Source organism: Pangasianodon hypophthalmus, chromosome 19 (genome assembly GCF_027358585.1).
Source record: "Pangasianodon hypophthalmus isolate fPanHyp1 chromosome 19, fPanHyp1.pri, whole genome shotgun sequence".
In the NCBI taxonomy this organism is placed as follows: domain Eukaryota; kingdom Metazoa; phylum Chordata; class Actinopteri; order Siluriformes; family Pangasiidae; genus Pangasianodon; species Pangasianodon hypophthalmus.
In genome coordinates this window covers 8,251,073-8,395,251 of record NC_069728.1, presented here as the reverse complement: position 1 = coordinate 8,395,251, position 144,179 = coordinate 8,251,073, and the positions used below count along the sequence as shown (strand labels likewise).

Here is a 144,179-nt window from a genome sequence, read left to right as displayed (position 1 = left end):
CACTTTTTTCCTCTCTATCTTTCCCTCTCCTTCCTTCTGCTTCCCTCGTTCCTGTCAGATCAAATGAGCTCCGTCTCTGCTTAGACAGCAGCAGGGAGGAGAGCTCCAATGCTTTTGAATGGGGATCATGTGTGGCATCAAAGATAAAACAATCCACCAGCACAAACTTGTTTTCTTTTCATTTTAATGTGTTTGTTAAAAATGGAAGGAGCCCAAGCTGTTCAGGTTGGGCCCTGCATCAAAAGAGTGAGCTATGTCTAAACTACATCTGAAATCCTCTTTAAAAAGTTGGGAGAATTATAGCAATCCTTCGTGTGTATTAGTCTTTCTTTTTTAACTAAGCATGTCCAAATCAGGATCATTATCCATTAACCCTCTAACTAGAGGTTTTAAGTTTGAGTTCTATTTGGAGGTTTGCTCTTATAGGTGGCACAAGAATGAAACTTTGGTAATGTTGTTCACTGGGCTGCACGAAACCTACAGTATATAAACCTTTCATAACTGCTGACATAAACCTACCAAAGTATTATAAAGGCATTAGTGGTCATAAATTCTGCTCTCAACAGTTTGAATATTAAGTTGATATAACACTTTTAACAGAAAAAATAACAACCAACAATGTAGGTGCGAACTACATTAGAGTGTCATAACAAATGACTTTGTAACTTAGTGTAGTTTGGTATGTAAGCATTACATAATGGCAAGTCGGCACAGCAGGTAGTGTCGATGCCCTTGATTCCTTCCATCTCCCAAAAAAATGCATGTAAGTGACTATTAACTACCCTAAATTGTGTGTGTGTGTGTGTGTGTGTGTGTTTGTTTGCATGGTGTCATAGGATTGACTGGCATCCCAACCAGGGTTTATTCCCACCTCATGCCCAGTGTTAACAGCATAGGTTCCAGATCCACTATGACCCTGATCAGGACAAAGCGGTTACTGAAGATGAATGAATGAACGAATGAATGAATGAATGTCGATGTGAAACATTTTCATGAAAGTCTTATAAACTCACTTGAACTAAGTGCTAGGTAACATGCACATTACACTGTCAATACAGTGTCATGGGATTGTATGGCCAGTATTCATTAAAAAAAAACCTTTTGAATACCATTGTCACTATGTAGAAGTGTTATACAGCAAGTCTTCATGTTGATGTTACCACCAAGCGCTGAGTTCAGAAATGACTACAGAGTTCATTTGTTCATTTTTCCCGTTAACCTCACGTGGTAAGGGATTTCATATCACAATCCTTATGTAACTCTGATATTCCAGAAGTACAGTGAGCTATAAAGTCAGTTGTCATTATGTTAATGTTAATATACTTAATTCAGCCCATAAAATGTCATAACCCAACCTTATGTCAACAATATGTAGGTCACTTGTCTCAGGTATTATGTCAACTTGAAACAATTAAAATTGTTGAAAGCAGTCTTTAGGAGAGCTTATGCCTGGTCGAATAAGCCTTTTAAATATTTATGTAATTTTACAGCATGTTGTCAGTAAGGCCTATGTAGGTGTTATGTAGCTCTATGAATAATACAATCAAATGAAGCACTACCAAGACATTTTACATTATATTCTACACTGTTACATGATCTAATCAGAAATTCTTACAAATATGAATGAGTGAGGGTGATGTAGTTGGATTGTTTTCCATTTTAAGCAAATGAAGTTTTAAGAAAAGGTACAAATGCTTTTCGTACAAATTTTTACTAGTGAGACTGAGCTGAAAAAAGTACAGACGATGTAAAATTACTCTCAAAGGAGCAACAGTGGTTCATAAGTTCACAGTATGCATCTTAAACAAGCTTTAACGGTACAATACATTCACCTTTCAATGTAAAGAAAAGAGTTTTTTTGCACTAAATGGCACAGTTTAGTATTATATATGTCTTTATTTTCGGTGCATTTGGTAGATTCATTGGAGGACAGCTGTAAATTTATGTGTAACTCAGCTCTGCAAATTCTGGCTTTAAATGAAACACAACAGAAAATCAAGTGCATCCAAACAAAGTGTTCTCTTTGGCTTCTCTTTATCTTCCGATCCTGACCAACAAGCATCTTTTCTTTCAGCCATGTTTGTGTGGAGGTGTAATTGCTGTGCATTAATTTCCCCTCAGTGCACAAGAGAGCTTTGAGCTGCAGCATTAGTCCAGTAAACAGAAAACACTCTGATGTAGCACTCACTGCAGACATCCCAGCCAGCCACTTCAAACACACTACACTTACTATGTTCTAAAGAGACTATTGCCTACAGCCTGAACAGAGATCAATTCATCATGGATAACTCTGCCTGTAGTTATTCATAGTTCAAGATTTAATTAGTGCACAAACTGGTTTACTTTTATTTGCTTATCTGATTTATGTTAAGCTCTTCCATCAATGCTAGTGCAGTAACTTATTTTTAACAAGCTATTCCATGTTCTCCACAAGTTCTCAACTTTCTTATCACTCCAAACATCTATTAGTCAACGGATTTTGGAAAGAGACAGTGCTTTTCCATCATTAATCCCATGTGAATGCTAACTGCATAATTGAAACTGCAGCAAAACGCCATTCCTTTTACACTTTGCAAGTTTGAGCTCTCTGATCCTGGCAGGACCAATATGTGAGCTGCAGAGGAATCTTCATTGTGTATGCAGGCTGAGAGTCAGAAAGCTAATCCACTCAGTCTCAACTGGGAAGCTTCCGTCGTTAGGATTATTTATAATCAGCAACATGACTTCAGTGTTTATGAGCATTGACCTGTAGATAGTAGGTGACGTAGAGAGATAGATGGAGATTTAATTCTCAGTTGTACTAATGTATGAAGGCTAAACAGTAAGAGTAATACCAACTGCTGAAGATTGCGCATATTTATTTTCTCTAAATGAATCCATGCAACTGTGACTTCATTACATTCATTTACATGTATACCATGTTTCTGAGTCCATTTGAAAAAAAAAAAAAAAACAGATGGATTCTTCCACTCTTGCTGGAGATATGCATGATTTTCCCACCATGGTTTTTTCGCATTGCCAAACACTACAGTAATCATGGTTATTATAGCTATTATGGTTATTACGATTACTGTGGTAAAACCATTGTTACTATCACAGAACAAACAATGAAACCAAAAAAAAAAAAAAAAGAAAAAAAAGAAACCAAGCCCAAAAACTTCTTTATGAGCTCTGCATCATCAATCAATTACATATTTACAGTGTTTGTTTTTTTTTTTTTTTTTTGATTGGTGTTACAATTGACCATGCAATGTTACATGCTTTTCTAACCTTTAGATTGGACTGTTGTAGCAATCTGGCTGTCTTGTCTCTATATTTTAAAAGCTGGATGCATATAAGATATGGGGAATTGGGGGTTAGAACCCGGTCCTCTCTGGTATTGCTCTAGCTATTGCAAGCTAGTTAAAGAAGGATATTGCGCTGCTCTCCACAAATCAGTCAGTGCAAAGTCTAAATCCCAAACACCACTGACACCACTGATATACTGACATATTGTACATAGGCAACTGAGCAAATGAGCAAGTGGAGCAACTGCACTCCCGCTTTTATTAGAGGAGGAGCAAGAATATAGTTTTGCTCACCCACTTTGAGAAGGAAAATGTAGTGCTGTATGCTGCAGGTTTTGATTCTGTGCATTGTGTCAGCAAGACAACTATGGGAAGTGGATCAACCTGAAAGGTTGAGCTCCCTAGCACAACCAGATCAATAGCAGCAATTACCTGTGCAACCCACAAGAATGCACAATGTGCATAGTTCTTCACAGTAAACTCTAGTGAAAAAAAGTATACTTTATTGTATTTGTAATATATTTCCTGTTTCAATAGTACATTGCAAATATACTAACAAAAAATTGTACTAACTTTAAATATATAAAAAGTGTATTACCACCATGCTTTTACCTATTTTTACCGTACAACTATACTTTTTACCTATTTTTACCATACAAAATATACTTGAATTGAATGTTTTGTTTATTTTTTAAAAGTGTATTTATTTGCACTTTATGTAAATATATTTTAGTATTATTTTTAACTGTGTGCTGAAAATGACCATTGTAACAATGCATTGAAAGTATATTTTCAAAGTACATTATTAAATAACCTGAAGTTGTAGTATACTTTAAGTTCAATTTTGGAGTAATTTTTAAGTGTACTTCTTCATGCTTGCAATTCACTTCATTACTGTTTTCAGAAAGTAATAAAACATATGATAAATGCGTTGAAAGCCCATTTAAAACATTTTTAAATAAAGTGTATGCACTGCACAAAAGGCCACTCTTGTAATTGTGATTTAAGTATTTTAATAAATTTATACAATGTCACAGAGAGGTCCAATGTATAAACATAAAATTCATGACTAATTTTATACCAACAGCACACCATACGAACACAAGAAAATATGTTCTACAGGAAAGTAACCTTTTATCGAATGTGTTTTTGAAATGTTTCAGATGAATTTTGAGCATTAGCCGATGCTATTTTGCTTAGCTCGCTATCAGTGCTGTGGCAGAAGCTTACAGAGTGCTAACAGTTAGCCTACTAGCTAATGCGATAGACTTAACATTCTTCGGGGAACTTAGTTGGCTTGGTATTGCTAACTTCATAGAGCTAGCTATTTATAAAGGCAGTGTCGCAGTTTACAGACTTGGTAGTTGATGTTTAACTGTTTGTGCTCTTGTCTGAGGGGATTTGTGCATTTTTTAAATTTGCTATTCACACTTCTTGTTTTTGACATCGAGGCCGCGAATTAGCCATCATCTCAGTCTCCAGTTAGCTTAGCCTGTTAGCTAGCTAGCTAGTCGTGTGAGAGAGAGTGGGGAGAGAGAGAGAGAGACGTTGCTAAAGTTCGGTGCTGTGCCTCGAGATGCCCGCGATGTTGGAAAAGGGTATGACGGAGATTTCAGGGAAAAGAAGAGGCAGAAACTCGGTTTTACTGCCAACGGCAACAGTAACAATTGTTGGTCAGTGATGAGGAGCAGGGTAAGTGACGGGTGGTAGCAGGCCCGGGTTGGCTAATCGGGAGCAGCGGGAAGATTCCCGGTGTTGTCATGCCACTGGGTTGAAATACGGATGTCTGTTATTGAAGTTACATGTTATTTATTGTAATGACCCTGACAAGAAGTGCATTCAGCTTTGGGGGGAAAAAATTAGCATATTTTTACTCAAAAATAATATATTTATGGTATATTGCTTGTGTGTTTTGAAAACACTCTTAATTAATTTGTAATGTACTTGTAATACAAAAAAGTACACTTTAATATCACTAATCAAGCATGCAATTATCTTACACAGGCATATACTTAAAGTGTACTAAGTGTACTTGAAGTTGTTCCAATTTAGCACATAAAAGTACACTAAATACACTTAAAGTTATGCCTTACTACAATTTAATTACAACTAAAATATACTTAGCACAAAATTAGTTGTTCCAAAATAGCACCCTTCAAGTTAACTAATCATTAACACACTTAAAGTATACTGAGATTTGTCTGGCTGCAAGTATACTTAGCATTTTTTTTTTGTTCACTAGGAAAGTTGAACTATTATGGACAACATTTTAAATTAGTAGTTATTTGTGTGACCCTGCTTCTGGTCCTGCAGCTGTCTGCCTGTGCATCAAAGACCTGCTTGTTAATACATTGTAACTGTGCATCAGTGTCAACAGAAGAAGCTAAGCAGTAAACATGCTAGCTAAAATACAAGCTCTTGCTGTGGGGAAACAGTTGGTTCACTGTGAGCTCTCAGTGCACTGCTTATGCACAGAAAATTCACTCATTTCTGCAGTGCTATTTGCAGCTCTAAGGCTAACAGTCTTTAACTTTAGCTAGCTAGAATAAAGAGAGTGTGGAAAGTAAAACAAAAAAAAAAAACCTTACAGTATTGCAGTTTGGAGAATTTTTTTCATGTATTTAATTCATTAATGATTGTTGATTATTTCAATAATGTGTTTTAATGTAAAACTTTGTTGAATAAAATTTTCATTAAAATTGTGATCAAATTAGTTCAGAATGTTTTTCCATCCAAGGGACAATGGACAAGGCACATGTGCTGCCATTCTAGTGTTCTTTAGCTTTACTTCTTTAGTTTCCTGAAAACTCATATTCCAGATGGAGTCACTATGGGAGCCAACATTAGAATACATTTTTTTCTGCAATTTTGGTACTGCAACATATTTCAGACATGAAGCTCCTGTGGAGCAGCTCACTGGCATTCATAAACAGCAGAGGTTAATGTGTGTGTCCTGCAGTGTGTCCGAAACAAAGGCACAGCCCTATCAACTGTCTGTTAAATGCACTGCAAGAATGCTTGCACAGGCTCTTACACAGTTCTCACAGTGATAAATCACCTCTGCATTGTGGCTGTATGTGTAGTCTGTCCCTGTTCTCTCACATGATAATGCCACCAGACTGGCCAAAGAGGTCACTGGCTCCAGATGTAGTGCACAAATAGGATTTATAGGGGACCATTGTGTGGATGCATGATGATGTGAGTTTCAAATTTAAAGCTGAAATCAAAACTAACCTTTTTTTTTAACCTTCTTTGTTTAAATACCTGGTCATATTATGCAGGATGTTTGGGAATCAATCAATACTGATCATCTTCCATCAAAATGCCTGTCTCAAAGTCATGTGATTTTTAATCAGAACTGGACAGTTGAAGATTGGAAAAACATTGTCTGATCTTTTTACAATCTTTAATTGTGCAGTTTCTGTAAGCCTGTGCCCATTGTAGCGTCAGATTCCTGTTCTTGGCTGACAGGAGTGGAACCTGATGTGGTGTCTTGCTGTTGTAGCCCATTTGCCTCAAGATTTAGTGTCCTTATGCTCTGAGATGCTTTTCTGCCACTGTGGTTGCTTGAGTTACCATAGCCTTCCTGTCAGCTGAATCCAGTCTGGCCATTCTCTTCTGAACTCTCTCATCAATAAAGAGTTTCCGACAACAGAATTGCTACCTCTCTGGATCACCATTCTGTGCAAACTCTAAAGACTGCTGTCTGTGAAATTCCCGGGTGATCACCAGTTTCTAAAATACTCAAAAAAGCCTGTCTGGCACCAAAAACCATGTCACAGTCAAAATCACTGAGATCACATTTTTCTCCATTGAAAAGCTATTGACCTGTATCTGCATAATATTTTGCACTGCACTGCTGCCATATGATTGGCTGATTGGATAATTGCATAAATGCTCAAATGTACAGGTGTTCCTATTAAAGTGGCTAGTGAGTGTATATCACACTATGGAAGAAAAATGAGTTATAAAGTTTAAAGGTGAATATCTTTAGACCTGAAGCTCACAAAAACAAATATTAACTCTTATGTGTATCAATCTGCTGCTAAGAATAACTTCTCTGTGTAAATAGCATTCTCTAAAGCTGTACTTGAATGTGGGAAATCTAAAACATTTAAACTAGTGTGAAGACACCAGTCTTTAAAACCAGAACTAGAATGTGAATTACATTTACTGATTTACTGAAATCTACTCATCTACTCATGAAATCTAGCCACTAAGAAAATAATAGGTTTGTTATTTGTACAGAGAAATATGGAACGAGAGAGAGAGAGAGAGAGATTGTGTAAGATTGTGTGCAGCGATACCTTCTTGTCTGCCTGTGTTTATTATATCATAACTGGACAGGAGCCCAGAGATGCCAATGAGAGCCCAAAGCATGACACAAAGAAAAGGAGACAGGAAGATATTTTATCCAGAATTCATTATATTACAAGGGTAGAACAAACCGTCTAATTTCTCCATCTCTTTTCCTCCCAGTCTTCTGCCCCCACCCAACTTTTCCTGTACATACTTCACATCTGACAGATTAGCAGCTTATGAAAGCAAAACTCCCCTTCCACTTATTCTTCTTCTCAGTTAAAGGCTTCACTTGTTCACTTCCTCGCTTTTTTCCTCTTTTTTTGATATTCCTTTGCAATCAGGATATTCACCCAAATGCTCTTAATCTCTTCTTTCTCAAAGAGCGCAACTCCTTGAGCTCTGCTAAACAGTAGCACTACATATCTCCCCTGGCTTAGCTCATACACACAGACACACACACACACACACACACACACATACACCACAATGAAAATGCTTCTATTTTGCATTCTTTTCTAATTTAATACAAATTTTTTACTACAAATATTATATTATATTATATAACAACTTGAGTGAAAAGTAGAATCTTTGAAATATTTACATGAACTTCAGAGTTTCTTAGTATTTAGTTTGTCCTCTTTTTGCTTTAGTGACAGGGTGCACTCGAGCTGGCATGGTCTCCACAAGTTTGTGCAAAACCTTATGATCCATTTTAGATCAAATCCATCAGAGTGTCGTCTGAAAACACGCTTCAATAGCAGAGATTAGACATGAGGAAAATCTGATCTTTTGTGCAAAGCAGTTAACATGGTCAATATCACAGGTTTGCTTGCATTTAAATAGGGACCTAAAAATAGTACAGAATCTTGAATATTAAATATTGATATTTAACAGTTCCTATGTTCAATACAGTTACTGAACATTTACTTTCTTTGTTTTAAATACTTCAAAATTCTTAAACCTTCTGTTTATTTTTAAATGAATAAAAAAATCCCAGATTTTTACCATTAAATCATACAGTGCTGTGCATAATCATAACCATGTGTGTTGAAAATTATAATTACTGGACACAATTAATTGATTATTTTTCAGACTAGTAATTAATTCTCATTTTAGGGAAAAAAAATTGGCTTCCCTAGGCACTGATTGCTTCTGTCAGTTCAGTAAATACATTTTGTCCATTGAAGAACAGTGGGAGCAACCTCATGGTGGGCTTCTGATGAAAGAAAAAAAAATTACATCTGATTGGACAGACCCTCACTCATCATTATCCAGCTTCACTGCAGGTCTACTGTATTGACAGCACCACACAGGAGTAATAACACAAGCCAATCAGCCGAGCTCATGGGAGGCCCATAGAAAAGTAGCCTGGCTCATTACACTGGAAATTCACAAGCTCAGGCCATGGGTCTTCTTACTATTTCTCATCCAAATTCTTGCACTCTCTCTGCAATTCACTGAGCTGCTAGATAGAGCTGCTGTTGTAACTTAATGTGGGAGCAGAGCTCATTCGTCCATGCTTTCTCATTGAAATGGAAGCAGCTATTGTGTAGTCTCAGTTTCCATGTAATTATATCACTTTGACAGAATAAGGGAATGAATGCTGCAAATGCAAGTTTATTTCTTAAACCAAATAAGCACAATCCAGACAATCTTGTGGAAGAAATAACATACATACCATACATAAGTGGAGCTGACCAGTACTGAAACAAAGGAGTCTCAATCCAGATTCACTGCTTTGCAAGTGAAATAGCTTTCTTTCTTTCTTTCTTTTCACCTTTCACAGATACCAGAGTTGCATCATCACATCCTGTGTAAAATTCATTGTCAAACCCTTGGGCCGTGATGAATCACTACAGTGTAAAATGATTACAATCCAAACTTCAGCCAACATGCTTGACTGCAACCTTTCACTCAGTGAACTTGTATTAAAAAAGAATCAGTGGTACCCATCGTGGTATCCATAGATGCGATCCCCAGAGAGGGAGGAGTACAGTGCAAAAACACGGTCACACCATGACTCACTCATTCTACCCATGACCTCATCGGTGGTTCGACCCCCGGGGTTTCTGGGAACAGGAGTGGAAGGGAGTGTGGGGTGTGGGTGGACGCAAACAGGCAGGTCATCTTCCACGGAAACAAAACATAAAAGATAAAACAAATGAGGTGAGGGTTTGCTACTGGAAACAGGTGTGTTGTGTTGTGTGTGGCCTCATTTTGTAGTACCAACAACTGGTTTACACTCAGTATTGAATCAGATAAAAAATATGCTACATGCAATGAATGGGGCTAGGTAGTAGGGCAGCAGGTGGTAACTAAAGAGCAGCTTCATTTAATGTGGCAGAACCATAGATACAGCTATAACAGAGCTGAATAGCTGATGCTAATCTACAGAGCACTGTGAAGTGGCTTGGCCACCATTCTTGTGCTTTCTTTCTGTGCTGTAAAATTACAGGGTTGTCTATGGACAAAATGTAAAAATATTCATGCAGTAACACATTAACACACGCACACACACACACACACACACACACACACATATAGTATATTCTTTAATAAGCTTTTCCACATATTCTTATAAACACATAGTAGTATGTGGGAGGATCGTGTGCTGGTTGTGAAATGAGTCTGTCCTAATATTGTTGATACATATATGACAATTATGGTGATTCTTTTTGTGGGTGTATACTGACAACATCTCAGTTTAATGATTTAATTCAAGCCTTACACAAAGCTTTGTGTTTGAAAACAGTTCTCTGTGGGAATACTGTTAACACTATTTACTTATGAAAGGAAGTTAAAGGTGCATGGCTTTTGGAGTGAAATGGAGAGAAACCTCCATTACCCAAACATTTTTGGGAATCACTACAGCCACATAAGTACAGTGCAGATATACTTATTGTACTGCATTGTGTTAGCTTTGTGTGTGTGTGTGTGTGTGTACTTCTGAACCACTCAGAGTTGTAGCAGTGTCCGACTGACCTCTACACTCTACACACTCTAGACAGCCTCATCTCAGTGACAGATGTGCCTCTATAAACATGGGAACCCCCCAGAGAGAACAAAGGGCAGGACGCTGACCCCAAGGCATAATCAGAGACACAGTGAGTCAGTAAATGAATGAGTGGGTGACTAAATGCACAAGTATGGGTGGATTGATACTTTTTTAGCTACAACAATGCAGCACCCTTGTCTCCTTTTCTGTCCTTGCAGTGACATACTGAGACAGAAACTCAATCCTTGTTTTTTTTTTCCTTCCTTGCTGTATGTTTAGACAAGCAAGAACACCACACCAACCCTGTCTATCCACAATTCAAATCTCAGTCTGTTCCTCTCTCTCTAACTTTGGTAGCCTGGCTGTGGTGGTAGTATTAAGGAGGGGCTGAAGTTTCTTGTGTCTAGTTGGAGACTGGGTTAATGCTGCTGTGGTGACTCACTCGATACAGAGCTCTCTATATCCATACAGTCTACAGCACTGGGTTACAAATACTCCCCCAAGAGGTATCCATGTAGGTCTTTAACTCATAAACATGGCTTGCAGGTATCCATGAGCACATACATACAGCATATATGGCTGTATACAATCTCTGTGGTTTGATCTAAAGAGAATACAAACAGAAGTAGGACAGGAAAAGAAAATAAACATTGGGAGAAAAGAAGAAGTGATAAAAAGAACATGAAACAATGACACAGACAATGGGAGAACAAATGCACAACCAAGAGAGGCTATGTGGAAAAGTGGCATCAAACTCGCTGTACTGGTGGTATAAAAAGACCTGTGTGAAATAGCAAATAGCAAAAAGTGTCTATAGCCCATGCTGTTACAGACAACTTTGTTGACTTGCACTCCGTATTGCCAGAAAATGTGCTGCTGGGAAGTAAGTGCGGAGGGAAGTGACCACCAATCAGCAGAGCAATTTCACAGGCCAGGACAGATGTACAGTACCTCCAGAAACTATTCACCCCCAATGATTATTTCTCTTTTTGCTGTAATGCAACATCAAATTTAAAAATATCAGAATGGGATTTTTCTGTGACTCTCTACAGAAATAAAATTAAATAAGTATTTGGATGTCCTCAGAATTGTTTGAAAATTTAAAAAAAAGCTTAAGTGATAAGCATTTACCCCCTTAGTGTGAGTTGTCTTTTTGCAGCAATTATAGATGTATTTCTATGAACTTTTCACATTTTGATTTTGGCATTTTCTTCCATTCCTCAATGCAAATTTTCTCTGTGGAGAAAATTGGTGGACAGCAATTTTCAGGTCATGCGACAGATTTTGACCTGGATTTAAGTCTGGGCTTTGACTCTGCCATTCCAAAATACAAACCTTTTCTTCGATCCATTCCTTTGTAGTTTTTTGCCCTGTGGTTTGGCTCCTTTTCCTGTTGCAACATATATCTTTACCCTAAATGCTGATGTCTGGCTAACTATAACAGGTTCTCCTCAACAATTGGCTTGTATTTGGTTCCATCCATTTTGCCTGTGATGACAACAAGGTTTCCAGGTCCTCCTGCTGAGAGGCTACCTTGAGCATGATACTACCACCAATTTGCTTGATCACAGGAATGCTGTTAGTGTTGAACTGTATTTGCTTTGCTCTAAACATTATGCTTTGGCTTTAGACCAAATGGCTCAATGTAAGTCTCATCAGACCACATTATTTTCCCCAAGAGCTCTCAGATTTTCTGACATGGTATTTCTCAGAAGTGGCTTCCTTCTAGCCACTCTCCCATAAAGGCCGGATCTGTGAAGAGCTGATGATGTTCAGGTCTGCACAGGTTCTCCTATTTCAGCCAGTGAGATCTGTAACCCCTTCAGTCTTGGACACTTCTCTGACAATCACCCTTCTTGCATGAGCACTTAGTTTGGCCTGATCTTGGTAGTGTCTGTGTTGTTCCATATTTTTTCAACTTTGTTTTAATGCATTTCACAGTGCTCCTAAGAAGGTTAAAAGCTTTGCCAGTGTCACTGCCAATTTAATAACCCTCTCCATCTTTTTTCCTCTTAACAACTTAATCTTAAAGCTTCACGGGCAGTTCCTTGGTCTTCATGACAGCAGAACTGATCTGATCTGCCATTTTAGCTGTGAGACCTCCCAAAATCAGAGATATTTATTGTGCCAGCATACAGTTAGACACAGGTGGATTTAACACACATAACTGACACAGGTGTACCCTGTTTAACATATTTAGTGTGAGCTCTAAATACAAGAGTACTAAAGGTTCCATTGACCAATATCTGTGTAAAAGGATTAATTCATTGCTTTCAAAGTATAACTGATGCTAGCTTGTGTATGTATTGTATAGCCTTATGTGAAGAATCAGCTAGCTATCTAAGTTAGTTAGCCAAATTTCATGGCAAACATTAGTTAGCTATGTTAGCTGGCTAGGTTAGGCTATTTATGTGATAAAGCTTATTTAAGCAAGTAAGGTAATTCAATGATATTAGGAAAAAAGTGCATTAAATGAAGGATAAGTTACTCTATTGCCACCTTTCAATGTAAACATGATCTAACTATGTTAGCCTGGAAGTTTTGATTTAATGAAATTCAGTTAGAGAAGTCTGCAAGAGAAAATTTTTTGGCCAGAACTAATTAATGAGTGTTTGAGAAACTGAAAATAACATAATATTAAGATGAATCAGATATTGTTCTGTTACATATCTTGAACAAATGCTTTTAAACACCAGACCTGCATTTTAACATTGGATATCAGTAGGGCTGCAACTAACGATTATTTTAGTAGTCGACTAATCTATAGATTCAGTTTCCTATTGGTCAGCGATTATTTCCGCCGCAACTTCACTTGCTCCAACCTGTATCGGTCAACATAAAGTCTCTTAGTAAATAAAAGAAAAGAATGACAACAGCACCAAAAAACTAAAAGTTTAACAGCTTACACTGATTTTAATAAATGCACGTATATGGCTCAAATAAAATAAATATTAAAGTCATTTCACCACTGAAAATAAAGTGCAAGAGCCTATCAAGTAATAAAAGGTAGCATCCTCGCAACAGGACACAATGTAAACACTGAGTTAACATCCAGTAACTTGAGAAACCACAAACTGGCCATGGACATTAAGAAAATTGAAAAACTGAGGTAAGTAACATTGTTGTGTCTTAAAGTGACTTAAAGTGGTCAAATAAGGCCATATGTAAACAAAAAGTAGGAAAGGATTTAAACTTATGGCTTATTGCAGTGCATGAATGTCAGCATGTCCACATGATCTGGGTCAAGACTAGCTCCCTTCTTAGAGACAATGTTCCCAGCTACAGAGAATAGCCGTTCCGATGGTGTGGAGGTAGCAGGAATGCATAAGAATGACTTGCGCCAGAATCGGTTTGCGCCAGATACGGCCAAATTTCATGTCAATCAGAATGACTTGCGCGCAAACCGAATATCGCCACTATTTCGTTTATAACTGGAGTAACGTTAGTCTCAGCATGTAAGCGCGCTCACTGTTCAACACCGTCTTTCATGAAAAGGCGTAAAAATACTTTATGACACTCTAGACTGAAAGACGCATTTTCCAAAAAGTAAACCAAAAACTGCAAACTTACCCATCTGGAACTGCCGTGGTAGGCCAACTCTACATTGCAGACAGTGCACTTGACTTTAGTATTTTTATTATCTTTAAAAAACTCCCAGACTTTAGATAGTCGCGGCCTCAAGTTCATTACATTCTGCTCACACGGAGCCGGAGCCTCTGCCATTGTTGATCTCTGTGTTATACTTCTTCACTGATTGATTGATTGATTTAGGATGCAAATGGTTAAAAGACGCTACTGCCCCCACCACTTCTTGCGGTGCATTGTAGTTTCATTTGCATGTGTTCTTATCATAGACAGTAAACGAAGAAGTATTAAGTCATGAGTTAAATGAGGCTGCTTAAATAATACGACGTGTCAACAATGAAATTTCACGTCGACGAAATTTTATAGTCGACGTCGTTGACGTTGACGACTAATCGTTGCAGCCCTAGATATCAGGTGTCTACATACTTTTGGCCATATAGTTTATGTCCATCCAGTCCAGTGAATAATAGGTTTTACATTTCCACTCTAATAATAAATAAGATTTCAGGCTGTAACTGATACCAGCTGTGACTGTGGCTTGCCAATTAGTACTGCAATGCATTTCGGCAGAGAGGTAGAGAAGATGCTTTGCGTTCTGACTTGGCTCAGATCAGATAGCCCACAGTTTTGTGGTGCCCAATAAAGAGCTCATGGCGAAGCTATGAAGATTGAAAGCATCTCACCCAAGTGTCTAACCACTCTAATTGCTATGGCTAGATGAACAAATGCATCTCTCTGAGGCTTGACAGCTCAGTCAGCCTGTTATTCTGTGTGGAAAATAGGACACATAGTGAGAACATAATACACATGAAAAAAAACATCCTTACCTTTCCCACAAATGGCACAATCAATAATAAAAACAGTGAGTTCGTTTGTGTGTGAAACAGAGAGAGAGAGAGAGAGAGAGAGAGAGATAATGATGTAGAACACAGGCCTGAATTTGACTAGACACTGCAAAGATACTCTGTTCATAAATAGTCATTTTATTGAACTCAGTTTAATTGCCTTCATTACAAAAATAACCTACAAGGCATCCAGCTCTGGAGTAGAGCTTGAACCACATTAGCATCTATATTAGCAACTAAATGCATCAGCTCATGTGCTGCCAACCTGCCGCGAGCCCCTTCGTGCTGGATGGTGGAAATGCGAAGCTGGGCACAGCCATGAACAGCACTCTGCTCTCCAAATCCTATGCCTGCGGCTCTCATATCAAAGAGATGACTGTTCCAGGCAGAATGGGGGTTAAACCAGAGACGAAGATCTCACCGGGGAGTGTTCAACCCAGTAATGCAGCCGTTCTCTTTGGGCACAGCCCCTGTGGCATGCCATTAAGGACAAATGCAGCATGGTATGAGTCAACCCCTCTCACTCTTGTGGGTATAAGGGAAAGAATTCCCAAGAGACTGAAGTGAGACCTTGGCTTTAATTTCCCAAGAGAGGCCCAGAGGGACTGTCAAATGTCAGGGACTGCTACCTCTTTTTCTTTTCCATTCTATCTGAAAAGCTTTGTCTAACTGCAGGTGATCTTGCAGTAGGTGGAACAGAGTTTGATAATGACACCCTGGTATCATTACTCTTCTCTCTGGCTGACAGTACAGGTGACTAGCCCAGGGCTTTTGTGCAGAGGCTAGCTGATTTAAAACACAGTATACTGTACCTGTGTAATTTACATTCAGTGCTCTTTGTGTGAGGCAGTTATATGGTTCTGATCTGGTCTGTAATTTTATAGCAGGTCTTGCACTGGATGGCCAGAAACCCACCCTCTTTTAAACAGTCTTGGATAGGTTAATTGTCATTGGGCTGAGTGGAAAGCTGGTAAGATGAAGTCTTGCTTCTCACTGCATGACCTTGCATGTGTATAATGGATGGCTGATGGAACTACAGCAGGCAGAAATGGATAGGAGAGGAACCACACACCACACTACTAGTTACAAAAAATGTGGTATAAAGACAGTGTTCAGGCAGATATCTGCACAATCTTGCTGAGTGCTGAAATGCTGAAAGATTTGCAAGTTGGATGATCTCCTTACTATTCATGCAAACGTGTGAGGAAGAGATAGGAGAACAACTAGGTCTGCTTTTTTATGACGTTTTTCATCCTTCCATCATCATAGAATTCAGAGATAGTCACCTTTCTCAAACTGTGCACATCTCTTTGTCATAATCACTTTTTTTTCAGAAAGTACTGAATTTCATAATCAGCATTACACTGACAATAGCAGCACAATGCACCTGGAACGGCACTAATAAACAAGGTAGATGCTTGACTAGTGACTAACAAGTGATCTGAACAGGTAAAGCTTAAAAACCTTGCTCAAGCTTCCAGCAGGGGTTTTCTGTCAGTCACTAGCATAGATCCTTAACCCCCTGAGCCCCCACTGAGCCTCCACAGGCCGTCATCGAAGACATGAATCACAGCTATTTTCTTTTTCATATCTAAATATTTTAATAACGGCTCCTTAACTTATATCCTATCAGTTCCTACATTTCTCCATTTCTAAATTACACCACAGGGTATTTTCTACATAAATATGGCTCATAGAATCACAGAGTATTTTTTTTTAAATCAGGTATCACAAGAATAAAGACAGCAGGTCAAATCATGTCCTAGGCTTATCAGCATAGCATGATGCCTAATGCATTATTCACATTATTAACAATGTAAGGTTAACAATGTAAGACCTGAACCTGAAGCCTCAGCACAGGCAGATACTGTAGCAGGAGGGAGTGAAGATGTAGTCCACACCACCTTCACCAGTCTGCCACCTTTGCCTTATTTCGAATCAGGAAAAACCCTGGTGTATGACAGGAGGAGGGATGTGGGAGGGGGACAACAGAAGGGAGAAACTCTCTCTCTTTCCATGGTGACAGCGAGAGGTGGTGTGAAGGTTTTCTGCTCAGACAAGAAATTGAATTTTACCTCCGTCTCCCTGAGCTCATATTTATGACTGTGTCACAGCCTGCTGCATTGCACCGTCTGTCTAAGCGAATGTGTGGGCAAAGCAAAGATGAGCGAAAGCTTCCTGCACCCACACACACACACACACACACACACACACACCGCTCAAACCCATACACATATTTTTATCAAAACAAACATACTCATCCACAATAACCTCACACAGGTCAAAAATGTTTGCTGGCCCACAGCAGCTTATGAAAAATAATACAGTGAGAATTACAGTGAGAGCATCACAGGGCCAGTCAGGTGTGTGAAATAAATCAGTGTCCTATATTTATGAGAAAATAAAGATGACGGTCCACTGTCATCCACATGATGACTGCTATTTTTGTATATCCGTAAAAATCATGATACCCCTCTGCAACTGGTCATCACTCAGCCCATCTTGCTGTCTAATTTTTCTTACTTTACAGCAGCCTGTGCCATGACTTTGTGCTGTCCTCTGAGAATTTGGAGATGCTGCTCATGGATCACAACATGAAGCATTTTGCACTATACTACCACCTTGACCTTGACCTGGAGCTTACTGACCTGTGACATGGCCAGTTTTAGGGACTTTTGTTTTCTAAAGGGAAAATAAAGAAACAAATTGGATCATAAATTGTTTGTGTTTTTTTCCCCTTAAGGTGGGGTCAGTGATTTATAAGTTGGATCCTTTTTGGAATATTTGGTGTCCATTATTGAATAGCTCTAAAAAAAAAAAATCTGTTAAAAGGAAAACTCTGGTCTTTGTGGCTCCTCCAGTCTGGAGAAACAACAAATGATGTGTTCCACCAACCACCATCTAACCAACTAGGGAACACTCTGCATTTGTCTGGCACTTATGTTTCCTGTCAATTCAGGAGTAATGGGCAGTATTCAAAATACCATACTTATGTTCTATATACTTCATACAGAACAAGTTTATACTATATACTTCCTACCTTTTCTTAGTATGCAGTAGTAGACAGTAACCGTCTCTCAAATTCACTTGGGAATGCAGTTACTGCGGAATTACATTTGTGCAGAAGTATTTTCATGGTTACTGTGTTGACATTTAGAGTTTAAATCCCAGCACATCACTATTGAGCAGTAGAGAAAGGAACAGGGCAGTGCAATGTAAACACAGTCATAGCATATCTAGCTATGTAACCTTAGCATAATTCAAGCCATCACAGTCAGTTAAAAATTGAAGTCTTTTTGAGGGAAAATATTAATATTAAGTATATTCATTTGTTCTAATACTAATAATAACTTACATAGTCACAGCAGAAAAACTAACAAGCTTCTAATAGTTGTCAGATAGCATTAGCTTTTTAACACAGACAATAAATTAGATAAGACACATTTACTGCGATAAAAACTGAACATGTAGAGAATGTGCTGTAGTTGCCTTCATAAAAATGAAATAACCACATTATATTGTGGGACACTACAAACTTTAAACCTCTGACTTAGTACTCAGAAATTCAAACCAATCAGTAAATAATGTTGGTGTCTTTGGTACAGTGGAAATATAGATCCTGTTGTCATTTTGGGTAGTAGTTAGTATTAGTAGTAGTTTTTGTGGTATGACTTTGGAGGGAACACTGAAATGACATTTGTTTGAAATTTCAGTTCCAAGACAGCTTCAGATAACCTAAACCAAATCAATGACTACACCTTTAAATGTAGGTTGAGGGATATAAACTGGTGTTATCCTAATATTTTTAACCACAAAACAGCCATTTCAAAAACCTGTACTGTCCGCACACACACACACACACACAGCAGAAACTCCAAGTAAGGCACCTTTCGTTTCCTCTCCACAACAGGATGTGATGGGTATATGTGGATGTGTGTGTATGCTTCGTGCCGTGTATGTTTCTGCAAGGCATGCCTCTGACATGCTGTTATATAACCGAGGAAATTTTTGGAAGTGTGTGAGCTAGTGCACACATTTTGCACCCTGAGGGCAGATTTGAAATTCAGACAGAAGGAGTCAAAGTGGAGTAAATAAAATAAGAAAGCCTTCTCGGCTCAAATGGGTCTTACTACATGGGGGCTGAAGATGCACCCACATACACTTCCTATATTGATCCTACCTGATCCCGGAGTGTGCAGTACTGCAGAGACTGGAGCATTCCTGAGAGATTACAGAGCCTATATGTAATACACGTGCATTCAAAGAACCAAGGGGGTAAATAATATCCTCATTCAGATATAGTGTCTGCCTATTACTCTCCCTATCAGAATGAAGGCTGAGCCATGACCTTTAAATATCGATCAGCATATCTGACATTCATATCTGAGCCACATGCACTATAATACACTAACATAGCAGTCACACAAACACTCATGGAATACCTAAATCAGTTATTTGATGTCATGTCAAATACCACTTGTATTTGTGTTATTGTATTGTCACACTAGCCAGAAAAGAATGATGGCTACAACACAATTCCCATTGCACTAGAGAATCAAAACTATAATTTGAACACAGAGTCCCTGTGAGTCTCGATAGCATCATCTTGTATTATCATTTTCATTATTCAAACCCAATGGCTTCATTTAGAGATAAAATTGCTTTGCGCTCCTTCTGAATGATAGAAGACATCTGGGAAAATGTCATTATGGAACCCAGTGTTAATTTACCTGTCTAAATGAGTGTGCTCTTGTGTGTGAGTTTAGCGGTCACCCTGACAACTCAAGACAGCTTAGACAGCACTTACAAAGGGGTCATGGTTGGGTCCTGGAAAAAAGCTGTCTCCAGCAAAATATCCTCATCCCCCCCATTTTTCATTTGCATGACAGATCTGCAATGCAGGAGAGATAAAGAGCCTGTAGCCCTTCAAAAATTGGTCTGAAAGCCTGAAGGAGTGGCATCCTTGTCATTTGATTGGTAGATATTTCAGTCCCCCATACACAGACGTTTTATGAATAGTGATATTGTCAATTTTTATCTTTAGATATCTATTATAAATGGGCTGAATGAGCGGTTATTGAAGCATATTGAGCATGGTTGATACTGAGAGGATGTGGGTGAGTGATGAGGTCATAGTGCAAGTCAGGATGCTGGCTTTGTTAATTTCACATGAGTCTCACGTGAGCAAACAAGCCCAGCAAAACTAATGACACCCTGCACAGACTGTATGGCCCCTCAATCCGTCAGGCATTAGTGCAGAATGGCAGGGCTCGTGCACTTGCCCACTCACCCACTCACACACCGCCTCCCTCATAGATCTTAGTTATGGCTACTGTTCAGCTTTAATTTATAGTGCCATTAAGCTTTCTGCTGTTCTACCCCTGACAGACAACCAATAGCAAGGACTGCTGGAGAGCATTTGGAGCATGCCTGCTAAAATTGCATTATTGTAAAAAGAAAAATCGTGTTTACTGTTAGGACAGTGTGTGTAACAGGGTATGAGCATATGGTACACTTATATTACCAAACAAATATGCATATCACAATAAGCATGACTGCGTATAAAAGTCACAGTGAAACATATGTGCACGGCTGTGCACCACCACACATACTTATCACTGCTTGACAGGCCTCATATGCAGCTAAAGGCACATAGAGGATTTAGTGGGAGATCTGAATGAATTTTGATTCATAATCCCACTGGCTCATGCAGCACACACTGACCCTGGAGAGTATAGCAGAGATCTAATTGAGGTGACACACACCAGTAATGTGTCTGGCTCCTAAATCTGCTCAGAGGATGCAACGGATGGAAATGAGACAACATCTGGAACCACTGCCTGTCAGGCCACCACTCCAGCTAACAGAAAGTGTGTGTAAAACTCTCACAGAGGAATTGAGCAGGAGAATTTAATTAGAGCCATTAGGCTTTCTTCTCTTTCTTCTAGAGCCATGGAGCCTGTAATGTAATAGAAAATAAGCTTTTTTTCTGTTAGAAGTGCAGCGTTTGAGTGACAGGAGCCACAGTGGCTGGAGCTGTACTTCATAATCACATTAGGTGTGCTCACTGCCCCATTTAGCTCCATAGAGTTATTATTGCATCTAGTGGTCAAAAATGAGAACTAGGACAAGTGCTAAAAGAGACCTTTGGGGCAGGAACCACACTCCATCCAGGGGTGGACCAGAGTATAGGACAGTTAATGACAGGGTTGTCAAGGTCACAGTTTTTACACCAAATTGGGCTAGTTTAAAATGCTCTGCAGTAATCAGTAATAAATCTAATCAATTTCTGCAAACATAGGCAAACTTTAAGTGCACACACATATATTGCAAAATTTGGAAGAGGGAAAGGGGGTTTATGGAGAGGATAATGTCCATACATCAATGTGTATACCATTGTGACCTTGTTTTCCATGCAAAAGCTGAATAAAAGATGAAAAACATGTCTCCCTTCTCCACTACCTGAGCTAGTTCCAGGTCTTTTGTATGTTAGTTGGACTGGAAGTAGCACCAAAGTGAAAAAATGAAGCGACACCCCTCTACTTTCCACCTTGTTTTCTTATGGCCAGAACTATGCTTCAACCAATTAACAGAAATCTGGACATTAATTCCAAATCTACAGCAAGCACTCAATCAAGCAGCTTGCATCCCATCAGATAATAACGTGCCCGAGTGCCTCTCTCCTAATGAGAGTAATTTGGGAAGGCGTGCTTTGCTAATATGACTGATAACAAGGGCATTGTCTAATTGCACATATAATGTATCATTTAGTGCTGATGACTTTCGATAGGAGGGGCTGGCAAAAGTCCTGGATGCTCTGATGGGTCTTTTGCCCCTATGAGGGAGAAAGAGAAAAGCTGTATTCATTCAGTAGTGCTGGAGTAAGCCATGCAAACCCATTTCCCTTCAGGAGCTTGAATTACATATTTGCACACTTCATATACAGTATTGTGCAAGTCTTAAGCACATGTAACGAAATACTGTAAAGCAAAGGTGCCTTAAAAATAATTAAATTAAAGGTTTTCTACAGTTCTTCTAGAGACTTTGACTGTCGCATTTGCTTCTGTTTTTGCAGGCATATCCTGACAGCCAGCACTCTTTTTCTGTGGTCTATTATGTGATATGTTTTGGTCTATTATGCAATATGATACCTTCTTTACTGTCATACATTTTTTGGTAACATTTTAATTTTGGAAAAGTAATGTTTGGAAATCTAAAATGTTGCTTATACAGACTCAAAAGTCTTCAAATAAACATCTAAGACAAAAAAAATGTGTAAAAGAAAAAGGGTTTTGCACCTTAGACTTGCACAGTACTGTATTAGTAATACAGATATAACCTAACTGATTCCAAAAGCCCTTTTGTTGATGGATTTTGTAATATGCTTTGAAAAATAGTTTGTAATCGTTCAATATGGGTAGGACAAAAAAATACAAATATCGATTATTGCAGGAGAGACACACAGAGAGGGAGAGAGAGAGAGAGAGAGAGAGAGAGAGAATTATGAGCAGATTGCTGTTTGAATGCAGATCAGAGGCAGACAGCGCTGGCGTGTTTACAAAAGGGATCATGAGCGATAACCTGCTCCCCAGTTCCCCACATCAAGTCTCACAGCCTGGGCAGTCAGCAATCCTGCACAATAATTCACTCATAACGACAGTAACTGACAGTTACTATACCACCTTTCCTGTTTGAAATTTGAGTCACATCAACAATATGAGGTTGAGAAAATGCTTACTGTAGCTAATGCAGCCAGAAGTAATCAGATTTAATTTCTGTCTAAGCTTTTGAGCATAGCTACCATATACTGCAGAATATAAGACTCAAGCATTAAAATAACACAGAAGCCAACAGCCAATGCAAATGAAGTATCATTTTAGCTTACATCCTAATGCTAATAAGCAAACACTTCAATTACTATACATATTCAGAGGATTTCCCTATCATTAAATCAACTCCATAGACCAGACAAATGATATAATTACTTAGGAAATGACGAACGGAAGCGAGCACAGATGTATTCATTTGAAATGGCACTAATATTCAATGTGTACAAAGGAAATTAGCTATGCCCAGAAGCAGTAAAGGTGGGCATGTTCACGGGCACAAATGGCAAATTTGTGGGACAATGGAGCTTCCAGTTTGTAATCTAGTTCATTCTAACCTTCAACAAAAATGTATTTACTTTGAATATCTAATCAGATTTGTAAAATGTGACACCTAAGCATTGCTATTCAAGCACCTTATACACTCTAGCTGACAAAGTGACTTCATAAGAGATCTTGTGGACTGTACAATAATTGCCCATTAGGAAAGGCATAAAAATCACACATAAGCTTAAGAAAGGACTATGATTGCTGAGTGACACTATTAAACTGCTTCACTGCTGGACTGCATATATGTATGAGGTGCAGAAGTGTAACAGGAGCCAAATGAAAGCACTACCATGGGGTTTAGAAGGCTGCAGTTTTCACGCCCAGTGTCAGAAGCTCATTCACATTCACAGCAGTCTGCTATTCTAAAGCTCAGAGTAGTGAGTTGCTGTTCCAGGTCAGCTGTACAGAGCCCCTGCTTTATGAAACAGACACATATCTCCCCGGGGAGCCATGAGATGGTCTCTGTGTTGACAAGCACTTTAATATTTTATGTCTTTGCTTGGATAAGTGGCAAGCCAGCTTCACATATATTAACACTCTCTCCTTGCAACAGTTAAAACACACAGCATACATAACTTTATCCTCTTGTTCACACTTGATTGCACCTGCAGCAGCCAATTAAAAAGGAACCCAATGTGGATGAGGGGCAGTGGGTGGTTTTAACCATAACCCACTTTTAACATATACTTCATCCCATGTGAAGTTGCACATATCTACTTGTTCACACTGAAGCAGCTGTGGACACCTGGAGAGCAAGCCCCTTTCAAGTAGTGCTTGAACTCAGTCAATGTATTTCACTCATCTTTCATCAAAAGACAAAAAATAGCCGTGAATTCAGCTTTGTCCATACAGTAATTATGGGATAAGACACAACTGGGCATGCTGTTATAGGGAAATAATCAACAGCGGGGTGGTGTGATTATTTTCCAAAATCAGCATGTGACGAAGTGTTTAATTCCTTTTATCCCACAGTAATTTGCCAACAATTGCATTTTTTTAAAAAATGTAATAATGTATTGTACCTTTTAACTATTTATAGTTAAACACTTAATGTTTAATCATCTATAAACTGTTGTTCCATGACTAGCCCCTCTCTTTTCTCTTCTCTCTTATGATAAAATAAGACAAAAAGACAAAAAAATTTAATGAGACAAAAAAAAAAAACTTTTCATGTTACAGAGAAACTGGAAAGCATGAATTCCTCTGTCCTGATGACTCCTTACATGAATAAACATCGCCTTACAGAAAGCTTCACCATATCCAGTTTTTATTTTTTAATCCATTCATTATTAGCTAATCAGCTGTCACTATAGAAATGATATCGTATTAGAACAAGTGCATTAATATAAATGCATGATTTGAATAAAACCATCTGACCAATTAGACTTGAGAATTCAACAGCGCTGTGGTATAAAAACTAGCAATATGTGTAAATAGCACTTTTAATATTTTAGCCAAAGCCAACTAAGTATGTACAAACAAACAGTAATTAATTTACATATTCATTTCTTATCATTAATTCAATATCATAGACTAGAGAAATTATATAATTATTTGAGAAAGCATTACTAGAAAATGGCATAGATTTTTTTTCAGCAATAAAATAGTGAAAGGTGTAAATTCAGGTATGGACACCAGAACTGGACATACAGAAAAAGAAGAGCAAGTGTGGGACATCAGGAAATGCCATAATGGGCTCAGAAACTTAAAATGTTTACTGGTTCACACTATTATGTTTGGTAAAAAAAAAAAAAAAAAAAGAAAGAAAAAAAAAAGGTTGAAGTATTATAATACTGCCATTTTGACTGAATTGAGATATTCGCTCTTATACTGTTTGTCAGTATAAAAATTCTCCCTCATAATCAGTAGTGTAACCAACTATTTTAAAAGGAATTGATTTTAAATTGCTTTCATGACAGCCCTCAGCTGAAATAATGTGCAAAGTACAACAGTGGTGGTGATTTGTGGAACATTCCACACTGATGGATCATTCAAATGAGGTGATATGAGGAAGATTCCATATCTTGTGGTTTTCATGACTTTTCTGAGGTCAGGAGTTGTGAGGCAGTGTTGACATCTCTAAATGGGAGAACACATGGGAACACTTGGAAAAAGAAAATGGCTGATGCTATGTGTAATTTTAGTATGCAATGTGGTCAGTTGTCAGTAAAAAAAGACCAAACGTCTAAATGCTAGCTAGACTGAGTCATTTGCTAGCTTTCATGCTCTGCCTGTAGGCCAAAGTGCCGAGCAACAGTCCACTTAGATAAAAATTTCAAGCGTTCACCTTCCCATGTCAAAACCACAAATTCAGGTCTCAGGCTTCAGGTTTGAATGCACCAGCGTTTCCAAATATTTTTGCTACCTTGTACTGAACTTTCCCAGTGCTCACTTAAGCAACATACAGTAGGCTAATAGAACTGTCTCCTGATATCACTCACTCCAGTTCAGCTGCCCACTTTCACACTAGTGCTCCTGTTATCCAATACAAATTAAACTGCACTGTTTCTTTTGAAGACAGCAAGGCTGGTCAAGAGAAGACAGCACTGTTGTATGAGTTGCTTAATCTCTAATACAAGAATGTCTCACCACTAATGGAGATTTTTATCTCTTTAGCTTCAAAGACTGAACACTAAGCCTGGAGTGCGCTTCCTGATTAATGCATCTGTCGTGTAACCACATAGAAAGCTCTGCAGGCATTTGTTATAAAAAGCCAAGATGAGGCAAACACTCTGTCATTAGTCACTAACCAACAAGGCATATGGTTGAATATTATTGCAGTCTCTATGAAATAATGAACATCATCTCATATAGACAAAATAAGTTCTGTTAAATAACCTTTGAACCTTGATACACATGTAACATTACATATTTTTTTCAAGGAGACTGCATTGCCTGTTGCTTACTCTAATTGCATATCAAGTGTGGGGAAAACTATAACTAATTAGAGAGTTAGCTGTCCCGTTCAATAATCTTTCTGTTCATTAACCTTGTGCTCACCTCTGCGACTGCTGTTAGCTTGGCTGATAGATGGTAATATGGAGAGACTGCATTTTCCCTGTTTGCTGAGGTGTGCTTGCTGTGACAGCTTTGACAAATGGTGCAATGTGGCTTGATCCACAGAGAGTGTGGTACAGCACTGCAAAACCCAAACAAGTTTACTGCAAACCCAACACTGTGCTAGTGCACAGCATTAAATTGCAAATTTCTCCAAGGTTAGCACAAGACAAACATGACAACTTCTGCTTGGTTACATGATTTGTAGCATTCACACATTTACTCATGTTTACTCATGAATACTATTTATTATTAAAGTTTATTAGTCTAATATTGACCTGACACTTTTGAATAATTTTCTCTTTTGTTGTAAAATACTAAAATCAAATTGCTTTCACATAAGTGCATTCGCACTGTTGTGACAGGTCAAGGAAATAGGTTATATTCATATAGTAGACAATTCTGAGAAAACATCCAGGTTACTCAAATGAATGTAATTACTTATTCTTAACTCCCCCAGATTATTTCCTTGAACTTCCATTACCTGAATTTCAAAAAAGTACCTTATATTGTCACAAATTATTTAACAATAAACTATAAATGTATAATTTTTATAAAACTCAGTAAATGTAATATACATGTTTTATATTATATTTTGCAACTTATATTATCTACTTTTTTCACTGTATTTATTGGCTCAAGTACATTATATCCAGTATTGTATTACCGTGGAAGTTTGATATTATAGGTGGCATATAAAAGACCCCAATGAAGCATTGAGAGAAAAAAATCTGCACCGAAAACTGAAATGCTCTATTTTTTGGGGGGATTTTACCCATTTTCTCCCCAACAAGCCAGCTCTCCCCATCATAAGCAGCAACCAACATAAGTGAAAGCTAATATGTGCTTCCTCCGAGACATGTGAAGCCAGCCAGTCACATCTTTTCAAACTGCTGCCCATGCTGCATCACAGGCAGTGTAACACACCCACCAGCCCACCTCAGTTTGAGATATACTTGAAAAGTAAATAATATCTAGAAAGTCACATTTCTGTACTTTGTGCGTCAGGAAACACCTGGGGAAAAACATTGGTGAAACAGTAAAGGAGATTTCAGGTACTTATTTCAGATACAACCATTTTTTTGTATTGTTATCAGAGAAATGACTGAGGAGCAGTTAATATGGTTATTATGAAAGATTAGACACTTGAATTCCAAACCATACTTTAATGTAAACTACAAGGTTATTTTTTTTCTTTTGGTGTGGAATGTCTTTTAAATATTTCTTAACAAGAAATATTTGAGAATGTGTTATTCATTAATATTATTATAATTACTGTACACCAAAATAAATTTCCTTTTAGACAAAAAGAATGTTGTCATTTATTTTGTAATTTATTTACATTCAAATGCTAAAACATTTGGTACAGTTGTGTTTGTATTTTTTGTTGCATTAATACTTAATGTTTATAGTGATCTGCTATTTTAAACAGGGATACAATTACATATTTTACTTTGAATGCTTGTATTTCAAACGTTCTATGGAGCCCAGGCTTTTGCTAAATAAAGACAACAGATTGCCGTGCTTGAGGAGTGCAATCTCTCTAATGGCACTAATATATATGAATAGATTTCCTATTATTACTCAGCCTGATTAACTCCACCCACTACCCCATCATCTACAACCCACCTGCCTCCAACCTCGCCTCCAGCCCCCACGCAGACCCTCCGTCTGCAGGTGTGTTTCTGCTCACAGCTGTCAGCTCCCATGACTAAAGATGAATAGGGCTTTGATTTTTTTCTTCTTGTTCTTCTCTCTCTCTCTCTCTCTCTCTCTCTGTGTTATTATAGTAAAAGTTATAGGGGAAGCCTTCCTCTCTTCCTCCCTCACTCTTGCTCTCTCTCTCTCTCTCTCTCTCTCTTGCTGTGACAGCCACCCACACACAAGGCTACTGTGTCACTATGCAGGCATGACTCACAGAGCATTCATCTCTTGGTGCAGTACCCTGATCGTAAAAGACATTCCACACCAAAAGAAAAAAGGCAAATAGAAACTCCACAGGTTACAGGTTGCATATTTTCGGACTTGATTCTTGTTTGGGGTTGGGACATATCTTTTTAAGCTTGACTAAAACAGAAACATGTTCTACCATATACATACATATATACATATATATATATAGGGTATATAGTAAATTATATAGTAAATTGCCCATAGGTGTGAATGTGTTGTGCATTGCAATGGACTGGCATCCCATCCAGGATTTATTCCTGCCTCATGCCCAGGGTTCCAGGTGTAGGCTATCCAGGATAAAGTGGTTACTAAGGATGAATGTATTCCTTACAAATATTCTATATATATTTTGACATTTTTGTTTAAAAGTCACCACATTGTTCAAGAACTTACACAAATGATATACACAAATATTCTTATACACACACTCACTGAGATTCATGCTATCCTCTTGAATCCAGTCTATATATAACACAAAAGCAGGCCACAGGGGGAGGTTCATGCGTGATTGTGGCTGTCGTTCCCATTCATCTCTCAACCAGAGGGGAGTCTACATGACAGCCAGCAGAGCCTCCACTTAGTGACAGCTCTGACCTTCTTCGATTAGACATCTATATTTCCTCTCACTCTTGCAGGGCAGTCCCTGGGTATAATGCCAGTGTTGACAGTGAAGTATGACAGTTGAGAGTGTTCGACCTTGGGCAACCATTTACAGCCAGATTCGTACACACTCGGAGCTGCTGATGTGCACATGACCTTGCTATCAGGTTTCAGACCTCCAGCACTCCCAATCTGAGTTGGAGAGGAGATCTCATTTCCCAGGCCAGGGACTCTGTTTTAGTGCCCTGCTCTACCATTTATTCCTCTCTGCACCAATACAAGACCATAGACCATTCTGAAATTCTGAAACCCACTGAAGGGATTTTGAAGGGCTAGCTTCAATCTTAAGCATTGAATAGTAGCAAGAGCCCCTCTAAATGGTCATTATTGAAGGGAATATGTGATGGACACTGATAGTCAAGTTCAAGTAGGTCAAGTTTAAGCGCAAATCATAGTAACAATAGATTACATTTAATAATAGTAAATTAAATACAGCAGCAGGACAATCCTTTGGAAAATTTAATTCCACTCCAGGTGTTTTAGCTCATATTCTGACCTTTTTAATGTGGAGTGCACTTTAGAAGTAGAAAGGTTAAATCTAGAATTCTATGGTTTGCCCCTTTAAGTAAACTCTTGCAGATTAATTCTGCCATCAATTCTAAAGAGATTACAACTATGCCCTAATTCCTGCAAAGGTCACACATCTGCATAGTGAGAAAACTGTAGAGTTTCCCTGAATGTAATGGCCATTCTTACTGCACTCCAATGTCATTTTTCAAAGCCACTATTCCACTGTTGCACACACAATCACTACTGCAAACAGAATAAAGAAGTGAAAGATTTTGCCACACTCCCATGAGTTTCACTTGGCAGTTACCGGAAAAGGCCAAAATCTTTAGCACTCTAATTAGACACTTGTAGTACACCACATATCTATGTTTTACGGTTAATATTTACACTGTCTAAGAGTCCTTTATCTGTAGGCCTAACAGGTTTACTGGTTTCCAACTTCACCTGCTTACGATAAGGTACTCATTTAGAGTCCTATTAGGATCTGAAAGTATTTAAAAAACTCCACAAAGATTTAGGTTTCTTTATTTAATTGCTATTCTCTATAATTTTGTTTGTAAACTATAAGAAATTCAAGGTATTCAAAAACTTGTGTCTGGCAGTGTTTATCAAAATGTTTATTTGCTGCAGCACTTTCTGACATAGTAACTTCATTTTAGTTACAATATATTATAACAAATTGTCATTTTCTATTCAGGAAAAAAAATACTGCACAATACATAGTACCTCATGAGCAGTCCCATTGAATCTGGTATAATAATGTAGCTAGGATGAGCAACAAAAGTAATAAACATGCACACACATCATACTAAGTAAAATGTATTGAGCCTAATATTTATATGATTATACACAATAATACACCTTTTGCATTTGCAAATTGGCCTACATTAGGCTACAGAATCAGATATAATACACAGGTATACATGTCAGCAATTATTCATAGAATATAGAATTTCATAGAATATGAAATATTAGTCTCTCAAAAAAGACAATACACGCTAACAAGTTTTTGACTATTCATAACCTTTGGCTCCTATAGAGAGATACCCTTCAGATTCCTCATTTTGAAGGATGTAGTCTTTTCAAAAATTGTAGTGAGTAGTCAGTATCACTTGAGAATGGACAGCATCTGACATCTCTAGAGAGATAGTGTGGTTCAGACAACTGGTATCAATCTGGGATCCTTATACTAACTGCTTCTAGTGCAGCATGGTAAATACCTGAATACGTGAAGAGCACAATTTTTTTTTCACTAATTTGGTCTCTGTGTGGTCTCTCTTTTTCCACAAAGTGGGATGAAGAACATGTGAGCATGCATGTGTGTGTGTGTGTGTGTTAGCAAAGATGAAATGCGAAGAGTGACATAAAAGAAATGTTTGTGTCTTGCACTCAGGGGGGATGTTTATCTTGCTCAAACGTTCTCTGCAGCTGGAGATCGAAGTCATTCAGGCTTCTCTGAAACTTAGTTTGCCTTTTCTTTCTTTTTTTTTCATTTTTCATCTCCTGCCTCTTTGCAATGAGTTGCACTTACTGCTTGTGTTCTCCCAGAGAGGTGACAGCTATGATGCAGAGACTCTAATTACAGAGTCCTCTCACTCTCTACTTGAACTGCATGTGGTCCTCTCACAGGGGGCTGTCAGTGCAATAAGACTGGACTGGGATAACGGAGGACCATCTCAACAACAGCCAAGGCCAACCACTGTGGAGAAGGCCATTCCCCAGACAAACCTATTAATGTGGTTTGTCAATTTAGCTCATTACAAATTGACCCCAGGCTCAGGGAAAGGTCAAAAGTAAGCCTTCATTTACCAACCTAGTGAAAATAAGCAAAGAAATAAATATTGACTTGGTAAATCATCACTGGTGTAGTCATAATAACATAATAGTGGAATATTATTATATAAGTTTTCAGTTCTGTGTCAACAGTCAGTGTGTATCGATTTAATGAGTGCAGTGCTAAGCAATGCAGTAAACAGTACAAGCAAATTTCTCTAGAGATAATCAACATGGGACATGAAACCACAAACTCAAAGATTCGAATTAGAAAAACAATGCTCTTCGAGAGAGAATGAAGATCTTTATCAGACACAAAGCAGAGCAACAGCAAGGGAAACCTGGCCTCAGGTAAATAGAGAAACTACCATGATCTCCATAGCCCTAATCAATTCAGCACCACTCCTCTCCCCTCTCCTCTCATGCCCATTAAACTGTAGCTGGCTCACACACTCAATTAAGGAGATTAGCATCAGGTAAGTGTGGAGGTTGGTGTGTGAGCAACTCTGTTGCTATGTGGGACTGGAGCTACCAGCCAGGAGGAAATCAATGCAGCTATGGTCCAACCCCAACAGAGCATCTGCAAAGTGATAGCCAGCAGCCTCTGTGACCGTGTGGCATTATGAAAATGATAAGACCAACCTTTCTTGCGAATACACATAAGTGCTTCTTGGTGACACCATAGCAGCAAAAATAAATAAATAAATAACAAGCTTCTTCCAGAATACACAGCAGGGCAAAAATAAAGATGTCAGACAAGATACATAGCCACTCTGAAGGCAGTTTCAGAAAGGCTGTTCCACAACTAAGTCAAAGCACTGAAAAGTGACCTCACTGGGAAAGATGGATGCCATGTGGGAAATCTCTGCCAGGCACAAGATATATATGTTCTATATTTTACACTTGCTATAATACTAGGTGGGCTCAGGATCCAGTTTATTAAAAGGCTAGAACGTCTCTGAAGGGTGGCACACAAATCAACTGTCAGGCAGTAAAAAAAGACCTATGTAAACTGCACTGTTTATATCCACAACAGATCCCAAGACATCGACTGAAGCCTTACGAGTAGAGCAAATCCTTCACTTCACTGCCCTTAGACTGATTTAGTCCTCACTGTCTAAAAACACAAAAACTATTTTTTTCCCCCAGGCATTTAGAGCTGCCCACTTCTACCACTCAAACTGCTCTTTATACAGAAAAATTCAGTCTGTAACCCATTTAAATTAGATTTATTTATTTTGTATCAACATAGAAACCACAGCCTATTCAATATATAGTGCCCTGAAAGCATAAGGAAGAATATTCAACACTGCCATGAAATCCCACCATGCACTGCACCAGTGTCCAACAATGCACCCTGTAGTGTGTATAGAATTGCAAGTTCAGACTCAGGGCAAGAAGCTACACTCTAATAGCTTGGCTAAAAACAACCCAATTTGGGTTCATTTGAAAACACAGCACTGGGTCCAATATGAACCAACCCAGTATGGGCTGTTTTTAACCGAGGAAGGTAGATTTAGGATGTTGACCCTGTATGCTGGGTAAAATGACTACATTGCTGGGCTGTAGGCACCCACATTGGGTGGATAATCATCAAACAAATTAAGTTAAAGGTAAACCAAAACTTACATTTCTTGCAGTTGCATCTGATTTCTTTTACCTTAGACTTGGTTCCTGCACCGTCTCAACAGATGAAGTGGAATATTGCAGAAAATGAATCTTGATGAAACAGGCTTGTTCCCTTTCAGGCTTTCAGGTCCGCATCCCAAACTCAGCATGCTGGGTTGCCCATGATCAACCCAATTTGAGTCATGTCAAGCTCCCTGACCCAACTAGCTAAAGTAAACTATATATATATATATATATATATATATATATATATATATATATATATATATATATATATGTATATATGTGTAGATTACAGTTTTGCTTTTCTTTTATTATTAATTGCCTAATTTTGGTGCTCATATAAGATCATTACGAATGTGGAATTCCAATTACAGTCAAAGTATTGTAAATAAGTATACATCAGTTGCTTCTTTTGGACTAGAGAGAGGGCGGGGGGGAAATCATGCACACTCCTTCACCTACCAGCTGCAGGCCTGTGCCCTGAGCACTTAAGCCTTGGCTCACACAGTGATCCAATCATCCACAGACAGTCTGGAGCACTATAATACAGCATTTTCCACAATGACAGGAGAGATTTCAATGCAAAACACATGAGGTAGGGGATAGGTAGGGGAGGAGGAAATGGAGCTTAAGGCGTTAAAGCATGCATTTACCTGCACATTCCAGCTTAAAGTAAGACAGTAACCCTCCCAATACCTTTCAGGCTAAGCATTAGTCATTTACTGTTGTAAACAAGTGCAGGTCCCATAGAATAAACCTCATATCATTTAGATCACTTTACCTTCACTTGTTTTATTCAGTACAGAAATGATTGACATGACTCACAATGTTCAGAGAAGCAGAGGGAAAGGTGGAATATACAGACTCTAGCCTCAATCCAGACTCTAGCCTCAATCCTGTCACTCATTTACATGTCTATTTACATATACAGTCTATTCCAGAAAATAAACATCAGGATCAGTCTATAATAATATCTGAAGAGGAAGCGACAAAGAATATTTCTTGTGCTGCCTTCATTTGTGTTCAGAATAATGGTCAATATAAAGATAAAGGGCAGGTCAGACATTCCGACCTGCCCTTTATCTTTTCATCATGGTGGAAGAAAGGATGTTTTGACTAGTAAATGGTAGAAAATTCTTTGTTCATCTAAATCAGTAGTCATCAACCTGTTGATCATGATCTACCAGTCAATCTCCAAGGCATTTTAATAGATAGCAACCATCCATGTACTGAAAATGATTGCTACAATGATTTGGTTGGCTACTACATATTTAACTGGTGGTGTGCAACTGGATGGGTGAATAGTAGCCCAAGCAAAACATTAATTGATTAATTACAGTTATGAAATTAGATTACCTTTGCAAATAACTATTTGAGGGCTGCATTACATCAACCTGCTGTGAAGCTACGTAGCTAGCTAAAGTTATCTCCATTTATGTACTCTCATTGAGCGAGCTCTGTTCAGGAAACCATGGCCAAGCAACGAACGAAGGTGAAAATATATCATTTCCATGCCTAATGGGAAAACGGATTTGTGAATGAAAATACTGTCTGCTTGTAATGTCACCAGGCTTTAGCGTTGACGAAAAGGGGTAATTAGGAACACCATCACACCACTTACCACCCAAAATTCAAGGACTCACTCCCATCCAAGAGAGAAATATGAGAGAAAAGAATTCAAGAGTTAAAATTTAAAAGTTTTAAAAGCCCAGCAGTCACTTTTCACAAAGCCTGAGAGAGATACAGCTGCTACTGAGGCTTTCTTTCAGTGTTAGTTATCTCCTGACCAAGCACAAGTAGCCCTTTCACTGAAGGTGAGTTTTTAAAAGAACTGATGACTGTCACTGCTGACACAATATTCACAGACATTAAAAACAAAGAAGCAGATATAAAAACAGTAATTAACAGTGTGCCACTCGGTCCAGCAATGGTAATGAAAAGAGAATTGTTATCCAAGGACATTTCTGAGCAGATTCTCAAGGATTTACAAATGCTTTCCAAGTAGTGCACACACCTGACCCCTGAATGACTGCATTAAGCTAGCAGTCTCAACCTATACGTCAAATTACAAGGCACTGACTGCGAGAGTTCAGGCATAACCATCACATTGACTAAATGAGTCAAAATATTAACACTGTGGCCTTTATAATTTGAACTGTACACTCTAACTGTGCATGTTGTATTAACATGTAGTAATGGTATATACATGTTTCTGTTCCTATTGTTACTTATTGATATTTGAACTGTATTACTGTGTCACTGTGATCATTGAATCCTGTACTGGCAAATGAACTGCTTTACTGGCATTATGGCATTATTCTTGGTGGGCTTTTAATTTCTTTTGGCAACATATAGTGTGGTAGATCTCAGTTCAAATTTTGACTTCCAAATTGATCTTGTGCTCGAAAAGGTTAAAGACCATTGCTCTAGATAAACCTTGTTTTGAGTAGTTACCTGTTGGGTCATAGATACTTGCAGCTCTAATCATTTTTACAGCAGGGGAAAATGTTGGATAGCCCCAATAGCTCAGGCAAACAATTATGAGAAGTGTGCTTGACCACAAAGACTTTGTAATTATTGCTGCATTCAAATGGAGCTGTGTTAACCATATTTTCACAATTTCATTTTAACAGCCCACTCATGTGGTATTCTGTCACATCAGAAGTAAATAAATAAAAAAATTCTGATAGCACAGCACAATGTTCATGTTTCTTAATAAGATGCAGCTCATAGATGTTCAGTGAGAGAACAATCCTAGTGTAACTTTAGTCAAACTGAGTATTTTCCGTGGAAAAAGATGAATTTTCTGGTTGTTTTGGTAGCCCCAGTTATTATGTAGTTTGTGCTCAGCATCCATAATTCCCAGTTCCCTAGAATCTGTGTTCTCAAGATTATAACTACTTAAATAGTAAGAGTATTGTGTGTTCACCTTCTCACACAGAAGCATGAATTAATGAATTAATAACTTCCATTTCAATTCATAGTGTAACTTCACAAGTGGGAAGTAACACCATCTGACAAGCACATGATGGCAGTTATACTTGGTAAGTTTCACACACCAACAATGTCTACATCGTTTTGAGAATGTACTATGTTCCTCTCAAATGATCTCCATTAAAAAGTAAAAAAAAAAGGATGTGTGAACATATGTTTTGCACAGCTTTTTGTGACATCATAGAGCTAGGCTATGGCTAGGCAAAACACCATGCATCTCTCACTAGGTAGTCTCACGTGGTGACTGAATCAGTGTAGCTAGCTTACGTCATCCATCTTCATTATTTATCATGACACATTGCAACAGATGCTTCCTTAAATCACAGTATGTTAGCACATACGATGCTTCAGCTCTGACATACTGACATGCCCAAACCCTCTTCCTCCCTCTTTGAGAGCCTTTCACATTAAGTGCAAGCTTACCTTACCCTACCAAAGAGGGTTTTTTTTTTTGTTTTATCTTAACCAAAATCAAGATAAAAACTTTAAAATGATGCATATTTCTGGGAAATGACTCACTTCTTTTGCTGAACTCATTTAATTATCAATGCAATCCAATAAAGTGGGCTGGCAGGAGAAAATGGTCTCTGGGCCAATTGGCCAAACAATTACATCAGCTAACAATATCAGCAAAACATACAGTCCTCCAGGACGCTACATGATTATAAATCAAGAAGCTGATAAACTAATATGAGAAACTAGATGACGCAAGTGTGCTATATCTGAACTGTGTTACACCATAACTACCAGTTATTCAAGCAAAGATCTAAACGAATTCATATCCAGAAAACTGAAGAGCATGCAGCAGTGTAATTAGCGGAGTGGACTTGGCTCTGGTCGGTTGTGATTGCACTTCACCCTCCTCCCTCTGTGCGATCTGTGTACTTCCTGCTTGATTGCTTCGTCATGTGCTCTCCCACTCCTCGGTCGATACATAAATTTTTCATTTGGCCTGTGAAGTAACAGGCATTAATTATGAACAGGCTTTCTCCTGCATGATGTCTCACTCAAAATGATTATGAATATCATTTTGTTTTCTTTTGCGTATAACCAAGATTACAAGTCACTTTCTAAAGAGTCAATATTGATCCATCCTATTTTATAAGGCTGATAGTACAATATGGTCTGGGATATTAAAACATACTGTATTTAGTGTGTAATATTATGTACCTGTATCCAAACACACACACAGATCATCTATGTTTTAGAATTTAATATTGATGTAATGATTATTTTACCCATAATGTAAAAGCTTTATGGAAATAATTGGTCATTTCTGTCATGCAAAAATTATAGCTGCATGAAATGTGAAAACAACACGGGCAGTGTTCATGACACCTGCAAAGGAGCTTCATGACAATTAGCATAAATGTTCATAAACAAGTTTAAAGGCAGTCACCTTGCGTCAACTTAAACATATAGAGAGAAAAGATGTAAAATTTACCATTAAACCTGACTTAAGATGCTGAGTTGAAAATGTTGTAGTATATAGTAAGAGTTGAATTTTAAAATGAACTATAAAGAATCAAAGTGAAAGCAAAGCCATCGCTCCAGTTGTAGATAAGTCCAGAAAAAAGCTTACTTCATTATCTGTCAAGCACAGGAAATCAGTCACAGTTACACTGGAGATGACCCGGGCAGTTTTAATCAAAGCACATAAATTAATATTTAGTTGCAGATTGGGTGTTGCCTAAACCCTGAATGCAGGAGGGTTTGTGCAACAAACACTCTGTTTACCCACATGGGTTCTCTTTTTGTTTCTCTCTGAAGCACATCATGTAATGACACCTGGCAGTCCTCAATTTAGAAGCTCTGTTTGTATCTCCCAAGCCATCAGCAGCTCGACTTTTATTTCTGACGCATTCGTCCACCTTTAGCTCTTCTTACCCTGAGGGCTCTCAGCCACTCGATTAGTCTAGCCATCAGTCATTCCCCCTAGACCATCTGAACCCACAACTCAGCTCTTCACCCAGCATCACCTCACACACCACCTCACACACAAATACACACACACACACACACACACACACACACACACATTGCCAATCCTTTAAATAAAAATCAACCCTTAACATTTTGCACATCAATATTTCTAATTAATATGTGATGTTCAATGGTATTCAAGATTTATTTTGTAACTGAATTCTTTCATGGGCATGTTGCTCTATTTTCACTTTGATTAACAGTTTCCTACATTACCCACAATGCTGCTCAACTACCCGCTGATAGTGGTACTAGTGGGATTGTTTCATCTCTACCTAAACAGACTGATCTAGAAATTGTTGGGGCAAAAATAAATATTAATGCGAGACACAGTTTTGTAGAACACTTTCATGAATTCTTCATTTGCTTGTAAAATGAAACCCTAAATCTGCAAAATCCATTCATTCAGAGATTTTCAGAGGTAAGAATTTGTAGTTGTGCATTACCAGTTGTGTAGATGTGTGGGTCTGACTTGCCACAAAACCTTCAGAATAGTGTAAATAACCTGAATTGTTTTTTAGGGCATTGTGCCAGTGTATGAATGGTAGATAAAAGTACATAAAGACAGCTTTAGTAAGATAATATCTGAAGTCTGTCTCATATAGGGCTGTATTCAGAGTTGAGTTACATGCGTTAGGAGTTAATACTGAAATTGTGCCCATCGGTACAGACGTAACTACAGACTTATGGGTTGCTCTGGGTGGAGTCTGGCAAAAACAAAGCATCTCACAGCTCCAGTAGCCCAAACTAAACACTGCCTTACTGACTTCCAGAATAAAACCATATTTCTACCATATTCCTGTACAAACTGGCCTGAAATTTACAAAAGAAACATGTTTTTATTTATAGAGTCACCACTCCATAGCACACTGTGCACAGGGCAACAAATCTCTGCTGGGTCTCTTTAATTAATTTTTTTTAAAATAATAATACTAATTTGTATATTTATTGCACAAGTTTTTGAATGAATGAATGTTCTCCACTGTTATTAAAGGAAAATCTTGCTGGAAAATTATACAGGACTTGTGACTCATACAATTTTGACTCATAAACTTCGTAGTAGATTCTATAACATGTCCAACAAACTTTTCTGATCTTTCTGGAATGTAACAAACCCAAAACTAAGTAGTGGCATTAGATAGAAAGCTTGCCAGAAAGTTCCAAATGCGGACTGGTTGAGACAGTTTATGAACTTATGAGAGTGAAGAAGTTGAATAAAGTTATGTTCTGCAAATTGCTATTTGTTATATTTTGTGATTTTTCCAGCAGCCCTGTTTTTTTTCTTCAGTGTTTTCCAGTGTTTCCAGGGCCAAAAAATAAAATAAATAAATAATAAATAAAGTGTAGGCCACACCAACTTCAACTTCACACACATTACAAAATGATTTAGTGATTTAGAATCTTGTGGCCAAATCAAGTGCTATTTTATAATCTGCAAAATAATAAGTATGGAAGCCATACTGTTAAATTAAACCAAATTTGATTTAAAAATGGGCTATTCATGTAGCAGTAATGTGGCAATATATTATTAATAGTTGTTCCTAATTCCGTTGTATACAGAGATATACAATGACAATAAAGGCTTTCATTTTATTTGAATGCTTGCTATATTCTCTTTGATATACTGTATAATTGTATTAGTTTTTCTTTTTCTTCTTTTCCTATTGTCCCTAGTTGGCAGAATCAGTTTTACTGATAAAAGTGTGTCACTAAAATCACAATGCAGTCTTATTCAATGTGGTGACAGATTATTCCTGGTGCCTGTATGTCTCCTTTGACTCTGGCCATACAGGGGATGTGGGAACAAAAGAAGACAGACAGAGGGTAGGTGGACACTCTTGTCTTGGTGAGAGTTGATCTGATTAGTGTGACAGTCAGTCCCACTGGAGCCAGGGGCTTTATGGGATACACACGTGGGAGATGTGATGTCCCCACTGCAGGCCAGATGGAGCAGCAGATCCATCAGCGCTGGGCTGGACAAGGTCGGCCTATTTCTCCTTAGGGAAAGGAAGCTCAGTCAGTTGTGAAGAGGGAGCAGGAAGGACGAAGGAGACTGACCACACTTTATCCCAGATCAAGCTGTTTTTTTTCCCCGGACAACAGAACATAGGATGTGTGTCTACATACAATATACAGGATATCCTCCATAGGAGTTAAACACCCAACCACTGCAACAAGCATGTAGTCATTTCTATGTAAATGTAGTCAACTGTAGATTTGAATTAGCTGGAAAGCCATGTGCTTTAGACATTACTGTAGCTATACTGTTTAGGTTGGAGCATGTGTAATTATTCTAAAGCTAAAGCTATAAGAGCAAGTAGAAGTGGTTTAAGAGCTTTGTCTGAAATAGCATTTACTTCTTCCTGATCCACCCATTTCCACTGTCTGCATGAGTCTCTTATAGTGTTTGATACTTTGCCAAGATGATCAAGCTCGTTATGTTACACAGGTTTGCATGTTTATGCAAAAAAGCAAAAGAATCAGATAAAACGGTTCCCTTTGTGGTATAAACAGATGGAAATTAAAAACATTGTTCTATTTCTTGCTACGGTATATTGCTAGCACTCCCAATACGTGATAAAGTGACCTTATAATGTGAGGAAGAGGAGGAATATTACCTCTTCCTTCTGAAGTGAATGAGTTTGCAGTAGAAGTGTGCATTGGAAGTGGATCCCAACCAAAAGTCGCAGGAGCAGACAGTTTTTACTCTCATGTGTGCTGGAGCTGGCAATCAGATATGAAGCTCACAAGACAAAGAAGGACTATACTGATAAACATGGGCATGTATTGGACCTGGCACGGTGCATGTGTGGTGCTGTATGAGATGTTACTCTGTCTGCTGTAAAATGACCTTTACCCATTCATTCATCCTCAGTAAAGGCTTTATCCTGGTCAGCGTTGCTATAGTTGAAATTACTTATTTATTTTTATTTTGGGAAATAGAGCCAACTAAATTCATTAGAAGCAGGTATGATTGGTCAGGATTCCTTCAGTAGTGGGATTAAAAACTAGTCCGGCGCACACTGCTCTGTGCAGTGAAGTGGAGTTACGTGTGGAGTCATTACTGTACACTATACTTTGATTAATACTGTAATATAATCTTCTTATACCCTTGGATTTTACACAAACATCATAGGTAGAGCTAAATTCTAATAAAAAAATCAGTCAAATCAGTTAACCACTGATGTGATTCCCAGAGACATTTACACATTCATAAACTTGGTATGATTCCTGTCAGACAGCTTACTAGTTAGGCTCCCAAGATAAGAACTGTTAGCAGCTGCTAACTGAGGTGCCTTATTTTGGGCCAATTTGAAGGTAGCACTATAAGTGTATGCAGTCCCATAATTCTGTTCACTAGGCTGGAGTTTTATGAAAGTTTCAACTAACATTGTAGATCAAACGTCTTCTGTGACAAACGAGTACATTTACAAATATAGGTGAAAGATATAATAGTTACATGGTTTTAAAGTAAAGTGATGACATAGGATGATACTGTACATAATGCCTCCCACAGGTTATTTTCTTGGTTAAAGAGCTGCCCAGTGAGGCAGTTACCTTCGAAGGATGAAGGTAAGAGAGTGACTTAAATGTGAAACTAATATTTCTGGGGAAAGATGCTGGTATTCCCTAAATAATACAATTAAATAAAATCAAACTGCATTATATTTATTAAAGGTACTCCCCATAGTCACCTAGGACCTCTGATATTTGTACTTGAGTGTGGTTTGGCAGCTCTGTGGCTACTTTAGCTAGCTTTGAGCTAGTTCACTAGAGCCACAGCAACAATGATCTGTGGGAGGTACAGTAATGATAACAGATAAATGACTAGTTCCTGCTGTGCACGCTTTAAACTTCTTGCAGTGCATTTATAAACTGTTTCATAAGGGTAGAGAACTTTTGCAGAGCAAAGTCAACATCCAGGTTTACAGTAATCTTGCAGAGTAAAATTGATTTCTCCACCAGAACAAAAACAATATACAGTACAGGGAAGAGCAATGTCAGAGTTATTGAAAAAATTACATCTTTTTCCATCATTTGTTCATCTTCAGTAAGCACTTTACCCTGGTCAGGGTCAAGCCAATCCCAGGAACACAAGATGTAAGGCAGGAACACACCCTGAATAGGGTGCAAGTCCACCTCTAGGCCATCATACAGACAGACATTCACCCCTAAATGTACGAGTAATTTAGAGTAGTCAGTTCACCTACTGGCTTGTTTTCGGGAGTAACCAGAGGAAAGCGGAGATCCCAGGAGAACAAGCACAGAAACCCCAAAAGAAAGTCCACGAACCAGGGACCCTGGAGCTGTGGAAACACTAACCACTGCACCACTGTGCTACCCAAAATTACTCCTTATCAAGTGAAAATACATTGCAAATAGTCAAATTTAATATTTCGCATTATGATATTATAACACATATTAAACCTTCTACTGAACATTCTGATCCCAAGCTTGAAACTGTCTTCTTTCAATAGTTGGAAAAATTAGAAAAATATAAGTAGACTGAACACACTTATATTTGTTTTTATCATAATCTCATACTGAAAATAGATCAATTTGTCTATATTCAAAATTTCCACTTGTTTAAGATACTTTTGTAGTGTAAATAGAAGAGTGTAAATAACCTGAAATGCTTTTTACTGCATTATGCCAGTATATGAATGTTAGATAAAAGTACATAAAGACAGTACATAGATAAATGTACATAAAGTCTGTCTCATATAGGGCTGTATTCAGAGTTGAGTTGCATGCGTGAGGAGTTAATACTGATATTGTGTGAATGAAAAAAAAAACTTGGGGTAGGATTATTTTCATACAGTACAGTCTGATATAGTAGGCACATACAATGAAGAAAATTTTAGGTCTATTTATTTTATTGGCTTTCCTACACAAAAAAGGAGGAAGAAATAAAAATGAACAGCAACAGTGTGGTCCAAAGGAAGTTCACAGTGACCCCCACCAGCAGAGAAAACAAACGTACAACACAAGCTGAATAAACAGCACTGTGTCACCAGCGAGAGAAGACACCAGTCAGCACCTTGCAGGATATATGCATCACTGTGTGAGGCCTCTGTTCCTTACTTCCTGGTCCTATGAAAGGATCTAAAAGGAGTAGAGGACAGGGGTTGAGGGGAGATTGTGCCAGCAGGCAGCAGGATTAGTGGGTGGAGCTGTAGGGAACTGCTGGCATTAGTCTGGCAGCTTCTCGCCAGGCCTCGTGCCCGAAAGCAACCCCATATTGCTGCCTGGCAGTGGCTCGGCAGCAGACGGCAGCATGCAAACACACTCGCCACTCCACTCAAAGCAGACAGATGTCTTCATTATCATGAGGAATAATAATGGAGGATATGGATTATGATCTGGCAGGTACATAGGGAAAATACAGACGGAAATTAAGAGGGAAACCCTCAGAAACATACAGTCGTTTGTCAGTGTTGCTGTGCTTTAGGCTATTTAGCGCTCCACTGCTGACCACTGCAGCCAAACACTGATGGAAATCGCTTGGATGAATGGACAGCTTACCTTTCTCTTAAAGATTTAAATGCTGTCCTTAATTTGACACCCAAATTCATGAAACACTCTAGTAAAGAATGTGCCATATATATATATTTTTTTAATAAATCAGCACCAAAAGGAAAATATAACCAGTTAGTGTGCTTTAATGCGATCATAAAGCCACTGAAAGTAATTCATAAATCTTGTTTATGTCATGAAACCCATAAAAAAGGAAACACTTTCACATTATTTTCTCAATGAAAATTACAGCCATCACTCAGGAAAGAAAGGTGTGATAGGAGATAACAGGAAATGCAAGCCACAATTTATAGCAAATACACATGATTGTGTTGATGTAATAAACATGCTCCCTCGCTACCTTTTGACTTGTTCTGATATCATTTACCCAGCACCTGAGTCGCTGTCTCCCTGGTGACAGAGCAATAGGACCTTTTGCGGAGAGCAGCACAAAACAAATCAAACTGCCACCTGACAGCTCGCCACCTGTGTTGAAAATGGCTTTCTGTTCTCCTTTCAAACCTGTACACAGCCTTGTCTGTCTGTGGCAGTGAATTCCCAGTCTCCGCTGTCGGAGCTGCAATGACACCGCTGCAGGGGAGAGACCATCTGCTGCTGCTGTCCTCCAGCAGCCCCAATTAATCGCCCACTGCCAATATACACCTTTACTGGCAGCAGAGGAAATTTGGAAACCACTGACCCTAACAGCAACACAGTTCAGCACAATTACTGATGTCAGTCAGTTGGCCACTGTGTGATTCCCATGAGCTACTCACAGTATTAATGAGTCCTATCAGCTACCTGGAGACTCACTTTGACTAAAGACTAAAATGACCTTCCTGACTCTCTCATATTCATATTACATACATAAAACCGCTTTTTTATGCTATTGAAAAAGAGAGAGTGCTGGCTCATTATAAATAACTTGCTCACATTTCCACCAGTTTAAGAGTGAAGTTGTTATTTAATCTATTGTGGGAGTTTCTAAACATGGTGTGTAAAAGATATTATAACCATTAACAGCTTCATGGCTCGGTTTGGGTACAGTATTTAACAACCAAAGTTAAATCCTTCACCATCCTTATCACTTTAGTCCAGGGGATCAAAAATGTTTTGCACACAGTGACCCATTCAGCTGTAAAATAAATTCCACAGACCCCCTTACAGGTTTATTTTAGAAAAAAATCCAGCTGTTCAAATATTAGTTTCATTATTTTAAATGTGTGCAATTACATGCTGGCTATTCTTTGGAACCATAGGGTTTTAATTCTGAAACTTTCCACCAACAGAAGACATTAAGTCCACGTTGCTGTTATTTATAGGCCTACATGTTTTTGAGTTATTGAGGTTTGGATTAAATCAATTCAATTAACCAGTCAAACAGGTCAATAATCATAATAATTCAATCATAAATGTAATAGCTTTAATAATGATAGGTTTTGATTTCCACTACATGCAGTTCATCTCAGCTTCCAGTAAAACAGTTGGAAAGACTATTCACGATTGTAAAAATTGCTGGGGTTCCCCCAAGTCTTCACTTCTAATGCCATTTTTTAAAATGGCAGTCATATAATACTCATTGTCTCTCGTAATTACCAGGTAATTGACTTGAAAGATGTCACTTATGTCACTTACGTATATAAAAACAAAAAATAACAGCAATTTCCACAGTTGAAGCTAACTATTTACTTAACTAACAATTTCACTTGCAAGTAATGATTGTATAAAAAATAATAATGTATAACTAGTAGTTTGTAGAATCTATTTATATATTTACTTGTGAAAGATTTCAAAGTATCTAAGCTCATAAACATGATTTTTACACGTTAAATGGTTATCTGTTCTTGGATGGCTGTTAACACAAAGTTTTTTGTTAGATAATAGCCCCTCAGCTGGAAAAATAAGGCATAGTACCCATGTGATAAGCTACACTATATGGCCAAAAGCTTGTGTTTCAAACTGCTCCCACAATGTGTGAAGCACACAATTGGCTAGAATGTCTTTGTATCCTGTAGCATTAAGATTTCCCTTCACTGGAAAGAGGCCCAAATCTGTTCTTTCGTGACAACGCCCCTTGAGTGGCCTGAGTCCAGAGCTCAACCCCACTGAACATCTTTGGGATGAACTGGAACACAGCCTGCACCCCAAGGCTCCTCACCCAACATCAGTACATGACCTCACTAATGCTCCTGTGGCTGAAAGGACAAATCCCTACAGCCACACTCCAAAATCTAGTGGAAAGAATTCTCAGATGATTAGAAATTATTATAACAGCAAAGGGGGCCTAAATCTGGAACAGGATTTTCAACAAGCATATTGTCAGGCAGCAGAAATGGACACAAATGCAGGTGTTCAAAAGCTTTATTAAAAAGCTTGCAACATATCCAACATGTTGGGCAAAAATCAGGAGAAACAGTCAAGCAATCAACAAACAACACAGATGAGGCGAAAATGAAAACCCAGAACAGAGATCAAAACAAGAATAACAGCACAGACCAATAACAGCAGCCATTTTGTAGGCCACATTGTGTTCTGGGAAATGTAGTGTGATGCTTATTCCAGTGTTGACGTGACACATACTGTATATGGATGTGATGGTCAGGTGTCCACAAGATTTTGGCCAGATAGTGTAGCTAGTGATCTAACATGATCTAAGCTATTTTACTAACATGATCTAAGCTATCTAAGCGTTTCCAAATTGCCTATTCTTCATAGATCCTGGCAATTTTAATTAAGGTAAAAGTGTAAAGATGTTCCTTGTCCATTTTTAGTATTTTCTTTGTGATTTTTTTTTAAATAAACAATTCATTATTTTATGTAGATTATTTTTAATAAGGTTAAAAAGTTTCATGTTCAGTCATTTAGACACCTGCTAGCCATCATAGCTATTATTATATAAATATATGGTTTGTCTGTTTCCAAGGACATAGCAAGGAAACGAATAGCTCAGAGTAGAATTTCATAATTAGTATGATGTGAGATGAAAGCAGTATAAATAACTTAAGGTGTTATTGTTAAATGAAAGGACACCACTCCCTAACTCTAACATCATGGTTCATTGACTCCAGACCATTTTGGATTCGGTGCTTGTGCTGCACAATACTGGTGAGCCAGATGGTTGCTGAAAATACTGCTCTGAAGTGCTGGAGGCACAAGGGACTCTGTTTCTGACACGGACACTTCCATAAGTTCCTGTGAAAACAAAAACGCAGTGGCTTTCTCATTCCACTGGTATAATATTTCCAACACAAGTGGATGAATGTGGAAAACCAAAAATGTAAAAACAAATAAGAACAGGACAAAAGTCACTATACTATATGACTATGGCACAAGACACTCATAGAGTCTATATGGCCAAAGATAGAGGATGTTAACACTGGGGTGAAAAAAGAAATGTGGCCAGTTTAGTTGTTTAGCCAGTTTAGTTGTTCCAAATATAGTATTTAATGTTAGTTTACTTGCTAACCACCTTGGCTACTGCTTTTAACTTACTATAATAGTCAGCCTAGATTGTTAGCTTGCTAGCCAACTTGGCTCTAGTTTATTTACACAATATAATAGTTAGGGTAATGTTAGTTCATCTTGCAAGCAATTTAGGCTGCTGTTTTTAATTACACAATATTATAGTTAGACAGATTAAATTAGTTTTTGGGCAAACCGCTAGCTATTAACATCACATACCAACCACTGGAGAGGTTAACATTAGCAAGCTAACTAGTAAGTTAGTGCAGTGTTGTTTAGCTGGGGCTAGCTCAAGTGAAGTACTATATTGTGTAAATATAAACTGTATTTCACCCTAAACAGTATGCTGAGCCAAAGGATAGAAATGCAGGTGGCAAGACCTCACAGTGATATGAAATATGAATTAATTTTTGTGTGTGATTGCATGATCAAGCTTAACTTTTGTTTATTTCATGTGTGTACGTGTGCCCAACACTACTGTCACATGACATATGCCATAGGAAAAAGTCAGACTTAACAACCTGCTACATTTATCAAGGCAAATAAAGAAAGTCATTCTTCAATTGCACAACTACTGCAGTATACTGTGTATGTTGGAAAACAGGACCTCAGTGTTAAAATGGTTTTTAAAGCTAAAGAAAAAGGTCGGCATTGTGGACACTTTCTCACCTCAGCATGAATCACAGCCTCAGAGCTATTCTCCTGAAGTCACCCTTCTATATTTCTACCCAAATAAAATCCATCCAGTAAATGCCACCTAGCAGTGGAGTTTCTGAAACACATAAAATGAGGCACAACAAAATTTTACACCATGAGCTGGATCCTCACCCAGGTGCAGTAACATTTCACACTGCTTATGTACATATGTATGATGTCTCTTCATTTCAGCCTAGACCTACAAACACACCTAGAGTATCCCCCGCAATCAAAACTTAAATACTAGCTTTCAGTATTCCTAATTACTCTGAAGCATGCAGAACTACCCAGAGATCAACACCCAAACACCCACTCAGCCTCTGGCAAGCAGTTACACTCATAAGCAATATGAAAGTAACTGTCTGCAGATATTACAGTGTTCATAATGTCTGTGCTACAGTCGTTTGGAATGAGATGAAACTAAGCCCTGAACATAAATGTGTCTTTGATTCTTAAAAAAATATATATAAAACACCTGAGCATGCACTGAGCTGTGCTGTGAATGTACATAGCCTTCAAACCTTGACCTAAACAGCTTTCTCTGTTTCTCACTCTAGTGCACACCAAAAGTGGAACAATGAGAAAAAAAAAATATTTCACTGGATTGACAGAATAGCTAGCAACTGTATGTGAAACAGTAAACACAAGTCACATAAAACATCCACTTTCTGTCCATCCCTACAAATATGCTCATACTTTCAGATCATTAGCTTGTGCTCTAATAGCTGTCTCAATAATTAAACAGCCATTAGGTTACTACAAAAGACTTTTCTCATCTATAGTCTACACCAGAGAGTAATGCTATCTTTAAAATGAATGTAATCTGCATTTCATTAACTTACAAATTTTAGTCATTATTTAGTCATCTAAATGTTTGGAATTTCATCTGCCTTTTACTGTCATATTACCCTGGCATGGTGATAGCATTCTTTCTGCATCCTGTATAGATTTTAAATGAATGTCCACAGAGTATGAGGTCTCATGAATAATAGACCATGACTGATGAATATTGATAAGCACATTAATAGGATATATGTGTAAGCCAGATGGTTATATAGGATAAGATGAACATGGTATATGATCTTCATCAAGAACAAAATACATGAACAAAATACATCAAGAACAAAATACTTTTTTTCATTCTAAATTAAATTACTGATCATTTATACATTTCTAATAACATACAGTGGGGTCCAAAAGTCTGAGACCACACTGAAAATCATTTAATTCATTCATTTAAAATGAAATGGAAATAAACAGAAGGTTTCAGAATTTTTAAATATTTAAAACAAAGACAGTAAATGTGCAATATCTTGAATATTTAATTTTCAAAGATTCTGCACTATTTCTAGGTCCCTATTTAAATGCAAGCAAACCTGTGATATTGACCATGTTAACTGCTTTGTACAAAAGGTCAGATTTTCCTCATGTCTAATCTCTTCTATTGAAGCGTGTGTTCAGACGACACTCTGATGGATTTGATCTGAAATGGATCATAAGGTTTTGCACAAACTTGAGTGCACACTGTCACTAAAGCAAAAGGGGAACAAACTAAATACTAGGAAACTGAAATTCATGTAGATATTTCAAAGATTCTACTTTTCCCACTGTACATTATCTTCACATATGGCTAATGATTCAGAATAGTTAGGACATCTGTTGTTAGAAAGAGCATGAAACATAATTGAATTACAAACAAACACATGAAAATATGAAAATATCACCATAATATACTTAAATACCCATTATCAAGTATCTCTCTTAATCTGGTTTCAGACCAGGGGACTTTTGAGTATATCGTAAGTCCAAGTCTCCTTCTCTTTCTGATTATATCCATCTGTCTTGTCCCTCTCCAAGCCCTCTACTCCCTGCTCCCTGATGAGTGCTCCTTTGATTAAGCAGCATGTCTCTCCACCTGCACTTCATAAAGGCAAGTGATCTGATTTTTATTACCCAGCTTCATGTCAACAGAGAGCCCAAAGTCAAAGTTCAAGCAAGGTCACGACCCCTTCTTGTTGCTTGGACGGTTTGGACAGAGTATGACGGGCCCCACATGGTGTTGCCATGGAGCTAAATGATGGAGATCAAGAGAGCCAGACACTGAGCAAGGCTACCAAACGCCCAGTAGCTCCGGGGAGGGAACAGGGGCTTCGTTGCAGCTTGTCCTCCTCCACAGGATCAAGTGACAAAGAAACTAGCGTGGAGCCACCTGCCTCAGGGGGTGTTCCTGTCCAGGCCCCTTAATCCATTAATGAATTCAATTAGAGCAGTGGCAGCCTCTGGCATAGAAGGCTGAGTGATGGCCAATAGTGACAAGACGTTTTGTCCTGAAAGACAAGAAAACAATCAGTAACCCCCACACACTGTCCACAAGCAACCTGCAGGAGACAACAAGGTCAAGGGCTGGACAAAGACAACAAACACGGCGAGGCTTAGTGTGAAAACTACAAAGGTTTGACCCTCTTAAATAAAATATAAGAAAGGGACTAGGAGTTAACTCATTTTGTGGACATTCCACTACATTCAACATAACTATAAATGAATAAAATGTTTGATATATAAGAAATTGTTAGTGTTGGAAATAAAATACTTTGGGATATGACGCTATTGGAAAATAATCAACACTTATGTTGGGCTACATCACACCACACCATTGTTGATTATTTTCCTATCTTTACATATACAGTTCAGTGTATTATACAAAGTTTTCAGAAAAATAAAACCGCAAACAATGCAAATGGAGAAATCATTAATGCTATGTCCATTGTTAGTGAGCTGTCCTGCTACATGAAAGGAGAACTCCTTCATTCTGGTGGTATGAAGGTACTCAACAAAACAATCAGCCAGTCTCCTCTTGGCTTCTCCGATGCACGACTGATCTTGTAGAGGAAAGAAAATAAATAACTCCTGCATTGATGCATGAGAAGTGATTGACAAACTGATCCTTTAGGCCCTGTGATTTTAGCAGCTGTTTTAATAAATTTACAAGTGGAACATCTTGAGCGGTTGAATGCGTAAGTATCACAGTTATTATTAGGGTGATCATTTAATTCACTCCTGACAAGCATGTCTTTGATGTTTTTGTCACATCTGTAGGAGATGTGAGTGGAGGTTCTTTAAAAAGGCAAGCAGTCACAAGATCAACCTGGAGGCATGTGAAGTTTTTTAAAACTTTTAAAAAAAAATTATTTTAACTTAGCATTTTAGCCACTGCTTTAGTAGTAGGATGATAAGTGAGTACCACTTTCTTTCTGTGTTACCTAACATTTCTGTAGGAAGATGGAATGGAATTTTCTCAGTGCTTGGGAAGAACTGTACTGTAAGTAAAAATGAGAGCCTGTAGGTGTATAATGGATGCCGGTTTCCACTGACATGTCAAAGTTATGCTCAAGCCAGGGTGTGACACTCCATGTACAGTCATGGGAAAAAGAAAGTACGCCCTCCTTCAATTCTATCTTTTTATTTATCAGGGCCTAAATAACGATTGTGTGGTCCTCACCAGCTTCTATAAACACACAGATAACCTCAGATGACAACAAAAAAACAACAGATATCAATAGGAAGTCATTTTTTCCTTTCATTCAGAAAGCAAGTAGGAAAAAATTCGTACATCCTATAATTCAGTAATCTGCAGAACTACCTTTAGCAAAAATAACTGGAAGTAAATGTTTTCTGTAGGAGTTTATCAGTCTCTTACATCTTTTTGGAGAAATTTCGGCCAACTCTTCTTTACATAGCTTCAGTTCATTGATGTTTGAGGGCATTCATTTATGCGCAGCTCTCTTAAGATCCCACCACAGCATCTCAATGGAGTGTGGTCTGGACTTTGCCTTGGCCATTCCAACACCTTCATTTTTTCCTTCTTTAGCCATTCAGCTGTCAATATGATGATGTGCTTGCATCTCCACCTTGGTCTCATCAGTCCAAAGGATATTGTTCTAGAACTTTTGTGGTTTGTTCAGGTGCAATTTTGCAAACCTAGGTTATGCTGCCATATTCTTGTTCAGTCTTTTTCTGATTGTGCTGTCATGAACATAAATATTTAATGTGCTTACAGAGGCCTGTAGGTCACATGATGTAGCTCATGGGTTTTTCTTTGTATCTCTGAGCATTAAACGGTCTGACCTTGGACTGAATTTCTGGGACACCCAGTCCTGGGAAGATTGGCAACTGTATTGAAGCCTCTCCATTTGTAAACAATCCTTTTCACTGTAGAATGGTGAACTTCAAATTGTTTGGAGATGGCCTTATAACCCTTCTCAGATTGATTAGCAACAACAATTGCTTCTCTGAGGTCATGGCTGATGTTCTTTGTTCTTGGCATGATGTAAACACACTTCAGTTCTCCAGAACACCAAACTGCCAAAAGTTCTGCTTTTATAGAGAACCTTCGTTAATGTTCATATCAAACATCAGAATGTGGAACAATGTGATCTCTGTGACTTTAACTGTGGCATGGTTGTTGTTACCAGTTGGGCTGGTTTGAGTTTGAGTAATCACCTGGTCTTTTTCCAGTCTTCAGCTGTCCAGTCTGGGTGAATCTGTGCCGATGATAGCCTAAGATTCTTGTTCTTGGCTGACAGGAGTGGAATCTGATGTGGTCTTATGTTGTTGTAGCCCATCCACTGCAAGGTTTGATGTGTTGTGCATTCTGAGATGCTTTTCTGCTCACCATGGTTGTAAAGACTGCTTATTTGTGTTACTATAGATTTCCTGTCAGCTCAAACCAGTCTGGTCATTCTCCTCTGATATCTCTCATCAATAAGGTGTTTCAGCCTGCAGACTCTCTGCATACAGGATGTTTTTTTTGTTGTTGTTGTTTATTAAACCATTCTGTGTAAACTCTAAAGACTGTTGTGTGCGAAAATCCCAGGAGATCAGCAGTTTCTGAAATACTCAAACCAGCCTGTCTGGCACCAACAACCATGACATGGTTAAAGTCACAGAGATCACACTTTTCCCCCATTCTGGTGTTTGATGTGAACATTAACTGAAGCTCGTGTCCTGTATCTGCATGATATTATGCGTTGTGCTGCTGCCACATGATTGGCTGAATAGATAACTGCATAAATCAGCAGGTGTACAGGTGTTCCTAATAAAGTGGACAGTGAGTGTAGAATTGAAGGAGGGATTTTTTCCTTTTGTCTCATGACTGTATATTCCAGTGGTGGGAGAAATTAACAGCTGGAGCTCTTTAATTGTGCTGGGAGTGATTCAAAAATGTCACCAATGTACCTACGGGACAGTTCATGTACTGTACATGTCCAGTGAATTGTTTGAAGAATTTCAACATACCAATAAAGAGTTTTGCATAAGAAGGTCCCACTTTTGTGTTCATGCTGACAGGATAGATAGATAGATAGATAGATAGATAGATAGGGGTATAATAATCCAGTGATTTTAATTGATGCAAAAGGACAAACAACTGTGTAAAAAAGATAATTCATACTTTTAAATTGTTGCCTTATGAATAAAAATCATATCATATCATGTGGATGCCTGAGGTTCACACCCCTAATAGTATTTAAGGATTTAGTATAATAGAGGTGTCTCCCATTGTATGGCAAATCAATCAGTGAAACTCTTGGTGAAACTCTGGAGATCAGTAGGGTCCACCAATGACCTTGGCCCCCAGTGGCATCTATTTAGTTTTCAATACATTAGTGAGGCTTAGAAATGATTCTGAACTTTTCCATTAACCCATAAACCCACTATGGGCATCATGAGTACCCCAGATATCATTGTTTTGTTTTTTTTCAGAAATGTACACTACTTCCAGAAGGACCGTCTCTCCCAAGGCTTAGAGTGGCATTAAAAAAGTGAGGGCTGAGAGTTGATGGATGAGTGCTGATACCTGGGGAAATGGATTCTCCCTTGCAGCGCAGGTGAGAAGCAGCTTAATAGCACTCCTCATTGCTCAGAGCAAGCTGACTCTCAGCTCTGTCCTTATTTAGATCTTCAATTCACCTCCAGACTGCAAACCCAGCCTTGAGCTCTGAGCCTGCAGGGATGGACAGCATAGGCCAGGAGCTGGCAGATAGTAGTGAGCCTTTGGAGACGGTAATGTCTTTTTCACTTCCCTCTCCACCCACACTCTTACACATATTTGTATGAACATGCATGCATGGCTACATAATGCTAATATTTTGCCCAGAGTCACTAGAAAACGTGACATATTAAAAGGTTATATATGAAGGTAGATCCTGCCATAAAGGCATAATACAAACTCTCTCTATATTTTATATTCACGTTGTACCCTACTGTCAGTGTTAATTTGGACAGTTAATTTGAATGTAATTTTTGTTTTAGTCTTTCAACAACAACAACAAAAAAACTTAATTGTTTTAGTTTGATTATTGTTAGTTTTAGTCTAAATTTAGTTGACGAATTACCACAGCAAATTTAGTCAACAAAATTGAAATTGTTTTAGTCTTTTTTTCTGAAATTTCCACAATGTTCTTTTTAAGATTCCAAAATGCAAATGAAGAAAACGTTTTAATTCCTTCTTAAATGGAATGCTTACTTCTCCCTTTCTCGTCCTGGCTGAAATATCCAGCTTGGGCTCACCAGCTGCCAAAACACAGGCCGAGATGGTCAAACCGATAGATCATTTTTTGCCAACTGCCAGAAAATTCCAGTTTCCTTGTTACTAGACTAAATTGATCAGTAAATGCTTGAGAATTTCTAACTGGATAAATACTTAAAAAATAACTTGTTGCATTAGTAGCAGTAATTTAGAAAATGTTTACATCTTCCAGGCCTGTGTTTGGCAACTGGTAGCTGGTCAGACCAAGCTGTATTTTTCAGCAGGGATGTGGTTAAATGAATGTTGCTGAAATTATCATATGGCAATGACAGTGTTTGTGTCATTTCATCACAAAACAATGTCACTATAGTCGAAAACGTTGCTAATGTTACCCAGCAAGTTATAAGTGTGGCTGCATCTTTTTTTTTAACCATCTGTCAGAGAAGACAGGCAGCAGTGCATGCACAACCACAGCTGCATCCTTTCACCTTGAATCTCACTGCAAACCACCGAGTTCCTAAAGCCCAGCTCATTTTAATTCCTGTATCTAATCAACCTTTGTAAAGTAAGCACACTAAGATGGGGGAAAAAGATTTTGTCCATTCAACTGGCTGCGACATTTTGGTTTCTATTCATTGAAGAAAACGTTACTATACTTCATTACATACTTTGAGTAGAAGGGTGAATTATATAGATATTGTTTAGTTTTGTCATTGTTGTTGAACATTTTTGTCTTACTTTTTGTCAACAAAATTAACACTGCCTAATCTACTGCAGTTTGTACAAGAAACTGCACTGCACTGTGCTAATAAATTATTAAGCAAAAATACACAAACACAAGCACAGTTATAATGGCATGTCTACAGTTAGTAAGTGCCACATTAAGTGGTCTTGGACAGCTGGTTTGAGTTTGAAGGACAGAGTACAAGTGCTGCAGTTGTTTATTATTTAGATGCATAAAGTCAGCAATTTTGGCGTAACTTGGCTGAGGTTAGCAGTTTTCCACTAAAGCCACGCACACAAAAGATGACTGACAGGTAAGTAGACACACCTCCATGTCCTGTTGGATGATGGTGATTCAGATCATTAGTTTTTTTCTCTAAAGACTAAAGAGACTAAAGATTTATCTGTGAGCAGATATAAAATAAATACATATTTGTGTGTGTGTGTGTGTGTGTGTGTGTATAGATCAACATAAGGTTTCATTTTTGGTATCCCCATCAGATTATTTGCTGTTAATAAAAGTATTAAGGTTACTTTGAATTTTTGTGTGCAACAGCACCAGCAATGGTTGTGAGAAAAATAAACAGAATGGGATGAAGTAGCGAGGCTGGGCCTGATTTCTTCTAGCCCAGAACCCCCGAGACCCCCCGGATTCTAACCCTGATTACATTGATTATTTTCCTATAACAGCATACCTTTTTAATGTATTACTTCTCACATAATTCAATAAATATAACCATATCCTAAAGGGAAATGTAAGATAAATCCAAAGGTCTGATAAAAAACAATGAAAAAGACTCTTTCCAAAAGCAAAATCTCTGACAGGATTTAATCTCTCCCCAGTCCCTCACACAAACTCAAGTGTAATAAATGCAATCTATGATTGACATGTTTTGTCCTCTCTGTGTTTGGGTACAGCTTTAAATTGCTGTCTTACAGAATTGCTCAAACCCGAGATGCTCAAAGCAGCCATCTGCTGCCACAGTCCACTGTCTCGGCTTTACAGCTCTCAGACTGTGCTCTATCATCTGAGCGTGAAAAAGCCGATCCGTGGCGAAACACGGCAGAATGAACCGTCACAAAAGGGCTATTTGCACTCATCACAACATATTTGAGCGGACAGACATAAAAGTCATTAAACCGCAGCATGCGGGGGCTGTTACGGATGCCTTTTGCTGAGACTAAAATTGAAATAGGCCATGAGTGATTTGTTCCAGTGTGATCGGGCTCCTCAGGGACAGAGAGGAGGGTAATGAATAGCTATGATGGAGAAAGGTATTAATCATGTGTAATCACGTCTAAAAGGTCCCCTGACAGGTAAAAATGGCACCCTTATGGCCCACACTTACAATCATCTATCAGCATTTGATTCCCTTGTGTTTATATGTGTGTGTGTGTGTGTGTGTGTGGGTACATTAGTATTTGAAAAAGAGTAAGGTCTATGTTTTTTCACAATCTATTCCTGCTTTGATTGCATTCAATTGCCAGTACATATAAAAACATTAAATTCATCGACTGACTATATTTTCTGACTATATAGATTTAAGTATCACACAAGTATCGTCAAAATAAGCCTTCACCAGAACATTCTGGATCTTTTTTTTTTTCAAAAGCCCAAGTATTTTCAGATTTTCAGACACTGCTTTATCAAACCTAGCTGGAAGCTTATGTGCCTTGCACAGCCTTCAGAATCAAATGTTTCTTATCTCAGGTGTATTTTTTTCATTAGTGAATCTGATTGAAACTATTTTCTTTTAAGGAAAAAGAATTTAAATTTCCCATTCATATTTAATCATGCTGCAGTCTACGGATGTATACGGATTTGCACTTGCATTAGAACATGTGCATGGTCATGCGCGTGTGCCTAGGCGGGGTCTTCTTTCAACCTCACTGACAGATCAGCCTGATATTCTGATTATCATGTGAAGCGTCACACAGCTGACCTCCCTTCAGTAAAACTGATTATTTGACTATTTGAGCAAGCATCTTGAATGCCTGTGTTTACCTGTCTGAGGGAAACTAACAAATGACTAGCACAGAGAGCTCAGAGACCTGCAAATGGTACACGACATACACACACACACACACACACACTCAGACTGACATGCTCAGCCACTGCTCCTCAGACAGCAGCAGACACCTTAGCCATCCTAACTATTGATTTATTGACATGCCCTAAATTGAGCAGGACACATGTTGGCTCTACGCAATCAAGAGGCTGAGAGTGTTAAGTCAACACTAGAATGAGCTTCGGTGCAGCCTGACCTGTCTATCGCTGACCTGTTGGCAATACAGCAGTCTTTTCAGAGATATTTTCACACCGTACCATTTATTTTATTTTCCCAAGCACCTCAGTCTGACAAGGTCAAAGGAATTGTACACTTGAATAGGAGAAACACAACTGGGTCTGACTGTTGGACAAAAAATGCAATTGCAGATTAAATCAAGTGTGTCTGGCACAGTAAACACAGACAGGAAGCAGTGCCACATGGATGTTTTCCACAGAAACGGATGTTGCATGGATGGTTCGATTGTGTCTCTCAATCTAGCATCTTCCTGCAATGCCTCCTCACAGAGTGCCACTCTGTCCCCAGCCCCTAAGGAACACTAGGACACTATCTAAAAATCAATAACCCATATCCCTATCAGCAGCTAGTGACCACAGATTTTGCTGGGGCAGGGCAACATTAATAACGACTTAGCCTCAAACAAAAATAAGTCGAAAGTCTATCGCACTTGACTTATGCAATAGGCTACAATCTATTGAATTCTTAGAGTAACCCTTAATAGGCAGTTTAGAGTTGACAACATACAGTCATCCAGCATATGCTCTAGCAGCTCATTTTGAGCCATTTTAGACATACCTTTCCTCAACTGTGTTTGATATAGCAGTTGTGTTTCCCAGCACCATGTCACAGTGTGCGAGATGAAAAAAAATTGAGCTAATGTCACTAAGCATTTAAATTTCCAGCCCAAAAACCACAAAACATCCCTGACAGTAGCCCAGAAAAAAAACTCAGGCACTGGAAAAGTTAGACACATTTAAACACACTATATGCACTTACACTTTGTTTGTGGAAATGTATTAGATTTAGTTCCAAGTATTTATTATAAAACAAGATACTGGTGGGCGCAAATTATTTTTAAACTATCCCAACCTGGCAACCTTATTAACTGTCCTGTCATCTGCTCCTTCCCTGAGCATTGGGGCAGCATGATTCCCGCCCCAGTGGAATTAGTGTTAGTAGAATTATTAGTACTTGCTGTAGTTCCTATTTTTGACCACTAGGTGTAATAAATAACTCTGGAGCAAAATAGGGCAGTGAGCACCATGCCCCATTATTGTTCAACATCTAGGAATGTGAGCAAATCAAAGAAACACTGTCTTATATCTGTCAAATAGCAACATTTAAAAAAATCATTAGTCACTTTAAAAAGGTAATTAGTATTTCAACACAATTTAAAATGTACGAAGTTGTGAATGAGGACTTGAAGATGATGGCCACAGTGGAATTGGAGTGAAAATGCAATTTTCTCACTTTTTGCTTTTGGGGTATTTGTTCAAAATGGTGTAACTTTACTTGTGCTTCAGATATTGTGAAAAAAGAAACACAGTAACATTCAAATGTGACACAGTATAAAATTTCAAAAATTTCCCAAAAGATGGATTTTAGGTGGCCATCTATCACCGCATCAACACTTCCATTTTGTGTGGTCTGCATAAATCTGTCTGCAGCATCTCACTCCCCTCTCTTCTACATTACCCTCTGTCTTTCTCTTGCTCTCTGAGTCATATTTTCTACAGATTGACATACGCAGGAAGAACAGCTGGTGCAGTGTTGTGCATGCTGAGACTGTTCCGTAAAGCAAACTAGTAATGTATCAATACATACTCTCTTGATCATTCTCACATGGAGAACGCCTACATAGATGAGAGTTGTGCTTTTCCACAAACAATGGTATCAGGCTTTATCTCAACTCCAACTGAATGAAACAATAACACACCTAAAACACACAAAAACAAGCTGGGTGTGACTGATTTTAAAACAGTTCCTGGTTATAACAGCTGGATAACTGCTGTTTCGGCTGTTTTCTTAAAATGAGCACAAGATCTATTCTCTGACAATATATCACAAAATCTACGACAACTTACAATAAAAAAAGTAAGCATATGCTTGGTTGCATCCCCCTAACACCACAAATACAGTGTATACATGCTGCTTTCTGTTTGAGGAGAACATCTGAGAGGACTAAGGAAGGGAACATGTGTAGTAATCTTTCAGGTGTGGGTGTTTATGATGGGTATGATGACACTGCCTGTAGGCCACAGACAACTAGGCTAAGAGAGTGGGCCATTTCTCATGGAATTATAGCGGGATAATTACTCCAGATAGGAACATTCTTATAGGGGTTGACTACATTAGTGAGAGAGAGCTTTAAATATCCAGGAACATCATGAACTAGGATAAAAATATACATTAAATCAGCATCATCATCCAATGCCAGGCTAGACAGTCAAGTAGCAAATGAGTTGTTCAATTTATAATCCCTATAAATATACACTGCCTGCATATTTATACACAAAAGCCCCTTCAAACCCCTTGCATCGAAACGCTGGAGTGGAAAGAATGTCAGATCAGCGTACAGGCACATGCCAGCTTTCCATAGCATGCGGGTGCCGCCTGTCACAGAGCGCTTGTATTGGAAATGGGAGAGAGGAGGCAGAGGGAATGGCACAGCAGCAGATGGCTCAGAGACGGAGGGGGTTGTGGGCAGTGGGACTTTACCCTTCTCAGAGGCTCTGTGGCTCCTGTCTGCATTCCAATAGATCATTCAGATGGAGCCCCAGCAAGTTGCTTCACAACCTTCCCAATGTTCATCTCTTAATGGATCCAATACACTTTGCCTTTCATTATGCATATCATATCATCTTCTTCTCACCTGTGTGTTACATGTCCACAGTCATTGTGTGCATTAGGTGGCATGTATGTTCTACATCCTACAGATCTTCCTGTTGAGATAAACTCACTAAGCATTGAACACACAGCAACACTAAAAACAGCCCAGTCCCTAGGGAGATCTAATGAATACGCTATACACTGAGACAGTGACAATAAATTCTCCATGTGAATGCATGTGTATGTGTGTGGAATCAAAGCAGCTGTGAGGTTTAGTGTGTTTATATTTACATTCATTCCTTTGGCAGATGCTTTTATCCAAAGCGACCAAGTGAAGAATACAATCCAAGCAAGTAGCTGTTAAAAGAGCTGACAGTGACAGTGCTGCGAGACTAAATTTCCACCAATTTAACAAACGCACGTGAAAAACAGTTGTGTGAAGAGAGTGAGCTGCAACCGAATTCACAAGTTGGAATAAGTGCTGGTATTCAGAAATGCTACAAAAAAAATGTCTCAAAGCAGTCAATCACAAAGCTAGGCACCAATAATTTCTCTGTGTGAAGGACTACGTATGTGTGTGGAATCACAGCAGCTGTGAGGTTTAGTATGTTATATTTACATTCATTCATTTGGCAGATGCTTTTTTCCAAAGCGATGAAGTGAGGAAGAATACAATCCAAGCATGTAGCTGTTAAAGAAGCTGACAGTGACAGTGCTGCAAGCACGAGACAGTTGTGTAAAGGAAACAAAAAGCAACTGCAGTTCCAGTAAGTGCTGGTATTAAGAAGTGTTACAAAAGTTTGCCACAAAGCAGCCAAATGCTTGTCTCAAAGTTAGTCAATATATAAATCTTCTATGTGCCTGGCTATGTGTGTGTGTAGAATCAGAGCAGATTACATTTATTTATTTGGCAGATGCCTTTATGCAATGTGGCCAAGTGAGAAAGAAGCTGGAGCTGAGCTCACTGTAACCCTGCGTTCACACTAGCAAGTGACAAGTCGCTCGTGTCGCTTGTCGTTTGTCTCTGGTGGGCGTGTAGCAACTATTACTTTTGTCTGTTGTGGCTGTGGACTGTCCAGTGGATTTGCAAATTAACAAAGCAAGCTAACTGTACTAGCAACGTACACTCACCAGAGGCACCAATAATCTCTGCTACTTCTTTCCAAGCTTTATTTTTCTTTGTAACATCTCTGTACACATTTAATGAGAGGTTGTATATGACAAGATAAGGTGAAATCATGGTTATAGGGTTTTCTTCCATTTTTGTTTGGCAAACAGTAATTGAGAAATAGATCCAGGTAGGAACTAAAGTGAGTGGGCAAGTGAATGGGAAACTGAAGAAACATTGGACCACATTCGCCATAGGATTGGCGAGGAATCATTTGAGGAAGTCACTTGAATTTGTCTGTTTATTGCGTTTTGCACAGAACTGAGAAAATCTTACTTCAAATGTCACTTTGTTGTTTGCTGCTGTTGCAGAAATTGTGGCTCTGTGTCACATTCACATGTATATAGAAAATGAATTACTATTCATTACTTGTTGCTTTGTTGTTTGCTAGTGTGAATGTAGGGTAACAGTGCTCAAAGTTTCCAGCAATTTACCAAAAATAAATGCAAGAATTCATGCCATATTAGTGCTATAACCACAGCGACAAGGCAGCCTGATACAATTTATTAAGTAAAAGAAAGCCAACCTGCAATTATAACAGTTATGCATGATAGAAAAATATTGAAACATATGTAGCCATGAAGAAGAGAGCTCGTTATATTATAAACCACATCCAGACCAGATCCTCCATCAACACTTTGTGCTACGACACCCTGGATAATGAGGCTATGAAACCAGCTAAATTCTGGCCTCATTTGGAATCTGAGCACAAATATGAAGGCTGCACGCCTCGAGATGGAATTACGGTGTGCACACCTAGATCGCTGAGAGTTCAAAATCTTTCCCAGTGCTTGAGGATTTTCTCCTTACAGATGAAGGGTAGCTAAATGGCGACATAGTTGCAGCCTTGAAAGCACACCTATAAGGCCTGCAATTGGAGAAATATTTCCCAGAATCAGACCCCGGCTTTAAGTGGATCAGAAATCCATTTGAGGACATCAACTCTGTGACAAGCTTTCACCAACAGAGGTTGACAACCTTTTGGCTATTGTATCAGATGGGACATTGAGAATGACTTTCAGGGAGAAACATTCCACAGAACATTTTGGGTCCACATCCAGCCTGAGTATTGTGGACTGGCTGACTTAGCTATGACGCATCTGACGACACTCATAGCTCACAATTAGGCAATGATAGAGACAATGGCCTCATTTATCAAGTAGGAGCACTTGCACAAGAAATCTGGTATTCATGAAAATCTCTTAATTTCAGAAATTCGTATCCTACTCATGCTCCTGAATGTGTGTAAATTTACTTGAATGATCGACTTCAGATCATACAATTAGCATATATTACTGCACTTTTGTATATGGATTATACTGTCAAGTTTATACTGCTTATTTATTTACATTTACAGCATTTAGCAGATGCCCTTGTCCAGAATAACTTAAAGAAGTGCTTCATAGTCTTTATCAAAAAAACATCCTCATGCTAATTCACTATGTCAGGGACTAAGAATAGCTTTGAGAAAATGTTGTGACACCCAGGCATTTTATATTATTAGCATTAATTAAAGAAAATGGAAAATAAAGAAAAAGAGTCAACATAAAACCAATCATAAACAGAGGATGGGCTGGTCTGTCTGCGCATAGCCATAAGCCATAAACAAATGCTTTTTTAAGTGACTTTTTTAAGAGGATGAAAGCTATAAATCAGTTCCATTTGAATTCTTTGAATGCTATGCAACACTTCAGATCTAGCACATTGGCCAAAACACATTTAAAAATAGCAGTTTCTCTGTGTGACATTCTTGGTGTCCATGATCACCAGGGTACAGTGTAGATCTTTTTTTTTCTCTGTTTTCATGTCAAACCATTTTCTTTTCACCTCGCTTAATTCACACCTAAGTCAACTTTTCACTAATTTGTCTCTAGAGGTTGACCTTTTCAGATGCTGTCACACTGCTAAATAATTTTTGGCATAGCAGTAACTGGCATTTCTACTTTCTGCCTTTTCTTTCACCAATTAGTGGTTATTTCATGTTTCCAGCCCTCTGTGTGCTTTTATGTTTTGTGGGTATCATTAAATGCAAACAAGCTGTGTCAAGAACATCCTTTGCACATTACGGGTAATCAACATACACATGCAAGAGTACGACCTAAATCAGCATTTCTCAAATTTTTTTAAATCTAGTGGAAATGTTTAGTTCAGTTTGGCAAACATTTAGACACAACTTTACTAAAAAAAACTTATGAGGCACAATCTGTGGGGAGATTTGCTCCATCATCATCATCATCATCATCATCATCATCACGCTGATGCTATTGGTATAATCAAAATGGCCTTTTGTCATGATAAACATTTCCAAAACAAAAGATAAGATTTTCCTTGTGAAAAAATATACATTATGTATATCTAAAAAGCAAACTGGGTCATATACTCAACTACATTCTGACACTGAAATGACACAACCAAGTAAATCAATTAGGCCTATTAATTAGTAGGAATCCCCTGATCCAAGCCAGATGACTAAAAGTTGGTGAAGTCACTGAGATGACCTTGCTTAGAGTGTTGCATGGGAATTATGGGTAGAAACCAGAGCCTGGTCTTGAGTCAGTCAGATGGAGGGGAAATGGAGCAGACCATGCTGTGCTGTTTAATCCAGTCTTTGAAGAACCTGATATAGTTGAAGTGTGAAAGAGTCAGCATCTGCTAACAAATAAAATCAGACATGATTGGCAGGCAGCAGTGCTGCAGCGCCAGACCATTATAGTGTCATATTACCCAGCAGCCTCATGGTTGGAGGCAGGCGGATTGATTGCATCTACTCCATAAGCACCTGCACTGTGAGGAAATCTGCCACGTAAAAAGGTTTACACCATCATAATGCTGCATACTCCAGCACCAGAGATAGATGATACATGGACAGAACACAAAGAGTACACTTTAGTATTATGTATATGCAATATAAGAATACCTTGCCTTATCCATGTTCATGGTGCTAATTTGAACCTAACAACTAAACCTAGTAATTAAGAGAAATAAATGTGTTTGCTATATTTACCAGGTGTATTTTCATGAGATGAGCTCTTTTTCTCATCAGTCTCAGGTGTACACCCTGATAATAGAATGGGAATGATGTATGGAAGAATGATGCGAGCTGACGGTGATATCACAAGCAGAAATGAGTGCTCGCCATCTGCTGCCCTCTCACACGCACACACTCACGCACGTGCGCACCTGAGGGTCTGTGAGGGTCTCACGTTACACACTGACAGATTTGTCAGTGGTTGCATGTCTTCCAGATGAAGAACTGAGAAATGGGAGATCAGCATTAAAAGGCAGCCTACATAATACGGGCTATGGCTCATGTATAACAAAGAATCTTTAGACACTGACATGCTTAAGAAAAAACAAAAGGATTTGGAAGAGAAAAGAAAATAGCAGTCACAACGTCAAATATCAAACATAATAATGAGGAACTGAACTTGGTACTGTAACAAATACTCCATTATAGTTTTTTTTTTTCTTTTTTTGACACGCACAATAAAATCTTGACAAGTGGTTGAATACATAGTTTTTTTTCTCATGGAAATTGTGAATTTAATTACACCTAGGAATGTTCTCAGGCTACCAGCTGTTCATCACTGAGCCGTGAGGTGTTTCTTATGAAATTTAATAGAGACCTAAAGGGTTTCAAGGTAGCCAGCAGAAAAAACAACAACAGGAGAATATCACAGTAACAAACAGTGATGCATAATACATTACATCAACATATGTAATTAAAAATTAAAACGGAAACATTGCATTTTCATCGAAACGAAGCAAGTGACAAAACTTCAATAGGTATTATGTACATTTATACAAATTTATACATATGTGCACTCATATGCTAACATGAGGGCCAATATTATAGAGTTTAACAAAGCTAAAACTCTGACAAGACTAAAACGACACAAAAATAAATCCATTACATAACATAACATTTTTTTCTTCAAAATATGACATCTATTATCAGAGCACCTTCAAGCATTTTTAAAACAATTGCTGTCATCAGAACAACATCAGAAACAACTATTACACAGAACTGTGAATAAAATGAGGATGAAATCTGTCACTGATCATACAAACATCACCTGAGTGGGCTTAATTCCTAAATGAATGCTACATCGGCGGATTCTAAAGCTGCATCACAACATAATTAGATGTTCAACAACTTATTAGGTTTCCTCTTAGCACATGTATGATTTGTTTAGCAGTTTTCCTATACGTAATTACAGCAATGCACATCTGGTGGATTAGCATGTGTCATGTGTCAGTTCTTGTCTTCAGTCATGTGTTTCCCACATGTCGCACAAACACCCTCAGATGTCCCTCTACTGTCTCAGATGCTGCAGGAGTTGAACAAGTTCACTGACACATAGATGTTCCTTCATGGTAATGACAACAGCACACATGCCCAAGCCCTGTTTTTCTCTCTCTCCTGTCTCTACATGGGGAGAAGACATCGCTCAGATGCTGATGAAATCATAGCTTGTTTTCGGGAAGACAAACACTGTGCATTAAAAAACTTCCTCCTCTTCGGCTTCGCAGCCATATTCTGGGAAGAGAGGCAAAGTTCCTGAATTGAATTTGAGATATTGGAATAAAAAAAAGGTTTATAATATAAGATTAAAAATTGGCCATGCTCTCTGGGTGGTACGGATGGCATTCTTTCTGTCCCCTGTCAATCACAGTGACACTATCCAATCATCGGTGTTTTTGAGCTCATGTATGTGGAAGAGGGCAGATAGCATTTATTATGAACAGATACAAATATTATTTTTTAGTATGTGTAGTAAATATGCTTAATTTGCAAAAAAGTCACTTGACACTAAAATTGTAATTACACTTTAAAATCCATCCAATCATCCATTTTCTGTACCGCTTAACCTACACAGGGTCGTGGGGAGCCTGGAGCCTATCCCCGGGACACCCTGCATGGGGTGCCAATCCATCACAGGGCACACTTTAAAATAAATTGTATTTATTGTTCTTTGGCTTTTATAAATCATGTGTTATTATGTGGTGTTATGTGTTGTTGTCATATTAAGCTGCAAATAAAATTTCCCATGTGGACAATAAAGTGAATTGAACTCAAATGAGCATATTCCTCAGATTGTGTTAGCAGTTGACTGGCTTCACGTGTCTTGGAGGAAGCACTTGATAGACTTCACCCTTTGCAGTTAAGTTAGGGAGATGATGGGGGTAAAGGGGGTAGAAGGGAAGTTATCTCCATATTTACTAGGATTGTAGTACTCAAATCTGGTCCAGGCACAAAACTATTTTGGGTCATTTAGCTAACACTATGGGAAAAAGGTTATTGGTTTGTTTATTACACACACAAAAAAAACATTTAAAAATTCATACTTCCATCCAATTTTCCGCTCAAATTACATCAAAGGAAGAAATTCTGGTAAAAATCCATGTAAACATTGAAACATAAACTATTTTTCATATTAAATGCATACTGTGTGCCAAAAAAAACATTGACCATTGTCACTGCCAAAATTAGAAAGGCTTCACATAAATGATATTGAACGCTCTCTTATTTTCTTTTCAGATGTACAGATTAATTGCAGTGCTGTATATGTTCCCTATTCAACAGCTGGTGATATGCTTTTGCATACTTAAATCCATTGGTCAAAGCAAGTTTGCAGGTGTATAGCTGACTCTCAGATGTCGCCATTAGAGAGGTTATGACAGAAACCAGAGGAGCCTTTTCTTTTGCCTTGATCTTGGTTTCACTTCTACTTGGACTCCTTGACTAGGTATATATCACCCGTTGACCTCGGTTTTGTCTAAACTATTCAAGGTCTTGGATTTGTCTTGGACTGCACAAAGGTGGTCCTGACTACAGCCCTGGGATCCATGCATTACAGACAACGAGGGACAAGTAAAATAAAGACAACACTGCCTGCCACCATGAATGGTGATCTTCCTTAGTACTCACATAATCTACTGATTATACATAGTCAGTTGTTTGTTTTAAATGTATTTATATAATGTAAATCTATTTAAACAATCCACCAACATTGACTTCTATAAATATACTCTACCTTAAATATTTCATTCACTATGGAAATTGAACTGACAACCGTTCTGATCATTAACTGTAGCTTCATCACCCAAACCTGTCTGTTGAGTGATGAACCTGTCTGTTGCTCATACTGACCGTTTCCTCCCATAAGCTTCATAGCACTGACACAGGGCTCTTCCACTTCTTCGTCCTCTTCTTCCTCAGTGGGCTCCTCATATGTCACAGGGCCACTCTCTATGACTGGAGGAGGAGTAGGGGCTGGCGGAGTCTCAGGGGTCACTGGCGGCAGCATCACAGCACTGGGCACAATCTAAATATTACAGGAGAGAGAATAGCTTATGTTGATTTTTTGATAAGTTTGTATTGACCTTCAACAAACCTTGCATTAATCAATAAAAGGCTGAGGCCAATTTCATTCAACGCTCTGCAAAAACATCCACTAAAATCAATGACAGGGAGCAAGGTAGCAATAAAGTGTATAAAATAAACAAATGGGAAAACTGGATCTCTGCCAATTATGCAGTATATATGTATTCAGTATTGACTACTTCAATATCCATAAGGAACAGTAGAAAAAAATACAGAGACAGGGTGGGAGGAAAAACAGAGAAAGTTATATAAAGAAAAAAAAGGATTTGTGAGAGAGAAATCACCACCTGGGGATGCAAGAGGCCTAATTAATTATCATGTTGTAGAAAAGTAAAGATGAATATGGAAGTATAAGCTAATTATAGCTGGCATATATGGTATGAGGGTCCTCTCTAGGCAGTCTCTCTGTAGGACTGGTAGCAGCAGCAGCAGGGTTCCTCTGATAGTGAGAGGGAAAAACTGTGCACAGCTTCAGAAGCAGCCCCTCTGCTGGCCTCAAAGAGAGCCTGACGCTCTGCCATGGGTCAGACCCCCAACTGAGTTAACCCTGACTTGGATCAATCAAATAGAGAAGCTTGGCAGCTATAGAATCTCTGGGACTCATTAAATCTAACATGAAAAGAATGTGCATGGCAAATAATCTAGGTGAATAAGTTAGAGACTAACATTAAACAAATGTGAAACTATAAACTTTGCACTATATGTAGTCCTGAGCAGAAGGTCTCTGGTCGTCTTGCAACATGGCCACGAAGGCATGACATTTGCTCCCACTGTGTACAAGCATATCACTGTGACAAAGTTGACATGACAACTTCAGGAAACACAGTAATAAATATCTTTAAGAGCTTCTCATAGTGAGTCACACTGCATTTACATTTCCCCCCCTAGACCTTTCCTTGGGTTGGAGAGAGCAGTCAGATAAATGCTCATGATTGTTTGTTGATGGTGACTCCTTTCCGATTCCCTCACAGGAACACATGCGGTTATGTAACACCAATTCACTTTGCTGTCTCTCTTCCGCCAATCAGAGCAGCCACTCCACAGCAACCAGGACAGGACCAGGAGGTTGCCTAGCGACGGCCCAGTTGACCCCCGCCAGCAATCTGTGTGTGTGTGTGTGTGTGTGCTCTCTCTCTATGCCTGCACATACCTCTCCCCTTTTCTCTCTTTTATTCTATCTCTCTCACAGCACAGCATCAGATTTAAATACAGGTTAAGCAGATCCTAATCTGAGCATGCTCAGATGCACTAAAAGTCACAGAGCAAAACAGCAAATCAATCAAACAATCAAACCATAACAGCAGATCCTGGCTTCAGAATAAATATGAATTCCACATAAAGTGCCACATGATTACTGAGAAAGATGTAGAACAGGACTCACATAGAGCTATAGGTATTGGTTATCATTTTAATTCACTGATGAGCTGCTAAATTAAAATAAACTGCCTCTATAACCAAACATAGCACATATCTTTGTAAACTAATTTAGAATTTAGTATTTGTTTTGTAACGTATAGTGAAATATTGCTGATTAAACCTCACGTCTGTGCTATCAGTCTGAATAGCTCCTCACCTGTGTAGCTGCTCTTTTCTTCTTGGGATTTGAAGATATAAGGGGGCGGAGCCTGAAAAAGTGCAAAGATAAAACTTATTATTAAAACGTTCTTATAGAGTGAAATTTGCATCTACAGGGTTAAATCGGATTCAGTTTAAAACCACACTGCTGTGGTACATCCACTCTGTCACAGATAGAAGTACGTATTTCAATCACATAACTTGCAGCTGCACACACATTTTGCAAAGAGATAATTTTAGCACTGGAACTGTGAAACATCCCACGGAAACAGATAACCCCGGCAGACACTTCCAGATTCCGTCCCACTTCGGACCGAATGCATGAAATAACCACAGCGGCAGTGGATTCAGTTTCTCATCACCGGCTGTGCATTCCTCTTCAAAACTAAGTTAAGCATTCCGTCTCATCCCTTGCCTCCTCCTGCACTGCAGATTATTCAAGCCTAGCACTTTGTTAAGCCCAAGAGCTGCACCACTGGGTGAAAAGACACCCCCTGGCACTGATGAAATACTTAGCTTACTTCTGCCACGAATCGGATTCCAACATCAAACATCTTGCTCTATTTAAGGCTAATATTAAAGAGACTGTTATAAAAAGTTAATTAGACTTGAGGGAGAAGGGAAGCAGGAAATGACGGAATGATCTGGAGAAAATGACCTTGATGTGTGCCTGTGCTGCTCCTGTGTGTGCAGAGACAGAGAGATCTTGAGAGGCTCAGAGGAGAACATACAATTTATGTCTCATTTAGAACAGTCCAAATACATGGAGCCTAAATAGAACTAGTGTAGTATTGTAGAGCAAAACAGTAGTAGTCAGTAGAGCAATTCTGAAAAACTAATTTAATTTAATTTAATTTAATGGAAAGAATCATACTGTGAACTACAAAAAAAATTACAGTTAAATTAAAGAGAATTGTAAAATGCACCAGGACCAATCTAATATATGTTTAAATGTCATGCACAATTAAGAAATACACACCACCATCACACACATGTCCGTTTCACACATTAAACAGTCATTAACTGGGAAGGGGTCAAATGTGAATCGAAGTGAGAACTGAACTCTTGCAATGTGGCAATCAGCTGCACTTTGACCTAATACCAGTTTCTGGGAAATTCTATGATGTGTTCCTGGGAAAAGAATGGCATATTGGTAACTAGTTATCCTATGACACACTGATACATTTTAATACAACTGATTTAAATCATTAGCTTGTAGCAAGAGAAGGAGCATAAGCCTAAAGTCAACAATGAAGAAACAGGTAGAACTTGAGGCCAGTGTTGTTGACGGGGATGCCTCTGCCGCCATCAAGTCTCATCCTTCAGGTTACTAATTTGTATTCCTGAAATACCCTAAAAATGGAAAATAGGAAATATATATTTCAGACATTTGACCTTGCTGTGTCACTGACCCTGTTTGGGTCAATTCCAAACGCTAACCAGTTCATCTGCTGGTTACAATGATAATACCATATAACTCATACAACAATCAAGCACTTGTTCTTGAGATATCACACTAATGACAATCTCGGACGGATGGACAGATGGATGGACAGACAACCCGAAAACACAATGCCTCCACTCCCTAGTGGTGGAGAAATACATACAGGAGAAATGTCAGGACAAAATTGGTTGGCAAATGAATGGCACAGTACACAATGCAGTAATTTATGAGTCGATTACCTGCAGACTCATAGCGCATGGTGTAATTATAGAAAAAAGACAGAAGATATGCGAGTGTGTTCAAAACATAAAGTCCATTAAAACCATAGTATGCAGGATTTGTTATAGCCAGAATCCTGTGTTATAGGATAACGCAAACCCAAACATTAGCAGTATACCAGTGTTCCTGATGTTGAGAGTGAAAATACAAAATGGCCACATGCCATATCCATCTCTCTTCATTTACTCACATCCCAACAACAGCGTAAGCCTGGGCGGCGACTGGACCTCCTGCTGAGTTCTCCCAGAGGACTTGTGAGAGTGCTTTCCTGGCTGATAAACGCAAGTGCCAGTAATTAATCAGCTTAAGGAGAGGAGGAGGATGACGAGATGCAGACTGAGGGCTTGCTGCTCGCCGAGCAGAGGGGCTTCCATTTCCTTGTGATTCATTAAGCGAGGCAGCTAGCACCAGCCATCTGCCAGACACAAGGCAAGCTAAGTCTGGCCTGCTTTGGCCCAAGCTACTCGGCAAAGTGCTACTGGCGTGTGGAACTCTGGCACTGATCCCTACTGTAATGTTGGCTTTAGGGTTACCCAACACATTACTGCAAAAGTCTCAGACTGAGGCCTCGATCCTCTAGCGGGCTGCGACTAACACAATTACCAGCATGGGAGAGCGACAGCAGGCAGCTGGCCTCTGGGCAGAATGTGGAGAATATCTATCGACTGGTTCTGCACAGAGGGAGTCAGAAGTGTATACAATCTCTTAGCACTGGGCTTGTGAGATAGCCTATGAAGAAGTAAATGGGAGTACCACCCAAATGCACTGGGCATTACAAGGGAGTGGAAAGGCTAAGCGATTGCTTTCAATTATTTTTCTAGTGACCTTCCATTCCATAGAGCAAGGCAGTGAACGAAGAATCGATAACAATCTGACTGAGTTCACAAAATCATAATGGGATCTGAAAAAGCCTGAAATTCAGTGAGAGCATCTGCCAATGCGGTCAAACTCTGATTGGTGTAATTTATCTCATTTTCAAATTCAGTTCTCCAAATACATCTGTGGCTAAATAACTTCATATACAAAGATACCTATTTAATTTGTTAATCTTTCATTCTACCAGAAACTGTCCTGAGATGGAAATCACTTTCAAAGAAGTGCGCTGTCATAAAAAAAGGAAAGGTACATTTTGTTTCCCAAGGTACAGGCAAGGAAAATTCTATCACTTCAAAAGATACAATAGTGGTCCTTAAGGTCCTGTTATGTACCTGAGTGGTGTTCTTCTAGAATTACATTCCTCTTAAGAAAACACATAAAAGATGCAACACCAGTGATTGCACCTTAAACCTCTAGTGTAGTAGTGCCTTCTTTGTACACCTTGAACATATGTACACCTTTGCCAAATCACTTTATGTCAACCTGCTGCTTCATGTATGGCAGTATATTGTGAAGACTATGACAGCACATTATGAAAAAGGACAGACAGCTTTGAGCACAGATAACGCTGAAACACATTAGATAGCCAGAATTACATTCAGAACGACAATGATGCATAGGCATGGCTGGGCAGCTCAGGAAAAAATAAAAAAAGAACAACCCGGTATTCAGCAAATGTTCTTTTATGTGCTTAATGGAGCGAGACCGCAGAAGCAAGATGTTTGCACTGGGAGCATAATGCGACCGTAATTCTTGAGAAATGAAAAAGTGAGTGTGTTGTGTTTAAATGGCATCTGACATTGGGGTGAGGCTCTAAATGTGACTACTGAACTCTGACCCTTCACCGTACACGCTTTCTATTGTTGTGGTTTTTATTTTCTTGTGCCGGCAGGGTTTGGCTGGGGCTGAGCACATCCGCATGTGAGCTCCCAGAATCCCTGTGGGCTGGCAACTCACACAAAACAGAGCCAACCAGAAGTGACATCCCATATAGCATCCTTTGCCAGCTCCCATGTGGAGGCCTGCTATGTGTTTTTTTTTTTTTTGCCAGTGTGGATGCATTAACAACATTTGAGGTAGGTGTCAATGACAGTGGAGTGTGAAGGACACCTTGGCAAATCAGAGTTTGCCAGAATGTTCTTGTGAAGCATGCAAAGGTCATGCTAAAGGAAAACCTTGTTTAATTCAAACAACGAACACAAAGTCTTGCATTGCACTTTTATGTAGTATTATATTCCTTAGATAATTAGCAGGTCAACATTGATTTAAGTTCAAAGACAGTCTCTACAATAGGGAGAGGGTTAAATCAATTTTTCACATGAAAGACCTGAAAGATCTGATGGATTATCTTTGCTCAAAGTCAGTGAGAATTCCACATGGATCAGCTAAACACTCCATGTTATCCCATGTAATGCCAGGAAAGCCCCACACTAAAAACATCATGCAGCATCTGGTAATTGTTCTCCTATTATTCAAACTATAAGACATCAAATGCAACCTAAAAAAATCCAAACTATAATAAATAAAATGTGAGCAAAAAAAAAACATCTTCACCAATGGCAAATTACAGTGACCATATTGAGAGCATATTCACAAAAGGAATATTTTCATTTTGTGTGTCTGGTCCATGACTTAGTCTGTGTTGCATCGGGACAGCCACAGAGAGTGCAGAACGCTTGCTTGCTGGGCCGCCTTGGTGAGGGGGGCACCATCCTGATGCCAGGCTGCCTGCCTGCTCCCACCTCAAGACAGATGGCAGATAAGCTGGCTAATGGGGTGAATTCACGCAAGATAAATTTATCCACTTAACAATCAATCCCCATGTTGCCATATCATCAATAATTTTCCACACGGCGACAGATACAGCAAGACACAGCGAGAGATAGGAAAATGACAACGAAATAAACACAATAAGGAATTATTTAGTAGTTTTGTATACAACCATCTTACAGAATATAGACCTACAAATGAGTGGGCTCCTACATGAGTGCACTGTTTGTAGTCAGCTGAATATTTTTTCCATGCAGCAAACAAAGTTTAATTGATGTTCAATGTAAATTAAATATTAACGTCCTTCTCCTTCCACTATGCCAGTCTTGAGTCACATTAAGCACAAAGCAGACATTAATATTTCAGTCACTCAGCCAACTTTGTAGTAATATAGGAGTTTAGGGTCATTGTAGAGGGGAGTTAAGATTCAAGATGAAACTCTTTTAAACTTTTGGGCTTTGTAGGTAGACAAACACTTTTAAGTGGCTCTCGCCATAAGCTCATAAAGCTTGGCACAGCTGCAGAGGTTTTTGTGGATGAGCTCTGTACCCCTGCAGGGCCCATTTTGCCCGTCAGTCAATAAGGCATGTCAATGAAATCTGACAGGGGGAAGTGATAATTCTGTTGATCCAATGCTGCTTGTTAGCTGAGACTGCATGAATACAGAATGGGGCTAAATGCAGACTGAAGGAGACTCAATAGCAGATCATAATTCATTAAACAGGAAAATGTTTATGCAATAGTAGGGGACCATTCTGAAAGGTGAGGCTTCAACTGCTTCTATCAAGTAAATGACTAGGCTCGAACACCAACTGATAAGGATGTATTAAACCATGTATGCTATCTAACCGTGTGTTGCTCTAATCACTCTACCTTGATTGGCAGTATTTGTTGCTACCTTCAGTTTACTGCTGGTTGCCATGGTTTCCCTGCTAGCAACTAGCTATTTCCACAAAGCCAAACAAACACCATAGCTAGCCATAAAATATATGCTAAACATCCCATTTGACCACAATTCAGATCTAATGTATTCCCATTAAAAATATATTAGAATTGTAGTAATGGGTAAATACTTGTGTATACATCATTTTCACGCAGTGCATCACCATCTACCAGTGTTAAAATAAGCCGAAAACAATGCATTTCACAATTTCTGCTATTTACTTAACAGGCTTGAAGTGTTCAACATACCAAAAGACAACACTGAATATCAACAGCATATCTAGCACTTTTCAAACCCCCAAGCAGCTTCGAGAATATCACCAGCTGCAAGTAGGAACGAATATATCAAACTAAAATATACAAAGGTTCACAGGTTCGAAGGTGGGAGTTGGTGAGGTGTCATATCACCCTTTTTTCACTCCCACTGGTCAAATCACTCTGCTTTTCACATCCATAAAGTTAAAAATCTTTTTGTATTCCATCCCCTCCTACTTCACATTGTGATAAATGCTTGGCCTCCCGTGGCTGCAGCTCACCAAATCTTATTACAAATGAATGCTTTCTGGTGGCATTGTCACGTCACTGCTGGTGTGAATGCAAGTAATAATAACACATCAAACATATCTGACTGAGCATTTCAGAAGAACCCAGCAGAGACCAGTAATGCTATGTTTTGCATGCTGCAGGAAGGATCTTTCAGATAAGCAGAGCAGGATATAATGGAATTCCCATGAGCCCCTGCTCAGGACACACCCATGTGATGTATGAGATATAGCAAACAAGCACAGCCATCATATCTTTCCCACAACAAGAGTTGTCTAGCTTGAAAAACATAATAAAGGTCAATCATGAGTAAGTCAGAGGTACAGTTCTTTGCAGTGTGGAAGTAGTATGACTGGATGAGACAGTCTTCAGACAGAGATCACTGATCACGCTCTCACCGCACACACATAGAGAACGGGATGGGAGGTTAAAGCACCTAATGCAGACCAAAGAATGCTCGCTTACATAGCATGAAGTCATTAAACATTCAGCTCGCACCCTCAGTTTCAGTGCGATGAACTAGATACTGGAAGGATGCATACATTAAGAATTGGGTGAGTTCCACACCTCCTGGTGTCAAGACAGCTTATCATACGTCCTGCAGACCACTGAGGAAACCCCCCCAGGGTCTGGAGGCTGAAGGGGAGAGGCAGAGAGGGAAGAAGTGATTATCCTCCTGCTATCTTCCTCTCCAGTGGTTCAGCAGGAAGGAAGTACGGGGGGTTGTCCTCCACTATTTTGACTGTGCTTGGCTCATACCTCTGCAAACTCAATTTTCTCACAGGATGCCTTCTGTGTGAAATCGGCAGACTGTGACCCTATGATGGCGACTTCACCATACTGGCATGGACATAATGAAGTAAGGCATGGCTTAGAGCAAGATATATACTTGTGGAATATTTTAAAATAATAACTACAACTGTTTCTAAACTTACCAGCATTTCAATCATCTTCAGTAACTTCTGCATCCTGGTTATGGTCGTAGTAAATCCAGAGCCTAACCCGGGAACACTCGGCACAATGTGGGAATACACCCTGGCACCACTGCCATCACAGGGCAAATTTCATTAACCTAGGCTATTTATTCAATTTCCTTCCATTTTCTGCTGGGACAGCATCCAAAATGCTCCCAGATTAATCAAAGTTTACATTTATATTTTACATGCGCTAAACAAAGTGCATTATTTTTTCTTGAGTTCTGTTTGTGCCTGCTTCATGGGAGTGGTCTCTAGCAAAAACTCTACAAATTCAATATTAATGGCATATTTTGCAATGTATGCCCATAATCTAAAGAGCACACAGGGTATATTTCAGGCTGTAAACTAATGCAGTAATGTACGCTCTAGTGTTGGTTAAAATCCAAATTTAGTGAAAGGTCTACCTGCCACAGAGCATACATGTGAAAACTGCATTGGATTTATAAACTTTACGTGATCATATACAGTGATAATGCATATTTAGAATACTCCAATGGTCAGTACAGACTGCTGGTTATAATTATTAAACCAGTTACACTTGACTTTACACTTGACTAAACTGACAAACTTCACTGCTCGTACGATTTGCCCTTGAATCAAATCATAGTACCAATCTATGTTGTATATAATAGCTAAGATGCATATTTTCAATGACATTACTCAGATTTGGATAATGTGCAGTGTGACACAAACCAAACCTTCTAAGTAGACGTTGTGAGTATAGACTGCCTAATCTTACACACAGTGATTCATAGAGGCATTGTTAAATGTGTAAAAAAAATTAATCCATGTGCTATCTTTCACTCTTTGAAGCATGATAATTAACTGTGTTGCTGGATGCTCAGGAATATATGTGCAGAAGATCTGTACAAAAGTTGGATCCTGAGAAATTTGGCCCCTGAAAATGGAGTCACCTACCAAAACAGGCTGAGAATCGCTGCTCCTCAATCACTCACTGACACACATACACTCACAAGCGTGTACTGTGGAGGCTGTTAAAACCACCCTGCCTTCAAGTGAACAAAACAGTGTGGGGGAGTAAATATGCCCTAAACTGATCACACAAAGAATCTGACATTGTGCAGGGTGGCTGTAAAGGAAGTACCAATTTTCTCTTCGTGTGTGACTGTGCAGCTTGGTAACAGCTCTCGCTGTCATCGTGATGCCCTTTGTTGCATCTGGTCAGAACGACAACGAAACCCAAAGAGCAAGAGAGTAGAGAGGATCTTTCTTGCCACCTCCGCTCATGTCAGCGAGCGTACAGATTCTTGATGCCACCAGGAGACATAAGCCTCCATTAACAGACAAGGTCTAGTCTGGCTTAGTGGAGAAGAGAGTGGGAGAGGGCTCCTGCTGAGACAGCTTGAGCAATGTGAAATGTGACTGACTCAACCTCCCTCAGCACCTAAAGAGCAGATGGAAAAGCAAGGCGAGAAAGCTCAAAGGGTTTACAAGATGGCCTTTTGGTGCTACAGCGCTAACTGTTCACCATGCACCTAACCTGCTGCTGAACTGATCCATTTAATCTCTGCTGAGCAGAGGAGGAATATGTACTTTAAATTGAATCACAAAAGTGGAATCAAAATAATGATTATAAATGAAAGCTTGGGGATCCCAGCTAGCATTACTGAAATAAATCTTTCTGGTCCTCATTAGCCAGAATTTATTGTTTCAGTGTAATTCACTTAGTCACTGCTAATTCATTTAGGGGCTTGTGAAGTTGCTTATATGTTGCTTTCATTACTTGATAAGCTTGTTGGCAATGGGGTCATCAGTTACCATAGAACACAATTTCAATCTACATGTTTAAGTTCCCCAGAGAAAACTGCTTACAAAAACTGCAACATCCAGCTGTTATAAGGGATGTAGTTCCCATCAGCAGGAAGTGGCTCCCTGACTCCTACCACCATGCATCCTCCAGACTAACAGACCACAGCCCACTGATAAATTACATCCCTAAACAATAGAAGGCTCCACGTTGTGAAATCTGGTCTAAAGCCTTTTGGGTCAGAGGCGAGGCATGAAATGACCCAGAGAATAAAGCCTGACCAGTGGTCATGACCACAAAATGAAGTCTAGCTAGTAAAACTGTTGGATAAAATTCCACGATTCCCTTTATGCTCTATTTGTGCCTCTTCATCTTTGTAATCCATGCTAATCCATGGACTTCTCCCTGTCTCTTGCAATAGGAATTTTCTTGTGTATCATCCCTTTCATGCTGGTGAGCATGGCTGCAGAAGCTTTGTCAAGGGGAGGGCAAAGCCTTCTGAGACATAATCTGTCACACTCTCAATGTGTCTTAGAGGCCACACTGTCTCTGGCTCAACATGACCAGACTATAAGAAAACCCAGCACCCTTTCTGCTCTGGTTACTAGGGGAGTTGCTTCAGGGATTTGGTGACATGGAGCTCCACCACTATCAACCATGTGGCATGCTCCACTACTGGTTGCTTGGAAATGATGTCTGAGTTTAATGGCTGAAAGCTCTGTTCTGAATCTGCTGCTGTGGGGGATGAGTAGCCAAACCCATAATGCAGGATGAGCAATGCTGGATGAAAAGCTAGAGCTGACTGGAAACAATGACATTAGCTGTGGTAAATGTTGCATTTCCACTGGGAATAAGAAGCCTCTGTAACAGTCTGTGAAATGCATCAGGCTAACTCTGTTCTTGGAGCATTTGGAACTATGTCTGGCAACATCAATGTGACGTTAATGTGATGCAAAGCTTACTTAACACCCCTTGTCAAAAAACAAACACACGTACATCAACTCTTACCTTTATTTTCTAACCTTAGGCTAATATATCCAAATCTCAAGCCATGCTGTCATTAGGCAAGAAAGTCCCAGAGATATAGTAGAGTTCTGTTTTTAAAATTCTCAGCTATCTAACATGGCAAAATTTGGCTATGATTTAAAAGCAGGAGGAGATACTGTAACATGAAGATCAGACAAGCATCACATAGTACTCTGGGAGGAGACATGTCTGGATGCGTTGTCAGTCTCTTTGAGTTATGTGCATAGAGGATCCATAAGCAGGTCCTCCTGCCTCAACAAGTTCAGATTTGCACTTCAAAAGCTGAACTCTGTGAGAACTAAAGACTCAGAACCTTTAACAACATGCAGTAGTGCATACAGGGAGGGATGAAAGACAAAAAAGAGAGCAAAAGAAAGGTACTGTATGGCATTTATGCCATACTGTTCCAGTAGAAGTGTTTTTCCATCTCTGTTAGTATGGAGGTCATGCAGTGGGCTTGGTTTTGCAGCCTCTGTAGGAGGCTGGCACTGTGTGTGTGTGTGTGTGTGTGTGTGTGTGGGTGATGGATGGTGGAGTTGAAACAGTGTGTCTGCTTTCTTGGGTACACTAACAGAGAGGTGTGGGGTCATTCAGTTTAAGGAACCGTGTAAGGAACGGCTTGTATATACAAAAACAGATTTTGTCTCCCTGCTCTTAGTCTGCAGAGTAAATATGCAAAATAAATACACAGAGGTTAAGAAATGTATTGCATTAACATGAAGTTGATGCAAATGAGATCCTTCAGTGTGAGTGAGTGGCAGATATCAAGCAATAGTTTTTAGTTCTTTCAACACTTAATTCTTGCACAGGCAAAAGTGAAGAAAATATTTGTGTGTTTTGTCAATAAACCATGGCTAAGTTTGACTGGTATAAGAAATTAAGGTACCAAGGCCAAATTGTCCTCCCACAACAGCTCATTAAATGATTTCCCATGCTCCAGCAGGAGGGAAACGAAACGAAACGAAACATTTTCTCTCAACCAAACCTGTAACTAAATTAGAGTTTATTGTCAAATTTGTTACACGTGCCATCCGTGACATAATTTAATACCTTTTAATAAGCCTTAGCCAGTTAGTGGCAGGGGGGCTAAAGTGATTTTTGCATTACATCTATTTTTAATAGCAAAACTGTTTTTGTTCTGGACAAAAAAAATTATTAAAACCTCAAAGCTAATTTCAGCTGTTGAAAACTATTACTTTGCTGCCTAAACCCCTGACAAAAAAAAGGCTATGTTGATAATGTTACGGCTCAAGGATATTTGAAGGAAGCACATAAAGGAGTCTACAGCCTTTATTCTACATATTGTTTATTGTATGTGACCAGAAAATGTAGAGCAGAATGATCATTTAATTGCTTTTGCTAAGTCTGAAATAAAAGACCTCCACTGCAGTTCATATTTCTGAGTCTTCTTGACAAAAATGAAATTAGTAAATATTATTTATGAAACAAATCTAGGAGGAGAAATCACACAACGAGAACCCTCAGTGAAACTCTGTCTGGCACAGATTCATTACTTTTCTTACAGAGATATATGGAGCCCTAGATGACTATTAATTGGGGAAGGGGTGAGCTCAGAGAAAGCAGCGCAGGGTGCCAGGTGACAGCAAACAGAAAAGACTGGCACAGAATTGATGACGAGGTCTCTCCTGGTGGAAATGACTCTGAAGGTCAGCCAAAGCAAGACAAATTTATATAGACGGACAAGGAAAAAGTACTCTATCAAGGACAGCGAGAACCTTTCGATCTTGCCTTTTGTCAGAGATACAAAAGAAGTATTTCAACACAATAAAAGCTGCATTACTATAGAAAGGCAGGTGTAGACAATTGTGGGCAAGCTCCTTCAGTGCAAATGAACCCATTATTACATAAAACAGCAATCACTAAACAGCTCACACTGTTGAAAGGAATCTCTTTTTGTTAATTCTCACCTTTTCCCCATGAGGCTTGCAGGCTTGGCCAGACCCAGATTGCTCTTGTTGGGCTGTTTCTTGCGGCGGGTGAGCTTCTTACGTCCAGGGACAATACCAGACTCTTCCTCTGTCTTATGTGCAGGGCTGCTGCTGCCTTTGCTGTTCAGGTCTCGCAGTACATCATAATTAATTTTGCTTGAAATCTTCTTCTGTTCCAGCATCTTCTCTATTGCCTCTCCTGCAGTGCTGGCCCGAATGGGCTCTCGCCTTTTGGATGTTTTTTTGGGCTGCACAGTCACAAAGAGAGAGAATTAGACAAACTGGAAGGACAAAGCTCTGAAATGGAAAATACATAAAGAATCAGTACTGATAAGCTTCTCTGCACTGCAGACAATCCTCCAACTTACTGAAACAGGAACAGATTTATGTCACACCTTTGCAGTGCCTAGATAAGGCTCTAAGGTTAAACATATATTTATTCACGGAAATTAACTGCACACTGCCTCTGTTTGGGCCAGCAGAAAATTCTGTAAACCCCACAGATATCAACACGCAGCCTGTAAAAATGACTCAGCTCCTATTATCAGGAGTGATCTCCAAAGCCAGAGTTTATGTTTCAGAGTGGAGCAAATCCCAGCATGACAGCCTTGTCTTCTGTACGTGCTATGTGGACCAGGTCCTCAGCATCTTATTAGAGGTCCAGCGGTGCAGATGTCAACATAAAGAAGTTAACTGCACACAGCACAGTGTGTGGATCCCAGGGACAGGGATGTGTTTGAGGACACTAGCGCAAGAGCAGGGCAAGGGCCAGGACTCCAGGTTAGTGTTGTCACAAACATGATACACTCACCTTCTCCTTATAGATCCCTTGCTCTTTCTCCTTAGCTATCCTCTCTTCTTTTTCTGAAAAGACCAGAACAAATATAATTCAGAGGATTTGTTGGATGCAGATGTTGGGGTAAATACAGCAAAGACTAGCTAATAAAAGAATCAGGGAAAAATACATAATAGTGTTGGATGATATGACACTATAAAATACAGTGGATACTGTAATAAATTAAGTCTTCATATGCTTTACACGAGATATCAGGTTTCTGTAACACTAACCATAACACTAACCAACTAAACTCATAGTTACTATGCGCTACATAGTAGCTGATTGAACATTAAAATCTATTTTAATGTTAAAAATCTATTTCTTTTCCCATTTTAAATTGGTTATTAAGTAGACATTAAATAAAAGTAAAGTTGATGGTTTTTTATTTATTTATTTTTTCTTTTGCAGCACTAGTCTATATTGTGTATTATAAAACAGTTAGTTCTGGGTCACCAATTTGATTGGTTGAGCAGCATTCCAAGTACATATATATATATATATATATATGTTCAGAACTGTTGGCACCCTTAATAAAGATGGGTAAAAAGGGTTATAAAAATGTCTAATTAATTATATAAAATAAAATCTCACAATGAAAATATGAGAGAAATCTAACCTTTAATATAAGTGCATTTATTCTAAGCAAATTAAAAACCTTTAAAGAATTAAATATGCTCTTAAAAAACCATATCTGTCACAATTATTGGCACCACTGTGTACTTCATGCAACCTCCCTTTTCCAACATAACTGAATTTTCTCCTGTAATGCTGGATGAGATCAGAGAATACAAAGCAAAGAATCTGATACCACTCAATCTCTCTAGATCCTCTGAGGTCATAAGTCCACCCATCTAGACTCTCCTTTTCAGCACACTCCACAAGTTTTCAATGGGGTTTAGGTCAGGAGACAGGGACAGCCATGTCAAAAGCTTGATTCTGTGATCAATAACCATTTTTTTTAATAGGATCATGTTTAGGATCACCTTTTCTGTACAACTATCCTTAATTTTGTTGTAAACAAGGTTTTTCTGACCATAAAACTCAGTTTGAGTCAAAGTTCCAGTAGCATGCTGCAAACTCCAGGTGTTTATGTTGTGGTTAGATAAAAGAGCACGCTTTTCCAATAGATTGTTGACATGTCTAATTCCAGGCTTGGTGACCCCCATAATGCTACCGTCTTCTGTAAATCTTCAACTGTGATCCTTGGAGAAAGTTTTTGCCTCCCTAACCATCCTTCTCACTGTGTGGGGGGGCAAAATAGACTTGTGTCCTCTTCCATGTCGGTTCATTATAGGTCCAGTTGTTTTGAACTTCTTAATTAATCAGTGGATAGGAACAGTTTCAGGCATGTAGACATTTTTATAGCCATTGAATTATGTATGAAGGTCAACACACTTTTGGGTCATTTCATTTGTATATTCTCTAATCGTCCCCATGCTGATGAATGACTAAGGGAATTTGGCCTCTGTGTCAAATCATAGTTATACGCCAGTGAAACAGGATATCATGGTTTTAAGACTTAAGAGTCCCTAAACATTCAGGTGAACTTAAAGCAATAAATTATAAATGGGAACATGCTTCAGTTATGTTCATAGGAATTTCTAGGGGTGTCAGTATTTGTGATACATTTTCTGTTACACGTTAGATTTTTAATGCAGTTTTTTTTTTTATATAATGAATTCACTTCAATTAATTATTAGAATTCTATGACTATCGTTATCAAGGGTGCCAATAATTCTGGATCTGGTTGTATTTTTCTAATATGCAAACTAGCACTATAGACTAGCACTAGGCTTGAAAGCAGGTAAAAATCAATAATGGCATAAAAAGGCTTCATGCTATACCTACATGACGTAACAAATTGATGTAACAAATTGAACTTAAGCATAATGAAGCATGCTTTATCTCAGATTTATTCATATTTGAATACTTGAGGAAGGTAAATATCCTGAAATTTGATTTGAAATTCGCTCACAGGTACTAACTCACTTTACCAAATGGTTTTTTAAAGCAAAAAAAATCCCTTCACTTCATTAAGCTCTATTTTTATCCCAGACGCTCCCCTTCTCAGGGCTTCGCACCTGCTGGGTTGATAGCCATCTGTACTGCGAGAACCAAGTGTGTGTTAATGAGAGTGTTAAGCTCATCTCTCTGTTCCCTTACCTTTCTGCTCCCTTAGATACTCCTCATTTTGCTTCATCCACAGCTCTGTCTTAGCCTGCACCTCCTTCTCATTGAGAATGTACTGCACAGGGGGAGAGCAGTGTTGATAAGGGGTAATGCTACACATCAAGACTGCAAGATCTCAAATCGTTCTTTAATGAGCTGATTAACCCGCGGAGGGTTCAGGCAAGCAGGTTTGTGAACATGCATTACAGCATCACCACCTAACAGGCTGTAGGAGCTTAGAGATAGGAGTGGCATTAGGGATGTTTCATGTAATACTGAGAACATCTCTTTCATCTTTCATATCTTCATAAGACACGAACCTTTTCGATCTCATCCTCGTCGATGCCTTCCAGATCAAGTTCGCCATTATCTGACTTGTCCTCTGCAGACACAGAAAGAAAAAAGGCATATATATATATATATATATATATATATATTAGTTAACGCCCTAAAGAAACATGAGCTGATATATTATTCTACTTAATTTACAGTTTTATAATTAGTATCCCTAAGAATGATGTATTTCATCACGACCATGTCCCACATTTTCTCCACAATTTGGTCACCTGCCCATTTCCACCCACTGACCAGCTCTCCCCTATCATACTACTGCCACCAACCAGGAAGGGTGAAGGCTAACATGTGCTTCCTCTGGGACACAGCAAGCCAGCCAAGCGCATCTTTTCTATAGAATGCCATTTTAGTCAAAATTAAATAAATATGACTATGATATAAATAATAAAATGAGTAAATGCAACAATAAATATATAAATGAGTCAACATATTAAATAATACTGACCTCATTATTATAAGATATTATTTCATCATACTCATTTTCACAATAACATTGTCACATTACACAGATCGTTAATTAATATTAGCAGGTTTTATTTCAAAATTCCCTTCATCAAAAGACTACTTTCACGTCATAATGAGACTTTGCCATGGTATAAGGGGAACAAAACACTTTGGGACATTCTGTTATTGGAAAATAATCTTCACGGTGGTTATAGACATGTGCTTCATGTTGGGCCACATCACACCACCATGACGTTGATTATTTTCCTTTAACAGCACATTCTGTCTTGTTTCATTCCTTACTTTAAACTGTAAACTGCTGTTTTAATTACTACATATGAGTAACAGCTTTTTATATATTTGTTTTAGTTTCACCTTTCTAATAATAAACCTGTGACTTTGGAATATACCTCGGGTGAATTGGGTTTAGCAAGAGGTTAGCTGACTGTCAATTTATGTTAACCGAGCATAAAGAGGACAGAACATGGGCTAACCATAATCCACTGACGCAGTAGCGACTTTACCCTTTTGGAAGGCACAAGTGAAAGGTGTCACTGGGCAGATGGCAGATGACATTTATAAAAAGCAGGCAGTGGCTGTTTATCTGGTCTTCTGGGCAAGCTTTTCCATTAACCCACAAATGCCCTGGAGCATGATTTAGTGATTATCACCAGGCCACACTAGGAGGGAGATAATTCAGCCTAGTACCTAATTTTTAAATGAAACAGAATCATCTGCCTGCTTGACTGGAGGCCGGGGAGACAACAAAGGGGGGGAAGTCACAGAATTCCAGTCCTAATTAGACTTCCATTTCATTAAGGAGTAGCGTCACTTATGTGCAGCTCTGTCAATAACACATGCCCCTGCCATCTCTGCTCAGTAATTACCCGTAATAGGCAAAAATGAGGAAAAAAAGCAATATCAAAGGATTTCGTATAGTCTTCCAACTTTTTTTTCAAAATTGTCGAAACTGTAAGCTGTATTTATATCTATGCTCTTTGTACACATTTAGGCAAATAGAAAACTACTCTGTACTGCAAAATGATAGAATATCGCGACCTATTCAGAGCACACACCTGTCTGTTGCTACAAACACAGTTAGCATTTACAGTGAGGGATGCGTTCATTTCAGTACAAAGGGGGTGAAGAAACAGAAAAAGAAATCACAAAACACACTGCCGAGCAAGCAAACAAAAATACTGGCTCTCAAAATTAGGGATGCAATGATCCTATTACTTATCATCTTACCAGCTGAAAAACATTGCCTTTGTCTGTGGTTTCATATAAACAACAAGCTTGCAATGTAATGCATCTGAATTACCAGAATGTTCTCGTTAGCTAATTTTAGATTACCAATATAATGGTTTATGTTTAATTTATTGAGGAAGCCAAAAATCAATGATCCCTGAACGATCACAGTGAATTGCATAGCCCTATCGGACGCTGATCCAATATCAAGTCAGCATCGGTCAGACACTAACCGTATGTAATTAAATTGGTGCACCCGTACTTAAAATACACCAGTGCATTTACAACAAGTATCCTATTGTGAATATCACTACTACAAATTAATCATATTGAATATTTTTGCTACCTGCATGTGGAATATGAAAATAATTCCTATAAATATATTTCTACCTAATGTCTAAATACAGATACACAGCTAAACTCCAATGCGAAATCTTAAGTTCAGCATAGCGCGGCACATTCAGATTCAGCAGGCAAGTCTTTTGTGACAGAAAAAGCTTCTTCCCTGATAATTAAGAGCGGCAAGAGGAGCATGAGGGGGCCAACCTGCGATATTGCTGTGAATTAGACGAGCCTCTGCAGATCAGGATCTCCGCAGATGTTCATTATCCAAACTGAGTGGTGCTTTCACCATGACCGACACCACACACACACACACACACACACACACACACACACACACACACACATACACAAGAACTCAAAAAGAACAGCTAGACTGAGGAACAACTAGAAGAAAGCAGCAGCTCCAAAGAAGAACTGATTTTACATGTGGGATGAGGAAGGAAATTGGGTCACAGTCTGCCAGACAGCTTACGTTCCCTTTCTTGCTTGTGTGGAGTCGGAGACATTTCAGATTCAGATTGTAAGAGACTAGAGACACAAAAAAATAAAAGCTGTCAAAAGCCTGCCATCGTTCCGTGATAGCAAGCGCACAATGAAAATCTTACAATTATAATAAAAAAGCCTGAAACTGCCAAAGCCCACTATCATGAATAGTTCACTGGAAATCCACCAGTGTCAGTTGAAGGTCCTGCTCTTGTGCAGTACAGCTAAAGCTATCAGTCAATGCAGATCCATTTAACACCACACTGACTGCATACACTTCCACTTTTGTAACATGATAAGCACTGTGCAATGTTATCAGTAGCTACAGCTTCCCTGACACAGTAGAAAGAGTCATTATCAGCTGCTGCTAGACTCTCCCAAGGTCAAAGGGGAGGAACGATTACTGCAATCATATTTTAACAAACAAGATGCTCACTGACCTGTGATGATTCAGTTGATAATTTTGACAGTATTATTCAAACCAGGCGAATAAACCCATTAAATGGGTGGACAAACCAGTAGCCTGGGTTCCTGGGACAAGAAGATGTTGTATCTGGGCTATTAGTTTTTATTTATAGTTTAACAACCAGAAAATGAAAAAAAAACTTACTCCTTATTGGCTTTTGTAAAAGCAAGCTTTCGTTTGGTGTGTATGTTTAAACTTAGTTTGCTTCACGCTGATGTAACATATGTTTAAGTTGTAACTAAAGCGCACACTACTCGCTCTGAATCCCACCTCCTGCTGCACTACACACATCGGTGCCGAGATGCAATTAATTTTGACAGTAGAACAGTTTTCACAGGGATTAATTAGCATGCATGGATGACAGATGGTCTTCTCAGAATTAGGAACATGTGGAAACACTGAAAAAAGCGAGCATAATATTTGGTACAAAGCCGACTTAAAGCTCTCCTGCTATAAGTAACAGTCGCATTCAGAAAGTGGAGACATACTCCAGTAATATCTTTCATGTGAAATGTGAGGACAGAACATGACACCTCATAGCTGAAACGCTGGTCAATGGCTTGCTTTAGCTGATGGCGCAAACACAATGTGCTACATTAAAACACATTTGTTAGAACAAGATAATGATTATATTTTCATTATACGTTATTACATTACATTAGCTACCACTTTTAAGCCTAGTCAGTTTCTAAGCAACCAAAAGATGGAAGTGGGCAGCACACTGGAGCTTTTACTTTCCCAGTTGGACTAGCTAATAAATGTATGAATATTTCTGACAATCTGGCAGTGGCAACCTCACCCAAGCATGGCCTGGTGCATGCACACTGGAGTACGCGATGGGGCTTGCAGTGGCTGTCACATATCAAACTCAGTGGAGCAAATCACAGCAGCTCCTTACAGCAACTGCACAGCCACAGCTGAAAGAATAGAGGGAGGAAAAACAGCACGGAAGCAATTAGGCTTACTTCTGCAGCAGATTAGAGTTAACCAGGGTTGCTCCGTAGGTCTCCATACATAGGGACCTGAAGGTCATCCACAGGCTGAGCAACCTGGCTGAGCAAATGCGATCTGGAGAAATGCAGCCATCATCATAACAAGCAGTGGGAATGGCTGAGCTAGGCTCAGAATCATGTAATTTGTTTTGAGATGTTTTTGCATTGCATGTAATACAGAGTGGCACAAGAAGAGCCAGAAAACTGCTACTTGTAGCTGGGGGATATCTTTAAACAACAGCAAACATGCTGTGCATGATAAGACAGAGAACAATCTCCAAGCTGAAGCCTGAATGCTGGGAATTCAGCAGGTTTTATGGAATACTCTAATATGCCTGTGAACATGAGTTAGCATAATTCAAATTGCATGATTGTCATGTGAATCGTTATGCAAATAAATAGATAAGTTTGATGCAAAATGGCACGGAGACGAACTAGCACTGAAAACACGCTAAAGTCATTTAGGGTAATCGCTGCTGATGAAACATAAAAATTAGTCTACTCAGAAAGACAATATTTATAGAGCTGGCTGCTAAAGACATAAAACAGTGATAGAGTATTACAAACACAGGAAAAATCTCAGACTCATATATACATGGATCATGTTGTCTACAGTTAAAGCTAAGGCTTAGCTGTATTCATACACGTTCATACCCACACAGGGAAAGTGTGAGTGCAGTATGGTAGTACAACCTCCCAAACCTCTTTCCAACCTCGCCGCTTGTTCCCACTGTTTGTGCCGAAGAGCCAAAGGGGTATACGAGATAAAATATGTGTAAATGTCACGGCTCAGCTATTGCGTACTGTTTATTAGAATTCATCCTCGAGAAAAGGCAACGCTTTCACACATACTCAGAAAACACACGCACACACACCAGTGTGCCATACAGTGCGCCAGCAGCACACTCTATGCCTATTACTCTGAGGAACTATTAACATCCACGCAGCTTTTTTACAACACTTCTCTGCTGTAGCAGAAATCTGGTGGCTAACACATTTTCATATCTGTCAATTATTCTAGCATGTCTAGCACCATTGGCTGCTGAAACAGGCAAATTTGACACAGCTGTAGGAAAAAAAAACTTTGTGGGTGCATATTCTGCCCAGCCCTACAGATATTCAAGAGTGTTAAATATGCACGGTGATGGAAATTATGGATACTGGTGAGATCTTATACCCTCTTATTTCATTGGTGCAACTGATTCAGCCATACAGGGAACATGATTTTAAACAAAGCCGCACCTTTCTGACATTAGTATGCTAGATAGCAACTACATGAGGATACTTCAGAATCCTAGTATTTCAGAATCAGTTGAAAAAATGAGCTATTCTCCCAGAATCCCTCAGCATATTTTCATCTTGTCAATCATTTCAATCTATCTCTGCCTGTAAGGTTAAGCACTACGGAGGACTGTGGAGGGTTTGGCAGGTTTTTTTTTTTTTTGGAGTGTTTGGAGGTATTTTTTTTTATCCTCATGCTGAATGTCATCCACTGAACGTTTACGGAGCCTAGCTGTCATCTGCAGTGACACGTTCCCCCTTCTTCGGCTGCACTTTCTCTTTCTGCCTCTCCCTTTACCTCAGGCCACGGGTCCGTCACTCTAAATCATGCACAGCTGCCAGTGCTCATGGCAGCCATTAGACTAGTTTTTTTACCCACAACAGCACGAGTGGAGGTAGCACAGGCTTTTGGGAGCAGAGAGCATCCACCCAGTGAGGGAGAGAGGGTGGGAGGGAGCACGGAGTCAGGCTTACTCAGCAGAAGAATGAAACCACTACTATTTGTGAAACCTGTCAGACGCAAGCGCTTCAGTGTCTGAGAGCTGCAGCTACAATTCCCATACGGAAACAATAGACTGACGCTGGAATAATAATGTAAAATCAATGTGAATGCTGAAATGACTCTAGTAGCTTGGTTGCTTCTGGTAAATGCTGATCTGATGAACAGATAATGCACTTTGAATGCGTTCTGCGGGCTAAACTGTGTTGAGGATTACTGTCTTTACACACTCTCAATATCCAAATGGCGTCTGATTTCAATTATTTGTCAAGAGCCTGATATTCATGTGAGAGTTTTTCTTTAAAGGATCATTTCTCTCTCTATCAGTCTCAGTCTGTGCTGCCTTTTAAATGGCAGGGTTCAATCAAGGTTCATGGAACCGTGGCTAAAAGACCCATAGAAGGCTTTCCTCGTCACTTCTTATCGGGGTTCTGGACACATTCATGCATGACGATGCCTCATTTGGACCCATTATACATCATCTCATTCATATACCAAAGAGTGTCTGGCATTTGAAAAAAAATATTTTGATTACATGAGCATGAACTACTTACAGCCATTTTCTGGGCTAAAAGTGGCCTGCCAGTCAGAAATAGAGCTGCTTTAAATAGACACTGATGAGAAGAAGGGAAGGAGGCTGTGGAACTAAGAGTGCTTTCTTTCCTTGCTGCGCCTGTGATGAAGGGTGTGAAAGACTGAGAGAGAGAGACAGAGACAGAGAGATAGTGGGGTGCCACACACTGCTGCTTGGTCTGTCACTCTCTCTCTCGCTCCCCCTTTTTCAAAAATGCACACAAGCACATTCTTAAACACTCCCTTTCCCAATCCTCAGTGCCCACTTTCTCCACCTGTGCCTAACACTTTCACTTTCTTCCATCTCAACAATGCAACAGCCTCTATTTCCTGACCTTTTTTTTTTTTTTTCACAATCCTTATCCTCGCTCTGCAGGTAAACCCTCTTTTCCTCATCTCTTCATGATAATCCACACAAATCATTATGCAAGTGTCTGCAAGAGCTGAGATTTTGCAGTCTGCTGCGCATTTTGTTGTTATTGTTATGAGGAGGTGGATTCGTTCCTGCGGAGGAGATGGCAATAAAGCTGTGTTTACCAGAGACTCTAAGAGGCTTTTGCTACTGCAGAATCATCAGCCTCCCCTGAATAAAGGACAGAGATGATGGGGAATAATATTGGCTCGCAGCCACTCAGTGAAAAGCCCATAAACTCCCTTGTCACCGGCATCAGCAGATAGAGCCAGTCTGTATCACAGCTGTGCCCCATCATCACGGGTCTCCTGGTGGCCCCGGGGACGACTCTGCTGCTGCGGCTAGCCCCAACCAACAAAGAGTCAATAGAACAAAATCCAGGTCAATAACAGGGCAAAGATGAGGGTCAAAGGGCAAAAGGGAATGGCGTGAATTCAAACGGCCAGCAGGTGCTGGGTGCTAAAACCAACACAGTATTGCTTGGCTAAGCAGACTGGATAGGATTTTTAGGTGTTAGTAAAGAGAGCATTAATAAGTGATGATACATCAACACTTCAGAGCCCTCTTACCAAACAACACAACAGCCAAAGGCACATTACCTCAAGGTTAATGTTCTTTGAGTGGATCATGCATTTAATTACAATCCTAACTAAGTCAAGATCAATTTCATTGATGTTTTGTGTATCAATACTAGCTAATGTGCTGTACCTATTAGTGTACTGACAACATATGATAATTAAATACTACTCGTTTATGTATTGATTTCCTCTTGTCTAATCACACAAAATGCCCAGGAGCCCATCATGACTGCAAAGCAAAAGATACAAAAGACCTGTATGATGTGTTAAACTTTTAAGCCTCCAGCACCATGCATTTATCCTGCTATTTCCTGTGAAATCATTTACAACAATATTTTATATTATTTTTCTCTGCTGCACTTTCAGCATTACAGATGTTTCCTAAAACAAATACATATGGACAGTACTATCATAAAAGATACTAATGTCCTCTAGATCCTGTAATCTATACAGATAAATCTGAGGGATTAGGCAAAGTCCTGAGTGCTTTTTTCAAACATCAGTGCAACGTTGTGTGAGTGTTTCTGAAATGTAATCCTTCAAGCCATCTCGAGACAAGGAAAAAACTCAATAAAAACTTCAAAACTGCAGCAGAAGATCCTAAACTACCCAATATGGAATAGGATATTTAGTGGTGCTGTGTTATGAAGGCTTACTGCAATAAATGAGATTTAGGAGTTGAGTTACTATCGGGGAAATCCATTTCTAACCAATTCTAATATCAAATATATCAAAACTCAATGTACATATTGAGTTATGGGGTCTTTATCCCAATAATAATAGCACACACAGCAAACATGTCACTTGAAATTTTTTTTTAGAAAAAAAAGGTATGAAAATATGTTTTATATGAACATGAATGTTAATTATAAACTACTGCATGTTCAGCTGATTAAAATTAGTAACACACCTCCACATTTTTAAATTAATCATATAACAATCATTGCTGCTAGCTACATCTGGTACATAGCCCATGTTTTTTCTAATTCAGTAAAGCATTACTGACATAAAACGTTGACTTGCTATTTTTGTTATTTTATATTTCAGGCTTTTTGGTAGTGGTTAAATGCTAGCTGAAACAGACATGGAAGAATTTGCCAAAAAAAAATTGTACCCCGAACTGAATTATATGATAATTCTGAATTACAAGAAATACTTTTTATAAGATAATTCTAAAATGTTCCTATAGCACAAAAAAAAATATGTGATAGTGCTTGAGGACAAAACACTTCATTTGAGTCCTGAGAGTTCTAACTGAAGGCTATTGGCTATAGGTCGGTCAGATCAGGAGAGATTGCATTGATTAGTTGTATTGATGAGACTAATTCCTGCTTCCACTGGTTTTGACTTTCCCACACTGTGAAGGACTGTAAAATGAACTCTGATTGTTTTCATAAAACATAGACCATTTGCCAAAAGAACTGCCTGAAATTCGATTCAGTGGAAGCTGAAACACAAGATAAAATGGATTTAAGTGGTTACATAGATAAAATTAGAATTAAATAGTGCATATTACTTGAAGCAAAGGTAGAGCAGTTAAATGCAGCCATGACCCCCAGACCAAATCCAGAAGAACTACCCCTGTTTTGTTGGACCTCAGCAATGTATCAGTAAAACTAACCTATTAAATAATTTGTTTATCAAAAGTAAAGTAAACTACCATTGTACAAAGTTAAACATAGTCATAACAGATTATGAGCTATAATATATAACACTATTTCCCATTAATGAATTCAGGCAAAGCCTCTATCTCTAATGATCTCATGGGTCTCTACTTACAGCTGGGGCAAAAAAAAAAAAAAAAACCAATAACAGACCATTTTGTGACTAGTGCAGCTGTAGTTCATCCTTTTCATCATAATCAAGTTAGGCTTTAAAAAAAAACAGCGCTAACAACATAAGAACACAAAGGAACCACATGGAGGACACTAATACTACAGCCACTCACCATCCGCCTCCTCCTCAGTCATGCAATGGCGGATAGAGTCTGTGAGGCCAAGGCTGGCAGCGCTGGGAAGCGGGCCAAGCAGTGAAGTCAGTGGCACATGGGTGGAGCCACTAGGTAGCTCTGCTACCTCTTTGCCCTGCTCCTGTGCCTCTGTGCCCCCCTGAGGTCCCTGCTCCAGTTCAGGTAACACTTGGTTGATGAAGTCCTCACTGAGGTGCTGAGCTGCAGCCTCCATCTCCTCATCTTCCATGTCTTCATCTCCCGCGAGGTCCGACACCAGAGACAGACTGCCATCATTGGTGTCTAACAGAGAGACAGAAGGGATTCGTAAATGTAATCACCAGCAGCGATTATACTTCCTCTCCATGTTAATTTAAAATTAAGTGCATGTAAGATTCTTCTAATGTGGCTACCAAATTACACACTAATTACAAAAAAATAAACAAACAGTACTTAGTACTTTACTGTGAGTTAAAATAAAAACACTGTAATATGCATAAAAATGCGCTTTTACAGAAATAAACACCTGAACTGAAAAAACACATCTGGTGTTCAGTACCTTCTCTTGCATACATGGCATAAATTCCTCTCAATTTAGGCCTGCTGTTCTCCAGTTCTGTCTCAATCTCATCCTGATAGGAGCTGATCTCACCTATAGAGACAAGCAAATGCACTGCATCTCAATCACAACACTGCCTCTGGCAAACTACACCATTTCTCTGACTTAACAGACACACCATAGCTTTGTACTTTCCCCTTTTTAAAACATGACCTTACATGCATATGAAATATCATATTGTGATTGCTGTATGGAGCATTTAGTTAATGTCTAAGGGCCATATTCAGAGTTGCCAAGTTAAGCTCAAAAGTTACGTCAATATTTATGCAGGGGAAGTTAAGCGCGTTCAGAGATGCACTACACACCTGCTTAGGTCAATTTTCTGGGCTCTTAATTCAGAATAAACAAATTACCCATGTGTAGTTCACACATCCAATTTTGCCTGATATTTCTTGATTAGAATCATCAGAGTCTGTGTTTTCATTAGCATCGAGACCACTACCTTTAAACATAAGCATCTGCCTTTCAGGGATAGATGGAAGATGGAAATAAGCAAAGGAGATATTAAATCTGGAATGGGATGTTCAACATGCACATATGGGTGAGATTAGTAAAGTGTCCACATACTTTCGGCCATATAGTGAAATAACATGTAACATAAAAGCAAGAGACAATATAAAAAAAGACTACTATGATAATACTTGAAGGAGAAGATGGCAAGTTTTAAAATAATAATCTAATAGGAGCATGCACAGCACTTGAGCCACAGAATAGCACTTCCTATGGCAAATCCTATTATATTGCATTTTATTTAATTTTTTTACATCATGTTCCAACAATTTTAAATTTTCAACAAAAATTGTGTGTGCACAAGTAAATGAAGGCACGAGATATAAAATCTAGATCATGAAATCATAATGCATGTGCAGAATTTAGTCTATTTTATCATGCTTTTAATTTGCTATTTTGGGTTGATTTAGGTCAATTTATTAAATTAATGTCAACGTTTTTATTAATTTGATGTTCTTTCCCATAAAGAAATGTGCCTATTAATTAATATTGTCATATTTATGTATTTAATATTAACCTTAAATGGCATTCTATAATTTTTTGAGTTTATTTAGAATATGCAAAAGCTAAATTTCAGCATGACATATTGTTTTTATATTAAACTGTCAGACAGTGGTGCTCAATGCAATACTGCTCCTCACTTATGCATGAGAAATGGCTGAAAAATTCCACAGTCAGAATCCCCCCATGTGCATATCTCTTGTGCAACTTCTGAACAGTGCTTAAGTCTGTAGTATACATTTCAGATCTGAATACTGATGTGCACAGTTTTCACATTAAATCCTCAGAGCACATGCTTAACACAACTCTGAATATTGCCCTAAAAGCCTAACTGATGTCATGTATTTTTTTCACTCTTCTGATAGAATATTAAAATGCCAGTTCAAGCACAAAAGTGAAACAGACAGATACTGTTGAGAACAGGCTGAAAAAGGCCTGACTACAGAGGACTTTCAGTTGAGAAAACTAACCTTGATATTCATCAAGCTTCCTGGCCAGCTCCTGTTCCAGCTGAAATAAACAAATGAATTCTCTATTAAAAAAAAATAGCTGGGAAATGTAACAAGACAATGTAAGGGCATAATGTACACCATGAGCTATCATGAGCTATGCAATACCAACCTGCTGGATCTTTAACTTCTTTTGACCAGCAACGAAAGAAGGGGGATCACACTCCTCCTCCAGGTCCACTCGCATGAACTCATCAATCGTCAAGTGACTGGTGGGTGTGTCTTCGAATTCTGTCAGCCTAAGAAGAGATGAAGAGAATTATGGTAAAATGACAGGCTCCCAGTTTTCCCAAATGACTTGTTACTCTTCCTATGTGTACTGCATTTATGTTAAAACTTTAGTATGGAACTTTTTTTTCTGAATGTGCAGAACTGACTGGAGGAACAAAAAGCACCCCAACCCACGGTGCTACTGGTGCAGGCATGCGGATTGGTGCGAGCTGGAAGCAGTGGCTGTCAGAAAAACTAACAATTTCTGGTCCTTTGTTTTTTTCAAATTTTTGTCTTTTAAAGAGACTGTAACAAATATAACATTTCATTTATAATTACTAATTATTGTTTGCAATTGTTTGTTTAGTTTGCTGCAGTGGTTCCTCCTAACTAACTACTCAGATAGACACACACTCAGCTGCCAGACTGCTTCGCCACTCTCATTACTAATGCTAGGCCTAATATTTTACCTAGTAGTAGAAGACTACAATAACAGGATGAGTTCATTACAATCTTAGTGTCTTCAATACTTCTCGAATTTGCAGCACCAAATCACCAAAAGTTACATCCTGCTACTTTAAATTATGGCGTTTCTATATCATTCATTCCTCACTCACTAAACATATCAACAGCTGCATTTGAATATTTTATTATATGTAAACTTTGTCATCAGATAAGGGATCTTATAAAGCATTTTTATAAATGAGTTCTTTTATTTTATTCTTTCTTATTTTACTCTTTGTTGTGTTAGTGGCCAGGCCAAAACCAAAGAAATCGGAGTGCAGTTCTAAAGGAAATAGGAAAAGAGGAAGTCAGCTTGAAAACCAACAAGAATAAACAAACAAAATGCAACGAATCCAAAAACCAGAGCCCCACCAGACTCACATACATCCTATTACACATATTCCTTAGCATGCAACACAGTCTAAAAGAAACCCACTCACACGTAAAGGTGGGGTACCTACCTCTTTCTGAGAGTCGCCTCACATACTTTCACCACACCAATGACCTCCTTCACCGTGCGGCGGAATTCATGCATGCGGGCCGCCACCAACAGAGCTGGAAGATTGAAATATCATCCATTTCTTATAATAAATCTACTCAGGTAATAAGAAATTTCTGAGTGCTGCAGCACCTTTACATGGCAATAATGTAGAGCACATAAACACAAAGACAAGCCTGCACAAGCCTGCTTGGTTCTCCTGCCAGCGTTATAGCTCAGTGCCCACAACTGCTTTATGCAGCATTACACAAACACATGAGCCTGAATTCAGTCAATAAATGTTTTCAGTCGACTACTCAACACTAGTGAGAAATCACTGAAAATAAGGCCTCATAAATGTATAGTTTTAGAGGCCCAGTAGTGTGGCAGGTTTATCAGTAGGTTATAAATGAGAACCTCGTATTTTACGCTGTGGGTACAAAGCAAACTGATTTCTTATTACATAAAACATCTTATCTTCTTAATGCTTAAAACTTCTTGCAAAGCTGCGACTTCTTGCGAGGCTGCGACTTCTGAACTCCTGAACTCTGAAACTGTCTTTACTTCTTTTTCATTTCTCTTTCAAAGATTTCTATAGGTGTATGTGTTTCCTGAAAAAGGCAGACAGAATCCAGAAGTATGTTTTGGCATGAAGTACTGAACACATCAACTAAACTTCAGCGCCAAACAAAAAAAATGATTTTAATTTAATTACAGTACTTATTAAATGACTAATTATTGTGCAAATCAAGCTTGTTAACTCACACTGTATAATGACTTATACATTCACTTCATACTGACTGGGACTTCATTTAAGAGCTTTCTCACTATGAGTCTGTAAATAAAGGATGTAAATAGTCTGTATTCGATCATCCTATTATTATAAATATGATTTGCACTACCATTGTAGATGATCAAATAAAGTTTATTAGCTGGACAAAACAAGCTTTGTGTGTGAAGCTGCTTTTCTCACACTGGATTCTTTTTTTTTTTTTTTTTTTACTAATTCATTTACTAAAATGGTGCCATTATAACAGTTCAGTGAGCTTTTAATTCTTTTTAGCTCTCCACTGCCTTCCATTTAAACACATACAGAGTGAACACAAAGATATGTGAGAGAAGCTACAGAACAGCCAATGACTTTCTGCCATTAAATTTGGCCAAGGGCACAAACTCGACAGGCTTTATAAAGTCGTGATCAGCCCCAGGCTGTTAAAAAAAGGATAAAAATTCACACCTTTATATAGCTTCTACCAGCAAATAAATAAGATGCAGTGCCTTTCTGTGGGTCAGTGTCCGGTGATGCAGATGCTGTTTGAACACGGAGGCGTGATAACAGGAAAAAAGGCCACTAGAGTGGGTCATTTACTTTGCTGATTGTTTTTATTTTAACCTTGACATTAACGCTACAGTTTTCACTTGAAAAGATAGCCTTTGTTATCAAGATCCTCCACTGAAATTTACCATGTTTCCCTGAATACTGTGAATGATGAATGATAAATTAAGGTTTCTTCAGATGTAGCAAAAGCAGATATAGAATATAAAGTAGATACTGAAAGACAGAAAAACAGAACTAGAGATGTATGGAAATGGTTGGTTTCCTGTTCTGTCTTGTGGGCATCTTGCTGACGGCAGAGTACAGAGCTTAAATGCTGGCCTTCAGATGGATGGCCAAGGGATCTGTGCAGCAAAACAGGATGTGTAGAGCTTCTAGTTTAGACGTGTTATGCAACACAGCAGCTCATCTCAGTTCCCATATCAAGCACAGTATGGGTTTGCTTCAATATACCTTTATCACTTACCAATATCACCTTTATCTGATTTGCGTGACACATTTTATATAGAAAACTTTGTTTAATCTACTTTGTAATCAATCTACTTTGTATTTTTTTATTGTAAATATATTGTATTTACCCATCTGTCTATCTGTCTATCTTTCTATCAGTAGTAGACTTCATATCATATATTTCAGAGACAGAAAGAAGCATTTGATCCTTTCCTCATGAACCCGGCAACAATGAGAACCTGTTTTGAACAGTATGAGGAAATGCGAAACATTACAGTGCCTGTGGAAAAATCCACCCTGAACAACTTGCATAGTAATCATTACAATTAACCTGTGATCTTCCGTGGCATCCAAGATTTAATCTGTAATGAAATTTCGAGTTGGAGCAGGTCCTAAACACACTGCTGGCTTTTCGGAGTTCTTCTCACACACACTGCTGGCTTTTCAGAGTTCTTCTCACACACACTGCTGGCTTTTCAGAGTTCTTCTCACACACACTGCTGGCTTTTCTGAGTTCTTCTCACACACACTGCTGGCTTTTCTGAGTTCTTCTCACACACACTGCTGGCTTTTCTGAGTTTGTCAAAAGCATTTCACTGGAAAACAGATGTTTGTTCTGTCCATGGGGTATAGTACTATGTTTTAGGTGTTTACGACCAGTGCTTTTCGAGTAGATTCTTTGAAATGCTGCCTACAGATGTACATGCTGCCTTTTAAAATGCTCATCCTCATCCCAGCTAACAGCACAAAGCCATTTCTTTCTCACAAGCACTTCAGGGAGAAATGAGTGAAGTTTTGAAATGCTACTACTACACAAAAATTCCAATATAAACATATTTAATGTGTTCCAGGGTGGAATTTTCCTTAACATATAAATAGTAAAAGCTGTCACCAGCGCTAGAATCATTAAGTACCTGCGCCACAGAGTCCAGATGGTCTGCGTCCTGTGTGCATCCAGTCTCTCTTCATCCTCTGCAGCAGTCTCAGAGCAGTCATGGACACTTCATGGGTTTTTTCTCCAAATTCCAACATGTGTGCAAAGCGTGGAATATACAGACATGGATCTAAAAAAGAACCCAAAAACATACATCAACAATGTCAGTGCTTCATATTGAGTCTGACAAAAAGTACTGTATTCATCCCTAATAAACAACCCTGTAAGTACTAGTGTGTAAAGCAGTTAAAGTCTAGTTGTAGCATTTAAAGTAAATTTGCTTAGACATTTGCTTAAGCCCTTTTCAGATTGGACTAGTTTTACATGGGGATGTGGGATAATGTAATTATTACTGGAGTATCTCTGGCATTTTACTCCTGTTTAAAATTCGTCATGTCAGTACATTTTTTACAGATGTGCGCCTGCCTCAATGATTACCGTGTATTTTACCAGTAGAAAAACTCTGGGTAATATAATATAAAGATTCCATTATACACCATGGTAAAAGAGGTTTTGCACTTTTCTTTAGCGTAAGCATGCTCCAGGAAGTGTTCTTTTCTATCCTTTCTCGCCGAAATTAAATGAACTGTCCAAGTTTAAAACACAGAACAATAAAATACAGACATAGGTTAAAAGGACTTGTCAGAGAAGCAATGCTTCTGGAGGTTTTATGTAAGATATTGAGTTTCTAGCACAGGTATATCACAGCCAGCGTACTTTGTGAAGGCACCTCTATCTTTGGGATTTATACAGACATCAATTTTCCTGTGCTAATCGATCATAATTAGCCTACAGACATCCAACATTACTAAACAGATATACAGAAATCCCATCCAAATAGTACTTTAGTCAGTAAAAGTATACTGTATCACTCCTCAATACCAAAAACCAGAGGGTTTTGTAGGTCACAGAGGACACCTCTTTAAGGCTCTCCTTGACATAAGGGTGAATTTCAAAATTGCTTCTCTATAGGGACTGCTCAACATGGCTTGACTCTGAGTCACTCTGAGGAAGCAAACATCCCTAACTTCCACCTACTTCAAAGTCCTTGAATAAACTCACTCTGCTGCCCCAGTAAAGTACACGTCACTGCTGTCCTAATAACAGGGAAAGGAGTACAGCTCATAGAACCAGGCAGACACTGTCTAAGGAAATAATATATGGACTCCACCTGCGCTTGAAGGAAAAAAAAATCACACAAAAATCCCCCAGGACTGCGTATGTCACAAGCTTTTTCTGAATCATACAGGCAATTTTATACTAAATTATCATATTAATAAACTGAAATCCAACATGGAGGGGACTGACCTTTCTGCGCCATCTGTATAACAGAGAACTATGAATTCAGGAGAATTGTTTCCACATCTAACAACTCACTGACAACATATTGTACTGCGATAAGATAAAAATTGAAACTGATGACAGGATTTGAACTTCTTTATTTCATGTGGACTACTGGGATTGTTTGATTGGTATGACAAGTGATAAATCAATGTGAAGAGACAGAAGGGACTGTAGCGTTAAAAGAAATGGGGAGTTTAAGTTGAACAGTCGGAATGTCCTGACAGAAGGAAAATACACTTATGAGTCTTGTTCAGAAGTGTGAAGAAGAGGCCAGCTGAGATTCAGGCTGAAAGGGAATCCCAAAAGTCTCACACTTTCTATTGCCACTACTCTAGATCCCACAGACGCACAGTATAGGTGGGAAAAGTCTGCTCTTTATCTATTAATTATTCTACTAAAAAAGCACATATTCCTCCTACAGTAAGAGCATAACTGATCTTAAACAAAAACAAATAAATTAGTATGACTGACATTATTAGAGTGCTGGATGCCACCCACCAATACCCAAAAATAATAACATTTCCCTGTTTGTTAAACTGTACACATAAGAACATGACAGAATTTATCCTTACTTACTAACATGACTGTCTCATATTAGGGCTACACCAATCCCATTTTTCCATGTTTGGAAAAACACTGATATCCAGGCTCTTATGTTGAGCAATACCCAGTATGGAGCAAATTCCTGACATCCTAACTGCTCTCTGCAAGCTTATGTTGTTAAGTTATAGAAAGTTAGATTATGGCAAAGCCTGATTATGGCATGCTTTAAAGAAATTTGTGTCCTATGTTCACGTGCATGATCATGTCAGTCAAAGTCACTTGCATTCACATCCAAAAGATTGGAAATTATTTCAAATCCAATCCAATTTCAAGCCAATACCTATATTAAGTATAGAATATAAAAAAGAACTGGACATTTTGAACTAAAATGACCCTAATTAATATACTGGTTATGTTCCAAGTTTATGCAAGAGATTTTACTAAGCATGAGTGTAAACTATGTGAAATTTCCAGGGCTTGTCCCCTTATGCCTTAGAAAAACATGAAACATTTAAATGGTATTATTATGCTCCATATGGAAGCACCTTTATTAATCAGATTTATACCACAGCACTGTTGAATTCTCAAATCTGATTGGTCAGAAGGCTGTAATATTCGCACTGGCTGCAATGTAAAATCACAGGTTTATAGTAATGCATTCATGCTAATACATTACTGCTTCTGTAGTAACAACCACAGGGACTTGTATATAACCTAAGACTAATAATAAGCGGATTAAAAACATCTTGCTTTTTAACGAAAAAAAAAATATATATTTTTTACTGAGCATTTTGCAAAACCAGCCACAGTTCTTCTGGATACTTTGAATGTCACACTTGCTTCTTATTTTTGCAGCAAAACCCAGCAGCCTTCATTGTGTTTTTTTTGTCTGAAAAGTGGTCTTTTACGTAATAAAAAAGCTTTCTTTACTGACATACAAACACTTTTCAGTATCATTTAATTTTGTGCTGGTAAACTAATGTTTGGAAATCTAAAAAGTTTTTGTACTGAATCAATAATGTACAAATAAAATAAAAATCTATAAAAAAGTTTGTACTAAAAAAAATAGGGTGCCTAAGATTTGTGCACAGTACTATATATATATATATATATATATAAAGAGAGGCTGGTGGGAGTAACAAGTGTTTAAAGCTAATCTAAGTGATAACAGGAACAAACTTGTTTTGCTGATGTTTCAGAAGAGTAAATGTAAGTATAAACTAATAAAATGTATAACATGTTCTTTAATTGATAAAAATGTCATTGTTTGCATTGTTTTCCCTAAAACAACTTCAGGGTATTAACAGGAACAATCATCTGCATTACACCACTCTGTTGTTGATCATTTCCCTGCAGCAGCTTGTCCCATCATGTTTTACTCCTTACTTTTGTGAATCTAGTATTCAGACAAGGACATGAAACGTGCTACTTATAAACAACTACACTGCCTCTTCGTCAATCCAATAAATCATGACCAGTTTGCCTGTTGCACCGCCCTTTCCTGTAGGCTACTGTCATCCATATAATAATAAATAAATAAATAAATAAATAAATAAATAAATGGGGGGGGGGGGGTGACTTAGTGGTTAGCATGGTGACTTAGTGGTTAGCACTGTTGCCTCGCACCTCCGTTCTGTGTGTGTGGAGTTTGCATGTCCTCCCCATGCTACGGGGGTTTCCTCTGGGTACCCCGGTTTCCTCCCCCAGTCCAAAAACATGCATTGAGGGCTGACTGACTGGCATTTCCAAATTGTCCGTAGTGTGTGTGTGTGTGTGTGTGTGTGTGTGCGATTGTGCCCTGCGATGGGGTGGCACCCATGTGCCCCGAGTCCCCTCAGATTGGCTCCAGGTTACCCCACAACCCCGTGTAGGATAAGCAGTAAGGAAAATGGATGAATAAATAAATAACTAAATAAAGCAATGCAAATGCGTTTATGATTTCTTGAGAATGTTTGTGAAGATAAGGGCGTGATCTACAAGTCTGGCTGGCAAAACATTATTATCTACATCAGTGTATTTATGTTTAAAAGCTGCTTAACCCTGGCCATCTTTGGATACAGCGCTCCTGATGATCCATTTTGTAGCGCCGGGGCCCTCTGTTGGAAAGCCGGGAAAGCGAAGTGGGAACAGGACGGAAGCCCAACCCCCTCTCCCACAGCAAGCTCCGGATTTAACATGGCTCCTGGCTGCGATCGGGCGTCCACAGACCAAACCTGAATGCATTTCCTGATCACCTGGGCTTTGCTCTGTTTTCTAAGGTAACGCATTATAACGTGTACATGAGCATGCTTTCTCTAGGGCTGTTGTTGTGCTGAATCTGTCGCTCTGACTTCCGACTACAGTGTGTGTGTTACTGGAGTGTGTGTGTGTGTGTGTGTGTGTTACTGTGTTGAGGAGAGAAGCGAGCTCATCTCTGTGGTGCCACTTTATCCTTTTTTTCCACGGCGTGCTTCAGAAAGCTTATCTTTTCCGGAGCGGGAGGCATTACACTGATGTTTATGTACAGTACAGAGCGGGCTGTTTTATCTGATAGTTGGACAATCTAGTGCACTTCGCTGCAGATGTTTATTTCAGTGAACAAAATTATGAAGTGTCCGAATGTCGGGACTTCACAGGGAAGGTTAGCAAACTAAACAATTCAGCGTGTAGTTAAACTCCTGCTTGAGCGAATGTACACTGAGAATCACCCTTACACTGCTCCTGCATTGCTTTCTGACGCGATCAGCTGTTTAAAAGTAACTTAATAAATTGTCTTTTTTTTTTTTCCTGGAACAAAAACTGAAGCTCGCAAACAAACCAGTGCTGGTTAAATGAGCTGCATGTTTCTGGATTTGTTTATGCATTTCCGTCCTTTGTGTACATAATGCAGTGTATTTCTGATGTTTTATTTATTTATTTTTTTGATGATAACCTCGGCGTAAATGGTGACGTGCACCTACATTGTCAACAATCCCTCAAGGGTTAAAGGGTTGCGCTTGGAGAATATTATGGCGAAAGTGGGCGGGCGCTTCTGCTGGGGGCGGCGCTTCAGAGGTGCTGACGTACATCGCGTCCGAAAATCTCATTGGTCGGAACAGAACTGGGCGTCCGCTTTCGCTCCACAAAACGAGCTTTACTACACGGAGGAGAAATACTGAGGGACTGTAGAGATCAAGAGCTGCTCTCATTCACATTACCAACAACGATATGTTTATGTCAGCAGATGTGTCTGATGTGTCTGATGGCTGATGATGCGGTGATGATATGGCGAGCTCGCAGCACGATAAAGTCGGCATGGATGTGGATTTGATGGAGGGATGTTTTCTCAGTGGTCGAGGATGCGATGAGAGAGGGAAGAGTACTCGATTTGGAATTATGCATTACTGCACTGTTACTTCAGCTAGAGCAGTGTTATAACAGTGTTATAGCAGTGTTATGGCAGAGTTATAGCAGTGTTATGGCAGCACGCAGGCCACATGCACACTGAGACAAGGAACGGACGTGTAATTTCGAGTTAAATTACAGGGCTCAACTCACTACACCTGCCTTTCAATTACTCCACAGACTCGTGGATTTGTTCGCTGATGCCAACACCCCCGGACTGCCTGTATGGCCGGATCATGAAGTTGTTGACGTTTTTTCTTTTGCTTCCAGAGAGCCTCAAAAGGACTAGAAAAAGTGGGAAGCAGCCGGGCAAGTTGCCAGCATGCTATGAAATCGTGACTTTGTCCTTGAAGAAGAAGATGGCTGCAGAGCTGTACCCTGCCAGCATAAACACCAACCTACCGAACAGTAACAGCACGGCGGTGACACCTGCCAACAAAAAGACTATCGTCCAAGTGACCCAGACAGCAACCACTCCAACCGCCACCGCCGCACAGCAAAACATCAACAATAACAACGTCGAAACTGCCAGCTGGCAATCCACTCATCCCACACTTCGAGAGAGGTAAACCCACACCCAGCAGCTCGGTTTCTTTGACTTGTTCCTGCCTCAAAGTGTCAACTTTATGCAGCCTAACAGACGGATCTTTTTAACAACATAATCTCTTTTTTCCAGGAACGCTCTGATGTTCAATAACGAACTGATGGCAGATGTTCATTTTATTGTGGGTCGCCCTGGCGAGTCTCAAAAAGTTCCTGCGCACAAGGTGAATGTGGCATACTTGATCTTGATACTTGAAAAAAAGGGAAAGTATAATCTGTCTGGGTGATTTAATTCAGTGTTTTGTTCTTTCAGTATGTACTGGCGGTGGGGAGTTCTGTGTTTGGTGCCATGTTTTATGGGGATCTTGCTGAGGGCAAATCTGAGATTCATATTCCTGATGTGGAGCCTGCTGCTTTTTTAATCCTGTTGAAGTAAGCCCTTTAATGAATTTGAAATTGTTGTAGAAAGTTTGCTCTTTGAGGTTAAGTAAAAAGCCAGATTATTTTTTTCTTTAGCTTTGATCAAATCTGTTTCTGATCTTCTCCCTGCAGATACCTGTATAGCGATGAAATTGAACTGGAGGCAGACACAGTGCTGGCCACTCTGTATGCTGCCAAGAAGTATATTGTGCCTGCCTTGGCCAAGGCCTGCGTCAACTTTTTGGAGACCAGCCTGGAGGCCAAGAATGCCTGCGTACTGCTGTCTCAGAGCCGGCTTTTCGAGGAGCCTGAGCTCACACAGCGCTGCTGGGAAGTCATTGATGCCCAGGCTGAGCTGGCTCTCCGCTCAGAAGGCTTCTGTGAAATTGACTTGCAGACGTTGGAAATCATCCTGAAGCGGGAGACACTCAACACCAGGGAGGCTGTGGTCTTCCAGGCTGTCCTGGAATGGGCCGTGGCCGAATGCAAACGACAAGGACTTGGGCCAACAGCTCGCAACAAGAGGGCAGTGCTGGGCAAGGTCCTGTACTTGGTGCGCATCCCCACCATGACCCTGCAGGAGTTTGCAGATGGAGCGGCGCAGTCGGACGTGCTGACTCTGGAAGAGACTCATGACATTTTCCTGTGGTACACGGCGGCCAATAAGCCCAAGTTGGACTTCCCGTTGACGCAGAGGAAAGGACTGACACCGCAGCGCTGCCACCGCTTCCAGTCCTCGGCTTACCGCAGCAACCAGTGGCGCTACCGTGGACGCTGTGACAGCATCCAGTTTGCCGTGGACAAGCGAATCTTCATTGCTGGGCTTGGCCTGTATGGCTCCAGTGGCGGAAAAGCTGAGTACAGTGTTAAGATTGAACTGAAGCGCCAAGGAGTCATCTTGGCCCAGAATCTGACTAAGTTTGTTTCAGATGGTTCCAGCAGCACCTTCTCAGTGTGGTTTGAGCATCCAGTTCAGGTGGAGCAAGATGCTTTCTACACAGTCAGTGCTGTGCTGGATGGGAATGAGCTCAGCTACTTTGGGCAAGAGGGAATGACAGAAGTGCAGTGTGGGAAAGTGACCTTTCAGTTTCAGTGCTCTTCGGACAGTACGAATGGCACTGGTGTGCAGGGGGGTCAGATCCCAGAGCTGGTCTTCTACGCATGAAAGGTGTGACGACGGCGATACTGAAGTGCATTCCACCCACTGTATTAGATGCAATGAACACATGGGGGAGTACAGGGTCCCAAGACACTTTTGCCTTCTTATAAGTGTAGCAGTGGAGGACAGTTGAATGACAGCCTGTTTATAAAACAGACTCTTCTCTGACAAAGCTTGAGTGAAAGAATGCTCCTCTGCTTTATTTATTGAGAAAAGTATATTTGAATTAATTATTGATGCTGCAGCATGCAGACCTATAAATAAATAAATATATAAATAAATAAATCTATATATATATATATATATATATCAACAAAGAAATTGATGTATTGCACTCCTGGTGGCGTGTTACCACTAGTGTGTTTTTTTTTGTACATAACCTGAGTCTAATTTGTTTACAGCTTGATGAAATGTCTTGTATTAGTGTGCAGCTTACTAAACTGCAGATGATAAAAATTTTTGTGACTCAAACTGCAAAGTGGTCACCGTCCTTATTGTATTGTTGTTTTGTCTAATAACTGGAACATAAAAACCACCAGTCTGTACTGAGGGAGTCTGAAAACAGACGTAGACACATTAACATAAAAGATAGCTGTCATGTTAGGGTTCAGACAAACATTTTGGGCTTTGACACTGGTGTGTATAATATCCTTGTAAAAAAAAAAACACAGCAAACCTGAACTGTATTAAAAAGATAATGATTGCTCTGTAGCGCAGAAATATCTTCATAGACCACATTAGGAAACCGTTTTCCTTGCCAGGCTGCAGGGGCAACTGAATGGGGAGATTGTTTGAATTGAGCCCAAAGAATTTGCTGCGCTGTCGTTTGCATTCTAATTGAGGATTTGGTGAACGCACAGCAGATGCAAGATGGTAAAATGGCAGATTTTTTGACAGACAAGCAGCTGAATATGAAATCAGAACACATGGAAAGTGTTTAATCAGTCTGGTAGCTGAAATTTCACCATGTGCATTAATATGAAGATTGATATTTGGACAAAATTTTGCTATGCTTACTTTGATATATCGAAGGAACAAAAGACATGTTTTATCTCCTCTGTAAGAAGAGAAGCAAAAAAAAAAAAAAAGCTTGGTTCAGAATGAGTATATGATGGAACTGAATTGATTTAAGATATGATGGTGCCCCCTATGTACCTCAAGCCAGACTGCAACTCTGTGTGTATGTGCTCTTCTTTTAAACAGATAGGTAATTAATTTTCAGTCGTTAGCCTAATATGGTGAAGTTAAAGGAGTTGTATTAAGGTCTGTGCAGTGATCCGTGCAGAGAATAGTACTACTATTAACTAACTCAAGTCAGATTAGTATAACATGTTCCAGGCAGTTAGCAGCAAAACCACTGTATTGTGATACACTTTCCCTAACAAGTCAAAATATATATTTTATATATACTATACACAGTTATGGACATACAGTATATAGTATTTCTCTCACCATAAGACTGGATATATAATTTATTTATTAAAAGAACCACCTCCTCTGCAGTGAGTAAAATAAAATACAACTTTACCGACAGCAGGCGCGTTAATGCAGAGTTCTCTGGCCAACAGCAGAAAAGTCTTTCCCAGGATATACACGTTCACCTGAGGAAAATATACGGAGCATATTCAGCCTTTATAGACATAATTACAAAGGTTTTAGATAATATACCTGTACATTTATTTCAGAGATCTAAGTATGCATGACTGTGATATGAACATAGTAGCTTATTGTTCAGTGTTCCAATTCTTTCATTTACTGCTTAACCCATAATAGGGTTTTTATTGCACTGTAGACCATTATATGCACACTGTGAACTACGTTCACTTTCTCTGGCAATGTTTAGAGCACTTTGGGCATTGCAGTAAAGTACAGAGGTCAAGCCCTTAGCAGCAGGTCTCTAGTTAGCATGGCAGGCCCAGCAGGGTGTGGTGTGTCTCAAAGCTGGGTGTGGCTGCACTTGCTAAGGATTCATTTCATATTTCAGCCTTGCTGTGACCCACCCTCTTAACATCCCTTCAGTGCCAGACAGGGTTCAAGGGTCCATACTCCCAGGACAGCTGGGGGAGTAAAAATAAGTGCAGCACCAGCTGTGTAGCCCTGAAATGCCTCCCCCTGGAACCACTGCCGGGCTGTACAGTGCACAGTGCACACAGGACTGATTCGACAACCAGGCATTCGTTATTACAAGTACAGTTTATTTATAGTCTAAAAACAAACTGTAAGATCAAATAGTTGCTTGCCAAATCAATTCTGTGTGCAATATTCCTTGCACAGCTTTAACAGCAGATGAAATATTGAATTTTTAAATACTGTTCCTCAAAAATAGTTTTCTGCTAAAACTCAGGAAAAGCAGTCAACAAGCACTCAACATATGTGGGAGCTTTGTAAAAGCTTGCCAGGTGGCTACATGAATGGAAACAGTGTGCATAGCTGCCATCAACAACAGTTTTTTATTTATTTTTGGTTGCAGATTAATTCCATATTCCTTTTTTTAGTTTGGTGTCTTGACTACTATTCTAAATTTCAATATAGAAAGTAAAAACATTCGATGTGTGGGTGCATAGATGCATCAATTTGTCACCCGTCACCCATTAATATGTGATGAATATGAGATGATAGATGAGAATTTCAGCTTTCATTTCCTCATATTTACATCTAGATGTGTTAAACAACTTGGCACCTTTTGTGCCAGACCACCCAGTTTTTACACGAGCAAAAGTATTGGAACAGAGAGTCTTAAAGTAAATAACAGTTAATATTTGGTTGCATGTCCCTTGCTTCAATAACTGCATCAAGTCGGTGACCCTCTGACATCAACAAACTGATGCACTCTTCTTATGTGATGCTTTTCCAGGCTTGTACCACAGCTTCTTTCAGCTGCTGTTTGTTTTGGGAGGTTTCTCCCTTCAGTCTCTTCTTCAGGAGGTGAAATGCACGCTCAGATGGGTCAAGGTCTGGTGATTGATTTGGCCAGTCTAAAACCTTCCACTTTTTTCCCCTGATGAAGTCCTTTGTTGTGTTAGCAGTGTGTTTTGGGTCATTGTCTTGCTGCATGATGAAGGTTCCTCCCAATTAGATTGGATGCATTTCTCTGTAAATTGGCAGGCAGAATATTTCTATAAACTTCTGAACTCATTCTGCTGCTACCATCATGAGTTTCATCATCAATAAAGATTAGTGAGTCCATTCCAGAAGCCATGACACTTCTTCCACCATGCTTGACTGATGAGCTCGTATGTTTTGGATCATGAGTAGATCCTTTCTTTCTCCACAGTTTGGCCTTTCCTTCACATTGGTAGAGGTTAATCATTTTTCCAGAACTTTTCTGGCTCATCTCTGTATTTCTTTGTGAATTCATATCAGACCTTCTGATTCTTACTGCTGATTAGTGGTTTGCATCTTGTGGTATGGCCTCTATATTTCTGCTCTCAAAGTCTTCTTCATACAGTGGATTGTGATACCTTCACCCCTGCCCTGTGGAGGTTGGTGATGTCACTGACTGTTGGTTTTGGATTTTTCTTTGCAGCTTTCACAATGTTTCTGTTATCAACTGCTGTTGTTTTCCATGGCCAACCTGTTCGATGTCTGGTTGTTGGTACATCAGTGGTTTCTTTGTTTTTGAGGACATTCCAAGTTGTTGTATTTGGTATGCCCATTGCTTTATGGGATGGCTCTGATCGATTTTCACCCTTTTCTCAGCTTCAAAATTTTTTCTCCCACAGACAGATCTCTGTCTTCATGTTGGTTTATCCTTTTTAACAACGAATACATTCTTCACAGGTGAAACCGGGGCTCAAACATTAGATATTCAGAGCTATTAATTCTTTAAACAATCAATCTAACAGGGCACACCTTGGCAACAAGAAACAAATGTCGGTCACATGTTCCAATATTTCTGATCATTCGAACAGATGGGTTGGTTCAAACAAAAGGTGCCATGTTCAGCTTTCATTTCCTGATATTTACATTTAGTTGTTTAACACATCTAGATGTAAATATCAGGAAATGAAAGCTGAAATTCTGATCTATTATCTCATATTCATCTTTTGATAGCAAAAACAAAATAACTGGCCTTGCCGTACCAATACTTTCGGAGGAGACTGTATATACAATATATGTGTGTGTGTGTGTGTGTGTATATATATATATATATACACACATATATATATATATATTGGTCTCAATAATAAGGCAAAAAAATATTTAATATGAAAAGATGTCATCTAGTCCATATATCAAGAAGGACAATAATATGCTTGGACATGCAGCATTTCAGTGAGCCACATTTAATTAGCCCATTTTTCAGACAATATACCAAATTATGTTAGGATACTGTGAAAGGTATATAATCATTGCTTGTGTTTGCACTTCATAATCTTGTAATGTGTGCTAAAATATCAGAATGTGTATCAGCTGCATGACCATATCCCTGAGTCTAATCTGATTTTGATTCAGTTCATTAAAGGCTTATAAAAATGTGAAAGCCAACCTGTAAGAGATCGCTCAGGTCCAGGAGCATGTCTGCAGGTGAGTTAAGGAAGAATAAAAAACAACTACTTCAAACATGAGGAGACATGCAGTGTTCCTGATCAAGAGACAGGGCTGACAAGTTTTATTCCTTTAAAATGTCTTCACTGCCTGTCTTTACCCAGTCATTAGTGCAAATCTGTGACAATTAAGTGATTTTGTTAATTGTCACATTAGATTAAGCTGTTATTTAGTTTAATCTTTTCTAAATCACCACCGCACCCTCTGAGGCCTGAGGCAAAATTTGATTCTTACAGTGAGGAAGGATTGTCCCTACCCATCTGCCCCAGTTCACCTGACCTGCATACATAAAAACATACATACACCTGTGGCATGTCTCCATGGTAACTAATGCCCTCTAAGGACATTAGGGAGAGATTAGTACCACTGAAAGGGAAAGGCTAATCCTGACTTATCAAGAAATAGTGAAGGTGATCAGTCTAAGGGCTGTAATTACACTGGTGATCTTGATAAGGATAACACATTACTGCAGTAGGGTGTTGTTTAGAGCTACCAATGGAAATCTGCGTAATGTTTAGGCAAATACAGGGAGTTAGATACCCTTTGCAGAGTTTAGATATGGGTTTGGACTTATCAGCTATTTATGCACAGTAAAGTTGGAAATGCAACCGTGGCCTGTGCTAAAGCTGTGCTTAGCTGAGGTTAAGCCATTCTCTTGAATGAGCCCTTCCCAGGCCTCAGGGGCAGGCAGCCTCACCCGATGTAAACAAATCCAGCTCTCTGTTTCATCACAACAGTTCAGGGACCAGGGTGGGACAGAGATACAGGGCATTGCGTGCATATGAACATGTGCATGTGTGTGATGTAACACTGAGCAGGTGTGCAGCGGAAGAATAGAAAGGCTTGTTGTCATTGTGAAAAAACTGAAAGGCTATCCAAAAAAAGAAAGGCAGTTCTACTCTAGAAAATGAAGCAAACTGGATATATGGAGGATGATCTTCCTGACTAGAGGCCATCAGTTAGACATTATTCTCTGCTTTATACTATAACTCACAGGCACCAAAAAAGGTTACAAAGTCTTACAAAGTGGAGCTCAAAGGTTTGCACCCTCCATGGTTTATAGGTGGAGGAAAAGATGTATCTCTATTTTAAAAAGTATTTTGAGAAGTAAAAAGGAAAATGTAGCTGGTTCCTGCAACAAAACAACAATTCAGGAAAACAGCTTAAAAAGAGGAACCAACAGAGGTCAAGGTTTTGTTATGCCACTCTCAGTCACCAGAGCTGATATGAAAAAGGCATTGTATGACATTTGGCAAAGAGTTACAACAGATATGAGAGAAAAATTAGACAGGACAAGCAAGTGAGAGGATCCAAAAGCCACTCAGCATGTAAAGTAGACTATGCAAAGAGGTTTGAGACAGTTATTGGTGGGCATACAAGTTATTAGAGGATCTGTATATCACATTTAGAAAGGAAGTTGCAAACTTCCTTTTGGAAACTAAAATCATTCATTAATATGTTAACATATGTTATCTGATGCTTTACTGGAGGGCACTGGAGGGAGGTAGACGTCAGTGTTTTACCTGCACTATTACACCTGATTCTATTTCTGAAGGGTGTAATAATTATCTAGTGACTGACAAAACACACAGAAGCACTCCATCATCTGGTCAAAAAAGACAAACAGAATACCACAGACCAAAGGTACAGTACAGCATACTTGAATTCTTGATTCCGATTGGTCAGCAGAAGTAGATTAATTTTCCCTACCAGCATGGTTCAGACAGTCTTTCTAAGACAGAGATATATTTGCAGGTTTGTGTTAATGTGCTATTTCTAATACAGTATGTTACCTTTTCTATAGTACAGTTACACAGGGCCTTGTATAGTGGACTCTCCACATGAATGGATTTAAAGATGTTTGTGATTGTGGATATGGTGACGTTTTCTTTTAGGAGACATTTATTTACCATTTTTGGAAGGAGTTTCCAGTGTCAGTGCTTTTTTAAAAGACAGAGGTAAAACTGTAACTATGAGTTCTTGAACACAGCATAGTCTCCAGGGCAGAGGACTTTGCAGTTTCTTGGGATGATAGGCTATAATTTTTAGGATAAACAGGGAATGACCTGTTTATAGCTGTTATACGGATTTCTGGGTTTTTTGTGGATGTCCTATAACATTAAACCTAACTATAAATGGATAAAAATTATGATATGTCATTCATTAATAAATTTTAAAAATTGTAATTGTTGGCAAATTGCTGTCATATAAGAGAAATAAAACTTTTCAGCACATGCTGTTAAAAGAAAATAATCAGCTTTGTGTGGTGGTAACAAAAAGGCTACATCACACCACATTATTATTGTGGATTATTTTCCTGTAACAGCATACTGTGAAGTGTTTTATTCCTTACTTAACTGTTAAAAACTTTGGATGTTGTAACTCTGTGGTGCATCAGAGAGAAGACCACCACTGTGATCATTCCTGAGAGGAAAGAGAGTTCTGAAACTGAGCAGATGGTCTGTTCATCATATTTTACTCAGCAGAACGACTCAGAATAGTCATAATCCTGTCGCACTCATCCCACAAGCTCTCCATACGACATATTGTGCCGTTGTTTTTATCAACGGCACATCTCCCTATATCATTAAAGGATTATACCAGTGTTGTTCAAACTAATCTCTATTTATTGCATCTGTAGTGTATTTGCAATTACCACAGACAATAATTTTGACGTTTCCATGTACTGATAAAAGAAAAATAAACCTGCTTACTTGAAACTCAATTACAGTGAAAGCCTGAGGGCAGATGGTGCAGTCTATGAATTTTCACATAAAACACTTTATTATACAACACCCATATATCATTCAAAGTTATTGGTAACTTAAGACTTAACTTAAATCTAATTTAAGAGTAAAGAATTGGCTGTTATGAATTACCAACATAGTCAGTGTGGATCTAATTAAACATAGAAGTGTTTCATTTTCCACCTGACCGCGCATGGATACAACAAAATCTTAGGTATTGCTATTCTACTACTACAGCACAGACGTCAAAGCTGGGGCCTGCAGGACAAACACACTCCGGTGCTTCGTTTCATTTAGCCTGCTCAAAAAATCATTTCGAAACATTTTCACATTATCTAGAATTTACACCAGACCCACGGTGTAGCAAACACCCATGTGGGCTCACATTTCAGTGGGCTGGAATGCTGGTATAAAAAAAATCAGCACCTGTCTGCTACATTTGATGCATGTTAGATCTGCTTCTAATAAAATATTCAAAGGTGCTGGCCTTTAGTGTAATTCAATTACCGTCTTGAAACTCCAAAATGTATCACCTAGTGTAGAGACCAAAAAAGTTGACGGAGTTCAAAGACAAGAAAGACAGGAGACTAAAGACAGGTTACACTATATGGCCAAAAGTTTGTGGACACCTGACCATCACACTGACATATGCTTGCTGAACATCCCATTGGCTCTGATGTTGGGCAAGGAGGCCTGGCATGCACTCGGCATTCTAGTTCATCCAACACAATGGTGTTCAGTGAGGTTGAGCTCAGGGCTCTGTGCAGGCCAATTGAGGTCTTCCACTCCAACCTTGGCAAGCCATCTTCATGGAGCTTGCTTTGCGCACAGGGGCATTGTCATGCTAGAATTTGTTTGGGCCTCATAGTTCCAGTGAAGGGAAACTGTAATGTTACAGCATACAAAGACATTCTAGACAATTGTGTGCTTCCAACTTTGTGATAACAGTTTGAGGAAGAATCACATATGGGTGTGATGGTCAGGTGTCCACAAACTTTCGGCTATATAGTGTATGTTCTTAGCAACATCTTTTCTCTTTCTTACTGTAATATATTTTCAATATTTGGACATCGCATATATAATTTAAAAAACTGTAATTAGGTTAACACATGTTATCAGCTAAAGCCTAATAATGCATAGACCTACAGAATAGTTTCTGGTGGCCCTTCTTTTTCCTAGAAAACATCCTATTCTACTGTCAGAACCTAGGTTATTGGTGTTAATTAACAGAATATATAAAATGTTCAAAAATTAATAGCCTCAGATTATGGCCTTTCAAGGGCTCACAAAAATGCTGATGTGGTCCTGGCAGAATCTGAGTTTATATACCCTTGTGTTACAGATCTTTTAAGTTTGATAAAACTACATAAGGGAAGCTTGGGTAAAACATTCTCTCATGTCTCATGAATACATGTAGTGACATATTTTAAACCTTTATTAATTGAATTTGAAAATTGCCCTCAGGGTTCCTTTACACAGCAAGTACGTTTCAGTTCAATGGATTTTCAGGTCATACACTACAGATGGAGTGTTTATGTTGAAAAGCACTTTAAGTGGTGTATCCGTGTCCTGCTGTTGTTTTCTATGATAAGGCTTTGAAAGAAAATTGGGAAGTCATAGATGTAAACCTCTTGCTCGAAACATGGTAGCTATGAATGCAATTTTGCTCATGAAATATGATTAGAATGAAAAATAAAAATCATGGCATGAATAAGGATACGGGGAGTGCCCTCTGTCCGGCACACCAGATAGAGGCAGGCAGCTATGACGTGGGCCATCTTGCGCCCTCTTGTCAAATGCTTGCTCACCACCATCTTAAAGAAGTTGAAGGCTGTGTCTAGGCAGTGCTGGTTCAGCTGCAGCTGGCTGCCCAGGCTGTGTATTTGCCGTTTCCCTAGAGACAAGATACACGCATGTACATGAGTTTAGTCAGACACACACATACGCACTGAAGCATGACTTCACATGCAGGTGTTTAGTTTTCCAGTAGCACTGATGTCATGAGAATGGTGCACATCTAGACAGGCTCCCCGAGCCTCTCTGAGCAGAGAGACAGCTGTTTTAGTCCCTGGAGTGGGACCATCTGCAAACTTGTCTCGCTTTCTCTCAAGATATTCGTGCATTTGCTCTCACACTCACCACACCAAGCTGTAATTGATTTGACATGTCTAATATATCAGTCCACAGTAATCCCATAGTATGGTGGTGTGTGTTTAGTTTATTGAAATTAGCATTTAAACGTATGGTGCACAATCTGGTCAGTAATTCGATTTGCATATGTTTCTTCCAAAACACACATAAGCACTCTGGTGCTAGACCTCTAAAGCATCTGTCCCTGGTAGTAGGAATCAGGTATCATACTCGAGCATTAAAGCAGATGCGGAATGGACAGAGACAGATGAAGAGGTGGAATCCATGCCTCAGCTCCCCAGTGTAGCATCAACGTGCCAAACACCAAAAATAACTCAGAATGCTTTGAAGAGCATAATCCCTCTATTCTGCAGCCACTGTTTGCTGACCCCATCCTCTCGTGTGTTCACACTTCTCGGGCCAGCCAGAGCACTGAGTGATTTTCATGCTGCACGTGCCACAGGATTAGCGGGCTCGGCTGCTGCAACCTGGAAACATGTGAACGTAGCAGGAGGATTACATCACCACAATGGAGTAAATTTGGCTTCCTGGCTGGACCCTGGCCATTGCTCTCTCTCTCTCTCTCTCTCACTGAGTTTCTTAGTGGAGCAAAATTCTCAGTCATTAGACTAAATATAACTTAAATCTTATGTAATAAATATCAGCTATGAATTTGGCATGCACCTAGGGGAAAGATTTGTCAGGTTCTCATTAGCATTTGACTGTCTTAGAAAGGCCCAGTTGTATATATAAATATATGCATAGATTTTGCAATAAGTTTAGGGTTGTTTTCCTGTTGGAAGGTGAATCTCTGCCCTAGTCTTAGGTCTCTTGCAGACTAGAACAGGTTTTCTTCCAGGATTGTACTGTATTTTGCTTAATCCATCTTGGCCTCAACCTTGACCTGTGTCCCAGGCCCTGTTGATGAAAAGCATTCCCACAACACCACCACAATGGGGATGGTGTTCTCAAGGTGATTGGCAGTGTTTGGTTTCCAAGAACAAAAAGTTCAATTTTTGTCTCATCAGACCAGAGAACCTTTTTTTTTCCACTGAGTGTCCAACAAGCCTTTTTGGCAAACTCTAATTAGGAGTCATATTTTTTTAACAATGGCTTTCCTCTTGCCATTCTCCCACCAAGCCCAGTTTTTTTGGAGTGTCTAGGCTGTTAACAGCTTCTCCCATCTGAGCTGTGGATCTCTCCAGAGACTGCAGAGTTACACTTGACCTCTTGGTTGTTTCGCTGATGTCTAATGTACTCCTTACCCGGTCACTGACTTTTGGTGAATGGCCTACCCAAGATCACAGCTGTGCTATATTCTTTCCATTTTTTCATAATGGATTGAACGGTGATGTTCAAAGTATGGGATGTTTTTATAGCCAAAACCAGGTATATTTATGTTGAGATCATGTGACACATTCATTGCTCACAGGTGAATTCCATTCAATTTATTAGGTGTCTTCTAGCAATTAGTTGCAAAATAACTAATTTAGGGGTCTCACAGAGGTGAATACTTGTGCAGTCAAAACTTTAATGTTTTTTATTTGTAAATAATGTTGCAAACTTTATTGATTATTTTACACTAACTTCAATATGATGGGCTATTTTAATAAGCAAGTAATCACAATTAAACTCATTTCAGATCCAGGTGAAACACTACAAAATGTACAAAGGGGTGAATACTTCTGCATGGCACTATAGGTAAATATATTAGCACAGTATAATATAGTAGGAAATAGTAGGAAATGTAATTTATAGAAAGAAATCAGCATGAAATCTGTATAATGAGGTAAAAAGCCAATCTAAAACAGTAAGAGTATTGGTCCTGAGTACTAAAGGACTAAATGCTCACCATTCTGAAGTGTCTGAGCACGTGACTCCTTCCCAAGACTTGTGTGGAAGCCGCTTCCAAGCACTGGGGCCTTTGCAGGACCTGCAGTGGAAAATTGCACAAAAACATATGTCCTGATTTATCAGAGAGCAATTCAAGCCACTTCCAGAAGCAGGGCCACCTGCCTGTCATTATTTAGACTGTGGGTTTTCATTCACTTCAACACAAACACAGGGAGTGATTATTATTCACAAAAAGACATCCTAAAACATGTCGATCAGGGTTTTTAAGGATTCAGATTGTATGTGTTCAGGTTAGACTGCAATCATGAGCCAGTCACTCAACAACACAAAGCATAGAGTTAACTGGGCTGTGCTTTTGCACTGACTCCATCTGGTGGATCTCAGCAGGAAAAGCTGAGAGATATTCTAACTCTGCCTCCTAATGGTTACTGATCAAACCTGCAGACATTTCCAACCAAATCTCCAACACCTAACACCACTGAACTACAACCATAACTACGCCAGCTCCAGCTCCATATAGGTCACACTGACAAGGGGCCTGTTTTCTCTCTCACTGAAATCCAGCCAATTCTTATAAATGCTGGAAATTTTTTTTATGCATAGCAGAACCTTGATTTATACATGTTGATCATTGGCGTAAAAAAGGCTTCTGTTCTGAATACTGTAACTTAAAGTAACATACCCTTATTGACAATTAATCAGTGAACATTCGTGACAGAGAAAATAGGGGACATGGTTTAGTTTTAAAAAAATAAATAACATTAATAAAGTACAATTCCAGGCTATCCAAATTATACCACTAATGTACACATTTTGTCCAATAGGTGTCAGTTACTATGCAAATTTAATAGCTACCCCAACACAGAAAACTAGTACTGCAGCCATGGTGGATAATTACATCGGGAGAGCATAAGGTGAACCGTGTTCACAAGGAAACCAGCTACTTACAGAATAAATGTCAGTACGTAAAGACATGACTGAAGACATGGTTAATTTACCAATGTACAAATCAGCCACTCTACTTATTAAGCTGGAGACCAGCTTAATCTTTGATGAGTTTGATATTAAATTGCCTTAATTTGCTGATATTAATGCCTAAAGCGGATGCTGATGATGATGACGCTGAGCCTTAGGTAATTTCCCAATCTTTACATGAGTGCAAGGATTTACAGAAAATACCAAGAAAGTAAATTAAAAAACACATGATATGGATAAAACAGCAAATAAAAACCTCTTGTGAGTGCTAAAGAACACTCATATTAGTCAGGGTATAGCTGTCACAAACGGTGCTTTATTATAATCACTAACAGTAATCATAATAATAATAATAATAATAATAATAATAATAATAAGTTAAAGAGACAGAAGGAAAAAGCCTTGCCCAAGAGCAAAAGGAGTCTCTGTGGTATGCTTACTCTATTAGTGCTGCCAACCATAACATTACCTTTTCATTAGCAACACCAAATACATGTACATCGACAGAACTGTTGACCTAAGTAATATTTAATGTGGATCAATATGCTGTACAACAAGAGATGCGAGGCAAGTAATTGGCTTTACTCCAATACACCAATTAACAATAACTGTGCAAATCCGCAATAACACAACGAAATGAAGATAAAGGGAATTTCAAAGGTTTTGTATATAATGCTGCTCTGTAGAACCAGCCTGCAACGGGATCTTGCTAAGCACACAAAGATACAGGAAAAATACTAATGATACTGTGTTAATGCCACCGCTGACTACAGAGTTAGTCTGTTACAATATAAAATCATTTATCTACATATGGCATTACTGGACAATGTCATTTAACTGCTGCATAACTGGTGGAATGTCATGATGCTAAAGGATCAGCTCCAGTGGACTACTGAGAGTTAAGATTCTGATATTTATGAAACTATGCAAATATTCTGTAAGACAGAATTGGTATACTCCTTCACAACCGTTTTTTCTGTCTCATCTTTAACCAGACAAACCAAAATACACTTTGCAATGCTTCTGAAAATTTTTTTTTAAATAAAATATGGAATTTACTTTTTTTTGCTTTTAATTCATGACTTGTAGCAACTTGTCCCTTATGTCTTGTACTCAAACCATAGCCACAGATTATTACTAAGGTTAAAGGCTATTAAATAGAAGTGGACCATGATTCGGTCGCCTATATATGTCACTGAGCTTTGCTGCTCAGTCATTTTGTTTAAGAATTTGTATAAGAAATGGGATAGCTAAAAATCTGAGCTTGCTTTAAACATGTAACAGGGAGGTATTATTGTGTAATAAATTATAAGAGCCTGTTGTTTTCCAATATACAAATATATACTGTTATTGCACTGATGAATCAGGGAGGGGGGTTGGCACATGTAGAGATGGTTGAGTTTAAAATTTGCATATTCATAGAATCTGTTTTTCTTCATGAAGGTAAAATTGTAAGCTATTCTGTAATTTTTGTGTTTTCTATTGACACTTCTTTGCAACTGCCACATCAAGCAATTTTATTATTCAAAATAAAAAATAATGTGGTCTTCAAAAGCAAAATAAATATTGTTTACCACTTGTGAGCTTCATTAAATTTAATTTTCAGTTCAGGACTGGTTTATTGAGATGGTTTTATAATTAAGCAATATGACACAAGCCGTAATTCGGCCATAGGCACGAGTGCTGTGGGTAATCATAGCTGTGCTGATATTCACTACAACAACACGACTGCACGTGATATTGCTTTTATACAACAGTTCTATAGACAAGAATATCAAGGTTTGGGTTTTTTTTGCTCTGTGAGAATAGTTCCTAAAGGAGCCACAGACACAGACTGACTGACATCCTGTAGTAAGTGTTATAACGATTTCCATGTAACGTACTGTTGCTAAAATTTTACGTAGTGAACACAGACAAGTGGAGTGATACGGATATTGAAATGCCCCAGTGCTGTTATACTAAATGTCAGCACTCTTGGAACACTGCCAATCAAATTAGTGGACCAGAACTAAGTGTTGTATTTGATCTCCTTTCATTACCTGAATTAGAGTTGAGACAGGACACCACTGAGCAGTTGAAAGTTAAAGGTCTTGGACAAGGAGACAGTGGCAGCTTGGTGGTTTTGGGATTCAAATTCACAACCTCCTGAACAGCAGGTCAATGCCTTAACCACTGAGTTACCCTTAAAAGCTCACAGATGGAGATGCAGGGGATTGAACCCTGGACCTCATACATGCGAAGCATGCGCTCTACCACTGAGCTACATCCCCAGCTGTATAGAATATATTATACCATAGTGTTGTTGAATTGTCAAACCTGTAACTGCAGCTCTGACAGTAGTGCTGACTGCAAGGCACTACAAAACAAAACTCAAACAAAACAAAAAAGTGTAGCTTATAACCCTATCATTGGTAAACAAGCTTTTTTAACAGCCAGTGTCAGTACCTGTTCTCAACTAGTTGGCTGCATTGTGTCAGTGAGGAGACTATGTTTTCTAGAACAAAGAATTAAGACTTTGTGCTTGCGAAAAGAAAAGACAACACTATTACACACTAACACAACATTATTTTTACAAACTCTTTGTCGAGACCAAGACCATTTTTAGCAAGACGAAGACTGAGACGAACACACTGTGTTTCGTAGCAATGCCACACCAAATTAGCAAAATCTGTACAATCTGCACAATAGACAAAAGATTTCACATAATTGAGTAACCAGCACTAGTGTTTTTACTGGACACATGCAAGCCCAAAGTACTTCATACTCCAATCAAATTAGTGGACCAGAACTAACTGTTGTAATTTACCTCATTTCATTACCTGAATTACAGTTGAGACAGGACACCACTGAGCAGTTGAAAGTTAAAGGTCTTGACCAAGGAGCCAACACTGGCAGCTTGGTGGTTTTGGGATTTAAATTCACAACCTTCTGAGATACCCTTAAAAGCTCACAGATGGAGATGCAGGGGATTGAACCCTGGACCTCATACATGCAAAGCATGCGCTCTACCACTGAGCTACATCCCCGGTTATGCAGAAAGCCGACAAGCACTTCCTTCACCTTCCTGAATGGAACATATCATAACATGGACAGCAAGGCAAGGCACTACAAAACAAGATTCAAACAAACAAACAAACAAAAAAAACTCACTACCAACAAAAAAGTGCAGCTTATCACCCTATCATTGGTAAACAAGTTTTTTAACAGCCAGTGTCAGTACCTGTTCTCAACTAGTAGGCTACATTGTGTCAGTGAGGAGACTATGTTTTCTAGAACAAAGAATTATGTCTTGTCAGAAAAGAAAACGCCAGCCCAAAGTACTTCATACTCCAATAAAACTAGCAGACCAGAACTAATTGCTGTAATCTGAATTCACAACATTCGGATCAGCAGGCCAATGCCTTAACCACTGAGTTACCCTTAAAAGGGCACACATGGAGATGCAGGGGATTGAACCCTGGACCTCATACATGCAAAGCATGCGCTCTACCACTGAGCTACATCCCCAGTTGTCCAGAAAGCTGACTAGCACTAAGTTTGCACTACAATGCAAAACACAGGTTCATATTTAAGTTACCATTATCATACCAAAGCTTTGTAACAGTCAGAAATAAAGCTGTCAGTTTTGATCTTCTGACAGGGAAGTTTTCAGGACAGAGGGCTTTGCAGTGTTTTGGTAACATGACAAGCTGCATCTTTGTCGTGAGAGAGAAAAAAGTGAGGCTGGAGAGGGAACGATGTGGTGTTCGTTAATTAATAAAAATTTGTAATCATATGGAGGGATGTTCTGTTATTGGAAAATAATCATCTTCAGGGTGGTAACAGGCTTTTCACATTGAGATACATCACAGCACCCCTTTGTTGATTATTTCCCTGTAATAATGTGTTTTATTTCAAGACATCAAGCAGCAACGTACCATCAGCAGACACAAACTGTCCGATAGCAGACGCGCCTCCTCCACTGTTCTCCACAAACTGCACCTCAGACACGATGATGTTGTCCTCAAGCACAGAGCCGCAGGCGGTGCACACAGCACTTCCACGCGCCTGGTCTATATCAATATCCGCTCCACCACAGTTCTTACACTGCCTAGCACTCATCCTGACTCCGAGGAGATGCTGGTACACCTGAGAAGGAAGCAAAGTAGCTGTTAAAGTCGCAGTTTAGAGCTATGTACTTCCGAATCACAGATTTTCTGTTGTATATTTGACAAAATATGATTATTATAGATTTGGGAACACATAAAAGTTACAAGCTGCACTTACTATCTAAGTAGATACACACAGTGGCTGTGGGCTGTCCTGTTAGTTAAGATAATATAAATGTTAGATAATGTTTGGAACGGATGTGTCAACTTAAATCTTCTATCTGATAATATCAAAAGCTAAGGAGTGGAAAATGTCCTTAATAATCTGATACTGATATCTAATAACAAAGACTATATCGACTTGGTGCTTCCTTTGCTTTTCCTTTCTCAAACAGAAAGCCACCTGTCAACTAATAGCATTTAAGGGTAACACAGTAAAACAATAGAAAACTTCTAAAGCCAACAAACCAGACTTCCACGTTAAGCTTCATGTTTAAACCCGACATGTCGCTCCCGCGGCTCGAACCCGCGACTCGACGCTCTCTACAACACAGGAAGCTGCTCTGTCCCGCTCAGCTACGGGACACACTATGTGTCTCACCATCTGCTACACTAAAGTGTTAGGACTCGTCCTGACCCCGTGTATACACTCATACACTTCATGCCCATTAGTATGATTTATTATTGAATATTAGGACCCATTTATAAGTTTATTTCTGACCACTGCTGCGTGTGCTTTACTATTAGCAGTGTATGGAAACGTAGCCACACTTGAAGCTAGCTGATTTAAACTCACACAGAAACTCCAACTTGTTATTCCGCTCCTTTTTTTTTTAAATTATGCTCTTGTATGCTGTATTATTTATCACCCTAAGGCGCAGTGCCTGCAGCTAAGCCCAGCCCAGTGTCACCTAGTTACCTGTTAGCTTTCCCTGCTAGCTTGCTAACGTTACATGAAGTGATGCTCTTCTCGCTAGTTAGCCACTCACCAAGCACAGAAGTAAACGCTACAAAGCAGTGTCTTCGAGAGACTTTATTGATAAGCAAGTTATCCGCAATGCTATTCCATGCTGCACAAACTGAGAACAAAATAACTCAGTATTGCTGAAACATTTTGTTTTACTCTCAGTAGCTTGTTTTGACTCTCAACTGCTCTACAGATAAAGAAGGAGTGCTCGAAATTTGGCTTCTTAGGGGTGTACAAGGAAATAGAATGAATTTTTCAGTTACACAAAATTACTTTTTCATTAATTCCACATAGTTATTTATTTAAATTAGTTAGTATTATTTGTAAAAGTATTATTTCTTTAATATGTATGTGCAGCTAAATGCCAAGCTAATGAATTAACAGGAACACACACCCCTATACTGGCGCGTACCATTTTATTTGTAATTGTAAACGCGCTCTTTTTAAGATTGCTTGAGTACATCAATTAGGATTGGGGAAACTTATCAATATTTTACCAAATAATTTTTTTCTAATACATTTTAGTACATCTTATTCGGTTAGTACATTTTTTTTAAACTTAGTGCTTTTAAAGTTTAGACTTTCAGGAACTTTTATTTTGGCGGGTGTTGAAAGCTTGATTCTAACCTGGAAATAGTAAACATTACCAGACGCGGGAATTTCTTTCAGCTTTTAAAATATTATAATAATATAACATATTTCTCTAAGGTTTGTGAGTCTAAATATGCTGAAGACCAGACTCTAAGGCAGAGTCATGAGATACAATGGACTGGGAGAAACTTGAACTGAATCCAAAGATTATTAATGCTTTAAAAAAAGGTACACAAGCTGCACAAATGAGATGAAACGCTAGGACGTATGTGATGAACTTTAGGGAGTTGTTTGAGTTGATTAATTTGATTTGAATCTTCTCAGCCAATGTGAACTCAGCGAAAAAGATTCTGAGTCTTCCAGCTCCTGATCTGCAGAGACTCCTTCAGCTGTCTAACTCTGAGGTCCAGCTGGTGCTCACTGCAGTAGCTGCTCTTTACCGCTCAGTCCCACCTGTTACAGGTAAACACACCATGTTTCTAACTGTTGTATTTGACCTCCTTTCATTACCTGAATTACAGTTGAGACAGGACACCACTGAGCAGTTGAAAGTTAAAGGTCTTGACCAAGGAGCCAACAGTGGCAGCTTGGTGGTTTTGGGATTTAAATTCACAACCTTCTGGACAGGAGGTTCAATGCCTTAACCACTGAGTTACCCTTAAAAGCTCACAGATGGAGATGCAGGGGATTGAACCCTGGACCTCATACATGCGAAGCATGCGCTCTACCACTGAGCTACATCCCCAGCTGTATCAAATATATTATACCAAACAAAAAAGTGTAGCTTATCACCCTATCATTGGTAAACAAGCTTTTTTAACAGCCAGTGTCAGTACCTGTTCTCAACTAGTTGGCTGCATTGTGTCAGTGACGAGGCTATGTTTTCTAGAACAAAGAATTAAGACTTTGTGCTTGCGAAAAGAAAAGACAACACTATTACACACTAACACAACATTATTTTTACAAACTCTTTGTCGAGACCAAGACCATATGTAGCAAGACCAATGTCCAAGACTGAGACGAACACACTGTGTTTTGTAGCAATGCCACACCAAATTAGCAAAATCTGTACAATCTGCACAATAGGCAAAAGATTTTACATAATTGAGTAACCAGAACTAGTGGTTTCATACTCCAATCAAATTCACAACCTTCTGATTAGCAGGCCAATGCCTTAACCACTGAGTTACCCTTAAAAGCTCACAGATGGAGATGCAGGGGATTGAACCCTGGACCTCATACATGCAAAGCATGCGCTCTACCACTGAGCTACATCCCCAGCTGTAGTATGCATATTGTGTACTACAAAACAAAACTCAAACAAAAAAAAAACCTCACCACCAACAAAAAAGTGTAGCTTATCACCCTATCATTGTTAAACAAGATTTTTAACAGCCAGTGTCAGTACCTGTTCTCAACTAGTTGGCTGCATTGTGTCAGTGATGAGACTATGTTTCCTAGAAGAAAGAATGTCTTGTCAGACTTTGAAATGTCAGACATAGCAATGCCACAGCAAATTAGCAAACTATGCACAGCGGGCTATAGATTTCACATATTTGGGTTATCAGTACTAGTGGTTTTACTGGACACATGAAAGCCAAAAGTACTTCATACTCCAAATCTGTTCATTACAAATAAATATAGGTCAATTTTATTATTTCAGTGCATGATTTGTGGATGTTTAGAGTTATGCTGCAGATTACACGAAGTGCTTATATTAAAATGATCATGTCACATTTGCAATGATGAAAAAAGATGAGCGATAAAACAACACACTAAGGTCAAATTATGTCCTACAAATAACTGTTGTACATTTTCATTTACCTAATTTCATTAACTGACTTACAATTGAGACAGGATACAACCGGGCAGTTGAAGGTTAAAAGTCTTGGCCAAGGAGCCAACAGTAGCTATGTTTACATGCACATCAATATTCCCATATTAATCAGAATTTTAGTACTGAGTCATGTAAACGCCGCAATACAACTGATTAAGATTAAGACAATATTCTGATTCCCATCCCTGGTATATGCCTGTTTTAATCGGAAATTTGTTGCATGTAAACACTTCATTCAGAAAATCCACTGAAAAGAGATATATGCGCATGCTCAGACTGCCAGGAATTGTGGGTCTAACAGATGCTTAGTTGTAGGCAACTCTGGCAATACTTATAACGTCCATATATACAGGAATACTCTGATGCCATTACGCATATAAACATCATATTCGGAATATGGCTGCAACTCAGATATAGACCTTAAACTGAATTTGATGTGACCTTAAAAGCTCACAGATGGAGATGCAGGGGATTGAACCCTGGACCTCATACATGCGAAGCATGCGCTCTACCACTGAGCTGCATCCCCACCTACATGAAACACACAGTGTTGTTGAATTCTGAACTCCAGGCAAATCACAGGTTCATATTAATGCACTCACTCTAATAAGTTATCGTTATGGTGTTTTATCATGTATTACTTATTTAAAGCATGGCTTTACTTAGGGCTGTACTTTCTAACACTCACTACAAAAGTGTAGTATGTTACCAATTATCTTAGTTCTTAACTAGTTGGCTGTATTGTGTCAGTGATGAGAATATGTCTTCTAGATGAAAGAATTATGTCTTGTTAGACTTTGTGCCTGCGAAAAGAAAAGACAACACAAAACATTATTTTTACAAACTCTTAGTTCAGACCAAGACCATATTTAGCAAGACTAATGCTCAAGACACGGTCCAAGTACAAATGCCAGTAAATCCATACAGAAAACAGCTCGAGACCACAATCAAGTCCTATAGCCCTATCCAGCATTAAAATATATGAGGAAGCATGAATTGTTTCTACAGTAACATTCACAGGGGCTTGTATGGCAGATGTGCTACATAATTTAAGACTAATAATAAACAGACTAAAAATGCACTATTATTTAACAGAAAAAATGTATAATCACTGATATGGTGAAGCTTTCTGTTAGGAGATGTTTATTTAACATTTATGGACGGCGTCTCTAGTGTCAGCACTTTGTGACCTAGGTAAAGCTGTTCATTTAAGTTTTCAGGAGAGATTTTGTTCCTTTTCTCAGTAAACAGCTGCATTTTTGTATTTTGCATTTTCAAATAAAATAATTTTTATTTATTGTTGGCAAATCGCTGAGGTATAAGCAGAATAAAACACTTTCGGTCATGCATCGAAACAAAAATAAACTTCAAGGTGGTAATGACCTCACACAACACCAGTGATGATTAGTTTTCCAATAACAGCATGCCCTGTAGCTTTTTTTCAATCGTTACTTAGTGAACACATTTAAATGACCTTGATTTGCACTATATAAACCTGTCATGAAATTTTATTTCACAGTAATTAGTCATAATAAATTGACTTAACTGGCTTTTTCCTCCCTGCCAATATGATAAGCCTAATAGTAGTGTAATAATATTCAAACAGCTTATGAGTACTGACATTTATATTAACAAAAATTGTACAGGATAAACATGACATACATAATAATGAATTCAGCCCAGCATTGTGGATTTGCTTATGGTTTAGTACAAACGAACTGAGTATAAAGGAGTAACATAGTTTATGTGTCCTATTATCTCCTCTACAGAGCTGCTATGCAGAATGTACACATAACCCTCTATATTTACATATCTAGATTCACCTGATCGTATTGGTTCATTTCTGAATACAGTTAAATAACATGAAGCCATAAATTTGAATTACCAAACAGGATCTTTTAAAATATTCTTCTTTTGAAGTACATATTCTCACATGCTCTTTACAGCTTTACAGCTGACACGTGGAGAATTTCCCTCTTTGGAGCCTGGACATAGGCTTTCATTCGCTTGTCCTGTTTTGGATGGTCTCTTGCATGGTGGCCTTCCACTGCATGGGATAACGGAGTTAGCAGGAGAGAGTGCTGCTGGAAAGACCCAGTTCGGTCTGCAGCTCTCTTTGTCCGTCCAGTATTCACGCGAGCATGGGGGACTTGGGGCAGGTAAGGCTTGAACAGGCCAACTGAGGCTCAGGATAAAATGTAGTGTTTATTTGGAATTTCATAGGGCTGAATAATAATGGCTAGATTGATAATCACTAACCATTTACTTAATATTCAAATCATAGAAAATTGCCTATATTCCTTCAAACATGTAGATCAAAATCTAAATGCAATCAAAATAAGACGCCTTATCAGTATGTTGTTGATTGTAACTTTCTGAATAGAAACAAAATTACACCTTGAAAATAACTGCATCCACACAGACAGTATTAATACGGAGTCGGCAAACACCAATAATTTTTGCTAAGCTCAGCAATATCATTATTAATTATGCTTAATTAGTTGAGGAAATCAAATATGTTGATCATGATTAATTTTTCCGGCCTTGTCATCTTTTTTTAAATCATTGTTATGTTCGTTTATCAGTGGACAATTTGCCAGAAATATGTTTGAATGTAATCCATGAACAGGAGCTGTATATATCTGCACTGAAGATCCTTTTCCCATCAAACGGTTGAGACAGCTAATTACCCAGCAGTCTCGGCTTCGTCCAGATGTTCCACCGGCTATGATCCGCACCATCCGCTTCAGTGACAACATCTACATTGAACACACTGCAGACCTGGTAAGAGGAGCTGTCCCAGGGTTGCCAGGGTTCAGCAAAATTTCCTCAAATACATCTCTAAAAAAACATGCTAAAAGATCCAAAATTAGCCCCAGAAATCAGGCATTTGGAAAAAGGAGACACATTCTCCTCTTTTTTCACAGCCATTGCATAGGAAACAAGGTCACCATGCTGCACATGTATTTTTGATGCACAGACATTATCCACTCCATAATCCACTTTTCTCTCTCTCAATCTTTTCAATATATCTTAGAATAGAAATATTTCTGTACATCATCAGCACACTGTCTGCACTTACTCTTTGCATTTGTTAGTGAAAATTTATTATATTTAACAGAATATCTGTAATAAAGCGTGATTATGGCAGGCATGGACTATTTTTGAACCAACCCAAAAAAAAAAAACACCCACAAATGTGTTACAAACTAGCCCAATTTAGTGTAAAAACTGATTCTGGTTGTGTGTTGTATGTGCAGTAGTACTGGATGTGCAATAATAATAAAGATATTCATGCAGCTATAAAGGCATATGAAAATAAGCACTAGTATTTCTGATCACAGTGGTGTGTGTGTACAGGAAGCCCTGCAGACATGTGTGACACAGCGAGTGCGCACACTGCTGGAGCGAGGTCTAGTGCGCCTCATCGTGGTGGACTCAGTGGCTGCTCTGTTTCGTACTGAGTTCCAGGCTGATGAGGCCATAGAGAGAGCGCGTCACCTACTGGCCTTCTCCGCCACACTACATCGACTCAGCCATACGTATAGTGTACCTGTTTTCTGCATTAACCAGGTGCCTCTCTTTCTCTCTTCGTGTAGTAGATTCGTGTAATATTTACATGTTGAAATCCACATTCCAGTGTCCGAGATGGCATGTTCGACCTTTAGTTGAAAAATGTAAATTTATCTACACATGCAATTTCTAGATGTTTTTAACTGATGTAAGTTTGAATAAATGCATGTGATTTGTTTTAACATATTTTTTAAAATTATGTATCAATTTTCTAATTAAATGAAAAAAAAAAAACAATAACAACAAAATGGCCTAAAAAATTGATAAATTGAAAAATAATCAGAGACATTAAAGTTTATAAGAAAATCATACTGCGTCCACACTACTGCTAAAGTTTAATATGTCTATGGCAGTATCCAAATACTAAATATTTTAAGTATGAAATATTTTATCACTATAAAGCCATGTTCAGTTATTAGATTTTAAACTACAGCAATGTAAAATCTTTTACAGCACATCAATGTTGCAATATTGACAATTGAAAATATTGACTTAGAGAAATTTCATAATCATTACTCTCATTTACTAGGTGACGGATGTTGTGGATGGCCCAAACCCAGGCCGCTGTGATTACGGGTGAGTGTTTTCTGTACAGAAATATGTTCTATCTCTGCTATATGTCCTCTTGTTGAATGTCCCTTACGTGTAAGTGGATAAGAAGTGCTAAAAGCTTGTGTTTGTGCCTGTTTGTTTGCGCCCCCTTCAGGCTGGTGGAAAGTAAGGTGCTCCCTGCTCTGGGTATTATTTGGGCCAATCAGGTGATGGTGCGTCTCATGCTGAGGAGACACGAACGCTGTTTAAGATCAGGGGAGCAGACCAGTGCTGCCCGCAAATTAGAAGTGGTTTTTGCTCCTCATCTGGCTCGAGCGAGCTGCCTGTGTGGAGTCTGGGAAGAAGGAGTTAGAGGAATCACACAAGAAGGAGTCATGGAATAGGCTCAGGCAGTGTCAAGATAAACAAACGAATAAACATTAGAATACAAATTGAAGAAGGATACTCAATGTTTTTGTATACATGTATCTTTGATTTAGTTAATAAACTATATGTTATATTGATAGTTATTATTATATTTCAGTAAACACCTGTCTGATGATGAGTACTATTCCAGTCAAGGCAACTTTATATGTATAATGCCTTTCACAATTAAAATTCTCAAAGCAGCTTCACAAAGGATTAAAAAAACAGAAAAGTATATTCATTAACTCGTTCAGTTTCTGTTCAGTCCTTCTGGTGAGGATCATGTTGGCAACAGGCTGACAAGGTGAGTCCAAACATTATATCCACCTACATATACCAGCTTCTCCTCAGAGATCCCCAGACATTCCCAAGCCAACTGTGAGATCTAATCCCTCCAGTGTGTCCTGGGTCTGTTCCGGAGAGTCAGTGTAGGAGCAGACCAGGGGGAATTATAATGAACTACCTCAAAATGGTTTCATTTGTTTTGTTTTGTTTTTTGTTAAATTTATTCATTTATTTTTCTTTTGCCTTTTTTCTTTCGTCCTCTTCTTCTATCTATACTAATTGGAGTGGGAGGGGTTTGGGTTGTTCTTTTTTTTTTTTCTTGGTTTGGTGATTGTATTAGGAATAGCTGTAGCACCATGTTATTCTCTTTCTATGTTATTTATTTGATTTAGTGGTTAGCACTGTTTCCTTGCACCTCCGGGGTTGGGGGTTCGAATCTTCTCCGTGTGCTTCGGGGGTTTCCTCTGGGTACTCCGGTTACCTCCCCCAGGCCAAAGACATGCGTTGTAGGCTGATTGGCATTTCCAAATTGTCTGTATTATGTGAGTGTGTGTGCATGATTGTGCCCTGTGATGGGTTCGCACCCCATCCAGGGGTGTGCCTTGTGCCCCAGGTTGCCTGGGATAGGCTCCAGGCTCTGCCATGACCCTGTGTAGGATAAGCGTGGATGGATGGAGTACTGGAAGAAAAAGTAAATTGCTTTAATTGTATTAAATATAAATGCTTTCCCTAATAAAAAAAGATGAAACAAAAAAAAAGCACGCTAACATAAAGTAACACACCACAAAATGAAAGTGTAAAAAAGAAAAACAAATGAGAAAATTCATCTCAGAACATCAGGAACCCCTCTGTAGTGAACTAAACATGTGACATCTACAGAGGTGCCAAAATCCATGGTTTAGCTGCACATTTTGGATTTTTGAAGCTGTTTCTTTCCGATAAATAAGTGGTCAGACCAAGCAAATAAAATTCACCCGACAGAAAAGGCCATTCACTAAATCCCAGATACCAAGTCAAAATTCTGAGACAAAGTCATAATTTTGAGATAAGTCATAACTACGACATAAAAAGTCAGAATTATAACAAGCCAATTTTGAGATAAGTCATAATTTCTATACAATAGGTCATAATTATGTCAAAAGTTATAATTGTGAGATAAAAGGTCACAACTCGTAATTTCAAGATACTATAAGAGATAAGTCATGCTTTCGAGATACTATAAGAGATAAGTCATAATTTTGAGATTCTGTTGGTATTGTTAGAAGGCATGCAGACACTCTATGGTTTTTGTGGTAAAACTTTTTTTCTCTCTGTCTGTAGGATTTTCCTGTTAGCAATGTACCCCTGCATCAAAATGTGCTAAAATGTACGTAATGCTGACCAGCAGAGAGCGCTCTGTCTCCATGAACCTCATTCACTGTATTTATCCAAATCAGAGCAGGATGTCATTGATTATCTGCTGTACACTGGTTATTTGTTTCTTCCTGCATAATTGCTGAGATGGATAGACTGATCTGGCAGCTCAGTGACAGTTTGATCCATACCACAACAGTCACTGTCACTTGTATTTGGGGACATGGTGCCCCTGGGACACAGACAGCAGACAGTAAATACAGAAGTTAAACCATGTGTCGGAGTTTTTTCATTGAAATGACTGTTCTGGGAATAATAAATCACTCAACCCCCCAAAAAAGACTATTACATTCCACTGGTCCTGTATTGTAATCATGTATATGAGAGTAAGAGGTCATAAAGGGTCTGTCCTCTCGCTGATCCTGCCTTTTGTTGTGGGTGGACAGTAAGGATGGACCCTGATGGACTGGTGTAGGTAGCAGCTGCCAATCTAACAGTCTGCCTATTAGGCAGCAGCTGAGTGATCCGTTTTTAAAACCCATGGGAGTGGGGTTTGATTCAGCATCGTGCTCTGTACAGGTCAAAGAAAAGAGAAATAACCTTGAGTCATCCCACGCTATCTGATTTGGGAGTGTGTGTAGGTGTGTTTGTGTGGTGTAGCTATACATGAGAGATTTTGTTCTGTGTGATAAACATGAAAAACAATTAAATGTGAGTGCTTGTCGTTTGCTCCTTTTTAGAATTCAGAGATGAAGAGGATACTGGCTAATAAAAACTGACTACTGACTGATACACCCTCAGTAAAACAAAGTCACTTGAAAAATATTCTGTTTACATATTTTAAAGCTTTGGGGATTATTATTTTCATATTTTTTTCTGTACCTCCACCACTATTCTCTCTTAGTCCTCTGCTTGTATTCAGTCACTTTTGTATTATGACTTTTGTACCCCTAAACTCTTTTTTTTAGATGACTGAATTTGATTATGTACATTGATATTTCGCTCAATTTTTTTAGCATAGCACTAAGTTCATATTTTTCTATTTAAAAAAAATTCTCAGTAGTGTAAACACTGAGTTGGGGAGTGTTACATGAGGTCTGTTGTTTTGGTATATATCAGTTTGTCTACTGCTAAAGAAATTGCTCATATGCAGAGCCTCCAATAATAAAATCCCACACGTTTCTTTTTCTCACATTTTTTCCAATACATTTATTTATATTCATCCTGTTATATTTAGTGTAAGTAGAGTAGAAGTGTAGAGATATTCTGAGGCAAGCTTTAGGTTTCACTGCCATTAAAAAAACATAAACAATTATTACTACACTACATAAATTATTTTAAGGCTTTGAAATATTGATGAATCTTGCTTATATCTCAGCATCCTTTTGGACTGTTGCTATTATTTATATTAAGACATGTTCCAGATATAGCACTTTCATTTAGCAGTGTAACTTGTATGGCTTGTATGGTTGCCTGGCTGTCGGCTTGTCTTTCTTTTTACTTTCTTATATAGACCCAATATAAGGCTTTACTTTCAGGACCAGGGGCATCATAAAATATAGAATGCAGAAATATACAGAAATATTTTTTCCCCTATGTATACTGTGACCCAAATCTATATATTTCGATGATCTGTAAGAGTTGAGCTTTACATCATTGATGCTATGTCTCAGTTATGGATATCATAACAACAAACACATCCTCATAAGCACCTTGCACTTTTTAACCATACTAAACTAACTGCTAAGGGAGAAAACTAGCAACCGTCAGTGACCGTGCCATTATATCACTGAACACTAACACTAAATTTCCTGGCACAGTGTAGCATTGCTATTTGCCATTACTCAAATTTATATTGTCAATGAACTGTGGAGGGTCTACTTATCACAGCAAGAAAAACCCGCACCCGCACAAACACACACACACACAGAGCCTCTTCTCCTTCTAGCCTTCGCCATTGCCATGGCGACAATCACATGGTTTGGCTGTCCCAGATTACTTAACCCACCCCACTGAGCAAAGCGACTCTCCATTGTACTGCAAAAATGAACCCATTCCCCTCCTGTCTCTCTCTTACACACACACACCCCACACACTCCTCCTCTCAGCTGTTTACTGCTGTTGTTTTAAAAAGCTTGTTATGTAATGCCCATGGTTGATACACTATGTGCAGTCAGGCAAACTAAATATAGACATCACCCGGCATCCATACGTTCCCCTGTCTTCAAGATGTCTTCCAGGCTGAAACATTAGCTATAAGAGTGCAGACTCATATAGCAGCCTGAAGGTGTGAGGAGAGGAGGAAGAGGAGGAGGTAGCAGGCTGGGTGTTAGTATGCATCCTGCATCCTCTCTTCTCTCTGCTTCATTCAGCCATTCTGGAGGTGCTGTAGAGAAGATAGATGAGAGCTCTGTGCAAAAATGACATTAGCTATCATTCAGTAAGTGTATGGATATGTGGTTTTTGATTACATGCATGTGAACAGCTCAGCAGATGTTACCCAGGATATATTTACATAAACTAAGAGAATTTGGAAATGAAAATAAATCGATTATGTAGAAATTCCTCAGACAAGCACAGACACACCAGGAAGCTCAGTGTTACATAACTACAGTCATGGATAAGAGCACACAATGGATTTGATGGCACTTTGATCGCATATTTGCAGTTTCTAAAAAGGAGCCTGAATGAGCAACTAAAACATCTCTGCAAAATCCTGCTGTTTTGAAAATGCATCCAGTGCTTGCATGATAAACTACTACCTGCTGCTGTGCATAAGAAGGCTCAAATGTTGACAATAAAGCTGTCTTTCGTGTCATATTAGCAATGTAACTTGCTTAAATTACTTCAGATGTGCCAAGCAAAATACACACTCAATTTAGTGGCCCAGACTGGAGTTCTTCCCATAACAACATCTGTCAATATACTGTAACAAATGCTTGCTTTGTCTTTCTCCAGTTAATTTAACATCCACTGTCTGAATGTCCAACCCAAAAAACTCCACAATGCCTGTAATCTTGTTTATCCACTTAGTTGTTCCTTCTATCAATATTGGATGTTGTACAGGTCAATCCCATTACTGATTTATAATAGAAGATGAAATAGGGACATGACTGAGAGATCAGTGTGGCCATGAAAACAGTGGCCATGTCAGCTAAAGATATAGCCACTAAAATATCCTCTAATGGACTTAGGTGGTTGGTTAAAATCATAAACAAGCAAGAGCACAGAAGGATGAGGCTCATGACGTCATCCGAGCTGATGGTGAAGCGGCATCACAGGGGGAGCGGTTGAGAACAGAGCAGAGGATGAGATGTCATTTTCATCTCCAGCATTCTTACCCACTATCATTGCTTGTAAAAGCACTGCAGACAAAAACTTTAAATTAGCTTTAGAAAAGATCATTTTAGAAAGCCTTTGATGTACTACAAGCATACAAAATGAACCCTGAGCTGTTTGCATGCACTGCCTAGGACTAAAACAACGAATTAACATCTTGTCGAAAGGCTAATGAGATTCAAATGGATTGTCGAGAAACATGAGCTAAATTGCAAAATATCGGACTACGTTCTTGTTTACTTCGCCGTCTCCGCTCTATTCTGCCCTGTGTGAGTAATGTTCACCCTGCTCTCTCAACCCCCTGATCTGCACTCTCATGCTGTCTCATAACAGAGAGGGTGAGAAAGGGGGCTATGGAACATTCTTGCCCCATTTGAACCCACCTAGGACTGTGATCATTTAAATAGAAAACACAAAGCTGACCTCAGATCAGCACAAGATGAAGGTCTGACTCTAGTTTTGTCCAATGGCATATGAAAAGGTTTCAGAAACACAGTGGTCTTATTCAATTCCAGCACAAAAGCAGGCCACTCCGAAACAGGAGGCTCTGGCTCTCAGGACTCGACTGCCTCTTTATACTTGCTCAGAAAGCTTTTGTGTTTTCTTCGCCCATTGAAGAGCCACCTCAATGACCTGGAGAATCACTGTAGGATGATGTCATGATATCCGCCCTCAACCATACAACCACCCCCCCTCCCCAAAATACATTTGTGAGTACTGTGCAAAAACTGAAAAACTGAAAATTCATTGCTGACACATGCAAGAAAATGTAGCAAATTAAATGTCAAACATATTAAATGACTCATGACTATGCATGGAAGATGTTCCACAGCTGCCAAAAATCATTTTCTCTTCTACTCGAACACAGAAAGCATATGTCTAGCAAGATCTTCGTGTACACATTTCACACAGACACAGAAGCACACACCCTGGGCTGTCTGGCAGATCAGGACGCGGTGCTCAGAATGTTTTAGGAAGAATCATTAATGAGCCAGAGGCATTGTGCTGAGGAGGCATCTCCATGACGACGAGAAGCCAGGCTGGACCAAAACATAATCGACAGCACCAGATGGGGCAACTGGAGGGGAAAGCATGTGTGGGTATGTGTGTGCGTGTGTTTGTGGTGAAGGTGGGGGTAAGAGGTAAATATCCTAATTAGATAAGCCTCAGCCATCCAGAGAGGCCAAGGAGTGTGTGAACCTCTGCTGGGCTTACAACCCAGAAACATATATATGCAAAGATCATGTACCACATTTACAGCTACCTAGTATCAATATAAATCTTTACAATAAAAAATTAAATACTCAGATATGCAGTTTACAGTTACAGATACTAAAAAGAACATCCATACAACATAATCAGAATACAGAAGTATGATAAAATTGATATAGTATATGACTGCGTGTTATATTACGCTGGTCATCAGTGAAGGATTTACCAGTACTATTCTTATTTATCCAATTCTTTGGAACTGGGAGGCATGGTGGTGCAGTGGGTAGCACTGCCTCTCACAGCTCCAGGGTCTATGCTTTGATCCTGATCTTGGGTTTCTCTGCATGTTTTGGGTTTCCTCCGGGTTCTCCGGTTTCCTCCTCCTCCCAAAAACATGCCAGTAGGTGGACTGGATATGCTAAATTGCCCCTCAGTGTGAATGAATGTATGAAAATGTGTGTGCATTGTGCATTGCTATAGACTGGCATCTCATTCAGGTTGTATTCCAGCCTCGTGCCCAGTGTTAACACCAGATAAACACCAGATCCACTGCAACCCTCACCAGGATACAGCAGTTACAGCTGTTGAATGAGCGAATATGGAACTAACTACAGAGAAAATTCAAGTGTGGATGTATGATTAATAAATCAGTGTGTTTACCTGGTGTTTTGGTTGGTTGGAAAATTTACAATTACATTTAAATATATAAGCCATAATACTGATCATATCTTATAGTAGCTAATCTAATGTAGCTCCAATAAATGTATGACTAGCCAGTTAGCTTTTTATATGCGTTTATACAGACTGACACTTATTATATCATTTATTAAATAAATAGATCAATTAGACACTGTTAGATTCAACAGTAAAACAAAAATTCTGCTGTAACACTTTAATTTCCCTGTGATGGTTAAGAAATGGTTATCTTTTCTCATCTTAACAAAGGGGCATTTTTTTTCCTCTGGTTGATGGATATATCTTGCTCATTGTTATATCAGAAGACACTCTGAGTCATTTGTCCACCAGGCAGTGATGCATAACCAGCTTGGGCCACCTCTGAGATGCATGCAGTAAACACAGGCACAGGCTCTATAACTCCAACTCCAAAACAGACTTTGTGACAGATGTTCCTCTCACTCAGAGTGCAAAACTACTCATTATGTAAACAGAACAAACTTCTAAGGACTCCTGTGCTCATCAGACTGTGCTTTTTTTGCTCTGAACACATTGCTGTACTGTTTTTTTTTTTAAATAAGATTTGGTACTTGTGGGATGCATCAGTACTGAACCTGGTATTAAACTCCATTAAACAATATCCAAATTCTTCTCAGAGGCCAGTATGGCTTTCATTCACCCTGCTTATCAGCAGGACAATGTTTGAAATAAAGCCAAATGGTTTCTCATTAATATGGAACCATTTTCAAACACTGCAAAGTTTTGCGTTAAACCCATTCCTTGCTGATTCATTTTTCTACTAAGATACAACCATAGCACTTCCAGTTACTGTGGATCTGTACACAAATCATTTGCAACTGTCACAATCTCTAATGCTCATAAAAAGGAGAAGTTTCTAGCATTGCTCTTACTGTACATAAACTGTTGTAAGGGAAGAAGCTTCCTAATCCTAATTAGGAAAAGTGTAATACATGCCAAGCATATCATGAAATTAGTCAGAATTGCATACATACTGGGAATTACAGGTTCACGTCAGTATTTTGGTAACAAACTAGCTGCTTTGCTGGAAGATTAATAAGTAAGAAATGGTAGCAGCTAGCAAACACACTCTTGCACAATGACATGTGGTCAAGGTCAAGTCAGGTCAAGTGGATTTTTATCGTCATTCTTCTATATAGCACATATACACTGGAACGAAATGTTGTTTTTCCAGGACCATGGTGCAACACATAACTTCATAGGATTTATAAAGTGCAGATACATGACAGTGTATCTGCAAATGACTGTGTATCTGAGACAAGTGCAAAAATATGATAGATACACAGGACAGTAAATACACAGGACAGTGGACATTAATGAGACAGGGCATCAAAATAGTGCTGTATGTCAAAGTCAGCAAAAGGAGGAAGAATATCTGTTTCTTCAGTCAGCTCTGCAAATATGTAGTGCTAACCATTTTCAACTGTTTTTCAACCCAATCTCCGCTGCTACATCTGTAGTACATGTGTTATTGACATGGGCAATACAAATATTTTGTAATGTTTCTCTGCAATGAGAAAAGTACAGAAAACCTGCTTAATCAAAACCTTTTTTTTTCCAGAGGTAAGAACATTGTCAATTTAGCTCAAAATACACATGGACATTAAAGTTTAAGTAACAGGATTCTTTTTTACCATTATTTTAATGACAAGCTTTGACACTTCATTTATAAGTGAGTTTTGAGTAACCTGGATTTCTGTTCTTTCCTCAGTGCAGGAATTGCAAAATTCTCATCCATGATACGGCCATACACTACAGACGTGGGGATATAAAGAAGAGGCTGAAAAACACTGGAAAATTGAATGTGCTGTTTCAGGGCTCAGATAAATCTCCTGTTTTACTAAAGCCTTCTAAAGAGAATGGTAGCTGTGTCCAAGTGAAGAATAACATACTGGACAATGGGCCTGCCAGGTGAAGTTAATGCTCAGGTGTAATGCACACAGTACTCTTTTCCTTTTGCTTCCAAATCATCACAATGTCTAGTCTCATGTGGGGTGCTGAACAGTGTCCCATGGATGTCCCATTGTGTTCTATATAAGTTACCGTAACTGTAAGTAAATTAAGTTACAGGAAATCTAAATAAGTTATTGTAAATGTTGCCGTAACTAGACTGGATTATGTAACTTTGGAGTGTTTGTTTCCATTCTATTGTTCTATATTTTCACCAATCCTCTTACAGCACGGAGATAGGCATCTTCAAATCTGTACACATCTAAGACCATGTGTAATAGCACTGTGTGTGTTGTGTGAAGGTTACAGCTGGAGGACGAGCACCTCAGTGTAGTCCAGCTGGAGCTCTCACATGGGCCTCTCTTGTGTAAATGCCTACACATGTGCATCTGTGAAAGTCTACTGCATAAACACGACCGCAATTGGAAAATGTGGACACATAGAAGACCACAGCTGGATTTGAATGACAAAACACAGGCAGCACACACATAGACAAAGTCACACCTTCTGCTTTTAAACCTGGCAGAGAACTGCTCTTGTCTAGTTGGGAACTGTGCCATGCTGTGATTCTCTACCCATTAATTCTGTTTTATAATCAAAACAACAAATCTCTCTTCCTGAGAATAGACCTATTCTACAGTCTTTCTGTCTATTCATTATGGCAAGCTTTTGCTTTTGTGGTTGAATGACCTCTTCAGTAATAGCTGATATATTAACTTTTGTAAATATATACTCTGGATTATGATTAGTGCTTTTAAGAATGTCTTTTGCGGTACTCCAAACATGGCCCTTTTGTTGTCTTTTGGATGTAAAGTTCACACAAGTGAAACTACTTTCTCCATAACATCACTTTACATAATAAGTCTAATCTGATATATTAGAAAATAATTCTATAAGAAACAACAAGCACTGGCTTCTTACAAAAGATGAGGTCCTAGTCTTGTCTGACAGTATGCCATGGTTCATTTCCACTGCCTCTGGTGCAGATAATTCAGCCTCCAAGTTCATTCAAGGCTTATTCAATCTGTATGTAAACTGAAATATGATAACCTGCAAATAGGATGACGTGCCATCCAAGCCAGCAAATCTCACCTAAAATAGAGAGTGGCAAGTCAGAATTAGAGAAAGACAGTGACAGTCACCCCAACACAGAGGAAGAAAGTATAAAACTCTAATAAGAACAGTGACAATATTAATGAAAGCAATCCATGTACTTGCCCTTTACAGGAAATCACTTGACCTTTTTCAACCATTGCTTGGGGAATAGTTCTAAATTATTTGTGAACAGTTTATTCCAGGCTGTATGTGCAATAAATGTCCAGTCATGTAGGTTCCTATATCATTTCTAGTGTCACTCGTTTTTTGTGAGTGAAAACTAGAAGGGCAGGCAGGGTGATCAGTGCCTGGTCAGCCGTTCAGAATGTGATCGATATCAGACTGGGAAAAGAGACAGTGTACCAGTCGCATTTTAGAACGGCCCATTGAGCAGGAGCTGATTGCTGGTCCTGGTGCTCAGGACAAAGTCAGCATGGAAGCAGCGAGCACCAGAACTACATTTAACACCAGCTCTATGTAGACAGAACTAGACTGAACTCCAGATAACAGGCTGTATATAGACAGAAAAAGACTTATCACCATGTCACAGACTCAGTGTAGACAGAATTAGACATAATCTCAAGTCTACAAGACATTCAGCTTGTAGACTTGAGATAAACAGAACTAGATTTAACACCAGTTAACAGGTTACATAAAGACAGAGCTAGACTTAACACCAGCTCACGGGCTACATAAAGACAGAGCTAGACAGAACATCCTCTCCAAAACTCTGTACACACTGACAAGATGTATAGAGGCACAAGAGATGCTTCACCAGCTCATGGTTTCTTCCTCATGTCGTCTAGCTTGCTCATTAGGGATTTACAGCTACATCCGGATTTCTTTAAAGCTGCTTTGTGACATTGTGTATTGGTGAAAGTCTTATATGAATTGAATGAATTGAACTGATGTGAAAGCTCAGCCACTTAAGATCATAATAAGAAAGGAAAACCCACACTTAACCTTAACATTTGTGCAGTGCCTCTAAAATTGTTAGCGTTTACAGTGGGGGAAATACGTATTCAGCTCATCAGCAGTTTGTATTAATCATGTATTAAACATATTTCTAACGCAGCTATTCAAATGAAATATAGATTTTATTGAAATCTATATATTCCAATAAAAAAAATTATAAATTATGTGCAATAAAGTGGAATGTACTATAAGTCACTTCAGAGAGAATTCTCACACATTTATTAGTTAAATCTAAAAGTTAAATTTATCTAGTTTTGAGGTTTTGTTCTCTTCCTCTCTTTCACAGAGAGAGAGAGACATGTCAGTGATGCGATTTTATGCAAAAGGAGCTGAATGACAACAAGCAATTTAGAACAAATGTGAAACGTAGACAGACGATTGGGGATGATCAAACAGGCCAACAGACAGACAGGGGTCTTTGTGTCTGGAGTAGAAGCGTCTGGGTGAGAGCGCCACTCAGGAGAGAGAGACGAGCAGCTCCACTCTTCACTAATGGCACAAAGTGTTTGGATGAATGAGCTGGGTCAGGAAATTGAGTCAAAATCTGTTCAGTGTCAGCTTTGATATATACCATCCATTCCTTCTACTGTGAAACCAATGAAATTATTTCTAGCAAAGTATTGTAAAGTTAATAAACTGTGTTTGTTCAAAAGTATGAGTAGTAAAATCAATAAAAGAGCTGGTATACATACAAAATTGTACTGCTGTAATAACACAGGGCACATTTTCATATGATTAGGCTTCAGTGTTCAATTCTGTGAAAAGTGCTTATTAGAGTACTTAGTATTTATTAGAAATATAGAATCAAAGTACTAATGTGATGCACTATCCTACTTTATAACCAAACTTGGGGCATGTTTTTTTCATGTTAATGTTGTTATATTATACAGCTAAGCACCCTGCACTGGCATATAGTTCATTAAATACACAATGAAAAATCGCATATGCAAGTAAGCATGTTAATTTTTATATCTATGTTTTAGGTTTATATACTAGCATACTAGGGAAGTGACAGGTATAAAATTTATTACAGCCAAGCCATGTAGGTCTTTCTGAAAGTTTTTTAAATGTTGAGCTGATCAGACATTTATTTTTTACAGAACTAAGTTTTTTAAGATCATGAGCTCCAGTATACTGGAAGCTGGGTGGAGTGGACGGACCACTGGTGTTTACTTATCTGTAAATGTAGTCGTGAGGGTATCTGTTTCAGATAAGCGAATCTGACAGAATATGAAAGACCCCCTTGATGTTACCTTTACATTTACATTTACAGCATGTTACATTTACATTTACACACTCTTATCCAGAGCGACTTACACATATCCTCATGCAAGTTCACTAGGTCCACTGCTAAGAATACCATCAAGTTAAAAGGTTTCAAGGAGTGCAACATTAAAGAAAAGACAAAAGACAAGGTTTTTTTGTTTTTTTGTTTTGCAAGAGAGGAGTACAGAGTACGGGTGTGATAAGTCCCTTTACACAAGTACCTTCGAGGGCTCCATCCAAGTTACAGTGTTGAGCTAGCAAAATGTCTGGTTTATGTAGGTAAGATTCAGCTACTGTCTCTCAGTGTAACAGCATCTTATTTTATTTATACTATATGTAATATATATATATATACAGTATATATATATATATATATATATATATATATATATATATATATATATATATATATATATATATTTTATTCTTCACTAGTTAATTTATCTACTCCAGTTACAACCCCTCAGTGTAATGCTAGCCAACTAGCTGTATTTAAAAACTTATGTAACTTATTTTATTAGCTCAGCCCGTTGTTTTTAAATGTTAACTCTTGTCATACTGGTCAACTCTACAGTAAGCTATAGGTTAGCTTACTAGCTACAGTTTCATCAAGACTTCAGTCAATCCAGTCTGTCAGTTAGCATGATAATTAGTAGTAAACGCATTTATAGAAAGTAGCTAAACTTTGGAGCTGATAGGGCAGTGATTCAGATCTGTGCAATGTCCTACCTTAACTACCATCAAAGTGATTAATGTTATAACTTTTAAAGAACACACAAGTAATTCCTGTCTATAATCTTAGTTTATCTGTCAACAGTTAAAGAGAGAGGGAACAAAGGAAAGTCTAACAAGTCAATGTAATTTATTCATTCAAAGCAGCTAGCACAGCAGTGTTAATTTCTAACTCTACAGAAAGCAAGTCTTAACTTCCAAACACAAAACACAAGCAATTCTATGTTTATATCATCTCAAAGACTTGCATCACCTGTTTGTCCTCTATACAAGAGAAAAATCTAAAGTTGTATTTAAAAAAACATAGCAAGAACATTGGTAGAAAGTAAGGTAGCTAACTAGCTTGCTTTAATGCCTCAAAACAAACATGGCAAAGCATCACTCTGGCATGGTATTCTCACGCTCTGGTCCTTCATCAGGGACACAGGTCTGTTTCACACACATTTGGACACACCTCAGTTGATCATTAAGTCAAAGAGAAAGTTCAAATAGTTTTTGCCTATTCACACATCCACAGGCTGTATAGCATAGCTGTGTGTCTGACTACACTGTGTGCAGTGGGGCTTGCTAAACACAATCCAGATGGGGACAGAGGCTTTGATAGAGGGAGCTCAGCAGGGTGGAACCATGGTTGTGTGTTTCATCCGCCATTATCTGTCTTCTTCCTCAGTTTCACACA

General features: G+C 38.8%; 3 protein-coding genes and 6 non-coding genes across 12 annotated transcripts; 2 read left to right on the top strand and 7 right to left on the bottom strand.

The window, feature by feature from the left end:
- Window positions 1-60,894: 60,894 nt before the first annotated feature.
- brf1b (BRF1 RNA polymerase III transcription initiation factor subunit b) lies at window positions 60,895-123,821 on the bottom strand. 3 transcript variants are annotated; one of them, XM_026944508.3, is made up of 20 exons: window positions 123,644-123,821; window positions 122,833-122,868; window positions 122,484-122,694; window positions 117,590-117,670; window positions 115,328-115,501; window positions 110,802-110,833; window positions 107,841-107,913; window positions 98,921-99,070; window positions 96,204-96,297; window positions 95,141-95,267; window positions 94,990-95,029; window positions 93,449-93,541; window positions 92,890-93,192; window positions 83,587-83,648; window positions 83,261-83,342; window positions 81,071-81,123; window positions 80,239-80,507; window positions 68,684-68,735; window positions 66,877-67,051; window positions 60,895-65,262 (listed from the first exon to the last, which is right to left on the bottom strand). In XM_026944508.3, the coding sequence occupies exons 3-20, from the start codon at window positions 122,665-122,667 to the stop codon at window positions 65,225-65,227; spliced, it is 2,082 nt and encodes a 693-aa protein (XP_026800309.1). In that variant the 5' UTR covers window positions 122,668-122,694; window positions 122,833-122,868; window positions 123,644-123,821; the 3' UTR covers window positions 60,895-65,224. The 3 variants fall into 3 exon arrangements, 2 of the variants coding, with proteins under 2 accessions (XP_026800309.1, XP_026800308.1); XR_008305262.1 differs by lacking the exon at window positions 122,833-122,868 and having other exon boundaries at window positions 60,896-63,339; window positions 63,447-65,262; XM_026944507.3 differs by lacking the exon at window positions 122,833-122,868.
- btbd6b (BTB (POZ) domain containing 6b) lies at window positions 102,941-106,621 on the top strand. Of its 2 annotated transcripts, XM_026944511.3 has the most exons (5): window positions 102,941-103,085; window positions 104,461-104,755; window positions 104,867-104,957; window positions 105,047-105,165; window positions 105,286-106,621. In XM_026944511.3, exons 2-5 carry the CDS (start codon window positions 104,550-104,552, stop codon window positions 106,316-106,318), a joined length of 1,449 nt encoding a protein of 482 aa, XP_026800312.1. In that variant the 5' UTR covers window positions 102,941-103,085; window positions 104,461-104,549; the 3' UTR covers window positions 106,319-106,621. The 2 variants fall into 2 exon arrangements, with proteins under 2 accessions (XP_026800312.1, XP_026800310.1); XM_026944509.3 differs by lacking the exon at window positions 102,941-103,085 and having other exon boundaries at window positions 103,109-104,755.
- trnaa-cgc (transfer RNA alanine (anticodon CGC)) lies at window positions 120,765-120,836 on the bottom strand. Its single transcript has one exon. It is a non-coding gene; the product is annotated as a tRNA-Ala (tRNA).
- On the bottom strand, window positions 121,521-121,592 carry trnaa-ugc (transfer RNA alanine (anticodon UGC)). The gene has a single exon. It is a non-coding gene; the product is annotated as a tRNA-Ala (tRNA).
- Window positions 122,002-122,073, bottom strand: trnaa-ugc (transfer RNA alanine (anticodon UGC)). The gene has a single exon. It is a non-coding gene; the product is annotated as a tRNA-Ala (tRNA).
- A 236-nt stretch (window positions 123,822-124,057) lies between the features above and the next one.
- xrcc3 (X-ray repair complementing defective repair in Chinese hamster cells 3) lies at window positions 124,058-133,162 on the top strand. The gene is made up of 7 exons (XM_026944608.3): window positions 124,058-124,440; window positions 124,537-124,674; window positions 127,996-128,208; window positions 128,679-128,833; window positions 129,410-129,622; window positions 130,152-130,198; window positions 130,329-133,162. The coding sequence occupies exons 1-7, from the start codon at window positions 124,386-124,388 to the stop codon at window positions 130,555-130,557; spliced, it is 1,050 nt and encodes a 349-aa protein (XP_026800409.1). The 5' UTR covers window positions 124,058-124,385; the 3' UTR covers window positions 130,558-133,162.
- Window positions 124,886-124,957, bottom strand: trnaa-cgc (transfer RNA alanine (anticodon CGC)). Its single transcript has one exon. It is a non-coding gene; the product is annotated as a tRNA-Ala (tRNA).
- Window positions 125,420-125,491, bottom strand: trnaa-ugc (transfer RNA alanine (anticodon UGC)). The gene has a single exon. It is a non-coding gene; the product is annotated as a tRNA-Ala (tRNA).
- trnaa-cgc (transfer RNA alanine (anticodon CGC)) lies at window positions 126,507-126,578 on the bottom strand. Its single transcript has one exon. It is a non-coding gene; the product is annotated as a tRNA-Ala (tRNA).
- Window positions 133,163-144,179: the final 11,017 nt, after the last annotated feature.

Coding starts and splice junctions, on each gene's coding strand:
- btbd6b (XM_026944509.3), top strand. CDS start 104,391: ATGCCAACACCCCCGGACTGCCTGTATGGCCGGATCATGAAGTTGTTG. Junction 104,756..104,866: donor CATCCCACACTTCGAGAGAG/GTAAACCCACAC, acceptor TCTTTTTTCCAG/GAACGCTCTGATGTTCAATA. Junction 104,958..105,046: donor AAAAAGTTCCTGCGCACAAG/GTGAATGTGGCA, acceptor TTGTTCTTTCAG/TATGTACTGGCGGTGGGGAG.
- brf1b (XM_026944508.3), bottom strand. CDS start 122,667: ATGAGTGCTAGGCAGTGTAAGAACTGTGGTGGAGCGGATATTGATATA. Junction 117,671..122,483: donor ACAGTTTGTGTCTGCTGATG/GTACGTTGCTGC, acceptor TTTCCACTGCAG/GTCCTGCAAAGGCCCCAGTG. Junction 95,268..96,203: donor GAGGCGACTCTCAGAAAGAG/GTAGGTACCCCA, acceptor ATCTCTTCTTAG/GCTGACAGAATTCGAAGACA.
- xrcc3 (XM_026944608.3), top strand. CDS start 124,386: ATGGACTGGGAGAAACTTGAACTGAATCCAAAGATTATTAATGCTTTA. Junction 128,834..129,409: donor TTGAACACACTGCAGACCTG/GTAAGAGGAGCT, acceptor GTGTGTGTACAG/GAAGCCCTGCAGACATGTGT. Junction 129,623..130,151: donor CTGTTTTCTGCATTAACCAG/GTGCCTCTCTTT, acceptor CTCATTTACTAG/GTGACGGATGTTGTGGATGG.